General features: G+C 45.3%; 5 protein-coding genes and 1 non-coding gene across 22 annotated transcripts; 4 read left to right on the forward strand and 2 right to left on the reverse strand.

Moving 5' to 3' along the window:
* The first annotated feature begins 25,941 nt into the window (after positions 1-25,941).
* LOC140502931 (U2 spliceosomal RNA) lies at positions 25,942-26,132 on the forward strand. Its single transcript, XR_011966650.1, has one exon. It is a non-coding gene; the product is annotated as a U2 spliceosomal RNA (small nuclear RNA).
* A 5,411-nt stretch (positions 26,133-31,543) lies between these two features.
* On the forward strand, positions 31,544-36,822 carry SYCE2 (synaptonemal complex central element protein 2). The gene is made up of 4 exons (XM_072602197.1): positions 31,544-31,785; positions 32,925-33,037; positions 35,803-36,013; positions 36,536-36,822. The coding sequence occupies exons 1-4, from the start codon at positions 31,621-31,623 to the stop codon at positions 36,728-36,730; spliced, it is 684 nt and encodes a 227-aa protein (XP_072458298.1). The 5' UTR covers positions 31,544-31,620; the 3' UTR covers positions 36,731-36,822.
* Positions 36,823-37,246: 424 nt separating this feature from the next.
* GCDH (glutaryl-CoA dehydrogenase) lies at positions 37,247-62,754 on the reverse strand. The gene is made up of 11 exons (XM_072602196.1): positions 62,667-62,754; positions 62,300-62,418; positions 59,418-59,561; positions 58,518-58,580; positions 45,169-45,339; positions 43,800-43,929; positions 43,397-43,613; positions 42,952-43,055; positions 42,460-42,585; positions 41,082-41,242; positions 37,247-37,848 (listed from the first exon to the last, which is right to left on the reverse strand). The coding sequence occupies exons 2-11, from the start codon at positions 62,397-62,399 to the stop codon at positions 37,775-37,777; spliced, it is 1,290 nt and encodes a 429-aa protein (XP_072458297.1). The 5' UTR covers positions 62,400-62,418; positions 62,667-62,754; the 3' UTR covers positions 37,247-37,774.
* An 11,015-nt stretch (positions 62,755-73,769) lies between these two features.
* On the forward strand, positions 73,770-76,865 carry KLF1 (KLF transcription factor 1). The gene is made up of 3 exons (XM_072599449.1): positions 73,770-74,050; positions 74,732-75,533; positions 76,056-76,865. Exons 1-3 carry the CDS (start codon positions 73,955-73,957, stop codon positions 76,229-76,231), a joined length of 1,074 nt encoding a protein of 357 aa, XP_072455550.1. The 5' UTR covers positions 73,770-73,954; the 3' UTR covers positions 76,232-76,865.
* Positions 76,866-79,511: 2,646 nt separating this feature from the next.
* Positions 79,512-90,309, forward strand: DNASE2 (deoxyribonuclease 2, lysosomal). 14 transcript variants are annotated; one of them, XM_072602207.1, is made up of 9 exons: positions 79,636-79,898; positions 80,332-80,511; positions 81,221-81,428; positions 81,544-81,622; positions 81,941-82,102; positions 82,226-82,423; positions 82,615-82,925; positions 86,410-86,438; positions 86,794-88,917. In XM_072602207.1, exons 1-9 carry the CDS (start codon positions 79,798-79,800, stop codon positions 86,807-86,809), a joined length of 1,284 nt encoding a protein of 427 aa, XP_072458308.1. In that variant the 5' UTR covers positions 79,636-79,797; the 3' UTR covers positions 86,810-88,917. The 14 variants fall into 14 exon arrangements, with proteins under 14 accessions (XP_072458315.1, XP_072458304.1, XP_072458305.1 ...); XM_072602203.1 differs by lacking the exon at positions 86,794-88,917 and having other exon boundaries at positions 79,628-79,898; positions 86,410-86,764; XM_072602204.1 differs by lacking the exon at positions 86,410-86,438 and having other exon boundaries at positions 79,631-79,898.
* A 1,413-nt stretch (positions 90,310-91,722) lies between these two features.
* On the reverse strand, positions 91,723-120,051 carry MAST1 (microtubule associated serine/threonine kinase 1). 4 transcript variants are annotated; one of them, XM_072602200.1, is made up of 26 exons: positions 119,934-120,051; positions 118,155-118,243; positions 117,527-117,602; positions 106,070-106,148; positions 105,517-105,677; positions 105,246-105,321; positions 104,373-104,582; positions 104,014-104,115; positions 103,587-103,719; positions 103,278-103,345; positions 103,087-103,172; positions 102,738-102,946; positions 99,013-99,151; positions 98,333-98,465; positions 98,063-98,228; positions 97,544-97,645; positions 97,328-97,450; positions 97,055-97,164; positions 96,712-96,878; positions 96,210-96,457; positions 95,253-95,441; positions 94,917-95,143; positions 94,081-94,203; positions 93,739-93,875; positions 93,287-93,471; positions 91,723-93,184 (listed from the first exon to the last, which is right to left on the reverse strand). In XM_072602200.1, exons 1-26 carry the CDS (start codon positions 120,014-120,016, stop codon positions 91,842-91,844), a joined length of 4,764 nt encoding a protein of 1,587 aa, XP_072458301.1. In that variant the 5' UTR covers positions 120,017-120,051; the 3' UTR covers positions 91,723-91,841. The 4 variants fall into 4 exon arrangements, with proteins under 4 accessions (XP_072458301.1, XP_072458299.1, XP_072458302.1 ...); XM_072602198.1 differs by having other exon boundaries at positions 94,917-95,146; positions 119,934-120,048; XM_072602201.1 differs by lacking the exons at positions 117,527-117,602; positions 118,155-118,243; positions 119,934-120,051 and adding exons at positions 107,911-107,972; positions 116,688-116,799 and having other exon boundaries at positions 94,917-95,146.
* Between the last annotated feature and the right edge of the window lie 7,592 nt (positions 120,052-127,643).

Below are 127,643 nucleotides of genomic sequence, written 5' to 3' on the forward strand. Positions count from 1 at the left end.
GATTTAAATTCTGTGTGAATGAAGGCGTATGCTGAGTTAATCAAGAGTTCTGAAAATGTGGTAAGAGTAATTTCTGTTTTATTTAAATTTCCCTTGAAGGGATCCAGAACAAGGTCCTGGGAATTTGGTGGGCCTGGGGAGCTAGAGCATGAATTATTTTTGGTTTGGTTTCCTTTCCCCTGAGGTGTAAAAGGCTGCACTTTGGTATTAGGGAGGTTTTAATGGAAATCTTGCTGCCCCATAGGGATGACTACCAGACCCATCCTGTAGTGAGCCACTAGAAAGGGAGGGACATTTTATTTGAATTTAATTAAGAATTGGATCCTTTTAAATTTAATAATATATATGTAATAGCTGGTATTTTTATAGCACTTTAAGATTTGCCAAACTCTCTACAAATATATCCTTCCTCAGAGCAAGGATGGTTTCACTTGCTTGAACTTAGTTAGCTTAGTGCTTGGGATGTAGTAAGCACTTAATATATCTTTTACCTATCTCCCTGTCTAGCTCTCTTTAAGGGGTAAAATGGAGAGTTCTGAATATTTGCAGATGAATTCCCTTTGCTTTCAATTCCCTGACTATGATAGCAAAGAATGGGGTGAAATTTTTGAAAATGACAAGTTTGGTAAACTGGATTTATGCTCCTTTCCCATGATACCTCATTCCCTATGACCAGTCTGCTTTGGGTGTAGTCTTGCCTTTTAGGCATACATTTATGGCCACAGGCTTTTGTTATGGGTCTATCTAGTCATATCACCAAACAGCCATGGGTGATCAACCAGTAAAGTTAAAGTGGGAAATCGTGGCAGACCCAGCAGCTGTCCAGGCAAATAGAGTTAGCAATGAAAATTCTCTGGGGATGTTGGGAGGGGTCACTGTATCTGCAGCCATCTCAGGTGGATTGAGGGTAATAATACTGTATCAATAAGCACCTCAACATACACAGGGGGGCCTGCTATCACAAGTTCTTAGATCTGTATTCATAAAAAGAAAGGCAACTTTTGAGGGGTTAACAATCACTTTAATCAAGCACATGTATCATTCCTTTAACCAAGCACATACATCATTCACCTAGTTCAGGGGAGTCAGCACCCTGAACTTCAAAGAAAATACAGAGAAATCAAAGAGCAACAGACATGGCTTCCTCTGCCTGAATTCAACAGACAGGTCCAACTGTCTGACCATAGTTAGCAGAGAGGGAAGCAGTGACATCTGGGTTTTCAAAGTGGGGGGGGGGGGGCTCCTTAGTGGCTTCCCAGAGTCCTCCTCTGGCCAAACAAACACTTCCAGTCCATAAGCCCCAAAGCAAAAGCTCATCTTCATACTATTTATACCTTTTTTAGAGCTAGAGGGCATCTCAATCCTTGAGAATCAGTGCCTCATTAATAAACAGTATGGGCCTTCCTACAAATCTTCCCCAAACTCCTTTTAATGGCTAGACCCATTAATGGGTGGGGAAGATCTTTAATCACATTAACAATACAAATACATATACTGTTTCCAGTTAAAGAAATTTGTTTCTATATTTTACTCCTAGTACAGACTCTTGGTTGATAAAGGCAAGATTCAATCAGAGGCATTTGATTATACTAAAACAAAAACAGCAAAAGATCCCACTTTGCTTGCCCTTACAGATCTATTTTCCCACAAGGAACTTTGGATCTTGAAACATGAGGTGAATAAGAAACTGATTGATGGTTAACCTATAAAGGTATTAGTCAAATTGTACTGAGACATTCAGGACAAGACAGCAAGGGTTCTTTTGCTCCATCCCAATATGGGAGAACCTCAAACGTCCCTACCTCATCTAGTTGTCCACCCCCACCTCCCCACTTCATTCAAATCTGCTGAATCAGATTAGAGGAACTATTAATTTGGGATGAATTCCCCTAGGACAAGTATAGGGCAAGTAACCTGGGATTCAATAACTTGTATTTTTAAAATATTTTGATAATTGGATTTCAATATAATTTATTTCCTTTATATCCTATGGATTTGAATATATATGTGTTTCTTATATATTCTGTATATTTGAAAACATTATCTGAGGAAGGGCCCATAAATTGGCAAAGGAATCCATAACATAAAAGAAGTTAAGAACCTTTCCTCTACAAAATTCATCTGAAAAAATAGGTCAAATGTATAAAGGGAATTAATGGAAAAAAAATGGTAAGTTAAGTAACCTAGCCATACCAGATCTAAAATTATGTTTTAATATAGCATTCATCAAAACTATTTGGTGCTGACTAAGAAATAGAATGGTGGACCAGTGGCATTGATTAGGTACATAAAGCACAGTAATAAATGACGAGTAATCTGCTGTTTGATAAATCCAAAGACTCTAGTTCCTGGGAAAAGAACTTACTACTTGACAAAAACTTCTAGGAAAAGTGGAAAACAGTATGGTAGAAAGTAGGCCAGAGGTAGGGAACCTGTGTCCTTGAGGCCACATATGGCCTCTAAGCCCACAAGTGCAGCCCTTTAACTAAATCCAAACTTCACAGAACAAATTCCCTTAATAAAAGGATTTGTTCTATAAAACTTAGACTCAGTCAAAAGGCTACACCCAAGGACCTAGAAGGCCATGTGTAGCCTCAAGACTGTAGGTTCCCCACTCCTGATATAGTCCAATCATTAGTGCATACAAATTTTCCCAAGGCAGCCAGGTGGTGCAGTGGATAGAGCACCAGTGCAGGAGTCAGGAGGGCTTGAGTTCAAATCTCATCTCAGACAGCTGTGTGACTTTGGGCAAATCACTTAATCCCAATTGCCTCACCCTGGGTCATCTCCAGTCATCCTGATGAATATCTGGTCACTGGATCCAGATGGCTCTGGAGCGGAAGTGAGGCTGGTGACCTGCATAGCCCTCCCTCACTCAAAACAAAGTCAAGTGCAAGTCATGTCATCATTTCTCTGATGGCATGGTCTTTTGCAGCAAAGAACAAACACAAATCTTCCCAGATTTCTCTGAAGTAAATTTCTTAAAGCACAATATTCCATCATATTCATAAAGCATAATTTTTTTAGCTATTCCCCAATCGATGGGCATTCCCTCATCTTCCAGTTCTTTTCTCCATCAAAAGAGCTGCTATAAATATTTTTGTACATATGGGGCCTTTTCTTCTTTCTTTGATATCTTTGGGATATAGATCTAGTAATGGTATTGATGAGTCAAAGGGTATGAGTAGTGGATGTTTTCTTTCCTCCTTTCAGATAACTTTTTCCCTACCGATAAGATGGGGGATCAAGGAGTAGAATCATCGGGAGATGCTTTTTTCAGTGATACAAGAAGTGAAATTATCTTTTTAAATAATCATAGCAAATAGGGAACATATCACTGGCATTAGTGTCTGCATTGGGAGGCAAGAATAAATCAGCCATACTGAAGAAACTGAAGGATTCTTCAGGGATCCCAGCAGAAAGTTACACAATGCCTAAGGGCAACTAAGGGGAACTTCGAGATGGTCCCATGAAGGAAACAAAAGGACTTCTAGGACTGATGACCTATTCTCTTTGTGAGGTAATTGAGGATATTGGGACATCAAGTGGTTAATTGTGGGAACTGAGTGAACTGACTTATGATTCAATTCTGGCACTAACTCACATCCCATTCTATTCAATGATGGGTCTAGTCCAACTTCTGTCTTGTGAGAAAACTTTATTCAGTTGTGGGAATTGGGAGAAAACCTCTTTGAATTGTTTCTTTGAACCTAGCCCTGCATGACTGGGAAGCCGGACCACCTCTCCCTGCTGTTTACAGACCCCTACCCAAGGACCCAGGTTATACTGATCAGGAACCCAGTCAGATCCAAAGATCAATTTAAGGAGTTTTCTCACAATTGTAAATCTCAGGTAACTCACATGTCTTGTCTGAAAACTGGCCCCATACTGATCAAACAGTTATTATTTCCATGCTCCCTTAAGAATTTAAAGATACTTGGGGAGCCAGACACCTCCTTTTCTGAATTCAGGGAATTGTACCTGCTTCCTTCCTGCCCAACTTGGAAAGTCCCTAACCTTTCATCCAATTTGAAACCAGCTTGCTTAATGTTGTATTGTTTCCTTTTAATTAATTGGCCTTATTTGATTAATTGTTTTTAATGTATAAAAGTCTGTTCCCCTCTCCGACTCTCTTATTTAGGGTCCATGACCTAGCTGAGCAGGTATGGTTCTACTTGGTTAGACAATTGGCATGCATTGCTTAATAAATTGATATGCTTGGAAGATCAAGCCTTTTTTTCTCAGTTATTTCATTTTTCACCTACCACATTTGCTTCATCATATCCTCCACTGCCTGTCAGAGAGTGTGCCTCTAGTTTGGGGAAATGTTTTATATACAAATATTCTTATATTACCTTAGTAAATACCTCTTCCTAACAGTTCATTAAAGCTGGCTGATTAATGTATATCAACTGATAATTATAACATTAGAAGCTATAACATTAGAAAACCTCCCCTAACCCTTAGAACTTCAAAGAGAGATATAATAGCTGCTCTTTGGGGATCCCACCTGCAAGTGGAAATCAAAGGCAGGATAGTGTCTCCAGAACACATACTATGAGCATATAATTTTTAAAAAATCATTTTTACTGACACAATTTGTTATTGACATCACCATAATTCTCCTATCATTCTTCCCCCTCCTCCCAGACAGCCATCCCATATAACAAATACTATTTTTAAATGCCAAAATAAGAAATGGAGGGGAAAAAAGTCAACATTACTGATCAATACATTGAAAAAAATCTGAAAATATGTGCAGTGTACCATGCTTGGGCACCTCCCACCTCTGCCAGGGGTAACATAATTATCTTTTTATATTTCTTCTTTGGAAACATGTTTGTTTTTTGTAATTTTGCAACATTCACTTCTCATATTTTGTTTGTATCGTTCTTTCAATTTCCTTTGTTGTGGTTGATGTGTCCCATTCCTCAACACCATTATTGATGTCCCAGGGAACAAAACCCAGAATTAGAAAGAAATTTAAGTTGTCTAGCTGAGGAGAAAGACCAAAAAACGGGAGGCCCATTTCTCCCAGGGTCTCAAAGTTACACATAATATAGGGTTCAAACAAAGGGAAAGGGACACAGTAGCAGATTGGCCAGCAGAGAAGCAGTTTCTAGGTAAGATAGGTGGATTTTTTGAAATGTATATTTACATCAGTCTTCAGATCTAAAAAGTTGCTAGTCAGCATAACCAAAGTTCTAAATTAAGTATCAAATAAATCTGACTTCTAAGCAATAGGACTGGTTTCTTAGGTAGGCAGGGTGAGGTTCAAATAATGCAATAAAATTTTCCCACACAGTCACTGTGTATATTGTTTACTTGGTTCTGCTTACTTCACTCTGCATCAGTTCATGTAGAACTTTCCATGTTTCTCTGTATTCATCACACACATAATTTCTTGTAGCACAGTAATGTGATATCTGTGATATCATGATATCTGTGTACCACAATTGTTTAGCCTTTCCCCCAACTGATGGACTATTTTGCTAGCACAAAAAAATCTTGCTATAAAAATTTCAGTGTCTTTGGTTACTTTTTTTTTTTATCAATGTCCTCCCTGGGGGTATAAGCCTAGTAGTGGACTCAATGGGTCAAAAGGAATAGACGTTTCAGTCACTTTACTTGTATAATTCCAAATTGCTTTCTAAAATGGTTATACTGATTCACAACTGCCCTATATAATTTGTACGTATATAAATGTTCATTGATATTGTAATAGTCATAGTGTGTTGGAGTGGAAAGAGGAATAGCTTTGAAGTCTGAAGACTTCATTGCCTTCACTCAAGTTGAGGAGACAACACATCTGAAAGATAGATGCTGCAAATCAGAAAGAAGGGCCCCTGATCGTCAGAGCAGCAGCAGCAACAAACACTTATATAGTGCTTACCGTGTGCCAAGCACTGTGCTGAGTGCTTTATAATTCTTATCTCATTTGATCCTGATAGCTGCTCTGGGAGGTAGGTGCTATTACTATCCCCATTTTACAAATGAGGAAGCTGAGGCAAACAGAGGTTAAGTGATTTGCCCAATGTCACATACCTAGTAAGTATCTGAAGCCTGATTTGAATTCAGGTCTTCTTGACTCCAATGGCTCACTCTCTCCACTAAACCAAAGCAAATGGCAAAACAGAGGCATTTTCTTTCATGTAATTTCCATTCCTGATGTTGAACCATTTGTCAATGCCAAGAACTTTGGTGGTGAGAACTTCCTTTTTCACCTCAATAGGTATGGAGGCTAAGTGAGTGAGAGGCTGCAGGTTTGCATCTCCACCAGGGTCAATTCCCTGGATAATTGCTTTGAGGACCTGAGCTGGAAGGGACGAGTGGTCTGGGGTGTGCCGCTATTCCCAGGGCTCTTGGGCTCAGGATTCTGGGCTATCTCCTTTTGTGTGTGAGGGGAAGTGATGGTCAAGATGGCACCAGTAATGTGAGTTGCCTGTCACATACTGCCCTTTGTCTTTCCCTTGGAGGGCCTTGCTTGCTTTAGTTCAGCTGGCATACCTGTCCTGTGGGAGATAGTTGCTCAGAATGACCCTTTCTCTACTTTCTCTGTCTCCTCTTCAACAGGATGGTGTCTTAGATCTCTTTTCATGGAGTCTTCTATCCTGAGGTCTGAGTTCTCTCCCCAACATCTCTCCATGCTCTCCCCAACCCAACCAAATTTGTCTTCAAAAGTTGCCTTGATGGTACCTTTTATGTTACTTTTCCTAAGCACCATAATTGCAAGTTACAGTTCTGAATCATCTTCTGTTTGAAGACTGCCATGACAGAGAACGCACTACCTTTCAAAGGTAATCCATTCTATTTTAGGGAAACTTTAATTGTAAGAAATTTATTCCTTACATTCAGCTAAAATTTGCTTCTGTAACTTCTACCCACTGGTTCTAGTCTGGACCAGGGAAAATCAACCTAATCCCTCTTTTAGAAGATAGCCTTTCACATCCTTAATAAAAAGAATATTAATGCCAGTGAGGTAGCCCACTTCCCATTAAATGCTAGTGAAGTCCCACGTTCCACACACAATGCCCCAGAATCATAACTTTATCCTGAAGTTTGGACTCTCCTAAAAAGGGAAATTAATTTGGCTGTTTCACAGAAAATACTCTGGCATTCTGGAAATATCCATTTTCATCATACCCTGAATGCACTGTACATACATAAGGCAACCTTAGCATCATCTCAGTTCTCTCAGGGAAGCAGAGTGAGACCTGCAGAACAGGCCTTGAGTAAATGGGTGAATGAATCTCCTTCCTCTTTGGTCTTCCAGCAGGGAATTAAATTCCTCAGAACCACAAACCAGCCACACCTTCATTGCTTATAATCCTGTTCCTGGTGCCCAGAGAAACAACCAGTCCTACTGCAAGTCTTAAACCTTGTCACTGAAGATTAGCAAACATGTCATTCACAGTGCTTGTATTCAACTCAACAAACATTTATTAAATACTGTCTGACTGTAAGAGAAGGCAGCTAGGTCGAGAAGTGGATAGTGCACGTCCCAGCCTCAGACACTTATTAGCTGTATAACCCTGTCCAAGTCACTTAACTCTATCTGCCTCAGTTCCTCAGTTGTAAAATAAACTGGAAAAGGAAATGGTAAATCACTCCAGTATCTCTGCCAAGGAAACCCCAAATGGGGTTACAAAGAGTTGGATACAAAAATTTGGACATGACTAAACAGTAATAATAATTGTAAGGGACTTTGCTGAGACTAAAGATAGGAAGAAAAAACCCAAACTAGACCCTGTCCTCAAGAAACTGACATCCTATTAGAGGCAGGTACACAAATAAATAAATAAATATAAAACAATAGAAATTGTACTTGGATGCCGACTCTCCAAACTCCGGTTTTACATGAGCCAGCTCAGTTTGGGGAGGGGCGGCTACCCTTCAAATCATTCTCTCTTTGGTTCTCTATGCCACTCCAAATCTACCCTGGAAAATTTTTCAGATGTATATTTGGGACTCATATTAGGGACTCCAGAGATTTGGGTAAAAAGGTCCCCCCAGAGTCCTGTCCACACACCTAATTAAACAATGCATACAAGAGGAAAAGAATCCTTATACACTACTAATGTGCTCTATAGTTTTCTATGAAGTGGCAGAGCAACACAAGGCAACCCTGTTGTGAGATTGTTCCTGGCTGTTGCCCAAAGAAGACATTCCATTTCCTGGTTCTATTCATGTCTGTGAGTCTGTCCACCATACCTGGAACTCTCTCTCCTCCCTTTGACTACTCAACTCCCTGAATTTCTTTGTGGCTATTGAGTTTCTGTCATGTCTAACTCTTTATGACCCCACCGGGGTTTTCTTGACAGAGATACTGGAATGGTTTGCCATTTCCTTCTCCAGTTCATTTTACAGATGAGGAAACTGAGGCAAACAGGGTTAAGTGATTTGCCAGGGTCACACAGCTAATAAGTGTCTGAGGCTGGATTTGAACTCAGGTCTTCCTGACTCTAGTGTGCCACCTAACTACATAGGGAGATACACTGAAAAGTCCCAAACAAAAAAAGTTTAGCACCTTGTAAACCCATCAAATTGACAAGAAGTTTCTTCAATGAACTAATTTTTGTCTTGTAATGTCATCGCCCTGCTTCTATTGGGCTTGATTCTTGCTGGTCTTGTGAAGTGCACAGGTCTTACTGGTCATGTAGGCTTTTTCTTCCATCACTGCCTGATATAATCTCTAATGAGATTCGTTCCCTGCTGGTCTAACATATCTGTATCTGTATGGAGTGCTCAAGAAAGACTAGCACCTTTCCAGGGTGCTACTCATCTACCTTTAGTGTCCACCTGCCACCTAACTCTCACTTCTGACTCCCAGAAGTTGTAGTATACACAGTGTCTACACCCTGTAAAACCATCTTGACTGAAGGATTAAACTAGGTTGAGGGTAACTGATAGGCCTCAAACCCATCAGTGAGTTAAGGGAATGTCTACCCCAAGCATGAGAAGCTCTCCCCTGGCAGAATGGGCAGATGAGAACAATTTGTTCCAAGGACAGTGAAGGTGGCTCAAGCAGGTGCTGTGCAGTGCTTAGAACTTGGTCAGACCCTGGAGATGCCATGGTTATCCTCTACTGCATCGTGGGCCATCACCAATCATCCTGACTTTTGTCCTGCCACTGAACTTTGATGTCTCTGAGGCTGATAACTTTGTGCAGCTCAGCCTCACTTCAATCCACGAGCAAGTCAAGACATCATCCCCCCCTCCACCTGCCCACCCATGTCACTGTTCCTCTTAGAAAATGAACAAACATCAACGTATCTGTTGCTTAGCATTGCTTAGTTGGTATTGCGGTGACTGTTGGCTATTGTCAGACTGCTTCCATCGAAAATGAAGTTGAGGAGTTTCCTTGTGCTTTCAATTTCTGACTTAATCCAGAGTTCCAACTTGAGGACTGGGGTGGGGGGTTCACTTTACTCATTGGAAAGATGGGCTTTGCCATGCCCTTTCAGTTTAGACTTTCTCTAGCTCTTTCAAAGAGTAGGAGGCCTTAGCACACATATCCATAAGCTTATGGTGAAAAATTCTTTCCTAGCTTCTTTTGAAGTACGGTCTCTCCATTTCTTTCACAGTTTTTGCCGGAAGAGGCCAACCCTCCAGAAGGAGATCCTTTGCCCCAAGGTCAATCTCTCTGGGACCCAGAGCAGTTCCAATACCAGTTTTAGGCTGAATTAGATTTTTTAAATCTACATTTCTAGGTCTTGGCCCTGTACAAGAGATAATTCTTTAGCTTACAGCTAGCTCTGTAGCTCCCTATTTAAATTCCCAGAGAGGTAGGCAGTATGATATATAGTGGATAGAGGTCCATCCCTGCATCCTTGAGTTTAAGCTGACCTATGATGACTATGTGACCTAATAATAATATTTATATGGTGCTACAAGTTCTGCAAATATTATCTCAGTTGATCCTGGGAGGTAAGTGCTATTATTATTCTAATTTTAAAGACAAGGAATCTGAGATAGACAGAAATTAAGGGACTAGTCCAGGATCATACAGCTAGGAAGTGTCTGAGGCTGTACTCCTTCCTTTTTAGCACCTTCCCTCTAAGATTACCCTCAATTTAGCCTGTTTCCATCTTGTTTGTATGTAGTTGTTTGCCTGTTGTATCTCTCGTTAGACTCTGAGCTCCTTGACAGTAGGGACTGGCTTTTGCCTCTTTGTATCCCCAGTGGTTAGCACAGTGCCTAATAACTGCTGAACTGACCGACTGACCATCGTTCAGTGCTCTTGATACCTCTTTGAGGTGATGAATTGTGGAGAAGAGGCTTATATACTTCAGTAGAGAGATCTACCTTTCCTGGAAGTTCTCTAGAGCAATGATGTCATAGGTGTGGTCCCTATCCTAAATCACACCCTGGCATCCCTCTCAAACGAAGGAAGCTACTCTTCTAGCCGCGGGTCTTGGGCTCTGGTATTCTGAGTCTCTTAACTCTCTAACCCTTTTCTCTCAGATGTAAAGGAGTGGGAGGGGGAAAGGTACACACAGGCTAGACCACGCAGACCTGCTCTTCCCTAGCCAGGCCAAAGCCACAGCCCTGCCTTTATTATGTATATATGGGCAGCAAGGCCTTTTCTGGATGAGCCCAGCCTTACACTAGAAATGTTCCAGAGTTCTGGTTTTTCACACATGCTAAGTTAATAACCACCAAACGTATATAGGAAGGGAGGAGAAGAAAGAGACAGAAGGAAGAAAGAGGCAGAGAAGGAGAGAGAGAGGAGGGAAAATGAGGGAGGGAAAGAGACAAAGAGAGGGAAAGAGGAAGAAGAGAAGAGCAGAGATGGAGAGAGGAGGGGAAAGGAGAGGGAGAGAGAGAAAGGGAGGGAGTTACAGAGGAGGAGGAAAGAGGAAAGGAGGGGAGAAAGACAGAGAGGGAGAAAGGGAGACAGAGGAGGAAGAGAGAGGGAAAAGAAGGGAGGGAGGGAGGGAGGGGGAGAAAGAGAGAGAGAAAGATAGGGAGGGAGGGAAGGAGGAAGAGAGAGAGAGAGAGAGAGAGAGAGAGAGAGAGAGAGAGAGAGATAGGGAGGGAGAGAGAGAGAGATCTCCAGACGTGGGCAGGATTGATTTCCGATGAGATCCAAAAAGGCAGGGGAGATGTGACAGTGTGGGAAACACAGGCAGCAGCTGCTCCAAATGGCAGACTACAAAGCTGAAGGTTCTCACAGCTGAGGGGGTGCGACTGCGGGAAGGGAGACAGGGGCTGCTGGCGACAGCTGAGAGAAAGGAGCTGCTGTCACAGCACTGAAATGAATATTCTGCCTGCCCGATGTTCAGGCTTCTATGACACAGTGATGCTCCACTGACACTTCCAGAGAGCTCGCAGCACTTGGCCAACCCACTCAGAGCAGCCACCACATTCCGTTTGACTTTGCACCAAATGATCTTGAACTTCTTTTTTCCAGCTGTCTCCATTTCTGTCTACAAAGCCTGGGTCTCGCTGTTCATTCTAAGAAGCCTGACAGCATGGTAAAGTGGGGAACATGCTGGCCTTGCTGTCAGAGGTAAAAGGAGAGGGTTGGACCAGCAGATTTCTGGGACTGCTTCCAGCTCTAAATTTTGTCCCAGCTTTGAAACCCAGATCTGTGATTTGCTACCCATGGGGCTTTGAACAACACTAAGGCCCATCCCTGAGTCTCAGTTTGGGTGCTGGACTCGGAAGTCAGAAAGACCTAGGTTTGAACCCCACTTCTGAACCCCACCTCCACCCCATTGTGTGACTCCAGACAAGTCACTTAAACCTCTCGAAATCTCCGCATTCTCATCTATAAAATGGGGAGCGTAACACCTGGAGTGATTCCTCACAGGGCTGTACTGAGGATCAAATGAGGTCACTCTCATGTTACAAGCCTTAAAGCACCATTTAAATAATAATAGCAAAGTGGTTCTAACAACCTTTGCACAACCTCCTTGTCCTGTCATTATAATAAAAGTTCTTTGTAAATTGGAGGGACAATCATGTCCTAGGGAAAGAAACCTCAGTATCTGGGCTAAGATCCAAGCCATGCTGCTTACTATTTGGGTAATCTTGAGAGTAACCCCGTCTAAAGACCACCTCCAATCCCCAAGAGATTGTTATAGATTTGGCGGAGGAAATCACAGTACAAAGACAAGGAGCTAGAAAAGTGAAAGTGTGCACAGGAGAGCCCCCCTGTGACAGGTAGAGAGAGCTGCATCACAAGACGGACTATAGAGGTAACATGCAATGGGAGGAGGGGTCTTCTGAAAGACAGAAATCAGTCTCATTCGCTTTCACTGAATGAAGCTACTTGTTTGGTCCAGTTTGCTCAGGGCCCCTTCAGTTGGCTCCAGTTTACTCAGACTTGCTCTTGCCTTCCCACCTCCATGCCTCTTGAACAGGGAGATTACTGTTCCTGGGGAAATGAGCCCATCCCATGTTTCCTACTGGACTGGGATGGGGGTGGGGGGAGGAAAGCCCATCATGTGGCCTTGTTAGAAGAAACATGGTAGTTTTCCTCTTTCCTACTTTGTTATGGTCCCAAAGTCTCAGCTAAGTCCCTTTCTGTGCTACAGGAACCAGAAGTCCAGGGTTCTATGGATCCACTCACATAGTCTATTCAATCTCCATGCCCTTTGGTTAGGGTCTTTAGCCAGTGTTACATGTATCCCTTCTATTCTCTGAGCTTCCGTTCCCCAATTTCAAAACAAGTAGGTTGCACTACATCTCTAAGTTTTCTTTCAGCCCAATGAATTCTATGATCTTGTGACTGGTCCCGCATCTCTCTGCAGCAGAGCAGAGGGATAAAAGTATGAAGGCAGAAGGCAGGAAACCAGATGTATGAAGGAGGAGAACCTCCCAGCATGACTCATCTTCCCTGTTACCACCTTCAGACAAAGACTCCGATTTGGTTTGGAGATGTTCCAGGAGATGCAGGCATTGACATGAAAATAGTCCTGTTCGATCTTTTAGAAAATGAATTCTATTTCCATGAATTTACCCAGCAACCCACTCATTGGCCCCAGGAATTGGCAAGGCCATAATCTTCTCCCTGGGCAGCCTCTCCAACTCTCTGCCAATCTATAGGACCTCCCCCTTCCTTTTAAAGTTGGAAGTAAAATCACACTTGTTGCTGTGAGGAACTGAAAAGTCAGAAGCACAGGTAGGAGAGAGGCAGTCCAGGCTAGCCTTCTAGCTTCTCTTCTAGGCTCAATCAACAAGCATTTATTAACGGCTTATTAGAAGGTAGGGGACACCATAGTGCACAGAGCACCAGTCCTGGAGTCAGGAGGACCTGAGTTCAAATCCAGCCTCAGACACTTATTAGCAGTGTGACCCTGGGCAAGTCACTTAATCTTGTTTGCCTCAGTTTTCTCATCTGTAAAATGAACTGGAGAAGGAAATGGCAAACCCCTCTAGTATCTCTGTCAAAAAAAATCCAAGTGGGGTCACAAAGAGTTAGACATGACTAATTGAGGGAACAACAGTAACGTGTCAACCAGTGTGTTAACAAACGTGTTAACAATGTGTTAAACACTGAGGACATAAAGAAAAGTTAAAAATAGTCCTTGTTCTCAAGGAGCTCACATTCTATTTTTTTCCACTTAATAGTACTTTATTTTTCCCAATTACATGTAAAGATAGTTTTTAACATCCATTTTTGTAAGATTTTGAGTTCCAAATTTTTTCTCCCTCCCTTCACTCTCCCTTCCCCAACATGACAAACCAACTGATATAGGCTATATGTGAAGGATCTTATTAGATATATTTCCACATTAGTCATGTTGTGAAGGAAGAATCAGAACAAAAGCAAAAAACCACGAGAAAGAAAAAATAAAATAGTCTGCTTCTATATGCATTCAGCCTCCATAGTTCTTTCTCTGGATGTGGAGAGCATTTTCAGTCATGAGTCTTTTAAAATTGTCTTAGGTCATTGTGAGAAGAGCTAAGTTTATCAAAGTTTGCCATCATACAGTGTTGCTGTTATTGGGTACAGTGTTCTCTTGGTTCTTCTCACTTTACTTGGAATCAGTTTCATGTAAGTCTATCCAGGTTTTTCTGAAATCCACCTACTCGTCATTTCTTATGGAACAATAGTACTCCATTACATTCATATACCACAATTTATTCAGCCATTCCCCAGCTGATGGGCATCCCCTCAATTTCCAATTTTTTGCCACCACAAAAAGATCTGCTATAAACATTTTTGCACATGTGGGCCCTTTTACCATTTTTATGATCTCTTTGGGATACAGACCTAGTAGTGCTATTTCTGCATCAAAAGGGATGCACAGTTTTATTGATCTTTGGGCACAGTTTCAAGTTGTTCTCTAGAATGGATGAATCAGTTCACAAGTCCACCAACAATGATTTAACGTTCCAATTTTCCCACATCTCCTCCAACATCTATAATTTTCCTTTTTTTTTTGTCATATTAGCCAATCTGATAGGTGTGAGGTGATACCTCAGAGTTTTTAAATTCATATTTCTCTAATCAACAATGATTTAGAGCATTTTTTTATATGACTATAGACAGTTTTAACTTCTTTATCCGAAAACTTCCTGTTCCTAAGATAGCTCACATTCTAATGGGGGATTTATGAATAAATGTAATTTATTTATGATGTGTAAATCAATAGGTAGATACAACATGTATACAGAGTAGATGATAAGTAACTTTGGGTGGGAAGACTAGTGACCCAAGGGACCAGGAAAATCTCTTGCAAAAGCTGATGTTTGAGCTGAGTCTTAAAGGAAACTAGAGATTTTGAGAGACAGCACTTTAGGAGGTAGAACATTCCAGCCCTAGGGGGAGCCAGCACAAATTCGTGGAGATGGCTGATGGAGTATCATGCGGGAGGAATCAGCCACAATGGGCAGACTGTAGAATGGGTCAAAGAGAATGATAGGTTGGTTGCTTGTTGTTCTTCATTCTCAGCTCTGGTCTTTTCATCAAGAATGCTTGAAAGTCCTCTATTTCATTGAAAGACTATTTTTTTCCCCTGAAGTATTACACTCAGTTTTGCTGGGTAGGTGATTCTTGGTTTTAGTCCTAGTTCCTTTGACTTCTGGAATATAATATTCCACGCCCTTCGATCCCTTAACGTAGAAGCTGCTAGGTCTTGTGTTATCCTGATTGTATTTCCACTTGAATTGTTTCTTTCTAGCTGCTTGCAATATTTTCTCCTTGACCTGAAACTCTGGAATTTGAATGTTCCTAGGAGTTTCTTTTTTTGGATCTCTTTCAGGAGGTGATGGGTGGATTCTTTCAATATTTATTTTGCCCCCTGGTTCTAGAATATAAGGGCAGTTTTCCTTGATAATTTCATGAAAGATGATGTCTAGGCTCTTTTTTTGATCATGGCTTTCAGGTAGTCCCATAATTTTTAAATTGTCTCTCCTGGATCTATTTTCCAGGTCAGTTGTTTTTCCAATGAGATATTTCACATTATCTTCCATTTTTCATTCTTTTGGTTTTGTTCTGTGATTTCTTGGTTTCTCATAAAGTCATTAGCCTCTATTTGCTCCATTCTAATTTTTAAAGAACTATTTTCTTCAGTGAGCTTTTGAACCTCCTTTTCCATTTGGCTAATTCTGCTTTTTAAAGCATTCTTCTCCTCATTGGCTTTTTGAACCTCTTCTGCCAATTGAGTTAGCCTATTTTTAAAGGTGTTATTTTCTTCAGAATTTTTTTGGGTCTCCTTTAGCAAGGTGTTGACCCACTTTTCATGCTTTTCCTGCATCTCTCTCATTTCTCTTCCCAGTTTTTCCTCCACCTCTCTTATTTGATTTTCAAAATCCTTTTTGAGCTCTTCCATGACTTGAGACCATTGAATATTTATTTTGGATGTTTGAGATACAGAAGCCTTGACCTTTATGTCTTTCCCTGATGGTAAGCATTGTTCTTCCTCATCTGAAAGGATGGGAGAAGATATCTGTTCACCAAGAAAGTAACCTTCTATTGTCTTATTTTTTCCCCCTTTTTTGGGCATTTTCCCAACCAGTTACTTCACTTTTGGGTCTTTTGTCAAGAGTAGGGTATACTCTGGAAATCTGTAAGATCTCAGTTCCTCCAGGGTGGCACAATCAAGCGTGGGTCTGGGAGCAGGGAGAGATTTTTGTGCCCAGAATCTTCGCAGAGTTTCCTCTCCACAGCCACGGGGCCTCCAGTTCCACCAAGTCAGTACTGGGGGCTGAGATTCAGATAAGCTGCATGGGCAGGGCCACCATTAAGTGTGAGATAAAGATCAGCTCCCTCAGGGCCTCTACATAGGGCTGAGGTAATAATCAGCTCCTCAGTGCCCCCAGGATTTTTAAGATCCAACAATGGACGAGGGCTGCTGTAGGGGCTGCTGGGGGAAATGCTGCCACCTGCCTGATGTGGCCTCTGCAGCCACTGCCTGGGGCCAGAGCTATGGGAAGGCCCTTCTCCCTTCCCAGCCAGCTGAAGAAACACTGTCACTGACCTTTGGTGCCTGTGGGTTGAGGGATACGCAAACCACTGCTACTGCGACTGGAGATTCCTCCCCTAAGGGCAAGACTGGGCTAGACTCTGCTCCAGTCCAATGCAACAGATGTTCCCCGTGGGCCTTTCAGGTCACCCTGGGCTGCAAATCTCTTCCACTCTTTTGTTCTCCACTTCTGCTGCTCCAAAATTTATTGAGTCCCTCTCTACAGGTATTTTATGGGCTGTGTGGGGAGGGCCAGCATATGTGTGTCTTTCTACTCCACCATCTTGGCTCCACCCCTGTCCTTCATTCTCAAAGAGGACCAAAATGACATCACTAGCTACAGTCAAGTTTCAATGTGGCTGATCAGACCAATATGAGCTTGGAATGCTCTACCACAGGTTGGGCACATAGTCCATGTGAACATTTGGGATGGATACTCTAAATTTGCACATCCTGAGTTTCCTTTGAGGTGTTTCAATTCTGCTTTGCTCATAGAGCACAGCACCTCTTCTGATGTGGGCACATCATGCTAAGCACATTGTTAGTAGAGTTGTGAACTGATCCTGTACCAACTGGGTCCTGTACCAATGTCTCTCATGTCAATACAATCAATTCCAAACTTGTTAAGAGAGACCTTAATAGGGTCCTTGTATTGTTTCTTCTGACCACCATGTGAATGCTTTCCCTGTGTGAGTTCTCCATAAAACAGTCTTTTCAGCAAGCATATGTTTTGCATTCGAACAAAGTGGCCAGCCCATTGGAGTTGTGCTCTCTGAAGTATAGTTTGAATACTTGGCAATTTAGTTCAAGCAAGGATCTCAGTATCTTGCCAGGTGATCTTCAGAATCTTCTTAAGACAATTCAAATGGAAGTGATTCAGTTTCCTGGCATGGCGCTAGTAGACTGTCCATGTTTCACAAGCATATAACAATGAGGTCAGCACAATGGCTCTGTAGACCTTTCAGTTTGGTAGTCAGTCTAATACCTCCTTTCCCAAACTTTTCTTTGGAGCCTCCCAAACACTGAGCTAGCTCTGGCAATGTGTGCATCAACCTCATTATCAATGTGTACCTCCCTGGAAAGTACACTACCAAGGTAAGTGAACTTGTGCACAGCATTCACAACTTCTCCATTTGCTGGTTAGAGTAGGGATGCTTGACTTAAAATTCTGGCTCTGTTAATTAGTATCGATGTCTCCTTGAAAAGTCCCTTCCCTTTCCATATCCATTGCTTCCTTATCCTTAAGATAAGATGTATAAAGACTAGAAATAAAGATTAGATAATCTTTAAGGTCCTTCCCAGTTCAAAAATCATATGATCCTGTGAGAATTCTCATTAACTGCTGCCACTAATTTAGAATCTATAATCACTTAGGCAATGTCTGGACAGAAATTAACATCTGTACTAGCTAGAAAAAAGGAGGATGCCATAATCTGCTAATCATATTTCAGGGAGATCATAAAACTCAATAGAACAAACTGTTTGCAAACAGATGGGAAATAACCATTTACATGTAAATAACTGATAAGTTAATCACACTCTAGTTTTATTCATTCAAGTGCGCCCTCTGCTGGGCAATGCGAGTTTTGCAGAGTTGATCAGGGGAACATTTCTAACACCGATTCAAAGTGCTTTTCTGGTTTGTCTCTGGGGCAGGCTGGCCACCCTCTTCTCACATTGCATCAACTGGACCAGTTGTAGACAATGGATTCTGCTTTGGGAGCCAGGGGCCAGAAGCTTTCCCTGCCCCCACTCCTCCAGTTTGCTACTCCTTGACTGGTCCCATGAGACAATCCAGTTGGCTGCTTGTTGAATGACACATTCAGAAAACCAGAAGTGGATGCCTAGATATTTTTTTAAAAAGGAACCAAACACTGGTTGGGGATGGATGACCAGGTTCCTAAACCCCAAACCACTGATGCTGCTTTGAGGGCAACATAGATCATTAACCAATTATGTGAATGCAGTCTACATTCCAGAAAATCTTTAATAAGAAAGTAGATCCCCAATAAGGAAATCTATTTTGATGTTATTCGGGGGTTCTAACCAACATTAGATGATTTGGAAATCTACACTCCAGCAGAATTAGGCCAGGATAAGGAATAAATAGTGTAACTGATTTTCCACATTCACAGAGAGATGCTACTGACAAGAAATACTGCATTATTTCAACATATTTTTTCTTTATTAAGTCCTGATCTGCAAGGTGTTAATGAGCCTTAATAAAAGGCAAACAGTTTGAAGTGGAAAACAAAACAAAGAAAAAACCACAAGGCACTTTTCTCACAACAGCTCTTTGAGATAAGTAGAACCAGTATGGTCACCCTCATTTCAAAGATGAGGCAACTAAGGTTTGAGACTGGAGACACAGCATTTATTAAGCTCTTCCTATATGCCAGGTTCTGGAAATACACATGTAAGTAAAAGGAAAGACAATTCTATCCACAAGGAGCTTACATTCTAATTGGGGCAGTCAATACCTTAAAGTGGAATGGATGGGAAAAACACCCAACATGAGGGCAAGGTATAAAAGTCTAAGGAGCAAAACCAGCTTAGGAGGAAGCATGGCCAGCATGGACACTTCCTCAGATGGAGGCTGCCTGCAGGAAATCACCAGTCTTAAGAGGAGGCCACAGAGATAGAGGTGCCCCTGGTTTGAGAAGACAACAGGGATGGATGGAGAGATGGAGGAGGTAGTGTCAAAGTTCAGACAGTCAGGAACAGAGTAGAATTAGAAGTGATCAAATGAGTCCTCCTGGGTCACGGAGACAAAGAATATACATAAGGGTAATAAATATTTCACTAATAACTCAGACTGACCTTATGCTTCATTATGCCTTCTATGGAATGAGGGATCTCTGGCATCTTGTTAATAGATTTGGAAAAAAGAAGGCCAGTCACTCGCAGGAACATCACAGGGTAGATTCACCCCAAAGATGAGGGAGGGGCCTATTTCTCCCATGGCATTTCCTTGATTACTTTTCCTCGAATGGAACTGGTGGGCAGTTCTTTTTTCAGCGGCTGGTTTTTCAAGATTTGTCAGAAATAAGTTTTTTACTGCAGAGTTTAATATGCCCACTAAAATCTAATTATAGCCTTTCTGAGCCACAAGGGTATCAGGCAGTCAGTAAACAAACAAGCAGTTATTAAGTACCTATTATGTGACAGGAACTTGGGGTAGCTAGGTGGCCCAGTGAATACATAGAGCACTAGGCTTGGAAAAAGATAAAGGCCTCCTCTTCCTGAGTTCAAATCTGGTTTCAGACATTTCCTAGCTGTGTGACCTTGGGCAAGTCACTTAATCCAGTTTGTCTCAGTTTCCTCATCTATAAAATGAATTGGAGAAGAATAGCATGGCAGGAACTAGGCCTAGACCAACATATTATACCCTATGCTAAGATAAGTCAAAATGATTTAGATATAAAGACTGATACTAGCAAGCCAGGAGAGCAAGGAATAGTTTACCTCTCAGATCTATGGAGGAGGGAAGAATTTATGACCAAACTAGAGATAGAGGACATTATACAATGCAAAATGGATGATTTTGATTACATTAAACTGACAAATTTTTGCACAGGCAAAGCCAATGCAACCAAGATTAGAAGGGAAGCAGAAAGCTGAGAAACAATTTTTACAGTGTCTCTGATGAAGGTTTCATTTCTAAAATATACAGAGAACTGAGTTGAGTTTAAAAGAATACAAGGTGAGGAGGAGCCAAGATGGTGGAGTAGAAAGAAGCACATATGCTTAGCTCTTACCCCACAGCCCATAAAAATACCTGTAAAGAAGAACTCTCAACAAATTCTAGAGCAGCAGAAGCCACAGAACAATGGAGTGGAGGAGATTTCTGTCCCAGAGAGACCTGAAAGACCCATAGGAAAGGTCTGTCATGCACTGGACATGGAGCAGAGCCCAGCCCTGCCTTGGCCACACTGTACCGAGAGGAGCAGATCTGAGCAGTCTTCAGGGACAGAATTTCCAGCGGCAGTGCAGATCCCTCAACCCACAGGTACCAAAGCTCAGTGAGAAGGTCTTTTCAGCTGGCCAAGAGGGGAGAGGGGTATCCCCATAACTCAGGCCCCCTCAGGAGGCAGAAGTAGAGGCAGCAGCAAACAGGGCTCCCAAGGCAGGCAGTAGCCCACATCCATTGCTGAAGGTCTCACCAGAAACCCCCTGAGGGAACTGAACTCGGTGTGGCAGCCCTGCCCCCACCTGAGCAGCTGAACTTAATCTCACACTGAATAGCAGCCCCGCCTCCACCAAAAGCCCCTGAGGCTTGGGAGCAGCTCATTTGAATCTCAGCCCCCAAGTGCTGGCTGGACAGAACTGAAGGCGAGGTGGTTGTGGAGAGGAAACTCAGAAGTCAAGTAACTGGCTGGGAAAATGCCCAAAAAGAGGGGAAAAAAAATAAGACCATAGAAGGTTACTTTCTTGGAGAACAGGTGTCTCCCCCCATCCTTTCAGATGGGGAAGAACTAGGCATACTGTCAGAGGAAGTCAAGGCCTCTGCCTCCAAAGGGAACTTAAATTGGGCTCAGGCAATAGAAGACCTTAAAAAACAAGTTAGCAGCTTACTAAAGAAGAACAGAAGAACCAAAAAAATGCTGAGGAAAATAACAGCTTTAGAAAGAGGCTAACTCAATTGGGAAAAGAGGTCCAAAAAGCCAATGAGGAGAAGGAGGTTTTAAAAAGCAGAATTAGCCAAATGGAGGAGAAGGTTCAAAAGCTCACTGAACAAAATAATTCGTTGAAAGAGAGAATTGAGTTCAGGGAAACGAATGACTTTGAGTTAAACGAAGCAGTTAGTAAACAAAACCAAAAATTTGAAAAAATAGAAGATAAGGTGAAACAACTCATTGAAAAAACAACTGACCTGGAAAATAGATCCAGGAGAAATAATTTAAAAATTATAGGACTACCTGAAAGCCATGATCAAAAAAGAGCCTAGACATTATCTTCCATGAAATTATCAAGAAAAACTGCCCTGATGTTCTAGAATCAGAGGGCAAAATAAATAAAAAGTTATTCCTCAATTGATATGAACAGGAGCTTCTCAGAGGAAGAAATTAAAGCTATCATCATATGAAAAAATGCTCTAAATCACGATTGATTAGAGAAATGCAAGTTAAAACAACTCTGAGGTATCACATCACACCTATCAGATTGGCTAACATGATAAAACAGGAAAATGATAAATGTTGGAGGCAATATGGAAAAATTGGAACATTAATGCAGGTGGAGTTGTAAGCTGATCCAACCATTCTGGAGAGCAATTTGGAACTATACCCAAAGGGCTATAAAACTGTGTATGCCCTTAGACCCAGCAATACCACTTCTAGGTCTGTATCCCAAAGAGATCATACAAATGGGAAAAGGACCCACACCTACAAAAATATTTATAGCAGATCTTTTTGTGGTGGCAAAGAACTGGAAACTGAGAGGATGCTCATCAGTTGGGGAATGGCTGCACAAGTTGTGGTATATGAATGTAATGGAATACTATTGTGCTATAAGAAATGATTAGCAAGTAGACTTCAGAAAAACCTGGAAAGACTTATATGGACTGATGCTGAGTGAAACGCGTAGAACCAGGAGAACATTATACACAGTAACAGTCACATTGTGAGATGACTGACTTTGATAGACTTATCTCTTCTCAGAAATGCAAGGATCTAAGACAGCTCCAAAAGACTCACAATGGAAAATGCTATCCACAGAGACAGAACTTTGGAACCTGAATGTGGATGGAATATTGTTTTATTTTGTTTCTTCTTTCTTGTGGTTCCTCCCCATTAGTTCTAATTCTTCTTTACATCATCATTGATGTGAAAATGTGTTTAATATTAATATATAAGTAGTGCGTATATCAGATTGTACACCATCTTGGGGAAGGAGGAGGAGAAAATTTAAAATTCAAAATCTTATGGAAGTGAATGTTGAAAATGAAAAATAGATAGTTTTTAAAAATAAGCTGGAGAAGGAAATAGCAAATGACTCCAGTATCTTTGTCAAGAAAATCCCCTTGGGGTCACAAAGAGTCAGACAAGACTGAAAAAACTAGACATGTAGGGTACCATGTTAAACACTCCTGATACAAAGAAAGGCAAAACCAAACCAAACTGAACTGAGTACCTGTCTAATGGGGGAGACTATAACAAACAGTTATATAAAAACAAGATAAAGAGATCAGATAAATTGGAAACACACTAACATTGAAGGGATTAGGAACGGCTTCTTGCATAAGGTGAAATTTTTTTCCCTGGGACATGAAGGAAGCCAGAAGGAGACCAGGAGGGGTGAGTATTTCAGATGTGTTGCTCTGGTCTCCTCTGTTTCTTCCTCACTGGAGAAGTATGATGGCAGGTAGATCAGTGTTTGAGAGACGTTGCCCATGACAGTCCCTTCATTGAGGTGTAGCTACATTAGGGGTACACAAGCTTTCCAAAATACGAACTTGGGAGAAATCCATCCTTTCTTGCTCTTTTGAAACCTCCAAAATAGTGTAAAATAGCAGAAGACATGATAGGAAAAGCAATAGATTTGGAGTCAGAGAACCATAGTTCAAATCTAGTCTGGTTATTCACAAGTGACCTTGGGTAAGTAACTTCCATCTGTGGGCTCTACTTTTGTTATTTTCAAAAGGAGTAGACCGGGCTGGATAATCTCAGCCAGCTGCAAAATTCTCTGATTTTTTTTTTAAGTTAACATTTATATAGCACATACACTATAGTGCCAGGCTTTATGCTAAGTGCTTTGCCATTATTATCTCATTTGATCCTAGGAATTAGGGTTGTACCCAGGATCTTAAGAATAGCTCCTGCCTTCTCAATGTATCTTTGTTTCCTTGGGTTTCCAGATATTCCCTTCTCCAGGCCAAGTACCCCCTTCTGTGAGAGGGTGGACAGTTTCCCATCAGCCTGAGGTAGTGCACCACTCCTGCCTGGAGTGAATGCTGGCTCAGCTGTCTCCCTGCCTGTTTGGTGTTTGGTTTCCCTTCCTTCCAGGAGGGATGAAGAGTTCTGGGCCCCCTAGCATGTGGCCCTGGCAACCTGCCACCTGTGGTAGTACCTCTGTCACACCCACAGGCTACACTATCTGCCTGTTCTTTGGCTCTCAGACGTTATCTCCGGCTGCCATGCTGCCTGTGTGCAGCCAGCATCCAACTCTAAGCCAACCCCTGGGGGACACACTGCCAGAAGCTCAGAAAGATATTCTACATCAGTCTTCAAAATGCAGATGCCCACAATGAGAACTGAATGGTGATGGATGGATCCTTTATGCAAATGACTCTCAAACCTATATATCCACCCCCAACCTCTCCCCAGGGCTCTAGTCTCTAATTTCCTGGCTCAGGAAGTGTGATAGCTGTAAGCCATCTCTTAGATTTGCAACCAGAACCTCAAGCTCAATGTATTAAAAACTGGACTCATCTTCTTCCCCTCAAAACTTTCCGTTCCTCTGACTTCCTCATTTCAATTGAGGATGTCACCACTCTCGAACTCACCTAGACTTGAAAGCTTGGAATAATCTTTAGCTTTTCTCTCTCTTATTCCCCCACATCCAAGCAGAGAGTGATTCATTGGAAAGAGTGCTATATTTAGATTTAGACAGCCTGGCTGCAAATCCTCTTGCTTCCACCTTGGGCACATCACTTAACCTTTATGGGGCTGTTTCCTTATTTGTAATATGAAGACTCCGGGGGACTGGACTTGATGGTCTTGAAGGTTCCTTTGGACTCTCTCTCTATGATTATTATCATAAGTTCTGTTATTTCTTTTTTCAGTCTTTAAAAAAATTGCTCATGAAATCTTTTAAGCTGTTTTTTTTAAAATTCATTTTATTGAAACCTATTGTCTTTTTATCAAATCATTTCAGCATCCTTCCTTCATTGTTGCTTGTCCTTCATTCTGGAGGAGGGTCAATGACATCAGGAGAATGTCAAGTGAATTGGATTTAAGTGAGGCAGAGCTGTGCAGAGTCATCAACCCACTCTGTCTTCCAGAATCAACATAGTCCAGTGGTAAGATATAGGTCAGGACGACTGGTGGTGGCCCCAGATGCAGTGGGAGAACTTGGCTTTTTTAAGCTAAGGTCTTTCCCAGCTCACAGTTCTCTGAGGCAATGCTCATTCAGTAGTTAAAGCACAGGTAAGAATTGAGGTAAAAGATGACCTACTTTGACTTCACAAAAGAATCAATCAGGTAGGGTCAGAACAAAAACAATTGCTATTTACACTCATTATAAACCATTAAAATCCTTCTTTGTAACTTTAAATTAAACATCTGATAAAGTGACTGTATCTGACAATGTATGAGAACTGAATGTATATGTATACAGTGCAACACAATATATGCAGTATACTGTCCTAGTAGTTCCCCATCTCTCTTAGAGACTTTCATTGGTTTTTCTAGATACTCAGGATTCAAACTCCTTTTGGTGATTTTTTTTCTTTTATACTGTTGTACCCATTATATATGGGTTCTGCTAATTTTAGTCTGTATCAGCTCATACAAGTTTTCCTAATTTTCAAATTCCTTATATTTATGATTTCTTACTGTACAATAACATACCATTACCTTTATATATCATAGTTGGGTTGTTTTTTTTTAAAACCATTCTCCAGTTGATGGATATCCATTTTGTTTCCAGTACTTTCCTACCACAAAGTGTGCTGCTGTGAACACTTTGAGTATATTGGACCTTTTTATTTTCCTTTCTTTTTTTAAACTTCCTTGTGGTACATGGAACATGTGGTACAATACTACCCAGCAGTAGTATTGCAGGGTCAAAGAGTATCGGCAGTTTAATCATTTTTCTTGCATTATTCCAAGTTGAAATCCAGAGTGGTTGGACCACTTCCCAGTTCCCACTAAGAGTGTATCAGTATAAATTCTATTATTTCCACCACTGCAACATTCCAAACATCTATCTTCTCTCTCCTCCTACTCCAACAAACATGGTTTAGGCTCTCGTTAAAGCTCATATGGATTAGTGTTTCATTGTTGTTGCTTGGTTGTGTCCAACTCTTTGTGACCCTGTTTGGGGTTTTCTTACTGGAGTGGTTTACCATTTCCTTCTCCAGCTCATTTTACAGATGAGGAAACTAAGGCAAATACTGTTAGGTGACTTGTCCAGGGTCACATAGTTAGTAAGTGTCTGAAGTCAGATTTGAACTCATGAAAATGAGTCTTCTTGATTTCTATCCACTGTACCACCTAACTGCCTTCATTGTAACAGTCACTTAACTGGTCTCCCTGCCTCCAGCTTCTCCCCCTCCTCCAGTCCTTGCCTTACACATTGTCTAATTCATCTTCTTAATGCATTGATATGATCACGCCATTCCTCTACTTAATAGTCTTCCATTTCTTATAAAATAAAATTTTAACTCCTAATTCCTTCAAGTCCTTCACAATCAAGTGCCACTTATATCTACAGCTTTGTTTCACAATACATACTCTACATTATAGCTTAATTCAACTATTCTTTGGCCTCTGTACTCATCTTGTACTTCACCATACCTAGAATTGCTTCTCAGCCTTTTGGCTAAGATCAAGTGTAGTATCTGTTCTTATCAGTTTAATATCTGATATGTCCTCTATCTGAGGACAATATATTAAATGGATTTTTGAAGCCAGGAGATGGAGTAGGAGCTTGCTCCGTCCACTCAGCACATAGACCCAGTATTGCAGTACTTCTGAGAATGGTGTACTTCCCCTTGGAGTGGGGGGGGCAGCTAGGTGGTACAGTGGATAGGGCACCAGTGCAGGAGTCAAGAGGACCTGAGTTCAAATCTCACCTCAGACACTTGACACTCACTAGCTGTGTGACCTTGGGCAAGTCACTTAACTCCCATTGCCTGATCCTGGGTCATCTCCAGTCATCCTGATGAATATCTGGTCACTGGATTCAGATGACTCTGGAGCGGAAGTGAGGATGGTGACCTGCATAGCCCTCCCTCACTCAAAACAAAGTCAAGTGCAAGTCATGTCATCATTTCTCTGATGGCATGGTCTTCTTCAGCAATGAAGGATGAACACACACAGAATGTATTGTATTTTCCATCCCATTCCTCTCAGCCACATTATCAACCATTGTGATGATGATGATGATGATAAGAAGGATGAATATAGCACTTTAAGGTTTGCAAAGTTTTTTTAGTATTTCATCTTATCCTTAACACAACTCTGGAAGATAGATGCTATTATTATACCTGTTTTACAGATGAGGAAATTAAGACAAAAAGACTTGTTGACTTGCTCAGAGTCACAGACCTAGTAAATATCTGAGACCAGATTTGAACTCAGGTCTTCTTGGTTCCAAGGGCAACATTCTGTCTGCTACACCACCTAGCTGCCCAAATTCTTCCTTCTTACCAAGGTTCACCAGGTACATGGTGCCTCTGAAAGTAATCTCTTGCTTCTCAAGTTTCTTAGACCAAGACTTTGTCTTTTCCCTCATCTTATTCTACCTTATATGATATTTACTTGCATTCATGTTGGACATTCTCCCAGCATCATTAGATCATTGGATTCTAGAAGGAAAAGATTTCCTTATTTCATCTATGTATCCCTAGGGCCCAGTTCATGGTAGATATTTAATAAATGGGAAATGAACTGAATCAAATTGAAAACGGTTACATAAAATGCATCAGAAGAACTCTAAGTATTTCTGAAGCAAATGCAGTTGTATAGGGAGGGAGACAATTAGACGAAAGGTGAAGTCACATTCAGAGAACCCTTATTCCTATGGCTCTTATCCCCCTCTTCCCCCATCTGAACCTCTTTTTGAGAAAAGCTCAGAATCACTCACATTTCACTACAAAAATTAATAAGATATCATTCCTTGGGAATCTAGAATAGAAACTTCAAAGAAAAGGGAAGTTTCAAGGATAACTTTAGATATGTAATGATGCCTTTGCTACATGTGGTACTACAAGCAGATGAAATTGACTAAGGTGCTGCTTTCCTTGAGCCTACAGAAAGATAGGATGTCACTGTATTAATTATCCAGCATGAGAATGCAGTATTTGACTTGCCCAACAAATGGCATTCTACTTGAGCCACCAGCTCTTATTTATCTTTTGTTTTCTAAGAGGAATAATGACATATTGGGGGGTGGGTGTATGTGATGTCTTGACTTGCTCATGAATTGGATTTAAGTGAGACAGAATTGCACAAAGTCATCAACCTCACTCTTTCTTCCACAGTTCAGTGGCAAGATGAAAGTCAAGGCAACTGGCAATTGCTGGGGATGTAGTAGATGGCCTTGGTGCTTTTGATGTCTGACCATTGGAATAAATTGTTCTCATCTGCCCTTTCTGCCAGGGGAAGTCTTCACATGCTTGGGGAAGACATCTCCCTAACTCAATAATAGATTTGAAATCTGTTGGTTACCCTCAACCTGATTTAACCCATCTGCCAAGATGGTTTACTGGGGTATGGCCATTGTGCATGCTACAGCTTTAAAAAAATTATTAATGGATTGATTTTTAGTTTTCAACATCCAATTCCACAAGATTTGGGGTTGTAAACATTATTCCTTTCCCTTTCCTCCTCCCTCCCCAAAACAAACATGCAATTTAATATAGGTTCTACTTATACATTCATATTAGACATATTTTCACTTTAGTCATGATGTAAAGAAGAATCAGAACCAATGTAAGGAAACATATGAAAGAAGAAACAAAACAAGAAAAGAAAAAGAGAGCAAATAGTATACTTCCATCTGTATTCAGACTCCAAAGTTCTCTCTCTGGATGTGGAGAGCATTTTCCATCAAGAGTCTTTTGGAGTGGTCTTACATCCTTGCGTTGCTGAGAAGAGCTAAGTCTATCAAAGTCAGTCATCTCCCAATGTGGCTGTTACTCTATACAATGTTCTCCTGGTTCTACTCATTTCTCTCAACATCAGTTCATATAAGTCTTTCCAAGTTTTTCTGAAGTCTCTTGCTCATCATTTCTTATCATGCTACAGCTTCTTGGAGCCACAGGTGAGAGTGAGCTACCTGTCCAGTGGTCTCTGCAGAGTCTCTCTGGAGCATTTTTGAGATAGTCTTCCTATCACAGGCTGCAAATGCCTGGACTGCTTTCCACCTCCACCCTCATCCTCATCAACACTAAGAAGGCTGCTTCAAGCACTAGCAACAATGAAATTCAGAATTATACTAGGAAATGAAAGGAAATATTCAAATTATAAAAATATGAAATCTAGTCTGGACACAGTTCTAGAGCCTGTGCCTAATATCTGGTCTCTCTTGTCTCTGTTCAAACTCTACTGACATCCAAAGGACTCAGATATTTAACATACTGGGATCATATAATTTATGTACTAGAGCAAAAGAGGGGGGAAATGAGCCACAAGCTCCTGTGTGGCTCCATCTGCTTCTAGTCATCACATAAATTTCCTCCTCAGTCTCCTCACAGATCTTCAGAATATCAGGAGAAAATTCCCAAAACATTGTATTCATAGCTCCTGGAAAATAAGTAAAGGGTGGGGTATGTGCATATGCCCCATCTCTGGATCATAAACTATGTAGCAAGACAAAGTATAAAACAGAGCATTGGAAATCATTTTCCTCCTCTCAAGTTACCAGTTCAACTAGGTTCATAATAGCTGACACTTAGAATCCTTTCTTGATATGGCTCCTGTCTGTGTTTTCCCTTAAGGAACAAAATGTGAAGGCCACAGTCCTAGCTATTTTAGTCTACCTTACAGAAATCCAGCAGCCCCAATCCAATGATAGTGGTTCCTTGTCCACAAACAATCATATGACAATCAGTCAAGTAAGTAAGCAATTATTATAGAGTGTGCCAGGCACTGTGTTAAGCACCTGGGATATGAAGGCAAAAGACAGTCTAATGGAGGTTGACAATCTAAAGGGGGAGGAGGAAGAGAGAGGATAATTGGGTCTAGAGCAGGGGTGGAGATTGAGTCCAAGTTTTACAGAACAAATCCTTTTATTAAGGGGATTTGTTCTGCAAAGTTTGGATTCAGTCAAAGGGCTGCACTTGAGGACCTAGAGCGCCACAGGTAGCTTTGAGGCTGCAGGTACCCTACCTCTGGTTTTGAGGATGATGAAATCTTGCAGCAGGATGGGAAATGATGATATGGTTAGTCAGAGCCCCTCCTTTAATGAAGGAAATGGAATATCTCACATATATTTCCTCTACCTTCTCCAATCAGAGAGAGGGAGGAGCCCAAGGAACAAGGGTTACGGAGAAGGTGAGAGTTTCAGAGCTGATGAGATCTTGCAGGAAAGATGAATTTCTCAAGACAGGGATGAAGTCCAGGAGAGCAGCCAGGTGGGAAATGATAAGAATCATTATGGCATCTTGAGAAAGAGAATCCTCAGTCTCAGAGTTAGAAAGGACCTTGGAGAGCACCTAGCTCAACTACTTCATTTTATGGATGAGGAAACAGAAGCCAGACAGGTTAACGAACTTGTTTAAAAGCCTGAAGGTGTTACTCTGCATCCTGTTTTTTCTTTTTCAAAACTTTTTGGGGTACTCTTATTGAGATTTTTGAGATGGGGGTAGGGAGCTGGGGGTGGGGGATGTGCCACATCTGCCTGTCTAGTGCTCCTTTTGGGGAAAAGGAAAGCAAGCCTTCGCTGACTCTATGATTAGTGCCTTTCTCTCAGTGGATTTAACACCTTTTTACAGCCCATGAATCTGTGTGAAGCTTGCCCTTCCCAGAGACAGAGCCATCCCAGTCCTGGAACCACATCACAGCAGGAAGTTCCTATTAATCAATCATCAAACATTCGTTAAGGACTATGTGCCCAGGACTATGTGCCCAGGACAATGTGCCCAGGACTATGCTAGACTCTGGAGACAGAATTTTAGTAGTAAGATAGTCTTTGCTCTCTAGAAGTTTACCTTCTGTTTGGTGTGTGTGTGTGTGTGTGTGTGTGTGTGTGTGTGTGTGTGTGTGTGTTTGGGTATAAAGTGGCAAAGGATATTCCTAGGAAGCAGCGCCTAGCTCTTATGATATGTCAGGTGTATGTGTCTGTGGGGGCACTGTACGTAGTAGGCGTTTAGTATTTGTTGAAAAGGATATAATAATAACGGCTAGTATTTACATGCTATAATATGTGAAGTATATTTCTTACATATAATCATTATTAATATTTATATGCTCTTAATAGCTAGCATGCCCTCCATGTGCCCGACGCTTCCCAAATACTATCTTATTTTATCCTCACCACAGCTTGATGAGGCAGTTGAGGACCCTTGCCCAGGACGGGGCAGTTGAGGACCCTTGCCCAGGACGGGGCAGTTGAGGAGACGGGGCAGTTGAGGACCCTTGCCCAGGACGGGGCAGTTGAGGAGACGGGGCAGTTGAGGACCCTTGCCCAAGACGGGGCAGTTGAGGAGACGGGGCAGTTGAGGACCCTTGCCCAGGACGGGGCAGTTGAGGACCCTTGCCCAGGGTCCCACAACTGACCAGGACGAATGGAGCCGAAAGGGAGCTGGCCTTCGCGCCTGCGGCGCCCCCTCGCGGCCCGCTACAGAACGGCTGCCGCGTGTTCCGCAGGAGCTGAACGCCGGATAAGTGTTTCTTCATTTGACTTTGGATTAATAAAAGGCCCCAAACAGCCCAATTCCCTCCAATTCCACAAACGCTCGCTCCGCCCCAGCTCTGTTCACCGCACGGCGAGGTGCTGGGGGTGCAAAGAGAAGACCCCGGGCAGCGCGGCCCTCCAGGGATGACGGCGGAGACGTCGCCTCATCTAGCCCCGCCCCGTTTTACTGAGGAGGAAGCTGAGGCCCGGAGGGGGAGCTGGATCCGCGAAGGACGAACGGGACGCCCCCTTCTGGGGCGGGATGGGGGGGGAAAGTTTTGAAAAGCAGTTTTCGAGGCTAAAGCGGTGGGCGGTATCGCAGTCGGGGAAGGAAGCCCCGCCCTGACGGGCACTAACCCTGGAGGGGGGGTAGTGAGGAGGGGGCACGCACTACACTAAGGGGGCGGGGCGGGGCGGGGCAACCTCGGCGAGCGCGCGGTGGCGAGGAAGGGCGGCGGCGCGCGCCCCAGTAAAGAAGGGGGCGGGGCAGCCTTGGCGCGCACGCGGCGGCGCGGAAGGGGGCGGCGCGCGCCCCAGTAAAGGAAGGGGCGGGGCAGCCTTGGCGCGCGGCACACCGAGTGGAGGAAAGCCGCAGTATAAACTTTAGCGCGCACGCGGCAGCGCGGAGGAGCGGAGGCGCATGCGCACTTGGCCACGGCGGAAAGGCGGGAAGGCCCGACGCCTTGAGAGGGGTATGTGCTCTGCCCTCAGCCTGGTCTCTGACCCCACTGCTTTGTTCCGGACCCAGGGCGGGACCCCCGATCCCCACCCCACGGGACGCCCCATTGTCCAAGGAGCCTCCAGGGTCAGAAGCGCGGCCCAGCGGAAGGACGGACGACCCGACTGATCCACAGACTGACAAACTGACCAACTGACCGAGGGAGGCCGGAGGTGTGACGGGAAAGCAGCAGGCGGGGGACTCGAAATCCTCCTCCCTGCCCAGGCTGACAAGCTCAGCGATGGGGGAGGGGGACACCTGAAACCCTCATCCTCAAAAGCTTGGGGGGAGGGGGCACTTGAAACCCTCGTCTCTGCCGGAAGCTGACACCCTCAGCTCCCCCAAGGCGGGAAAGGACATGCAACCCCTATCCCTGGGTGGGGAGAGACCCCCAAATCCCCCCAAAAAAGCCACCAGAAACCCCTTTTCTCCCTAAATTTCTCCCTAAATAGTCGCTGCAGCCCCAGAGTCGAGTCCATCCCCGTCCCCCAAGAAGCTGTCTTGCCCCTGGGCTGGCCATTACCAGATCTCTCGTAGCCCCCCCAGAGCTAACAGCCCAAGAGCTAGGTGTTGAGGCCCCCCCATATGACAATCCTACCCCAACCCAGGGGAGCAGGAGTTCCTATCCTTCTAAAAGCCAGCAGCCCCAGCCCAGAGCCAGAGGACCCTGTCTAAGTGCCAAGGAAAAATGCACTCATCCCAGTCTGAGAAGCCAGCAGCTCCACCTTTGCCCTAAAGCCAGGACACATAGCCATGCCCTCCCCCAAAACAATAACTTCAGCCTCCTATCCTAGAACCTGGGGAAACAGCAAAGCCTACCTCAGTCCAGCCCCAGACCTAAGCATTCTGGCGAGACAAGTTGGGCTCAAACAAATGTGTCTGGACTCCAACTTAAGTTCAGGATGATCTGTTCCTCACTGATGCTGAGAGAGGAACTGACCTCCGACCCCACTCCCCCACCCCCACTTCATCACACTGAACCTAAGCCTTGTGCCACTCTGCCATGCAAAACAAATAACGGACAGAAAATCCCAATAAAAGCAGTAATTAAACATCTTTTCCCTATTCCTTGGAATGGTCTGATTGGAGGGGGAAGAAGGTAGGGGCATTATCTGTATCCCTTAATGCCAGGAGAGCATTAATTAAATATTACTTGACACAAATATAATATCCAGCCGTGTAACCTTGGGTACTTTCTCTGAGAATTTGTTTCCCATTTTTTATAGACTGTCATGTCTGAACAGGACCTCAAAAATAAGGAACAGGATCAGGATCAAGCAGGGCCTTCTATCTTGTCTGATTTGGAGAAAAGCAACTCACCTTGTGAGGTACAGAGAAGGTAAGAATTCCTGAAGGCTTCTCTAATTCTGCACTGAGGTCTGTATTTCAGGACTAAGTGGTAATGCAGGTCCTTCTCAGGTCCAGTCTCTGTTAGGAACCCCCTTGGGCAAAACCTGGTGCCAAATCATGCTCACTGGTGCAATGGTATATGTTGTTCCCAAGAAATGTCTGTAGCAGGCCAAAGAAGGGACGAGAATTGTGTAAGAATGATGAATCATTGTTAAAGTAACTGAAAAATTATGAAAATACTGTATTCAGGAAAAGAGAAAAAGAATATGACCCTTTTCTCAAGAAGCTTACAATCCAAAGAGGACAAAGTCACATTAACATATCAGGGAAAATGAAGTAAGTGCAAAGGAGACCATGAGGGAAATCTGTATGGAAAAAAAAGATCACTTTTAGCTTGAGTGGGAGTTGTGAGGGAAGGACTCATGAGGAGATAATAGCCGAGTTGGGCTGAGAAGCAAGGGAGGGATTTCAGCCAAAAGAAATAAGGTACAACCTAAGGTAGGAGACAGAAGTACTTAACAAGGAATGAAGAGTTCCTGAAAAGAAGTCGTTTGAGATATACCTGGAAAGGTGGCTTGGAGCCAGATTGTGGAGGATCTTGAATATCAGGTTTATAGATTTTATACTTTATTTGGTAGGAAATGGGAAATGCAGCAAAAGTTTGTTAATACAGGAGTAATGACTATGAGCATTCATTAGAAAATTACTCAGGCTGTAGTGTGAAGAAGGGGTTGGGAGAAGGGAGAGCCTAGAGGTAAGAAGGCCAATTAATGAAGGCAGAAGGTGCTGATGGCCTAAATTAGAGTGGTTGAAGCAGGAGGGGACAGAAAGAGGCACATGAAAGAATCAAGCTTTGTGCCCAGGTTCCATATCACCAAATTCAGAACTGAATAGGAGGAAGAGAACAAGTTGGATTGTCTTTGGGCTTACTAATGGAAAGAATTCTGGGAGACTCCTTCCATTTTTGACATTCTGTGTTCTTATATGGAGCTGGGTTCAAATTAAGTACTGTCCAGGGTAAAGAGCATTGAATTTGAAGTTATAGGACTTGAGTTCAAATCTCAGCTCTCCCACAGGCCTTAGCCAGGTCATTTACCTTTCATGGACTTCAATTTCCTCATCTGTAAAATATAGGATGTTAGACCAGACAACTTCTAAGGTCCCTTACAGCTCTAGAGCTATGATCTTGTGACAAAGTGAAATGACTTGTGGACAGTCACAGGAGTTAGTGTTGGAGCTGGTTTTTGATTTTATGATCCTAGTCCAGCACTCTTTCTACTCTACCATTCTGCATCTCTAAATTATCTTTAATGTTCCCTCTAGCTCTGGAATGCTGTGAATCTGAGTTTAAGCACAAATCTCCATTAAAAGGCAGTGAATTTTTTTCTCAGACATTCTCTCACAACTTCAACAAGTTATATAAGAACGGTGGATATCAAATGCTTAGCAAAATGATTTAGTTTATTTTATGATGAAAGCTGTGTACTCAGGCCTAGGCCCTCCATCCCCCTCCTCTCTCTCCTGGAAGTGTTTCAGAGGAACATCATTGTGCCTAGAGCTGAAGATTTTGTCTTGTTCCTCCTCGAATGTTTGATTAACTGGCCATGCCTCTTGAGGGTTGCTGCCCGCGGTGTTCGTAAGTGGCATGTGTATTGTTTACTTGTATTTCTGTGAAAAGCGACAAAGCTAATCACAGCAGGCTTCTCTGGCTTCCACTCCAGCCAATCACAACTTTACCTTAACAGATGGCTTGGTTTACTGAGGCCTGTTCCCACCACTATTTCCGCAGGCGGAATGCCAGCACAGGCAAGGCTGTGGAACTGGATGTCCTAATCCTTCCAACAGCATTAGGGATTGAAGGAGATCCTGAGGACAGACTAGAATACATTAATGCAGCAGCGATTGATTGAGCCTCAGCTCACAGCCCTCCATGCACAAGGATGTCAGCATAAAGGCCTTTGCATGTGGGCTTCCTTCCCTGGACTCTATCCATGCCACCTCAACAGAACCCACTAAGGAAATGGGGAAGGAGAGGATTCATTTTCTTTATTAAGCTTAATTGGCGAATGCAGCACAGAGAGGCTTGTGATTAATTAGCATCCTGATTAACATGCAGCTGCCTTAGTATTAAGAAAAATTAAATATAAAAGAATAGATCCCCATGGGAGATGCTAGTAAAATAAACATGATTTCTGGGAACATCTGATTTGGTCTTTTGTTTTATGGACAAATTTGAAATCACTGAATTAATCCAAACTTCTTCCATTTGCTTTGAGTCAGAGGAAAGATGCCATCATGAGATATTTTTCTCATATAGGAGTGATTTTTGGGTATGAGCAGTTTGAGCAGGATTTCTATTGGTAACTCTCATTTTCTTTCATTTCAAGGTCTAAGCAAAGAAAGAGCAGAGAAGGGTGGGGATAGGGGCAAAAGCCCCAGAACCTGAAGGATTTCCTTTAATTCCTTCTCCATCCCCAGATTTGTACCAATGTCACTGTCACATAATGACAACATTAGAAGGTTCTTAGGAATCTAGACTGATTCATTCAGCTATAAGAGGAGGAAATTGAGGCTTTGAGAGGGGAAATGAATCACTCAAGGTCACATAGCGGCAGGAAAGACTTAAACTCAGGTCTTTTGAATTCTGGCCACCTGTTCTTTCCACCACACCATGCTGGCTTCCCTCTCTTGAGATATGCCCCCATCCAACCCCCCCTTAAACAGGCATTCTGCTCTTTCCCTTCTGTCATCCAGGCATAGATTTTCTAGCCCTTCGCTGTCAGTCTCCAATGCAGACAGCCACCCTGAAACCTTGGATGGGAAGACATCAAGTTTCTTTGCAGCTCTGGATGCCAGCATCGAAACTTTACAAAAAAGGGCCCAGCAGCTGATTGACAGCATCAATGAAAGCAGGCAGAAGGACCACACGCTCATGAGCAACTTCAGAGACAGCCTCAAGATGAAGGTAGAAAGCCTTGAGTAACAACTAGCCAGAAGTGTCAGACTTTTGAGAAACTGCTTGGACGATAGTAGGAGCACAACAGTTTGTTGGGCAGGGCCGGTTGCTACAGAGTTTTCTTTAAGGTAGAGGGTGTTCTCGCCCATGGGCTAAAACCAGAATCATTCTCTCTCCAAAGATAAACTGGGGGTAACATTCAGTCCCAGATTTCTTATTCCTGCAATTTGAGCTTTAGCATCAGTACTCCTCCAGGCTAACCATCACGGTGAGCTTGAGTAAAACCCACAGAAATCTGACCATTTAGAGGATGCTCATTCTTTGTTTCAGGGCTGAGCCTTTTTGCAAATGTAGATTAAAAATAGCTTGTATTTTTTCTACTCCATTATCTTAAGATAAGAGAGCAGCTTTTTTTTTACCACCTCTAAGAGGAAAGTATTGCAGAAACACACAGAAAGGGCCTATTTAGAATAAATACTTCATTTCTATTCCTGTTTAGTTCCTAAAGAATACTTAACTTTTGCCTTCAAGGTGTCAGATCTGGTTGAGAAGTTGGAAGAAAGGATGTATCAGATTTATGATCACCATAACAAGCTCATTCAGGAGAAGCTACAGGAGTTCTCAGAGAAGATCGAGAAGATCAATAATTTAGAAACTGAGCTCAAACAAGTCTGCCACACTGTGGAAACTGTGTACAAAGACCTGTGTGTGCAGCCTGAAATATGACAATGTCCCAGGAAAAGACCACCTGAGAGAACAAAGCTGAGATGAAATTAAAGTATTGCACATATTACAACAATAAATACGCTCTTCATCTGTGCTGTTTCATGTGATATGATTTGTTCTTTAAACACCTTATATTAGAAAGTACAAAATCGAATAGTTGTTAAAATTCACATAAACAAGTAGGTTGAACTCTTGTTTTCAAGGATACTAGGGTAAATGGTGAATGTGAACATTTGCTAGTTTCCACAATGTTCTGTTCCACCTAGCATCCCTGTTCTAGTTGACTCTCCACTTTCCAAACACTGGGACAGATCGGACTTGAGTGGCTTCAATAATTTACACTGTCATTTTTAAAAACTTTTACAAACTGTCAGTTGAACAGCTAGGGTATGCTGGGAGAAACATGAGTACGAGTTAATATTGTTAGCTGTCTTGCAAAATGACCCCCAATATTCCTGTTTCTCTAGCAACTCTACTTCTTTTCCTCTTACTCAGAACAAAAAGACAAGGAGATAGTTTTGGTCAGCAGCATGTGGTCTTTATTAATGCATTTGCTCCTAGTCTGCTTCCAAGTCCAGATACTGAATGATACCCCTGGAAATCAACGGATGATCAGCAAGATCAGGAGGCATTAGTAAGCCAGGAAGCCTTATGGGTTTGTGTGAGAGATCTTAGTTATTCAGTTACAAACAAAGCAGCTTCATAGAAGTTGCTCTGAAGTTCATTTTTCTTCCTCTTGCCCCCTAATTAAAAAAAAACACTTATTTCCCAAGTTATATAAAATTAATAATAGTTGGTGGGTTGAAAGGGACTGATATAGCTTATACAATCACATTCAGTATTTCAACAGAAGAACTGATTTTAGAACAAGGCACATTCAGATATAGAAATCAATTTCTTCAATTTCAGTCCCCACCTTCCAGAAAGGAAAGTAATAGCCACTTCCCCAGAAAAGCAGACTTAACACAACCTGGGGAATCAATACAGACACAATGAAATGACAACTCTTTCTAAAATATGTGTCAGCCTTTAAGTAAAACAGGTTCACTTCCCAGCAGTGAATGCCTGAATTCCTGTGATAGCTCTCCCAAGGATCAGGGCATGGATGTCATGAGTACCTAAAGAAAAGAGAATTGAGAAATTGTTTTTAGCTGACCATTATTCTGATATTCACCAGCATCTCTGATGTCTTGTTGCAAAGTCTAGAAGTCAGCCTACCTCTGATCACTTGGGCATAGGTGCCAGTGGAAAGCAGAGAGGCTCTTAACATGTCAACATAGCCCCTGACTTTGGTAGAACTTTTCAAACCATTCAATGGGTTGACACACCTGCTTCTGGTAGGCCTGCATGTACATCGCATCTGGCTCAATCTGGATGCCTTAACCTTGGTGAACTAGACTCAGGTAGCACATGAACCTAGAGTACAGCCAAACCTTCCTGCCCTGACAGGGTCACGGCCAGCAGAGTTGGTCTTCCTATCATAAAAGTGCTGGGGCTGAAGAAATTAAAGCTATCTATAGTTATATGAAAAAATGTTCTAAATCACTATTGGTTAAAACAACTCAGGTACCACCTCACACCTATCAGATTGGCTAATATGACAGAAAGGGAAAATGATAAATGTTCGAAAAGATATGGAAAAACTGAGGCATTGGTGGTGGAGTTGTGAACTGATCCAACCATTCTGGAGAACAATTTAGAACTATGCCCAAAGTGTAATCAAATTGTGCATAAGACCCTTTGATTCAGCAATATCACTACTAGGTCTGTATCCCAAAGAGATCATAAAAAAGGGAAAAGGGCCTACATGTACAAATATATTTATAGCAGTACTTTTCATGGTGGCAAAGAATTGGAAACTGAGGGGATTCCTATCAGCTGGGGAATGGCTGAACAAATTGTGGTATATGAATGTAATGGAGTACTATTGTTCCATAAGAAATGATGAATGGGATGCTTTTAGAAAAAACCTGGAAAGACTTACATGAATTGATGCTGAGTGAAGTAAGCGGAACCAGATCATTGTTCACAGTAACAGAAACATTGTTCAATGATCAACTATGATAGACTTAGCTCTTCTCAGCAATACAATGTTCCAAGACAATTCCAAAAGACTCATGACTGAAAATGTTCTCCACATCTAAAGAGAGAACTATGGAGGCTGAATGCAGATGGAAACACTATTTTCACTTTTCGGGGGGTGGGGGGGGGGTTGTTCTGTGGCTTTTCCCTTTTGTTCTGTTTCTTCTTTTACAACATGACTAATGTGGAAATATATTTACATGTATAATCTATATCAGATTGCTTGCCATTTTGGGGGAAGGGAATGGGAGAGAGGGAGAAAAAATTTGGAACTCAAAATCTTATAAAAATGAATATTGAAAACTATCTTTACATGTAATTGGAAAAAATGAAATACTGTTTTAAAAAAGTGCTGGGGCTTATTCCTAATAGCAATAAGGAATAGGAAACACTATATATTATACCTGGGCTTTTCCCCAATTAAGATCCTCAAGCTAAAGCTAGTGATTTGGACTGAGTTCCAGGTATGCCAACGATTCACTGTAACTTTAGGCAACTCACTTTCCTCTTTGGACTTCATTTTCCTTTTCTATAAAATGAGAAAGTTGGATTAGGTGTTCTTGAAGGCCCCTTTCAGTTCTAGAATCCTGTAAAAAAGACTTAAGGGATACCAGCCCATGGGAAATGGACCAGAAGGGGCAACTATGAAAAGTTCAGTTTTAAAATATTCTACTCATATCTCAAACATTCCATTGTTCAATTCAATAAACATTTATTAAATTCTTACTACATGAAAAGTACTGTGCCAGGCACTCAGGATATGAAGACCAAAAATGAAATATTCCCAGATCTCAAAAAGCTTGTATTCTGCCATGTATATGCACACAAGGGTGTAATCCTAAAGTATATGCCAAGTATTTCAAAGGGATTTCTAGACTAGCACTAAACTTGAGGGAGAAGCATCAAGAAAGACTCATGGGGGAGGCAGCACCTTCGATGTCCTTTGAAGGAATGAATTTAGGAATTCTGAGACACAGAGGTGAGAGGGAGTGAGTGGTAGAGATCACAGAGGCTGGAGATGGAATGTCATGCATAAGCAACACCCAATGATAACAGTACTAGATATCAAAGATATCAAAGAAAGAAGAAAAATGCACAAACATATAAAAATATAGCAGCTCTTTGTCAAAGCAAAGAAATGGAAGCAAAGGGGGAGGATCCATCACTTGGGAACAGCTGAACAAATTACGGCACATGAATATGTTATTGTTGTTCAAAGTCATGTCTGACTCCTTGTCACCTCATTTGGAATTTTCTTGAAAGATACTGCAGTGGTTCGCCATTTCCTTCTCCAGCTCATTTTACAGATGAGGAAACCAAGGCAAACAGGGTTAAGTGACTTGGCTGGGGTCACATAGCTAGGAAGCGTCTGAGGCCAGATCTGACTCCAGGCCCACTGCTCTACCCACCGTGCCACCTAACCATCCCGCATATGAACATAACAATATTATTATGCCATCAGAAGTAATGAAAGGGACAAATTCAGAGAAACCTGGAAAGACTTGTATGAACTGATGCACAGTGAAAGAATCAAGGTACAGAATGAAACATCCATTTTTGGACATGGCATGTGTGGATCTATTTTTCTCAATGATGCTTATTTGCTATAAGGATTGAGTTTTTCTTTATTTGGGGGAGGAAGAGGTGAAGGGGAGAGAGAAATGAACAACAATATCAAAAAAAGAAGATAAGAGAGTAAGGGCCATTGAAGAATTTTTTAAAATGCATAGAAGAGAACAGAAAGAAATTGAGAAGGTAATGCAAACAAGCAGGATAGTTTTGGAAGCTATTAAGTTTATCATATATTTTTTAAAAAGCAACACCACAATTGCAAACCTGGGTGACGAAGATGGTGGTGTGCTAAAAAGAATGAGAAAAGTCTGGAGGAAGAAGGTATTTTGAGGGGAAAAGAATGAATTTGAACTTGAAATGCCTCTGGTACAGCCAGATGGTATTTAGTGATACAGTACAGGAAAGAGACTCGGGTCAGGTATCTGTCTCCAGACAGATCTACAGATGAAGACATTAAGAGTAATAGCTGACATGTCTCTATCACTTTACAATCACAGTGTTTTGTGACTAGTGTCTTTTTTGATCCTCACAATAACCCTGTAAGGTAAGTAGTGTAAGTATGAGCACACTGATTTAACAGGTCAAAGGATGACAGTGACTTGCCCAAGGTCAGAAGCAGAGCTCAGTCTGGCGTCTAGGTCTCTTTCCCTTGCCACTTCACTGACATACCCTGAGTGGCTCTGCACAGGCTCCTCACCTTCGTAAGTGTTTACGGCTTCCAGGTTCATGACATGCCGGATCACATGATACTCATCCGAAATCCCATTCCCGCCAAGCATGTCACGTGCCTGTCTGGCAATATCAAGAGCTTTGCCACAACTATTCCTCTTCAGCATTGAAACCATTTCTGGAGTCACCCTAGAAGACACACAAACACACCCCCATATACCCCAGATATTGATTAGACTGGTGGAGAAATTCTGACACTTTCCATGGCTTCCCACAATCTCCTGAATTAAATCCATACTTTGCCCCTGCCTCTCATCTCCACCTGTCAAAATCTTATCCATCCTTTTATATCAGGGGCTGCCTCCTTCATCAAGCTTTCTTTTCCCTCCCCAGTTAGAAGTGATTTCCTCCTTCATTGAGTCCCCACAGTGGTGCCTCTCCTATGGTCACGTTCACATTATGTTTCACATTACAATGATATGGGCTATTACTCCCCGCTCAGCTGCCTGGAGCCCCCATCAGTGCAAAGCATGGGACCTTGGACAACAAGCTCTGTGGGAATACCTGGTGAATTGAATTCAGAATACTGAAAGGTCTAAGGTCTGTTCCAGCTCTAAAGCCTGTGATCCTAGGAACTGTGTTGATTGTGCACAGGTGTCCTTCATGTTAAGCAAACTCAATTTCAGAAAACTTGAGTTTACATAAAGGACAATGTGGAGCAAGATTTTAAAAAAAAATTCTTTGCACTACATAATAATTTGCCATCAACTTCTTATGGAAGATTGATCATAGGAGTTTGTCACCCTTGGGGCAAGTCACTAATATACAAAGCATGTCCCTCATTCCTGGATGAATTTTTATGAAGCTCACCTAGAAATTTAGCTAAAAGCACACTTCACAGACTGCTTTAATGAGAATGCTTTTGGAACCTCTAGTTTCTGACCCACAATCTGAGTATTTCATCTTATATATGATCTTTCCTGATCCTCTTGAGGTGTAAGTGCTCTCTTCCTCTTGAAATTACTTTGTATTACCTTGCAGATACTTTGCATTTGCCAGTGAACATGAGGACCACTTGGCGGGCATTTCATTTTTGCCTTTCTACCCCGAGTGTCTCACACAGGCTTAAAAGCTGTTTCTTGAATTGAATTGAAGGAAGAGAAGAGGGGACATCCTAGGAAGGCAATATGTAGTTGGAGGGAGGGATGTGTGGGTTCTTGCTAGGCCCAGGAGGGGCTTATGTACTGGCTGAATGTATATGAGTGCTTCATGGACACACTGGCTCCACCTCTTCTCCCTCACGCACTGTACTCCCTGAAGAGCTTTCCTGGTGGACCTAGTTAGCCCTAGAGTAGACAGCCTCTACCCAGACATCCCTTCATCCAGCCTTGGCCTGAACCTCATACTTGTTCTCATCTATCAAGCGCCCGAGATGTAGGCAAGCATGCAGGCCCAGGGTGATCTCTGTGAGCATATCAGCCAGTTTTTTCTGGATGAGCTGGTTTCTAGCCAATGGGAACCCAAACTGCTTCCTGGAAACACAAAGGGAAGAAGAAGGAGAAGAAAAAACAGAACAATTATAGAGGTCAGAAAAGGCTCCAGGCCTTGGGTCAGCTGGAAAAAGGAGCTATGAGGCAGTCATGAAAACTTGAAGGCAAGCAGATAGATACATCCTTGCAATATTTAAATGCTGCTCTTCTTGGCCCCCACCTCTGCCAATCTTGGGCATGCTCTGCCCTCAGCCCCAGCTAGGTTCATGAATATGTCTGTAATACCCTTCTACTTCTTCCAAAACCACATCAAACTCACCTACTCTAGAAAATTTGATTAGACTAGAGGTGCCACCCAGGGTGAAGGAAAGAGAGGGAAGGGAGAAGAAAGTTCTAGGGTCCAGTTACCTGTCTAGGGTGTACTGCCGGGCTGTGTGCAGACAGAACTCTGCAGCACCCAGTGCCCCCCAAGAAATGCCAAATCGAGCTTTGTTCAGACATCCAAAGGGGCCCTGTGGAGAGAGGGAAGGGGCCAGGTAGGCTTACTGTGGCAGGGTCTTCATGGGGTACCTGGAGCATACTAACCTAGGGATGTGCTAGAAAGGACCTTAAAAATCATCTAAATGACTTGGTAAACATCAAGTAGTGAGTAGAAGTGTTAGGATTTGAACTCAAGTCCCCTTACCCTAAATCCAGTGCTTTTTTTTTTTTTTAATAACTCATGCCAAACCCCTTGAATCTCTCTTGATTATCCTAGCTCCCACTCTCAGGGCCTAAGGATACCTGTTACTCCCCAACCTCCTTCATCTTCTCCCTTTACACCTGGGTGGATTCTGATCCTGGTGTCACTCACAGAAAGGCCAGACGCGTTGGGCAGCATATTCTGTTCCGGCACTTCCACATCATCCATGAGGATCATTCCTGTGACTGAGGTTCGAAGCGAAAACTTCCCTTCGATCTTGGGAGCTGACAATCCCCGCATCCCCTTCTCTAACAGGAAGCCCCGAATCCGACCATCCTCACACACAGCCCAGACCACAAACAGGTCAGCCATAGGTGAATTAGTGATCCTGAAGGAAGAGAGAAGGGGGAGACCACCTTCTCCAGTAAGCTCCCCACCACCAAAGAGCCACCCACCCTCTGCTTCAAGCCAGAAGGGATCTGAGATCATTATCTCAGTAGGCCAACCCTCTCATTCTATAGACACTGTCAATAAACATAGGAGCCAGGAAAGAGCCCCGCCCTCACCCCCTCACCAGGTCTTGGAGCCGTTCAGGGTGTAGGTCTTGCTGGCTGCATTGTACCGGGCCTTAGTCTCCATACTGCCTACGTCACTTCCATGATTGGGCTCCGTTAACCCAAAGCAGCCCAGGAGTTCCCCCTTTGCTGTCAACCAAACCCACAATCAGAGCTGGGAGTTCCTCCCTTCCCCCCAGACTACTTCCCTGTAATTCCCACCACAAAGGTTTTTCCACGGCTCTTAGAACTTGCAAAACCCTAGCAGGCACCAAGGAAGTCCAGTAACCCTAGGGGGCCTGGTGGTAAGAACAAGAATCAGTAGGCTTGATGTCAAGAGAGTAGTTTATGGATCATGGATTGATTAGTAGGGAGGATGCTTAGGGATACCAGGAAGGGAGTCATTAGAGGGCTGGCAGGCTTGGAAACTTGGGTCAGGTTTCGGGGTATATCACTGGGGAAGGGGTTCAGGAAGATTTTTTTGGAGTTCCAAACCAGATGGTGGGAAGGGCATGATATGGAGAGAAGGAGGAATCACAGGAATCCCCTCAGGGAGGTAGGTCACAGGTCTCATAGACTCAAAGAAACGGTGGAACTGAGAGGATCCTGGAAATCATCTAATTCAATCCTTTCACTTTGTAGATGGGAAAATTGAAGCCTTGAGAGATTAAATGATTTTCCAAAGTCACAGAGCCAGGAATGGAACCCAGATCTCTTAACTCCAAAGTCAATGTTCTTTTCACTAGACAAGGTTGCTTTATGTCCAATGGTCCCATAGAAGGGAATCTTTGGAAGGTCAGCTGGGGAGAGACTCAGGAGTCCTTGAAGACTGGGTAAAATCAGAACCTGAGCCAGAAGAAACCTCAGAGGCCATCTAGATCCACCTAAACCTGAATAGGAATGACTTCTATCATATACCCAACAAGGAATCATCCAACCTTTGCCTGGAGACCTCTAGGAACCTCTAGAGAGATCAACTATCTCCCTTAGCAGCCCACTGTACAGCACTGATTATAAAAGGAAGCTTTTTTTGATATCAGATATAAAATGCCTCTCAGGTTCTTCCGCCTTCAACCTCAGTTCTGCCCTCTGGGGCAAATCAAAATGAATTTAATCCCTCTTTCATGTGACAGCCCTTAATATATTTGAAGACTGCTATCTTTTCACCCTCTAAGTTTTCTCCAGCAGACTTGTGGCAAGGCTGGTCCATTGGGGATGGAGCACCAGGGTCCAAGGGAGAAGACAGCTAACCCTGAATGGGTTAGAAAGCTCTAGGAAGATCAAGGGGGTATAGCCAGTCAACAGAGAAGAGGCTAAGGGGTCCCTGGAGGGTCAGTGGGCTCAGGAAGGTAGGTGAGGAATCTCATATTCCAAGGGTACTGCTCTCACCCAGTCGAGGCAGGAACTCCTGCCGTTGCTCTTCAGAGCCATAGGCATAGATGGGATACATGACCAAGGAGGACTGGACACTCATAGCTGACCGGTAGCCACTGTCTACACGCTCCAGTTCCCGGGTCAGAAGTCCATAGGTTACAGATGAGGTTCCAGCACAGCCATACCCTAGGAGAACAGACACAACCTATCAGACAGGTGAGTCCAGAGACCCCAGGGACTTCTTGAGGAGAATAGTCACTGAGCTGACAGGTCATTCTATCACCAAGAGGCTAGTCCTTAAGGATGAATATCCTGTGGCAGAGACCCAATTGCCAGTCACCCAACTCTTAAAGAGGCTGAATCTACATGTATTCCCAGCTAATTTCACTGTCAGCTTTTACTGCATGAGTAAGCATGAGGGACAGGAGGCTGTGGGCAAAGCAATCCCTGCTGCCTGGTATAAGGAATAAATGAGGGTTAAATTGTAACACGGTGTGGTCTTAGGACCTAAATGCTACTGCTCTAGCCAAGAATAGATGCATGTGCTTGAACCAAACCTAAGAGGCTGTCCTGCCAACGATATGCTGACGTTGTTGTACCTAAGTCCTGAGAAACTTTCCAATGAAGAAACAACTAGATTATAATTCTGAAAAAATAAGTTTCAAGAAATAATTGTATCATGAACAAATTATTTTTACATAGCTATAAAAGTTACTACTTTGATACCTGTGTGTATGTATATATATGTATATATAAAAGCACGGTTGCTGATTCTTCTCCATAGTCTCTTGCAGACTGCCTCAATTCATATGCTCTGGATGCTGCTATGTTTTCTTTATGGAACACTCCGGAGAAAAGGCACCTGATCTGGTTACTAGGTGCCCTCAGTTTGAAGGAGGGAGATAGGAGAAAGGGGTAACTGTATTTCATGTTAGAAAAGAACTCTGAGTTACAGAAATTGATTCTGTTTTGTGGGCCCACTCCAGTAATGATGCTGACTTGAAAAAAATTAAGAAGATAAAAAGAATTAAATTATCAGTAGTTACTGTAAAGATAAGCCATGGCCATGCATTAAGAAATAGCCTTTGTCGAAAGCTCAGGATGAAGGAATATAGCCACTAATAGAAGATTTAGAGAAATAGGAAATTATCAAAAAAGGAGCAGTCCCTATGTAATACTCCTACCTTACTTAAGAAGAAAAATTAGATAAAGAAGGTCAGTCAACACTTTATCTAATTTTTCTTCTTAAGTAAGGTATCACTTTGTTCAAGATTGAAGAGCTGTAAATAAACATGTTATTTCTATGATTCTTGCTACTATTATAACTTTTGTATCTCTGATCACATGGTTCTTTTCAGTATCAACACATTATGCTCTGGTTTCTCTTCTGTCCCATTAGCTAAAGAATCTAAATTCTTGTTTGTACTTTGTTGAGGTCCAGGATGGAGTGCTGTTGGCAAAGTTCAGGATAGACCTTCAGGGAAACTGTTCTTTGTGCTCATTATCATCCAGAACAGCGCTCCAGCCCCGCCCCCTTCCATGTTGCTGTCTCCTTTAAATAAACAAGAGAACTGCAGAATACAAGGGATATGTAAAATAGATGCCCTCTAGGCTAACAGTCTTTAAGACAAAAAGACTGGCCTAATTACTAGGATGGGAGAGGAGTAGAGTGTCACACAGACTTGTAGTTTCTGTCTATAAATACTCTGACCTGCAGATGAATGAACAGAGTTGCCTTATCTTCTCTCACCTGCCCATATCTTTCTTTTTCACCCCTGTCACCAAGCCATGTGGGGACACAGCCCGTCCGCCATAAATGGCGCCTGAACAGGGACCTGACCCAGGAAGGGGACTCATCTTTTGGTGATAGTAGTCCCCTTGGAAGGAGCTCCGAGTTGTGACAAAGCAACTAAGGTAAGGGGAAGCCTCGAAGAACCCCTGCGGGGGCATTTCACTTTATCCAAGGTTCATGCAGACACAGTAAAATCTCAGCAATTATAGGCTTATGGGGAGAATTTACTGTGTTAACTGAATCAAAAGGCAGATTCTGTTCATCAGAAATCAGGGCTGACAGGGAAATAGCAAAAGCAAGGTTAACAACGGGACAGGCAGAAACACTCAAGTAGGGACGGATGTGGAGGAGGAAGGTGGAGAAGAGGTAAACTCCTGGTCAGAGAAGCCTCAGCCCTCCTGGAACCCTCAGCTCCCACAGAGCCACTGCCATTCTATACTCCTCCAGAAACCCCAGATCCCAATAACCCAGGAGGAATTGCAAGAGAATTCACTCCACTGGGCTGTAAATTTTTAAAGGAATTAAAACAAAGGGCAATCAATTATGGACCAAGTAATCCTTACATTCAGTCTCTTCTAGACAGCATTTCTCAGACAGCCTTGTGCCCCACTGATTGGTGTAATTTAGATAAAACCACTCTTGAAGGAGATTACTTAATGTGGAAATCTGAATTTCACAAAGTAGGTTTGGAACAATGTAAAAAATCAATCCATAGGTCTAATTTGTGCAGAGGATTTCTAACAATCTTTTCTCGCTTTTTTGAATTCTTTTTTATTGTCTGTATATGTATTCTGTCTCTATATGTTCTGTGTGATTGTATTTGTGTGTACTCTTTCCCATGTTTTCTCTTTCCTTCCCCCTCATCCCTTCTCTCTGATGACTGCAGCATCAGGGAGGAGAATGGAAGAAAGAAAGAGAGAAACTAATCTTATATTGCTAAAGGCAGTTTCAGATAAAGTATACAAAGAAATAACAGATGTGCAGTTTTAAGGAAAGCATAAAAGTTTTGGAAAGTTGTTGGTAAAATTTCTCTCTCTACCTTCTAACCCTGGCCAGGTTGTGAAGGTGGAAAGAAAGACAAGAAGAAATCAGGGAAGCTTTTTCCCTCATATCAGAGAGTCAGATTGACTAGCAATTTAATTATCTCATGCCTCACCTAAAAGAGAAAAGTTTTTGTATAATGGGAAATAACCAAAAAGCAGTTATTTTGGTCATATTTTAAGTAAAATATGTCACTCCTAATTGGAAGTTTAAGACAAGTCAGAACTTGTTATGTTATTTGGCACTAAGGCAAATTGGGAAAAATGCATAGATCTGAAAAAGACACCTCAGAGATAAAGCTTTTGAACTCTCCAGTAGAAAGGAGGGGACTTGGCACCACTGGATAGTTGTCCAGAAGTTTCCCTCACTTCATCTGATAGATTGAAAAGCCCTCTCTTTCAAAGAAGTTCTTAATGAGTGGACACAGAAGTAAATTTTACTCGAGTAAAGGTTAGAACCATTAAGATTTTTTTTGCCCTCCAATTCCAACTCTGATCATCCAGCTAGGGATGCAGTGAATAGTTAGGACTGCTAAAGATAACTCTTATCATCCCAGATTAGATCAAGGGAAGAGAATGCTAAAGAACAGTAGGGAATTTAATTTACCCTCCCCGAGAATAGGGTTTGGGCCTCAGCAGTATGAGATCACAAGCCAACCAGCCCCTACCTTTAGTAAATGTAATTAATGACACCTAAGGTTCACTATTTGTGTTACTGTTGTGCTTCTAAATTGTAATAGTCTTGTACTGTAAAAACTGAGTAATGCCTGTAATCCAGAAACAGTGTTAGAGAAACCAATTTCTAATCTGAATTTTGTTGAAACTAAAAGATGTTGGGAAAACTGTATAAAACCAGTCATGTTATTTTACATTTTATCAGTCCTGCTCACCTTGTCATATAACGTTTTGTTTTTTGTAATTGTCATTTAGAAAACCAGGTATTTTCACCTTTGCCTGTTAAAGAAGTTTCAGTTCAAACAATCTGGCTCTCATTTTAAAAGTTGTTATATTGTTAACTTAAGTTATTTGGAGTTACTATTTTAATACTAAACCTAAAATTGTTCATTGATTACTCTGTGAAGAAAGGAACTGAATGAAAACTTTGTTTAGATTAGTTCTGCCCATTCAGAACAGTCCTCCTGTATGCTTGGGGGTTGGCAAGCATAGGTGCAGTACCAATCTCTTTCATTTTGTAAAATTGTTAAGGCCCCTGGAAACCATCCCTGTGAGTAGTCATCAACTTCGTAAGAAAGAAACTTGATTAGCTTATGCAAATTATTTTTGGCAATCTGCTTTTATATCAGGACAAGTTTTAAACTTGAAAAGAAAAGATCTTAAATGGAATTCCCTTATGTATATGAGTCCTGATAAATCTTTATTGCTTACTGCAACTCCATGAGAATACAAATGACTGTATCTGGCTCTGAGCTGATTAGCAAATGACATTTGGGACCATAAATATTTTTTGAGTTTGAATTTGGGTATAATTGTTTGCATTAAAACAGTATCTGAGAGAAATGCCACAAGCTACTTAAAGGGAATTATTTCCCACCTGTCTATTCCTGAGTCTGGCTACGAAACAGATTCTACATAATGGGAGAATTCTACTCTTATCTGAATTCAAACAAAGTCAAGGATGTTTTATCCTGTCATATTTGCTATGTCACATGTCCCTGCTTTCTCTTTCTATAGTAAATTTCTATGATCAATAGCAAGTGACCAACGAAACATGTAAGCCCCTTTTGTGTAATCTTACTGGGAAATCTAATATTACCTTTATCTGAAATTAGAATATGTTTGGCAATCTAAGTAAACTACTTAAGACTTACCTAAGATGCCCCATTGTTTAAAAGGATTTTATAAGCCGTACTGTTTTTCTGTAATCAGTCTCTTTGTGTTACCTAGGAATTCTGTGAAAATTAAGAATTTGGTTTGTTCTAATATTTTGGAAATTCATATTACTTAAGGACACTTCTATACCAACTAAGATTTAATGGATTTTAATTTTAAAAGGTTTATTTTTGTTTCAAAGTGAAAACAGAACTATCATTTTAAAGATTTTCAACTAATTTTCTTTATAAAAGTTGAGTTACTCTGTTAACATCAGGACAAATCTTAAACTGTTTTAAAACAAAACACTTTTAGAAGAAATATTTTAAAACAATCTCTCTTGTAAAGCCTACTAAATTTTCATTTTCAAGACAATGTATTGAAAACTATGTAATGATCTATAAAGCAGAAAAGATCTTGCTGTTTTAATCTGAATTTGCAGTTATTCCATGGCCTAAGCAAAAGTTAAAATGAGTGTTTGAACTTATTAACAACTTAATTTCTAAGAGTTTTTCTTCCAGAGTACATGTAATCAGAGAAGGAGAAACTAGCCTGTGAAACAACAATGTACATCTATTCAGTTATTAGGTTCAAGTTTGAAATCTCTTTTGTTTAAGACAATATAGTTATGCTAGTGAAGAGTGATAACTTGTGAGCTATCTTGTCTATGGTAGAAATATAAACGGTAGTGAAGCAGTCTGAATGATGGAGTTCAGACTCTGGCAACCTCCCTAAACTCCCCTTGAATCTTGCCACTTAACCTGGCATTTCATACTCAAATTTGTAGTAAGGTCTTCCTGAATCTTCCCACTTAATCTGGCCTTTCATATTCAAATCTGTTGCCTTTGGCCTAGCCTGGCCTTCCTCTGTCTGTTATGCCAGGGAAATTGTCTTTTATTTATACTCCTTTTGTGCTTGTTTGGTCTTTGTCTAACCTCCATGCCAGGTTTGTCTTTTCCAGAGTGCAAGCCATCAACTTCCAGATAACTGCTCAGGCTATGTATCCCTTGAACAGAACCCATCGAGGCAGGGACAGCTCTAGATCCAATCTCAGCAAGAAGCAATTTCAGAAGCTGAGACCTTCATCTCTTACCCCAAAAGATCTTGGGTCCCATCTCATACACAACTGCCAGGGACTATTTTAGAGGGAAATAGACAAGCAGACAGCTTGCTCACACTGATAGTTTTAGAAGCACAGCATTCCCATAACCAATTTCATCAATCAGCTTCCATGCTTCACAGGCAATTTCATATTACTAGAGAGCAAGCAAGAAGCATTGTAAAGTCTTGTCCACATTGCATTCTATTTTTGCCAGCTCCATCAAATACATCTAACAATCCTCAAGGATGCAATCTTCTTGAACTATGGCAAATAGACATCACACACATCCCAGAATTTGGAAGGAATAAATACCTTCATGTGACTAGACACATATTCAGGTTATATACTATTGCCACCCCACCGGCTGGGGAATCAACAAAATTTGCTATTGATCCTCTGTTTAGGTGTTATGCAACTCTAGGTATTCCACAAATTATAAAAACAGATAATGGTCCAGCTTATACTAGTCAAGCCTTTACTAAGTTCTGTCTGTCATAGAGAATACATCATACAACTGGCATCCCATATAATCCTACTGGTCAGGTCATTGTAGAACATCACAATCATGACAAAAACTCTCCTCCAAAAACAAAACAGGGAGAAGAAGGCAAAAGAATAAGGAGAAGAGTCGACATGGTGTTGTATACCATAAATTTCCTGACACCAGACAGAGAGAGGCTTATGACTGCTCAAAAACAGTTTCAAAAAGGCAAAACACACCTCACTGATTGGAAAAAAGTGAAGGTGAAATTGAATGACCTAAACACAGGCCCTGTGTTAACATGGGGGTGAGGGTATGCTTGTATTTCCATAGGAAATGGCGAAGAAATGATCTGGATACTGGAAAGAAACATCTGACCTCTGCCATACACTGGAGAAGATATGGATAAGAGGAAAGAGAAGAAGCCACTCATTCTGCTTCTAGGCACCCTCCAGATGACCAGTGCAGCAGAAGGAACTGATTGAGAGGGAGATAGATGGACTTTTGTACCTAATCCACCTTGGGTTATGGGTGGTGACATGGGGAGAGGAAATAGAGGAGGTAATTATGGTAGGATATAGGTCAAAGGTTTTTGGGAAACAAATTTACATAGATAAAACTTTTTTGCTTTTATGATTGGGAAATAATATGTTTTAACTGTATTATCACTGAATGCATTGGTTCTCATATAGCTAATACTAGCATTATTTCTGTAATTATGTGTCCTAGGTTTGCTTTAATGCCTATCAAAAGTAAAGGCTGGTATATGTCTGTATCTGATCAAACTTCAAATCTGTTAATGTTGAAAGTAAGACAGAAAAGATGAATAAGTTGCATTATTTTAGGCACTGTAAGGTTTGTGGCAGCATTGGCTTCCTCTATCAGTTAGTTTATCTGTACATACCACTTAATGGATGCTTTAAGGGAAATTATTGTGGTGGTGGGAAACGAAGTTGATGTTCTTAAAACAAGATTGTCCATGAGATGTGATTATAAGTTCATTTCTATTTGTGTTACTCCTGTCTATTATAATAGCTCTATATATAATTGGACTAAGACTAGAAATCATTTGAATGGGATATAAGGAATAGCAATCTTGCTTTGGATACTGAAGATCTTAATCAGATTGTTAATAACACAGATCAGGCCTCCAAGGAAAATCTTGACCTGGATGAAGCTGCAAGTGTGATTTAGGATTATTTTGCTAATACAAATCCCTTTGCATTCTTGTTTCATTGGCTCATGTCTATATTACCTCTATCCCTTTGTTTCTCTGTATCAGGCCACCAATTTATAGGTGCCTTCTCTCTCATGGGTAAGGTCTTCAAACCCAAGTACCTTATCTCTGGTTACAACAAAATAAAGAGGGAATTGTTGAGGGCCAGGATGGAGTGCTGTTGGCAAAGTTCAGGATAGACCTTCAGGGAAACTGTTCTTTGTGAACTGTGCTCATTGTCATCCAGAATGGCTCTCCAGGCCACCCCCCCACCCCCCAAGTTGCTGTCTCCTTTAAATAAACCAGAGAACTACAGAATACAAGGGATATGTAAAATAGATGCCCTCTCAGCTAACAGTCTTTATGACAATAAGACTGACTTAATTACTAGGATGGGAGAGGAGTAGTGTCACATAGACTTGCAGTTTCTGTCTATAAATACTCTGACCTGCAGATCGATAAACGGAGTTGCCCTATCTTCTCTCGCCTGCCTGTGTCTTTCTTTTTCACCCATCACCGAGCCACATGGGGACGCAGGCAGTCCACCACAGCACTTACTTCCGGAGAATCTCAGTGTGTATGACAAAGAATTCCCCAAGGGTTCCATGATTCCCTTACTATCCTTTCTAGACACTTGCAGGAAAATTTTAAGTTGTTTATTTCACCAAAAGTTGTTTATTTCACCATGATTTATTGATAGCTTCTGAAACTAAAGAACAAAATAAGACTGAAACTCTTGCTTTGCTTAAGTTCTTAGCTCCACAAGGACATAAGGTGTCTTTGGACAAACTACACTATTGCTTGCTAGGGGTAAAATACATAGGATAGTTCCTCTTTGCAAATGAGTGGAAGGCATGGCCCTCCCAAAGTGAAACCAATTCTAAGAGTGAGGATTCCACCTAATGAAAACTGTTGCAACAATTTCTAAGTTTGTTTTCTTTCCTGAAACTGTTAGGCTTTCATTCTGATGCCTTAGAAGGGAAAGAAAAATCTGAACAGGTCTTTTTTAACCTTGAAGGGAGCCCCAGCATCCGCTCTAGCATTAGGTGGATTCAATATTAGTAAATCTTCCCATTTATTTTACCATGAGAGGATGGGGTAGCAAGGGGAGACCTCACTCAAAAATTATCAGTTATTTATGTCAAACTGTTTATAAACAAGCCCTATTGTCTTCAGAGCAGACAGGAAAAGAATGGGAACTCTTCTCTGATGAAAGGTTCAGACTTTTCAAAAGTCATCTTTATGTTCCTAATACTGGTCAGGATGGGAATGAAAGAGAAAAAAGAGTTAAGAGGAAAGGCAATTCTTTCCCCTTTGCAGAATTTGTAGAAATGCAAATTTGTGAAGCAAAAGGAAATGTATTTACTGGAGATTTCCAAATTGTGGTTAAAGATTCTAGCGAGGTTTGAGGTGGCAGCCCCTCAGTACTAAGGCACATGCAAACAACAGATCACTCTTTCTCTTTCCTTGAGAGTGAAAGATTTATTGTTCCAGTGTAAGAGAAGGTGATTTCACCAATTAGAGAATAAACAGAATTGAAGCCAGTTTCAAAGTTTTATCTCCGGTAAAGTCCAAAAGTGAGGAAAAAAACAAACAGAATTTGCAGTGTTTAAGCTTTATCTGGTGGTTAAGAACTTCCCTCCATCTTGGAAAGAAAGAGTCTTGTTTAGGTCAGAAAGCAAATAATTGGTGACTTTTTTTGAATGTCAAAATTGACAGATGAATAAATTTTTTTTAACGTAAGATAATTCAGAATGTTACTTAACTGGCAATCTGTTTTGTGTCTATGTTTTAAATAAAATTGTCTAGTATTAAATTGAGTATATTTTGCTTTAAGATGAACAATAATGATAATTACTTAGTGTTTGGGAAAAGTTCAAAAGACTGTAAATTCTCATTATCTGTGACATTCTGTGAGGATCTGCTAAGTCCTCTGGATCTTCACCCTTGGCAAGGTCTTAAAATTTTATCGGCTTTGCAAAGAAGGAGCTGTAAGAATATTATGACTAATGAGAGCATTATTAAGAATTTATAAATTCTAAAATTACTAATAAAGTTGTTTACTGAGAAAGCAAGGTCTTTTCCTTCAACACAAATACAGTCAAAGTGGTGGATGGCTTCCAAGTTTGCTTAGAGTATAGAAATGATTTACATGATGACCTGTCCATTAATTATGAAAACTATGGAACTAGACCTAGAATAGTATGGACTGAAGTTACAGCTTTAGACTATCAAAAGATTTCAGTTTAAAGAATTTTTCTTTTTATTCTAGAGGTTAATATGCAACACCTTAAGACTTCTGGGCCAACAAGAGTAACCAGTGTTTTTCTGAGTTCTGACTGAACTGTCATGTATTCACTGTAATTGTGAAAGTCCAGAATGTGATTATTTTTTTAATTTCTAGTGCCTGATTTTCACACCAGGGTGTATTTATTAAACTAGAAAAGAAAGATGTAGAGGGAATGCTTTTGGAAAAACTTTGTATGTTCTTAAGAAACACTGAAGATAAATGCTCTTTATTGTTAACAAATTAACATGAAAAACAACAATAACCTTGCTTTAAATTGTAAGCAGTCTTTTCTCAACATTATAACAATCCAATGTAATTCCAAAAGACTTATGATGGAATGCTATCCACATCCAGAGAAAGAACTATGGGGTCTGAAGACAGATTAAAGCACATTGTTTTCATTTTATCTTTTGTTTTTCACGGCTTTTCCCTTTTGTTCTGTTTCTTTTTTCCCACCAGGACTAATGTAGAAATATGTTTTAACCTATATCAGACTGCTTGCCATCTTAGGGAGGAGGGAAGGAGAAATATTTGGAACTTAGAATCTTTTAAAAAATGAATGTTGAAAACTATCTTTACAAGTAATTGGAAAAATAAAATACTATTTACTTTAAAAGAAAAGTGTAAGCAGTGGAACCTGCTATGTGAGGTAGAACAATAATTTGATTTACTCTGAGTTTTCATCTTAGATATAACTGTTCGACAGATGTTGTCAGTACTCCACAGTTCAAGGGAAAATGCCAAAAACCAGTCAAAGGAAATGCCAACCGAAAAATATAATTTTTAAAGTATCAAAGTAAATATGTTACATATATTTACAGGAAAATTTCTTAATATATGCAGCTGGAAAATATTATTAGTGCATATAGATGACTGGGAAGGTTGAGAAGAAAGCCTTCTGAAGATAATGGTAGGATTCTCTTGAAGTAATTTTCCTTTCTGAACAGGAATATTTCCCACCTAGTTGATTCTGAGTCTGGTTATGACACCCTGTGAATAATGTAGAAACCTGGTACAGGATTGGCTGCTCTAAAAGGTACCTATGACTTTTACTTGAAATTAAACAGACTTTAAGAATTTTTGTCCTGGTATACCTCAGATAGGTCACCTTATGACTTTAGACTTTGGCCTGAAGGAACGGTAACGATACTGTTAGAACCATGTCCTTCCTTTTTTCTGAGTAAATTTCTCTGAACATGTCAAGAGAACTGCAAATTTTTTTTAATGGATTTTCATGTTACAATCATCAAGCATCTCTGATCTCCTAAAATGGAATGCAAATAAACGAGATCTCACTGTTTTGATTTTACTGTCTTGAATTTTTGACAGTAATTGTTGACTTCCTAGCCTAGGCAACTAAGACAGATCAATTCTCCTGCTTGCCATTTCCTTGCTCATTGGTTTAATAGTTATATATTCATGTATAAGATTATGTCTGTATAGTATTATATCTTAATGATAGGTGAAAAACATATATCCTCAAAGGGGGATGGGATAAACCTGTCATTTGATAAGGATATAAAGGGTTTAATTTTTAATGGATTAGTAAACTTTACTTCAGGAAAAGCAGCAAGATTATACTGTCTCCATTTGAGAACGAAGATGTAGATAGCTAAACAGACAGACAGACAGATAGATAAACAGACAGATAATGTTTTAAATGTTTTCTACTGGGTAAAAGTATATACTGAGAGGATTCATGACAGCTGTAATTGGGCCAGTGAAAAACAAAGGAAAAGGCCAAGTAAAGATGGTGGTCCCAAATGATCTGTTTTAAACTTTATCCTAAAGGTAACAGGGAACTACTGAGTTTCTTTCACTTTCATTCGAACATCTACAGATGCCAATCCATACACAGGCTGTGGATATATTTTTGTCCCTACCTTCATTAACGGGAGAAGGAAATGGCAAAGCACTCTAGACTTGATGCCAACAAAACTCCATATGTGGTCACAAAGAGTTGGATACAACTGAACAATTGTATACACAGTCTCCAGCTGTCCAGCTGGATTGACACTGTTACACACAGAATTGGTCTAATTAGTTGCCAAAAAACTTTTAATCATTTTTACCTATTTGAGAGCTCTCTTCTCTCTCTCTTTCTCTCTGTGTCTCTCAACATCAAGAGACAAATAGGCTTATTTTACAAAGACAGGTCTTCACAGATCCTTTCTAAGATTCTTCCTCTAGCCTCATCCCTACCACATACAGGGTCCTGGCAAAGAGTGAAAGTAAAAATGATACGTGAAGACCGAAACTCTCCAAACTTTCAGATCAGTTACAAGTAGCTAAATATGATGTTCTCCCTACAGCTCTGATGTTTATAAGGCTAACCCCATGAGGTTTGAACTGGCTTTCACCATATGAAAGGCCAATGTGACTGGATTTTGTAAAGCCCTACTAAATCACACTAAGTTCTATCATTAGTGGATTTAAACAGCATCAAGGTGGCTTGTAATCTGGAAAGTAAATGAATGTACTGGAAGAAACATCCCTGCAAATCTGCCCTAAAAATAAGGCTCACTCCAGGTACCGTTAACAACCGCCTCCCTAGTTAAAGACACTGAAATGCTGATTAAGAGATGCACTGACTGAGTTTGAATGGACCAATAAGAACAATTTGTGCACAGTGGTCTAGGACAGATTCTGCTGACATGGAATTTTCAAGGGAAAATGTTTCCTAGAAGCAGATGATTTTATGAAGTAGAGACCTAAACCCAAAATGACAGAATAGGAGATCCACACATATCTTTATCAATACTGTTAATATTGTCCAGCATCTCAATTACATCCTGGAGTTAGGGGAAAAGTAGGGGATATTTTAATGGATATTCCTTGAAAGTGAATATTGTTATAACTTTTCTGATTCAATCTTGCAATCTTATTAGTTTTGTTAGGAATAGTGCAGCTCTAGACATGTTGGTTATACAAATGCCTAAGAACTGTACAACTGCAGGTCAATAAGCCTTTTGAAAAGATCTGAACTCTGAGAATGTGATACTATAAAATAATACCAAAAGGCAGAGTTTGCAAAAAATAAATGAGGGTTGAACTCTAATATGGTCTAGTATTAGGATGTAGTCACCTAAAATTCTTTAGTTCCTGCCAAGAATAGGTACACATATTTGAACTAAACCAAAACAGATTGTTCTGCCAGTGTTCTGGCAATGTTACTAATGCATCTAAGTCCTGATAAAATTCCCAATGGAGAAACAACTGAATGACAGTTCTGAAAAATAAGTTTTAATACAAAGTTATATTATATATGAATTATTTCAGAGAATTATAAAAGTTACTACTTTGTTACCTGCACAAAAAAGAATGCTGTTGCTGCTTTCCATCTTAGTTTCTTGCGGAATGCCTATATGCTTCTTCTCTGGATGTTACTATTTTCCTCTTTTCAATAACCTTTCTATTATTTCAAAGACTGTCTCTACATAGTTTCACTTCAACCTGATACTGGCATATAGTAAATACTTAATAAATACTTGTTGATTGTATGGACACAAACTCAAGGCCCAAACTCTGGCCTAGAATCTATAATCCAGAAACCCAAGGTCACAGGCAGGGACAAGAAAGAAACAGGAAGAAAACTGGAACACTTTATATCTACCTTTAATGGTGGGGCCTAGCATGCCCAGTTCCCCCAGTTCTGAAATGATCTCCCGGTGAAACACTAGAAGAAGATACAGTTCATAAATGCTTGGACAAACTTGAGACCCAATTCCAGCCCCTCCTCTTCCTCTAGTCCTAAAGAGGGATTCCAATTTTGTCTCTAGGGAGCCCCCAAGGCCTATGAGAGAAAGACAAAGCCTCCAGGCTCTCTGACCTTTACTCAGACTATTTCCAATCCCCAAAGGGCCTTGTGACAATCAAAAAGTTCCAAGAAACACCATTTCTGGGTAATTTAATCATTTTATTAATACAGCCAGTAGGTTATTGATAAAAGGGTGGCTATCACCTCTCTTAGACCAAAGACCTCTAATGGCGGGAGGTGGGGGTGGGGGTGGTGTCACAGTTTATAATGTCCTTTGAAGAGGAGGTATTTCTGAGGGGTGCCTATTCAAGTGATTAACAAAATGGAAGGTGGGCTATCTTAGGGTGACTTAGGTCACTCAAATCTTGGTCAACAAGACATCAATTTCCATATCACCATATCAACATTTTCCCCAGATGGTCTAAGCGAACACAATGAGCATGAATATACCTATTAGCCCAAACTTAGAATTTGTTTTACTTTCTGATTGGATCTTGGCCTGGGTAAATTTCTTTTTTTGGGGGGGGGGGCATAAATTTCTAAGAGACTTCCCACACTGGTTAGTTTCTGGATGAGGAAGCAGAAAGGGGGGAATACCTTGGTCCTAATAAAATAGTTAGTCATTAAATTCTAAGAGAGAAATATTCATTTCTCATCATCTCCATTCCTGTTTGCTACTGGAGAGAAAAGGGAATCCTTTGGGGTTCATGTGAAGTCACTCTACTTCGAGATCTCCCTCTCACCCTGAACCAATACCTTCATTTCGATTAGCCAGGACGACGCGGGGCATCAGCTTTTCTTGGCAGTAGGCTCGGAAAGTATCTCGGGTCAGGATCTCATCAGGTGTCAGTTGTGATTCCAGAAGAAGTGGGTCCTGCCAGTTGAAGATGGGGCGGGAAGCTGAAGTGGCAAGGACAAGAAGACTCAGGGGTAAGGGGAATGAGCCTGTTCACTGCTTACCCCACTCTCCTAGTCTGAGTGAATAAAGACCTCCCTTTGCCTGTAAATTGCAGTACCTCAGTTTCCCCTTCTGTGAATGGGGATACTGTTCCCTGCAGAACATCTCTGCCAAAGTTGTTTTTTACTGTGCAAGAATTTTGTAAAACTTGAATGATTTACAGAAATGGAAGCCACTGTTATTCAAGCAGATTCTCTCTCCTACTCTCCTGCCCCATGCATTCAGAGAGCCTTCAGTTAGTCTTGGACATTTAACTGGAGCTGAGGCTAGTGGGTGAGAGATGGGGGCAGGGTCTGGCTACCAAACATTTCTAGAATCACAAATAAACTTCCCTTACATTGTGAGTTCCTTGAGGGCAGTGACTGATTGGTTTTTTTTTAACCTCATTTTGTATCCCCAGTGCCTGGCACATAGTAGGCACACAATACTTACTGATTGATTATAAAGCTCTTCACACCCTGGCCCCAGCCTGCCCCCATCACACTCGATATTCAGCCATCCTGGTCCCCTCACTGCTCCTCACCCACAGTGTTCTACCCTCCTTCCCTTCTCTAGGCCTTTCCCTGTCCCCAAGACTTAGCCTCATATCAGCCTCTTGGAATCACTGGTTTCTGTCCAGTGCCATCTTCTATATGAGACTGATCCTGATTCCCCCTCTCCCAGCTGCTGTTTCCTCTCCCAGAGTTCCACTGCATTTGTATTTGCTTTGTACATACACTTACACGTGTATGTGTTGTCTTCCCGAGGAGCACATAAGCTATTTGTTTTACTTTTGTCTTTATATCCCCAGCATCTAGCACAGTGCCTGGCACACAGTAGGTGCTTAGTAAGTGCTTGCTGAAGGTGGGGATCTGGGATTGGGGAAAGCTTCTTAGAGGATCACAGACTGAGTACAACTCTAGAGACCTTATTAGCCACAGAGTCCAATCCACTGATTTCCCAGAATAGGACACTGAAGTACAGAGGCATTTTTATGAGTCTGGGAGTCAAGAGAAAGTAAATGGGAAAGTAAGGTGGCATGGAATTTGAACTAGGCTTTAAAAAACAAATAGGAATTTAGACTGGTTAAGGGAAAGAAGGAGGTCCAGGTATCTTGAATAGTTTGGATGAAGGTTCAATTCAGGAGAGTGCCAGGGTGTTTGAAGAGAATGTGGTCCAGGATGGTTGGAGGGCAGTAACTCAAATGAGAAAGGTAACGGTGTTGCTGAATGGTGAAGGGCCTGGAATTGGAGGCAGGACTGTACTCAGGACATTTCTCAGCAGGGGAGTGATAGATGCAAATCCATACAGAAGAATGAGAAGGAAAAGGGAGAAAGAGAAGGAGAGACAGAGGGAGGGAAGGAGGGAGGGAGGGAGAGAGGGAGGGAAAGGGCGAGAGGGAGACAGAGAGAGAGAGAAAGAAAAGGAGGAAGAGGAAGAGGAGAAGGAAGAAGAGGGAAGGAGAGATAAGAAGGAGGAGGAGGAAGAGGGGAGAGGAAGAGGAAGAAGGAGGGGAGAGAGGGAAGAAAGGAGTGAGAGAGAAAGGGAGGGAGAGAGAGAGAGAAGAAAAGGAGGAGAGAAAAAGTCTGAAACATCAGAGCTAAAAGGGACTTCAGAGCAGGGATTCTTAACCATTTTTGTGTCATGGATCCCTCTGGCAATCTGCTAAAGCCTATAACCCTTGTTCAGAATGTTTTTAAATAGTTGAAGGAAATGCTCCATTTTAGTTAAAGGCTAGTGAAAATAAAGATTTATTTCTCCTGCATCAAAGTCAATAGGCTCCCTGAAATTTATCTGCCCAACAACAGGTTAGCAACCTCCGATTTAAAGCATTCGTTCCATAAACAAATATGGAGGAGGGGAGTCAGGGAAGTTGCCCCTATAAGCTAGACAAGCAAGAATTTTTTGGTCTTTGGACACACTCTTTGGTAAGTCAAGTTTACAGGATGATAAATTGGTTAGCTCTCACTTCAGTGTATTGTTTTGGGAAGGCCATCTTTTTATGTTGGCCTATAAAATCTATGGGTACTTCCCTGCTCCCAGTCAATCTTTTATATAAGCCAGATCAAAGGACAAGCCATTCTCCAAGAGAAACCAAAGAGCGAGTCTATATATAGTTCCACAGGAAGATAACATTGCTGTCCTAACAAAGGAAATCTCTTATCCCCCCAGAGTAACATGCATTAAAGCACCCACTATTTGCTAGAATCTCTGCTAGCCACTGGGGAATAATACCCAGACAAAAGTGAGATCTTCTTTTGCCTTCTAGGAGTTTACATACTTCTATTTATCTTATTTTTATACAGAAAGACACAGGCCAGAGAGTGAAAGTATGTAAGATCACACAGCTACCAAGTAGTATAATCAGAATTTGATTCCAGATGCCCTGATTCCATGACCAGTATTTCTTAGAATGTCTCACTGCCTTCCTTGGGAATCAAGTCCAGTGTGGGCCCCCAGAAATTCACATAAGGAAAAAATGTTGGGGGGGAGTGGAAGGGGTCATTTGTGGTGGGCAAGGAGAGCAGGATCCCAGGAGTTGGTGGGATGGATTCTGAACTCGGAGAGAGAATCCACATTCTGTTAATAACTGACCCGGAGCAAGTACCTTTCACTCCCTAGGACTCAGTTTCTTCATCTGTAAAAGGAGAGGCAGGGCCTACCGGCCCCAGCTCCCGGACCTTCCCGCGCCCCTACTCACCCCGGGTCGCGGCCTGGCTGGCTCGACCTCTCACCAGGTCCAGGACTGGGCTGTGGATTCGGCTCAGGAGCCGCCACGTGGAGACACCCTTCAGAGCCATGGGGAGGAGGACAGGCTGCCTGGAGGAGGAGGAGAAGCTCAGAAGGCAGGAATCTCGCCCGCCCAAGGCCCCGAGTCTCGGTCCCGGAAAGGGTCCACTCCCAGGGGGGAAGCCCGAGGGGTGGGAAGGGGCCTTGGAGTTCGGGTCAGGAAGGCCGCTTCACCCCTAGCAGGCAGAGACGAGGGGCCGGGGCTTTCTGCCAACGTCCCGCACCCCTCCCCTGCCTGCACCTCCCCCTCAAGACCCCGGGATCCGAGGGGGGCTCACCGGCCGATCACAAGTCACTGGGTAAGCGCAGAACGGGACAAAGACCACGAGAGAGTTTGGAGACTCAGAAGGAGGCGGGGCACGTTTCAGCCCTTTCATTGGTCTGAATGAAGGTGGCTCTTCCCCGAGAGTCGTGGGGGATGGTCTCTTTTTAAACGGGCGATGCCTGGCCGTAGCTGGTGAAGCCTTAAAAACACCCATAGACTGAATATGCCTCTTTAACACACTCAGCATGGCGAGGGAACCAGGAGTGGACAGCGGAGCTCCTCTCTGATTGGTCATACAGATAGGCCCCCTTTGACTTTAACTCTCATTGCTCCGATGTGGGTCCGTGCTGTGGGATGCGCTGATCCACCGGGTTCATTCTATTGTGTTATCCACCAGCTGCCATAGTACAAAAAAAGTTGGGGAGGGCCACAACTCCCAGAAGAGTCCTCATTTGGAAGCGCTACCTTGAGACGTCTTTGACTTTTCTACAAGCCCCCACTCCACCAAACTCACTACTGGGAAAATCCCATCATCCTTCAAGATCTCTCAGTCTTGGTACTTCCCTTCACCCTCTGGCCCTCAGACTGGAGGGTGAAGCCATGAACTCCAAAACCTTCCTAAAACATCTCTTTATTTCTCACTTGGCTACACTACGTAGGGACTTTTCTGATTTTTTCCACCATTCCCCCACCCCATGCTTCCTTCTTCCTTTCTTTCCAAATTCCTTTTGTGTTTTGTCTTTTCCCACTTGATTATAAGCTCTTTGAAGCCAGAGAGTTTCTTTCAGAGTGCCTGGCACATAATAGGTGTTTAATAAATGTTTGTGGACTGACAGCAACAACAGCTACAGGAAGTATGTGTTGTCAGATTCAGTCAATGAATGCCTTGCCCTGTTTTGCTTTGTAGGTGGCTAAGTGCATAGAGCACTGGTCTTGGAATCAGGAAGACTTACCTTCATGAGTTCAAATCTGACCTCAGACACATACTAGCTGGGCAGGTCATTTAACCCTATTTGCCTCAGTTTCCTTGTCTGTAGAATGAGCTGAGGAAGGAAATGGCAAACTACTCCAGTGTTTTTGTCAAGAAAATCCCAAATGGGATCATGAAGGATAGAATACAACTGAACAACAAAGCAGAATGGGGTGGTACTGAGGAGAGACAGCTATGTTTGTTTGTTCGTTTAAGTATCAATAAGCCTTTAAAAAAATCAACCAACAAGGTACATTGAAGCAAGTGAGAGTGTGCTAATAACCAGGGTGATCAGGGAAGACTTGATGAAGGAAGTGATACTGTTGAATTTTGGTGGAGCTAGAACCCTGAAATAGTGACAAGTGGGTCCTGCCCAAATGAATTCAACTCAAGTCTTCTTTCACCCAAAACCAAGGTTTATTAAAATACTGATAGAGGGTGGGCATTATTCTAAAACTCCATCATATTGGCCAGACTCTCATAGAATATGAGCCTTGGCTAGACTTTTAAGAAATCTGAGTATTTGTGATGCTTGTATTGACAAGGGAGCCAGAATGAATCCAAGCACCTTAATGGGAGGCGAGATGGATCTTATATATAGAAAGACTGTGGAAACAGGGAAGGGGTCTAGATGGAATTAAGGGAATGGTGGTCTAGGGTGGGGACAGGTGCACACAACGAAAGGGCAGTTAATTAACTGGGGAGGGCCAGTACCCCAGGTGAATACTAGGGACCTGGGCTACAAGGGAAAGTCCAGGGGCTTTTCCTTTTGGGGTCCAGATCCCAAAGACATGCTCTTTTCCTTTTGGAGATTCAGATCCCATCCTCATCAGTACTTTAGCTGAGTCTTAAAAAAAGACTGAGATAGGGGCAGCTAGGTGGTGCATTGAGTAGAGCACAGCCCTGGAGTCAGGGGGACCTGAGTTCAAATCCAACCTCAGGCACTTGACACACTTACTAAGCCATGTGACCTTGGACAAGTCACTTAATCCCAATTGCCTTGCCTTTCCCTGGCTCCAAAAGAAGAAGAAGAAGAAGAAGGGCAGAAGTAAGGAGGGAGGACATTTTAGCCACAGAGCCCATAAACTGTGCAAATGGAGGGTGAGAGGAGGTATAGTGAAAGGAATGGCTAATTGCCCAGTTTGGCCAGAACCAAGACTGTGTGAACAAGTAGAACAGGTCTGCACGCTCTTTGGCCTGAGGGCACACCAAAGGATTTGGAGGGGAGGGGCCCTTGAAAAATAAAGAGGATGTTTTCCTCTACATTTTTTGAGAGTCACCTAAAATCCTTTGGCCTGCTGCAGGTAGATCATGAAATAAAGCCGAGAAGGAAGAGGAAAGCCAGGGTGCCAATACTAGCCTGAGGAGTTTCATCCCCTCAACAATTTTTGAGGTAATTCCTTCTGTACCAACGGAGAGAATACACATGTGGATGAGATTATAGAGCTCTATAATCATTTAAGAAGGGCATGTTGTGGGGTCATAACAGTTCCTTTTCTAAACACTGAAGTGATTTATTGGACTGGCTGAACTTATTCAGATTTGCCTACTCAGAGGCAGTGTGGCACAATGGATAAAGAGTTGGCCTTGAAGCCAGAAAGACCTGGGGAAGTCTGCATATGCTGGTTATACAACCCTGGCCAAGTCACTTAACCCTGCTTGCCTCAGTTTTCTCTTCTGTCAAACAAGCTGGAGAAGGAAATGGCAAACCACTCCAGTATCTTTGCCAAGAAAACCCAAAATGGGGGTCACAAAGAATTGGATATGACTGAAAAATGACTGAACAAGAACAATAAAAAAGACTGGAAGTACGTGTTGGTACTATTTTAACCCTTTTTTATCAATGCGTTTCCTCCCCAAATTATATATACTTTATTAATAGTGGGCCTCTAAAGAGATCTCTTAGAGCTGGCTTACAAGAGAACCCTGGGGAATAAAGGAGGAGCAATGGATATGGGTGGGACTCAACCTACGATATTATCATTATAAGGGACTCCCAGTGAGGAATATGACTCTGTAATCTCATTCACATGAGCATTCTTTCCATTAGTACAGAAGGAATTACCTCAAAAAATATTGAGGGGATGCCTGTTATCTTTAAACTAAAATGAAACTCCTCAGGCTAGCATTGGCCCCCCGGCCCCACTCTACCTTTATTTCATGCTCTACTCCACACACTCTTGGTTCTGGCCCAATGGGACAATTAGCCATTCTTTTCTTCACACGCTCCATTTCCTACCACCCTCCATTTGCACAGGCAGTTTATGGGCTCTGGGACTGAAAAATCTTCCCTCCTTATCTCTGCTTTTCAGAATTCTTGCCTTTCTTCAAGGCTCAACTGAGGTGTCACCTCCTTCAAGAAGACTCCCCTGATTTCTCTACTTGTTAGTGGTCTCTCTTACTTCAATTTTCCTTGTTGGTTGTTTTTTTTTTAAAGGCTTATTGATACTTAAAAAACAAACATAGCTATCACTCCTCAATACCACCCCCATTCCATTTTGTAACAAATAATTATTTAAGTAAAACAGGCTACCTACTCTACAATTTATGGAGTAACCTGTGGCACTGAGAAGTTAAATACCCCACCCAGGGTCATCACACAGACAGTATGTGTCAAAAGGGAGCTGGCACAAAATGCTCCCTGTCATGGACAAAAGCTCTTCCTTCCTTTCTCCCGTAAAATATTCCTCCCTTGTCCTTTTGCTCCTGGTCTGGGACTCCAGGGAGGGAACAGGCTGTTTCCTCACTCTCGTCCCACCCCTAATGCTGCCTCAGGCAGAGCAGGAACTTCGAGATAGGAGATAGACCAAGCCATGCTCCCTCTTCATCTGGGGTATGGACTAACATAGCTTGGGACAGCTTTTCCCTGGCAGGTCCACAAGAGAACTGACTAACCTTGGCACGTGTATATTCCATGAAAGTGCCCATCACATTGGTCTTTTCTAGTCTAGTCTTCCTTCAAGTCTCAGCTTAGGTACCATCTCCAAAGAGGGTTCTGCTCTGAAAATGCTCTTATTCTGTGATTTGCCCATCTGTTTCCACATTCCGATGGACTTCATTAATGATGGTCTGAAGAGTTCTCAAATTCAGAAACATCCTTGTGGTATCCTTTGTCAACAAGAGTGTTTGGAGAATCACTTTCACTAAGGCACGCTTCCTTTTAAAAATTTTTTTATTGGTTAATTTGATTTATTTTTATGTAAATAGTATTTTATTTTCTCCAATTACATATAAAATAGTTTTTAACATTCTTTTTTTAATAAGATTTTGAGTTCCAAACTTTTCTCCCTCCTTCCCTCCTCTTTCCCCTCCCTAAGATGGCAAGCAAGCTGATATATATTATACATGTACAATCATGTTAAACATATTTCCACACTAGTCATGTTGTGAAAGAAGAAACAGAACAAAAAAAAATAGGGAAAAATAAAGAGAGTGGAAACAGTATACTTCAATCTGCATTCAAACTCCATAGTTCTTGCTCTGGATGTGGATAGCATTTTCCATCATGACTCCCTTCGAATTGTCTTGGATCATTTCATTGCTGAGAAGAGCTAAGTCTTTCATAGTTGGTCATTACACATTGTTGCTGTTACGATGTACAATATTCTCCTGGTTGTGCTCACTTCACTCAGCATCAGTTCATGTAAGTCTTTCCAGGTTTTTCAGAAATCCACCTGGTAATCATTTGTTATGGTATTTCATTACATTCAAATACCACAACTTGTTCAGCCCAATTGATGGGCATTCCCTGAATTTCTAATTCTTTGCCACAAAAAGAACTCTTATAAATATTTTTTATACATGTAGATCCTTTTCTTTTTTTTTTATGATCTCTTTGGGATACAGACCTAGTAGTGGTATTGCTGGATCAAAGGGTATTCACAATTTGATTGCCCTTTGGGCATAGTTCCAAATTTCAATCCAGAATGATTGGATAAATTCACAACTCCACCAACAATACATTAGTGTCCCAATCTCCCCACAATTCCAACATTTATCATTTTCTCTTTCTATCATATTAACCAATCAGATATGTGTGAGGTGATACCACAAAGGTGTTTTAATTTGCATTTTTCTAATCAAGAGTGATTTAGAGCAATTTTTTCATATGACTATGGATAGCATTAATTTCTGTATCTGAGAACTGCCTGTTCATATCCTTTGACCATTTATAAGTTAGGAAATGACTTGTACTCTTATAAATTTGACTCAGTTCTGTATGTATTTGAGAAATGAGACCTTTATCAAAAGCACTTGCTGTAAAAATTGTTTCCCAGCTTTCAAAGACATACTTTCAATAGAATGTAAGTTCCTTGAAGGCAAGAACTGTTTTACTTTTATCTTTGTATACCTAGCACCTGACAGTGTGTCTGGCACTTAGTAGGTCCTTAATGTCTTTTGAATTAAACTGAATTTACTGATGTCACTCAAGTTAGGGCTCCCTTCCTCATCAAATTGTCTTACATTGCCTTTGGGGTGCTCATTCTCTCCCTATAGTTTGTAAAGTCTTTGACTGTAAACTCATTTTAGCCTTTCTCTTGCCATTGCTGGCACCCAGGAGGTGATTAATAAATACTTGTTGATTGATTAGTTGATGCTGTAATGGTATTCTTGGGATGGCATGTAAGTTCTTGGAGGGCAGAGAATGAGTTTTCTTTTGTTTTTGCATTTCCAGTGCCTACCAGAGTGCCTTCTGAAGAGCAGACATTTAATAGATGCCTAGTGAATCAAACCGAGCAGGGAATTGTCGGATCCGAAACGTAGAAAGATTATTTTGGTAAGCTATATAGAAGATGGATGAATTGAAGAGGGGAGAGGCTGGAAACCAGGAGATCAACAAGTAGAACCATAGCCATGAACTCTTTTTTTCTATTTAATATTTTATTTTTTTCTCATTACATGTAAATACAGTTTTTAATATTTGTTTTTGGTTTTTAAATTTTGAGTTCCAAATTCCCTCCCTCCTTTCTCTACCTCCTCTTTGAGAAGGCATGCATTTTGTATAGGTTATACATGTGCAGTCATGCAAACATATTTCCATATTAGTCATGTTGTGAAAGAAAACACAAACCAAACCAAAATCAAACAAGAAAAATAAAGTTTTAAAAAAGTATGCTTTGATCTGCATTCAAACTCCATCTGTTCTTTCTCTGGAGGTGGATATTTTTAATCATAAGTCCTTTAGAATTGTCTTGGATTATCCCACTGCTGAGAATAGCTAAGTCATTCACAGTTAATAATCGTATAGTATTGCTACATGACCAGGAATGCTTGCACCTGGAGTGAACTCATTTGTGAGAAGGAGGTGATGGCACAGAGGGCGGTACATAGTGAGGGAATTGTTATGGGAGAGAGGATAGATTATCTTCCAGAGAGACGATCTTATGTCTCAAAGTCAGCCCTAGGAGAAAGCAGAGGGAAGGCAGCCTGAAACAAGAATAACACAATTATGGGATTTGGAGGTGGTGGACTGGGTCTGGAGACTGGAATACAAGCAAAGAAGGCTGGAAGAATAATTCTCCTGCTTATGTTAATGCCCTAGGAAAAAGACCCTGTTGCTATCCATTCTTCCAAGGAGGAGAATATTGAAATAGTCTAAGCAAAAGATAAGGATCTGAACCAAGGTGATACCTCTGTGAGTGGAAGGAAGAGGATAGATTTGAGAGATGTCATGGAGATAGAAATGACAAGACTTAGCAATCGGTCAGAGTTGCTAAGGGAGTGATGAGGGAGGGGGTCAAGTCTAGGATGACTCTAAGGTTAGGAACCTGTGTAGTTTGGAGGGTAATGATGCTGTCAACAGAAATAGGGAAGTTCAGAGGAAGGTCAGGTTTAGAGAGGAAGGTTAATAGGTTTTGTTTTAGATTTGTTGAGTTTGGGGAACCTAGGAGACATCAGAGAGGAAGTTGATGTCTAACTGGCATTCAGAAGAACTCCTGGTTATAGAGAGAGGTCAGGCCTACATAGCATAGGATCATAGGATCATAGGATCATGGAGCTAAAGTATGCTGTCTCCCTCCCACCCTCCTTAGACTTTGAGTTCCATGAGTGAAGGGACCATGTTTTTGCTTTCCTTTGTATCCTAGCACTTAGCACATTGTGTAGCACATAGTAGAAGCTTAACACATGTTTACTGAGTGGCTAATATGGAAATACGTTTCATATGACTTCACATGTAAAACTGATATCAAATTGCTTGCCTTCCCAAGGAGGGGAAAGGATGGTAGGGAAGGAGAAAATTTGTGACTCAAAACTTCTAAATTGTTAAAAAAAATTTTACATGTAATTGGAAAATATTTTAAAACATGTATAAGAAATAAAGAAAATACAAAAAACCCCCAAATGCTTGTTGATTGATTGACAGAAATAAGCAGTTAATGATCTAACCATTCTGGAGAGCAATTTGGAACTATGCTCAAAGGGCAATCAAACTGTGCATACCCTTTGATCCAGCAATAGCACTGCTAGGTCTGTATCCCAAAGAGATCACAGCAAAGGACCTACATGTGAAAAACATTTGTGGTAGCTCTTTTTGTGGTGACAAAGAATTGGAAATTAAGGGAATACCCATCAAATGGGGAATGGCTAAATAAGTCGTATTATATGAATGTAATGGAATACGATAAGAAACGATGAGCAGGTGGATTTCAGAAAAACCTGAAAAGACTTACATGAACTGATGCTGAGTGAAGTGAGCAGAGCCAGAACATTGTACATGGTAACAGCAACACTGTTCAGTAACCAACTTTAATAGACTTAGCTCTTCTCAGTAATACAATGATCTAAGACAATTCCAAGGGAATCATGATGTAAAATACTATCCATATCGGGAGAAAGAGCTATAGAGTCAGACTGCTATTTTCACCTTTTTGTTTTTTTTCTTTCTCATGTTTTTTATCTTTTGTTCTGATTCTTCTTTCTCATCATTTCTAATGTGGAAATGTGTTTCACATGATTATACAAGTATAACCTATATCAGATTGCTTGCTGTCTTGGGGAGCGGAAAGAGAAAAATTTGGAGCTCAAAAACTTGCAAAGATGTGTATTGAAAACTAGCTTTATATGTAATTGGAAAAAATGCTATTGAGTTAAAATGATGACATGACTTGCATTTGACTTTGTTTTGAGTGAAGGAGGACTGTGCTAGCCTCACTTCTCCTCCAGAGCCATCTGAATCCTGCAAAGACCTTGGCCTAAAGGTCCCAAGGTCTCCCAGCGCATCCTGGGCCATCTCCAGTCATCCTGATGAACATCTGGTCACTGGATTCAGATGGCTCTGGAGGAGAAGTGAGGCTGGTGACCTGCACAGCTCTCCCTCCCTCACTCAAAACAAAGTCAAGTGCAAGTCATGTCATCTTTTCTCTGATGGCGTGGTCTCCTTCAGCAATGAAGGACGAACATGATGATGACTGAGTTAAAAAAAAAAGAAATAGACCCTTAAGTGACTCAGTGGGAAGTCACCTGAAGAGCTGCACTCTTTCCCCTATACCCCACTGTCTCCTTTTAATCATGTGCAAAGAATTAATACTTGAAGGTATGACAGTTGATGCAATGTCCAGAACAATGCGTATAGAAGACTTGACTGATAAATCCCCACAATAAGAGGATAAGGCATAGATGATTGATAATCCAGCAAAGGGAACTGAGGGTAGTCAGGTCAGACAGGTAGGCTGTGGGAGTGAAGCAGGAGAAGGCAATATTAGGAAAAACCTCTAGAAGAGAGGGTATCTCGAAAGAGGAGACAGACACCCATATCCCAAGCTGCAGCAGCCAGGAAGGATGAGGATTGAGACCAGGCCCTCAGATTTAACATTTTAGAGGTCACTGGTAACCTTGAAGGGAATAGTTTCAGTTGAGTTGTAGGGTTGGTAGCCAGATTGTGAGAGATTGAGAAAAAGTAAGTGATGAAGAATTGAATGAAGAGAGAACAGAAACAGTTATTCCAAGTTGTTTGGCAGTAAAGGGGAATCCATAGGGAGAAGGTAGGGGCCATGTGCCTTTGACACAGTCAATGTGCTTAATAAATGCTTGTTGATTTTATTGTAATTATTGACTATTATTAGATGTGAGATTGTGTAAATGCAGTTGTATGTGATTATGAATGTGGTATTCTGTCCATCTTTGTTTATGGGTGTGACTGTGATTGGGTATACGATGTGTGCCTGGGTACAGCTGTCTTTTTATGTGATTGATATGAATGTGTTCTGGTTCTGGATGATTGGGTGTGACTGCATGTAACTATATACCTGTACCATAATGAGCCCCTGTAAGCTCTCCAAGGGCAGCACTGAGCGCCCCCTGATCTGTGTCCTTAGCACAGGGGGTGGAGACGTAGACTCTTACAGATCTGTGACCTCATTGATCCACCTCTCCAGAGGTGTCAAGCCCCCAGCCTGGCCTGTACTCCAGAGTGTGCTTTAACCAGTCTAAATGTAATTAAGGAGTATTTAACAAAATTAAATAAAAATACAATTAAATACAGACAATATTATATTTTAAAACTAAGTCAATATGCTGCCCTTATAGTGACTCCCATTTCTATTTGAGTTTGATACCACTTCTCTAATCCAATCTTTTCATTTTATAAGTGGGGAAACTGAGGTTAGGCAGAGTTTTGCAGGGAGAGAAGAGTCTTTCCTTCTGGGTTCCTGCTGCTAGCATGGGCTCTTGGCTATTGGGTTCATGCCCAGTGTCTTTGTTGGATATGCATATGCAGGGAGGTGCTAGGATCAGAGTTGCTGTGTTTGGGGTGAGGGAGTCAGAGGGGTCATTGCAGGGACAGAACCAGGGATGGGACTTTTTGGGACTAACCCCACCCTGGGGCAGGAAGGGTGGTAGGGCAGGGGGTGAAGGGTCAACTTCCCCTTCTGCTCCCACTCCCTCTCACCCTAGCCTGACCACACCTGCTGATCCCTCTGTGTGGCCCCTCAATGTAATCAGAATCACCCGGCCTGGCCATGTACTGATAGCAAGGCATCCAGACTCAACCGTTCAGCTCTTCAGGCCCAGCTGAGAGACCAGATAAAGAGGCAAGGGTTAGGAGTGGGTAGGTGTTGCCCTACCCCCTCTTTCCCTGGGGCAACAGAAGAGACTGTACCTGCTTTGAGTTTCCATTCCTGAAGCCTCTCCCTCCCCCATAACATGCATGAACACACACAGTCACAGACATGAGCCAGTTGGAGTAGGAACCCTGAATTACCTATTGGGGAGGTCCATGATCTAGGCAGGCTCCCTGGAGGAGGGGGACTTTCATTGGCAACATTTGTGAAAGTGTGGGTCATATAGAAACAGGGAAACAAAAAAGAGGAGGCCCAGTCCTGTCCCCCCAGGAACACATAGCCGAGTTGGTTAAGGGTAAGGCCCACAGACCTATAGTATCATCATCCTAGGGGTCCAGGAACTCCAAGCTCCGCCCCTCCCCCAGGTCTGATAAGGTTGGGGGGTTAGAAGGAAAGGCCTAAGTCTGAGCTCTCCTAACTTCCACTTCTCTTTTCTGAGCCATTCTCTCCTGGGTAGCACATGAAGGCTGGCAGGTCCAGTTCCTGTGGCAGCAAAATGGGCCAAGACTTTTGCTATATTCCTTTGGGTCTTCTCCCAAGCTCCCCACCCAAGCCTCCTCCTTGCCCCCGAAAGGTTCTAATCTCTGGCACTGGAGATGTCTGCCATAGGAGATCTTAGATCTTAGGGATCTTGGGCACAAGAGATTAAGGATCTTAGATTCTGCATCTATGGGATCTTCTGTCTTGGCTGAAGTGTATATATGGGCTTACACATATGTGGGGTTACATTTGGAGCCTGGGCCTTAGAGACCCTGAATCTGGGGATCTGAGGAATCTGTGGCTTAGAGTATGGTTCTGGATCTAGATCCTTGATCTAGCACTTGGCTTGGGGGTTGGGATCCTAGCTTAGGTACTGGGGGTTGGGTTTGAGTGTGGGAGCATCCTGGACAAGGCAGAAATCTGGAGTGGGGCAAGTGTTGGTACAGGTTTAGATCTTACAATTGTGGGTGTGGGGGGGTAGGTGGGTGGGGCTCCTTGGTTTGGGTCTAGGTTTGATCCCTGGGCAGTGGACAGAGCAGAGAGTTTCAGGAGGAGGAGTTGAAGAGGGTGGTTGAAAGCCATGAGCCCCAGGAGCAGATATGTTTGTCTCCAGAAATAGTGACCCTGGGGCTGCCCCCCCTTATCAGTCTCCACCCTCAGCCAATCAGCTGCAGGCAGAGAAACTGAGCTACAGTGATCTCAAAGCCCTCAGAGTCTATATCCAGATGGAGCTAGATGCACAAGGGGCTCAAGGAAGACTGAACTTTGGGGGACAGAAATTTGGCCATTGCAATGGCCTCACTGGCAGAACTTTCCTTGCCGTCCATCAGCAACCTGACCAGCCTGGGACTGGGGGCCCTGCAGGACACACAGACAAGGAGCCACAAGGTGGAAAGCGGGGTAGTGATAGGAGATGGGTGTGGAGAAGGGGTAGTGGGGTCTTAGGTAAGGCTGGTCTGGGTGCTTGTGAACCTGGTTTGGGCTTGGTTTGGTCTGAGAGACTGGGAGGGGGTTTGATAAAGAAAGCATGGGATCATGGGGAAACTGAGGCCCAGTGGGGTGTGGTTCATGGAGTCGGGAGGGCATTCTAAAAAAGTCCATCTCCCTTTTGTCTTGTGGGGAGGTGGTCCTTAAATGACCTCTATGGACATTGTGCATAGTTACACAAGGCTCTATCTCTCCTTGCGCCTGCATCCAGGGGAAGGGAAGAGGAAAGAGGAAAAAACCTCTAAGGTTCCAAGTGGGAAACTGAGGCACAGCTTGGGACTTCCCGCCTGCTTGAGCTCCATGTGTCTTCAGTTCCCCCATCCCCCTTACCATCTCAATATGTGGGTCTAGATAACAGTCTTATCTGTTGTCTCCAGTCCCAGGGCCCAGGAATGCTCTCTTCCACAGGTCGGTGGTTGGGGTGCAAAGGGGGTTGGACAACAGTGAGACAAAATGAAACTCTATCTCTCAGGACCCCCAGGCCTAACCCCCTTTTCTAGACTGGAGAGCAGGAAGGTTGACCTCTCTTCTGAGTAGGCATAGGATACCCTGAAGTTTCCTCATCTTCTTTCTCTTTGGCAGTGGTGGCAAGTAAATGAGGCTCAGGACTTGGAGCTCCAAGGTGCCAGTCACTGGCCCTACCAGGTGAAACAGGAACATCGGGACCCTGGACCCTGGCTTGAGCAAGCTGAAGGGGACAGAGGGGCAGAGGGTGATGACCCCTGCTGGGATCTGGATTTCTTCCTCACCAACTTCCCTGGGCCAGGTCCCGGACCAGGGCCAGGACCAGGGCCAGGGCCAGTACCTGAGCACTGCCTACCTCATCCCTGTGGCCTGTTCCCTGAGGGCCCTGGCCTTGTGGCTGAGCTCCAGGATCCCAAAGAGCAACCCAGCTGGGGCTGCTCAGCACCTCGGCCTCTGGCCACTGAGGCAGTGCCCTTTGGAACAAACCCCTTGCCCCCAGGCCCCAGCCCTGGTTTCAAAGCCCAGACAGGGCTACCCCCATTCTCAGCCTCCTGTGTTAGGGATGGAGGGGGCAGCTTCCCTCCACCAGGCGCCGGATATACAGGGCCCACAGCTCCAGTGATGACCCCTTATGGGTTATTGGGGACATACTCTGCCTTCTACCCAGCCCCTCACTACCAAGCCAGGTTCCAGCTATGTCGAAGAGAGTCTGGACCAAGCTCGAGCCCTGGACCAGGGCCCCGGGCCTTCCTGGGTCCCCCAGCACCCCCTGAACCAGGGGATGAGGCCTCTAGGCCTAAGCGGAGTCGGCGCCCCTGGGTCCGAAAGCGCCAGGCAGCCCACACCTGTGGACATCCAGGCTGTGGAAAGACTTACACCAAGAGTTCCCACCTCAAGGCCCATCTAAGAACCCACACAGGTAAGACCTAGTCTGGAAGTGATGGAGAAGGCCCTCTACCTCAAGGATCATTGATAATCCTTTGGGAAGTCTGATGGGAGACCAGAGATTCATGATTGTTCTCTTGACATCCTTTTCCTTAAGGCATTACTGGAGGAGTTGTGAATCTAATGGTCACAGATAATCCCTAGGAATATCTGGGGGGTTAGTGTTTGCTCCCTTGGGATCATGGGGCACATGGGGTCACTGGTTCTCCCTGAGGGTCCCTGCACCTTGGTGGTCACTGATACACTTAGGGGGAGGAGGGTGATATCTCCATGTCCAGCAGGTCATCGGCATTGTCTCTGAGTACTAAGCAGAAGGCTTATGGGTATTCTGGAGTGGAGGGTGGAGGGAATCAGGTATGTAGGAAGATTGACAAGGTCCCCAGACCTTTCTTCTAGGTAGGGATGGGGTATATCTCCTTGGCAATGGTGGTAAATAGATGTAGTTTTAAGGGATGTTTTTACCATTAAGGGTAGATCTACCTCCTTCCTACTCCAGGGGAGAAGCCTTATGCTTGCACCTGGGAGGACTGTGGCTGGAAGTTTGCCCGCTCTGATGAGCTGACCCGGCACTACCGAAAGCACACTGGACAGCGCCCTTTTCAGTGCCAGCTGTGTTCACGCGCCTTCTCCCGTTCGGATCACCTCGCCTTGCACATGAAGCGCCACCTGTGAGGACCGATAGGCTAAGCCTGGTCTCTAAGAATGGGATGGAGCCTCATGCAGAGCCTAGAGTAAGCCACAGAGGGAGGAAACCAAACATAAAGGCCTTGGCCAGAGTCAGGCTCCCCATCATGGAAGGAGTCAAAGACAGAGGGAGTCACAGGCAGAAGAACCCTGGTCCAGACCCAGGGTACCCAGGAACAGAGGCACAAATGGGACATAGACCTTGAACTCAGCCCCCAGGCTGCTGTATGCTGCAGAGGACCAGCAGCCAAAGGCTGAGCAGGGCCACTTTGCGCTCCAGGCACTGGACCCATGGGGAATGCTGTCCGTCCCTGGGGGCCCCCTGCTTCTGCCCTCACTCTCTCCTCCAGATCCCACTCTGGCTCAGCAGAAGAGATCCCTTCTGGTCACAGGTTTCCCACCAACCCTTTAGCTGTCTTCCCCTGTGATCACCAGACTGTTGCTGTGAATGGTTAATGCTCCCCAGGCCACCCTCACCCCCAGCCCCAGCCTGCTCCTTAACATGTGCATTCTCCTCACCAGCCCAGGCCCATGGCATGGACAATCCTGGGCAGGACTTCCCAGAGCCTGCTTTGTAAAGATGCCTCTTTTCCTTGCTGTTATAAAATTTCAGTGATTCTGATTGGCTTGACTTTGTCGGGGACAGGGGACCAAAGAGTGGGGAAACAGCTGGGGACAAGGGAGTCCTGACCCTGACCCCAACAAATGCCTGACCCAGCAAGAAGAGTGCTCTGTGCAGGTACAGGAAATCCCCTGTCTAGTATCTGCCTCACTGTCCCAGGGAGCACAATTCAGAACCTGGGGCAAGATGTCCCAGCTTCAGTTTGGGCCTGACTCCATTCATTCACTCACTCTTTTGGTTGTGGCAGATAGGTCGTGCAGCGGATAGAGTACCAGTGCAGGAGTCAGGAGGACCTGAGTTCAAATCTCACCTCAGACACTTGACATTCACTAGCTGTGTGACCTTGGGCAAGTCACTTAACCCCAACTGCCTCATCCTGGGTCATCTCCAGTCAACCGGATGAATATCTGGTCACCGGATGAATATCTGGTCTCCGGATTCAGATGGCTCTGGAGGAGAAGTGAGGCTGGTGACTTGCACTGCCCTCCCTCACTCAAAACAAAGTCAAGTGCAAGTCATGTCACCATTTCTTTGATAGCATGGTCTTCTTCGGCAACAAAGGACGAACACACACTCATTTGGTCACTCAACAAACACTTAATCACTGGTTCACAAAGCATTACACTAGAGTAGCTACACAGCTTAACCAAGGGGAGGTGCTGCCTGCCTCTGCTGAAGCCCACAGCTAGTAGTGGGATAAGCCATATAGCCAAATAATGGATCATACACATCCTATGGCAAGTAGATCCCAGGGTCCTGGCTCAGTTAGGATTTATTTATTTATTTTTTATTTATTAAGTGCCTCCTAAGTGGCAGGCTAAGTGCTAAGGATGATTGTCGTCTGTCCTTTGTTCTTGAAGAGGACCATGGATACAAAAGAGGGGAAAAGAGGCGAAAACAGTCTCTGCCCTTAAGAAGCCCAGATTCAGATGAAGAAGACGATATGCTAAAAAAAAGCCCATGTGCTTATGTGGTGTAAACAGTGTCAACTGAAGGTATTGGTGGAAAGGCACCAACAGCCTGGTAGGGAACCAAGAAAGGTCTCTTGCAGGAAGTGGGATTTGAACTGGAGCCAGGGAAGTTGGGAGCCAAAGGTGACGAGGGGGAACGGTCCAGGCATGGGCAGCAAGCCAAGAAAACTGGGTGTCTTGTAAGAGGAACAGCAAGGAGTATAGTGGCTAATGTGGAGGGGAGTAAAGCATCAGAAGCCTGGTAAGGTAGGGAGGGGCAAGGCTGTAAAGTGTGATACAAACCAAGCAGAGGGTTTTATATTGGATCCAGGAGGCAATAGGGAGTCACTAGTTTAGCGTTTGGTGGGAGGGCTGTGGAGATATGGTCAGACTTTAGGTTTTAGGAAAAAAGTACTTTGTCAATTGAGCAGGATAAGGGCAGGGGTGGGGGTGGGGGGTAAGGAGAGATGAGGCAGGGACACCACAAGCGTTGAATCAGTTGAAAGGGACATTAAAGTTCATCTAGTCCAACCTAAGGAGGCCCAAAGAAGGTAAGTGATTTACCCAAAGTCATACAGAATAAATAGCATAGTAAAAAAAAAAAAAGGTCTTGTATGAAGTCTCAAGAGATAGTCATTACGAACAAAAGTCGACATATAGCCCATCCCTAGCTTGTTTGTACACAGCTGTTTATGTTCCTTGAAAGCAGGAACTATCCTTTTGCTTTTTGGGTTTTTTTGTATCTCTGGCCCTTAGCACAGTGCCTGACTTATGAAATGTGCTTAATAAAAGTTTATTGAGTGACAAAGGGGATTAGGAAAAGTGCTCACTCTCAATGTCCTTATTTACATGACCTTAGGCTGATGTGGGCCAGCCTGGAAATGAATGACACACTCCAGGGATGGGTGGATGGGCTTATTTCAAGTTCATTAATGAAAAAGGCCACTAGTGACAGGTGAAAACTTGAGATCCTTGCAGAGTGTTAATGGGACAGGGACTACTTGCTTTTTTACATTTTTCCATAGCATTATCTTAGCATAAATTATAGTGCTGACATGAAGACTTCATACTTTGGGATGATTTGTGCTTTCAGCAGTTTTACTATTTCCTTTAAAATATTTTTAACTGAGGAGGAGTGGAGTACATAGGAGAGACAGCATTGTCTTTGATGGAGTCCAAAAACCTGGGTTCAAATACCATCTCTAAAACTTAGCCACCTGTGTAACCCTGGGCAAGTCACGTTACTTCTTTGGTATGTTTCTTTGTCTATAAAATGAGATAAAATGACCTCTGAGGTTCCTACTAGCTCAAAAATCTATGACCCTATGAGGTTGTCACTTGCACCAGATCATGGCTAGGTAAGTAGCAGAGACATAACCTAAGTCCCAGGCCTTTGACTCCAAATTCAAAGGATCTCTCTACTACCTCACACTGGGGAATGATTTGAGACAAAGCATCAAAGGTAGGGGGTGGGAATTAGATAGTGAATTGCCTAAAATACCAAGCATGGAGTTTTAACTTTAATAGGCAGCTAGGTGGGGCAGTGGTCACTAGGGCCTGGAATGAGGAAGACTCAACTCTGTGAGCTCAAATCCAGCCTCAGACACTTACTGGTTATGTGCGGGCAAGTCACTTAACCCTGTTTGCAGCAGTTCCCCACCAGTAAAATGAGCTGGAGAAGAGTACTCCAATATCTTTGCCAAGGAAACCCCAAATGGGGTCACGACGGATGAGGCAACACAGAACCACAGCACAGGGTGTAAATCCCAACTCCAGGACCCCTTCACAAAGTCCCAAGGATCTACTCTTGTCGGTTGAGAAAGTATTCAATCGCGAGATTTTCCTTCTCATCTTGGTGCCTGGAAGGGAGATAAATGCCAAGCCTCCAAGCCTTAGCCAGTCTGGCCAACTTTCCACCCCACCCCTAGGAGGTTTCGAGAGGCTCTCCCTAGTCCCAGAATCTCAACCCCGGAAGGGCAGAAATGTTCTCTAGCTGGATCCTAGCAGCAGGTCCTGCAGCTGGGCCAGCAGGAAGAGGTAATTCTGTTTTACAGACTGAAAAAAGAAAGTGCAGACAAACAAGGTAAAGTGTGATAGTCGAGCTGTCTCAAGGGTTGGGGGAGGAGTCCGGTTCAACAATGCCGCGGGCGGATCGTGGGCGGGCCAGTGGGGGCGGGAAGGTGGGGTGTGGGAGCTGTCCCCGGAAAGATGAAACTTCTCCTTTTGCAGCTTCGGCGGGTTTAAGGCCCCTGGGCCCGGGAATTGGGGTCCCGGGGGTCTACCCTGGGAGTGGGGCTTTCTCCTCTCCCTCCGGGACGGAAACTTTTAACTACGGTGATTGGGAGTGGGCGGCGTGATTTAGGGAAGTGAGAGTTTGTGGGGGAAATCTGGAGGGCCAAGTCTTGTGATCAGCCAGAGGGCGGTCAGTTCTCGATCTCGGGGTTCCCCGCCCCCCACTCCCAGCGGACATACTGACAAGCCTCTCAGGGCTGACTTTTAGACTGCCCTCTACCCAGGGCTGGCGCTGAGATCTGCCAGGACGGTTACACTGTGCGGACCCCACCTCCACCGCCCAGGTCCATGTCCTCTGCTTTCAGACCTCTTCACCCAATGGTGACCCTCCTGCTCCTGGCCGGGCTCCTGCCCGCTACCACCGCCATCTCCTGCTATGGAGACGCTGGACAGCCTGTGGACTGGTGAGTGATAAGCTCCCCCAAACTCCATTTCCCCTCCCAATTTAGGCTTCATCTGGGGAGAATAGCTTGGCTGAGCTGGAGTCAGGAGAGTTGGAGTTGAATATTACTTTTGTGATGTTGGGCAAGACCCTTCTGGGTTATGGACCTCAGTTTCCCCACGTGTTTTAAAGGAGGGGATTGAATAAATGATCATCAAGGTCCTTTTCACCTTGAAATATATGATCCTTCAAGGTAACTGCTTTGCCACATTTCCAGTGGCAACACACACACACACTCACACACACACACACTCACACACACACACACACACACACACACACATTCATTCATTCACTCACTCACTCTTCCATCTAGCCCTGATCACAAATCAATATCCTTCAGTCTTTTTCACTGCTTCTGTTTGTCTTCCCACCCTCTTTCTGGCTGTCCCTCTGAGGTGATGGTGGGTAGGGTGGAGTGTTTGAGGGGTCTTTCTCTTAGGGTGTGGAGTCTTAGCTCCATATCTGTGTTCTGGAATGAGTTCTGGATTTGGAGTCAGGACCTGGGTTTGAATCCTGCCTCTATGACTCAGAATAAGTTTCTTCCCCTCACATTTTCCTACACGTAAAATGAGATATTTTGACTAGATGATCTCTAAAGCCCTTTTTAGACTTACATTCTACAATACTTGACCACTCTGGACACAGACCACTCTCCACTTTTTCCCTAGCTGCCCTGCTCCCTTCCTTCCTCCCTCTCTCCTCCCCAGGTTCGTCACTTACAAGCTACCTGCCATGCCCAATTCCTTGAAAGGACTCAACTACATGTACCTAGATGGGAATAGTGGGGGCTGGCAAGAGGGTGCCACATCTATTGACAGCACCCAGGGTGCTGTGGGGCGGACCATGAACCAACTGTACCAAGGCAATTTGAGTGAGGTGAGGGCCTGGACCAGGCACTTGAGGGAGGTGAGGGCCTGGGCCAGGCACTTGAGGGAGGTGAATCTAGGAACATGGGGGAAACTAGCATGTTTTGTCGTACACATTCCTCTAGCTGGCTTACCTACTGTACAATGACCAGCCACCCTCAGGTAATGGAAACCCTGATACCACCTACCGAGGACACACCAAGGGTGAGAGTTACTCTTCTGTATCTATGTCTGGGATTGATGTCTATCTTTATTTCCAGTCCTTAAGTGACCCATTCTTCTCCCTGTGTTCCTGAGCTAGGCTGACCTTCCCACTCTCCTTGTGACCTGGGCAACCCATACCTCTCCCCAACTGTGTCCAAGCTGGGCTCACCTGTCCTCCCTGCGAATGTCTGGGCTGGACTGACAACTCTCAGTCAAATAGTATTCCTCATCTCTCCCATCAGCTTCTGGGACCTCAGAAACTCTGACCTCTCCATGCCTCCTAGCCCCTTTGCCTGAGCTTTCCCCTCTCCATTTTAGGTGTGCTTCTTCTGAACAGAGATAGTGGCATTTGGCTGGTACACAGTGTCCCTCACTTCCCACCACATGCTAACTCATCCTATAGCTGGCCCCAAAGTGCCCACAACTATGGACAAACCCTACTCTGTGTCACCTTCGCCTATAGCTGGTTCCAAGAGATTGGTGAGCCTACCAGGGCCCCCTGGGGGAGGATGTGCCTGTGGACTTGAAAGAGGCAGATCTCCTGGAGTGTGGAGGCACTTGACCTGTTTTTCCCTTTTCTGCCTTCTGGGTGTCCTCCTTCAGGCAAACAGCTGACCTACACCTATCCCCAGGTCTATGACTACAGGCTGGAAGGATTCTTTGCCCAGGACCTGCCAGATCTAAAACAAGCTGCCCAAGGTCACCATGTAGGCCAGGGCCCTTGGAATCGAAGTGTCACCCTCACTTCAAGAGCTGGGGTTGTCTTCCGGAGCTTCGCCAAGTTTAATGACTTCCAAAATGGTGAGGCCCAGGTGGGGCAGAGAAGGTAGTCATCCCCACTCCCACCCCCTAGCCCATGAGGGCCATTCAGACCTTTGATGGATGCAGAAAGGGAAGTTGTATTGAGATTTTCAGTGTTTGGGCCAGTTTTGGGGACAGCCATGACTAGAACCTCAAGTCTCTTGGCCTTGACTAAGTATTGTCTCCCACAGACCTGTATGCGGGCTGGCTGACCACGGCTCTGAGCAGTGACCTGTTTGTCCAGTTTTGGCCCAGAACAAGCAAAGTGCTGCCTTCCAGCTGTTCTGGCCCTTTCCGTGTGTTAAATGTGTTAGAGCTGGCCTTCCCTGACTCTACTGTGCCTCCCTTCAGTGCCACCCATGACCATGCCAAGTGGTGTGTGGCACTCAACAGCACCTGGACCTGCATAGGAGACCTGAACCGCAACTATGCAGAGGAGCATCGTGGTGGGGGTACTCTCTGTTCTCAAATACCTGCTCTGTGGAAAGCCTTCTGGCCACTGGTGAGAGAATTTGATCCTTGTCCATAGATAAAACCTGAGGTCAAGGATCATTGAGGGTCTGTCCTCTGTCGCATGAGAGCATATCTTGTACTCCAGTTTCTGCCACACTTTTCCTGTGTCTGAATTGTCCTCCCTGTTCACCTCTTCCCTTAGTGAATTTTCTATCCTTTCTTTTTTTTGGAAGCAATTGGGGTTAAGTGACTTGCCCAGGGTCACACCAATAGTGAGTGTCTGAGGCTCGATTTGAACCCAAGTCTTTCTGACTTCAGGGCCAGTACTCTAGCCACTGTGCCACCTAGCTGCCCCCAAACCAACTCAAATACTTCTTTCTTCAGGAAGCCTTCCTAGATTGCCCTTCCCTCTTTGATCTCACCATTGTTTTCACTTTTCAAATGCACTTTCTACTATATTGTAGTTGCCTTGTCATGGCTTGGGAGATGACCCTGGATTCTTAAAAGGTACCAGCTCAAACCTGAGTGGGTTGTGCTGAACTGGAAGGACACAGACCAACACTCCCTCCCTTCCCCACTTCATCCCCCGCTACAAACCATTCAGTAAAATCCAGTGACTCCCTATCACCTCCAGCATCAAATACACAAGCTGACTCCCCCAACCTTTCTAGTCTTCTTACCCCTTACTCCCTTCTGTGTATCTGTGTATGCAGTGACTCCTTACCCTTACTCCAACAAGATGCTCTGTCTCCTGACTCTAAGTATTTTCACTGGCTGTCACCCAAGACTGGTATTCACTCCCTCCTCATCTCTACCTCCTGACTTTCCTGGCTTCTATAAAGTCCCAGTTAAAACTCCACTTTCTACAGAAAGCCTTTCTTGATCCCCCTTAATTCTAGTGCCTTTCCTCTGTGGATCAATCCCAACTTATCCTGTATATGATTTGTTTGAAAAGCTTATCTCCCCCATTAGACTGTGAACTCATTGTTTGTTTTTTGTCCTTTTTCTATATCCTCAGTATTTAGCACACTGCCTGGGATATGCTAGGTGCTTAATAAATGCTTGTTGACTTACTGAGTAGGAGTCCAGTGATAAACAACTCTTGCTTTCCAAGGACTTGTTTTCAGGTTTGTTTGGTGGTGTTCAGGCTCGGAACAAAGTGAGACAAAAAATAAAATGAGACGTAAGAAAAACAAAAAATGTTTTGTGAATGTAATATTTAACAAAAGTTGACTCAACAATAGGATGGGCAATGAGGAGAACTGACCAATAAAATCTTTAGACCATATGTGGTATCTTGTGCCAGTTGGCAATCTATCTGGAGACTTGGTGGTCCTGCTTCTAGAAGGGCCCTTTCCCTTCCTAATTCAGAGGATGCCTAAGTATCCTATGACAATTTCTCATTGACTTCACTGAGTAGTGATGGAAAACCTTTTAACTGGTTACTAAGCCAGAATTGAGTGTGTACACAAAAGGACCAAAAAGAACTCTCATTTCTTGCAAGAGAAATGCAAATTAAAATAACTCTGAGGTACCACCTCCCACTTATCAGATGGGCTAATATGACAAAAAAGGGAAATGATAAATGTTGGAGGAGATCGGAAAATTGGAACACTAATGCATTGTTGCTGGAGTTGTGAGCTTATCCAACCATTCTCTTTTCTGTTTTGTTTTGCTACTGTTTTTTCTTTCTTGGGGTTTTTCCCTTTTGTTCTGATTCTCCCTTTACAATATGACTAATGTGGAAATATGAAAAAAACCTTCTAATTTTCTTGATAATTTTTTAATGAGAATGAAGGAGGAATGCTTTAAGCCTCCATGTTTGGAGGGAAGGAGGGCAGGAAGAGATGTACTTGCAATGGCTGCAGCAGCCTATCCTGCCTTTCCACTTGGCCACCATGTGGCCACAAACACTTGGTGCTGTTTCTATTCTGTCTGTGGTATGTATTCTTTCTTGGTTCTAGCTGAATGATTATTGGGAACATACTAGACACAGGCTCCTGTGAGTTTTTAAAGCTGGAGAAAGCATTCAGAAATTCAGTAACTAGAGTCCATAGAAGAATCTTTTGGTATCCACAGCAGTTGAGCCTCATGGGCAGTCAGCCCCTAAAGAACAATGTGCTTGACCCAGGTGAAGGGTTAATGAAACATTAAAGATCTTGAACATTTGTAGACCTACGTGAATACATATGTTGGTCTTTTTCCTTGGAACAGGGGCTGAGTTCCCAGGACTAAAAAGTCACCTTGCCTTGGTTCCCAGGACTAAAAATTCAACCTGCCCTTGGCTGATTCCCCTTCCTGAAAGTGTTGGCCACCCTTCTAGGAACAAAATGGAATCTATTCTGTGTCCTTTTGAACATAGATGTTTTGCCACATCAATCATAGATGTTTTGTTCCTTTGGACTCTGGCCTGGTTCAGAGCTACAACACATCCAGTGTGGTTAGTTTCTCTAAGTCACATAAGACTCTGGCGACAAGCTGAGTAATTGACCTAATGCCTTTTTTGAGTAAAACTGGAGAGATCTCCCTACTCTTTGGAGTTCACTTGTGGGGAGGACACTCTGCTCAGGACCTTTTCTCAATTGGGACTCTGGAGGTATGACCCAGATGTAGGTGTTCCCCCACTTTGGTGACATATATAAATATTTTTATTATTCTGTTAGGCTTTATCTTTATATGTATATTTCTATATTTCTTTAATCTTGCTTTATATTATCTTTGCGTGCAAAATAAATGTTACAGTGATTCTAATCTAGTGTGAGTGCATTCATACATGAGTGCACATATCTTCTTAATGATACACCAAGTCTTGAATGAATTGACTATGACATCCCTTCTGCAAGCAATAGAGGCATTGGTTATGTCACACCCAGAAGTGAGCTCAGCCTGGTGAACATTTGTAATCATCACTACAAGTCTGAGTCTACTTTCCTCAAGGACTGGTTGAGAAGTTTTTGTACTTCAGTTCTTACTATGTTTACTTCAGTTTTCTCATCTCTGAAATGGGGATAATAATAGCACTTGCCTCTCAGGCTTGATGTGACAATCAAATAAGATACTATTTGTTAAGTGCTTACTGTAGTGCCTGGTATAGGGTAGGCATACGTAAACGTTAGCTGTTATTACTGTCACAATTGTTATATATTTCCTCCGTGAATATTCCTTTGTGAACTGGTGTGAAGTGGTCAGTCGGAAGAGGTATTAATGGATGATTTGTATCGGGGGAACATACTAGATGGGGATTTGCAAACAACAGAATTAGAACCCACTTCCCTCCCACCCCACCCCAAACCTTCTGAGTTTACTTGTAGAACCCTGAGGGGAGATATATTAGGGACCTAACCCAATAGCATTAGTTGGGGTTAGGAGACAGAGATCAAAACTTGATCATGTCACTCCCCAGCTCAAGAAGTTCCCTAATGCCTCGAGGGAAAACGTCTCTGATTGACTTTCTAAGTTCTTCAGAATCTGGCTCAAATAGACCTTTTTTAGACTGACTTCCAATTATTCTCCTTTATCACACTCCATTTCAGCCAAACTGGTCTTCCTGCTGTTCCCCGAGGTATGCCATCCCATCTCCCATCTCCCACCTGTGTGCCTTTGAACAAGCTGTCCTCCATGCATGCCATCCCATCTCCCATCTCCCACCTGTGTGCCTTTGAATAAGCTGTCCTCCATGCTTGGAAAGCTTTCCCTCTTCTTCTCAACCTGATTTTCTCCCCTAACTTCCTTCAAAGCTCTGCTTCAGTGCTACCTCCTATACTAAATCCTGCTTCCTTGTTAATTTTCTCATCTTCTCCCCCAAATTGCTTTGCATGTATCATGTATATATTTACTTTGTTCTTGTTATTTTTTGTGACCCCCTTTGAGGTCTTCCTGGCAAAGATACTGGAGTGGTTTACCTTTTCCTTCTCCAGATCATTTTACAGATGAAGAAACTGAGGCAAACAGGGCAAACTGACCTGCCCAGGGTCACCCAGCTTCTGAGGCCAGACTTGACTTCAGGAAGATGAGTCTTCCTTACTCCAGGCTTGGCACTCTGTCCACTGCGCCACCTAGCTGTCCAGTAGGAATATTGTAATCCCATTAACTGATAATAAGAAATAGAAAGAAATCTGGGAAGACCTAATGAAATAATGCAAAAATGAGACAAGCAGAAATAGAAGCCTCAAGTGCACACTATTAACATTTGAGGAAAACTGAATGACAATGAATAGACAAAGAATCTCTATGGGTATGTGGAGGGAATAGAAGAAAATTGTCATGAAAAAGTATCATATATTGAAAATGCAATGAAAATTGTTTCTATGCAAGTTTAGTTGATTATATGGTTATTCAATGCATGCTGTTTTCAATGAAACATTAATTTTTCATCTTTATGAAAAAAAGAATCATGAATTTAGACCTGGAAGAAAATGGAGCCCCATTCCTCTCATTTTATACATAAGGAAACTCAGGCCCAAATGACTTCCCCAAGGTCATACAAGTAAGTAACAGAGGAATGTCATCCAGGTCTTGGCAGGTGACAGTCCTGCTTTATTTTGCCCTGGACAGACCATGAGGTAATAATTAATGCTTCCTATTTGAAGAATCGTTTCCCATTCTGGGCGTTACGTTTTAGTAGAGAGGGCTGAACAGGGCCATGGATTATATCAGGAAGAACAGTGAGGAGGAGAATATATAGAGAAGGGTGACCAGAATGGTGAAGTGCCTTGAAACCATTTGGCGGTCACTTAAATGAACTGGGGATACTCAGATCTGAAAGGACACAATCGGGACATGATAGATGTGCTCAAAAGATTGGTGTAGAAAGCTGCTTGGGGGGAGGATTGTTAGAGAGTCAAGATAGCAAACTGGACTTCATTCCCAGAGGGATAAACCAAGATGGTGGAGGACTGGAGACCTTGCCATGCTAGCACCAGATGAAGGAACTGGGGATGTTTCATTCCATTTAATTCAACAAGCATTTATTAAACATTTATTACGTATAGAGCACTGTGGTAGATACAAACACAAAAGCCAACAATCCCTAGCCACAGGGAGCTTCCATCTTGAGGAGAGGTGGTTTACAGGGGAATAAAATGTATACCGAAAAGCAAGTTAATATGTGGAAAGTCATGATGCATACATATGTATTTATATAATATGAAGTAAATACAAAGGAGAGGTTGAGGAAAGCACTAACTGCTGTGTGTATGTGTGAATGTGTGTGTGAGGAAAAGTCTTATGTACTAGTTACTACCTGAGCTGAAACTTGGAGAGCCAGGATTTCCAAGAGGTAGAGGTGAGTTAGGAAAACATTCCAGACATGGGGGTTGTGTTTTGAGGAAAATATAATGGGTTCATGTTGATTGGACATCCAAGAGGAATTTTCAGCAGGCAGGTGGTATAGTGGGGCAGGAGCTAAGTATGGGACAAATGCATAGATGAGAGCATTATTGGCATAAAGGTGATCATTGAATCCACGAAAGCTGATTAGGGCACCAAAAGAGAGTGGAGAGAAGAAAGCATAGGACATGGTCTTGTGGTATATCCACATATTGGAGGCAGGACATGGGTGCTGATCTATCAAAGTAATCTAAGAAGGAGCAGTCGGACAGATAGGAGGAGTCTCAGGAGAGAGTAGTGTCCCCAAAACATAGGAGGTGGTCAATAATGTCAAAGGTTGTAGAGAGGATGAGGATTGAGAAAGAGCTGTTAGATTTGGCAATTAGATCATTGCTAACCTTGGAGAAAGCAATTCTCATTAAGTGGTGAGGTCAATACTTAGATCTCAAGGTTAGAAAGTTTTAAGAGTTCTGCTGTAAAAAGAGGGAAGAGAAGTAAAGTCAAGAAGATGACATACACAACGATTACAATGATGTAAATGGAAACAACCACCCTTCAAAAAAAAATGAATGTTGCAAAATTCCAAAGAATAAGCACGGCTCCAAAGAAGAGGCAGAAGGCACCACTACCCCAGCCCTTCACAGCTGTCGGAGGCCTATGAGTGTGGCACATCGCACATACTTTTCAGACTTTTTGGATGTATTGATCAATTTTTCTAAATTTTTCCTCTTTTTTGTCTTTAAAAATACTATTATATAGGATAACTCTGGATAGAAGAAGGAAAAGGGATACTGGAAGAAATTATGTCATTTAAAAAGTTTCAAGACTCATTAAAAATTTTTTTAAGAAAGAGGGGAGACCAACGTATAAATGATCAAAGGATAGAAGCAAACAGTTCTCAAATAAGAATTGCAAAAGTATCAAAATGCGGATCATACTAGCATCCACCTCCCAGGGTTGTTGGAAGCATCCAATGAGATACTTGAAAAGTACTGGGCACATAATGTCATATAAATGTTTACTATTATTACTAGCAAACATATGAAAAATTATTCTAAATCACTGATAAAAAGAAGCACATATCAAGACAACTCCGAAGTTTAACCTCAGAAAATTGGGAATGGAATTTGTTCTAGAGAGGCTACAAAAAAACAGGCACACCATTGGTGGAGCTGTGAATCACTTTGGAATTATGGGGAGGGTGAACTCTTTATATCTTTTTGCCCTGAGATCCTACTCTATTAGATGCATATCTTCAAAGAAGTGGAAAAAAAAACAAACCAGAAAAGTCTAGCATCAAACAAAATATTCCTAATAGCATTTTTGTTTTTTGTGGTAGCGAAGATCTGGAGACAAAGTAGACACCCATCAATTTGAGAATGGCTGACTAGGGATGGTATGTTATTGCTCCATAAGAAATGGTAGATATTTTATAAATAATTCAAAGAAGCATGAGAAGACTCAGGTGAACTAACGCAGATTGAAGCAAGAAACACCAGACAGAAAATGCACGAAACAATTACAGCAATGACAACCATGAAGGACAAAACACTATGTAATGATAATGACCGTGCTCAGCCTCTGCAGAGAGCTAACAAAGTGTGCTTTCCTCTTTTCTTTGCAGAGGTGGGGAACCATGGGTAGGGAATACTACCTTCGTTTTCAGGAAAACCAGTGTTTCCTTTGGTTTTACACAACTGCTTTTTCTTTCACCCTCCTCCCCCCACCAAAATATTCTGTTACCAGAGATGGCTTGCTGGGGAGAAGAAAATATTTTTAAAAATAAAAGTGACCATTAAAATGAAAGATGAGATTTTTTTTAAAAGGCAAAGATTGAAAAAGAGATTATTTGGGGGATGCATGATAACTGTCCTGAAGTATTTGATGGGCTGTCACGAGAAGAGGAATTACATGAATCCTGCTTGGACCCAGATGGCAAAACTAGTAAAAATGGATGCTGCAAAGAAATTTAGGCTTTGTCTACAAGTTTCCTAACAAGTATTTTAGTCCCAAAGTGGAATAGCTGCCTGTGAATAGAGTGGAGATATGGAGATAAGTGGAGTATGAGTTGGATCTGATATGTCTGAGGCCCCTTCCAACTCTGGGATTCTTACCCCCAGCTCAGCTTAGAGAGGTTTCTGTCACGGAGAGCTTTCAGCCCCAGCCTTGGCCCACTCTGAGCCATAGTGCTTCTCTTAACCGGAATGCACATTTTTGCATTTATCTTTAGTTACCTGACCCTGCTTCCATTATGTCTTAAAAGACAAACCCACATAACCATGTTGTTCCCTTGGCAGGGGTGGGGGTCATCCTCTTCCTCTTCCTCCTCAGAATTGTTTTATCAGAGCTTCCCATTCCTCTGGGGACAGCTTCCCCTATAGAATTCTAGGGCAGGGAATTCTATCCTTTCAACTTGGCCCAATCTGGTGGTGCCATTATCCACTATCTATGTCCATCTCTGTTACAGGGGTGGGGTTTAGCTTCAGTCAAAGGGCCACACTTGCGGGCCTGGAGGGCCACCCATGGCCTCGAGGCCCCTGCTCTAGAAGTATAACCCCTTCAGAAAGCTGTTAGAGCTGGCTCCCTTGTGAGTCAGGCTAACTCCAGAAAAAAGCTTCCCTTTTTCCCACCTTTTGAGGAGGCAAGGCACAGTGAGTTGTTCTTCCATCACTCCTATAGCACACTTACTTGACCCTTCTCCATCTTCTGACCAGGTGATCTGAAGCGTATTGTCATGACAAATATCATGTGTTTCTCTTTCCATTGAGTCGGCTTGGTGGCACAGTGGATAGAACTCTGGGTCTGCATTATTAAGTCCCAAGTTCAAATCAGGCCCAAGACTACTTATGTAAGTCTGTGCAAGTCACTTAACGCGTGCCTGCCTCAGTTTCTTCAACTGCAAAATTATAATAGCACCTACCTCCTAGAATTATGAGCATGCATACATAAAATACATGTACACCTATCCTGTACATACATGCGATTATCTGTAAAACACCTGGCACATAGTAGGCACTTACTGCTTGTTCTCCCGTCCCTTCCCCCAAACGCTCTCCACTATGATTCCCATCCCCCTCTCCTGCCATGGGGGATTCCCTCACTTAAGGTAGCTTAACAATTCTTTTTCTCAGCAGCGCATTCTATCGAAGGTACTAAGCCCTCTAATCTGCTCCTCTGGGGCACCCCCGCCCTTCGGGAGCTCTCTTTCTATATATAGCTCTATCAGTTACAGAACAACTCAGGGATACGTCTCTCTGCAAGGCAGCTTTTCTGCCTCAGCTTGGTCTCTGCGTGCCCATGTCTATCACAGTTCTGATTGGTCCCCCTCTTGGACTCTGTCTCCTATGACTGAAGGCATCTTTGCACCTGGTGCCTTTTGGTTGTACCAGCTACTGTGGGATGGTGGGCTTAGCAGTTATATGGCCAGTTCCTTCCCTCTCAGTTTTCCATTTAAAACCCACTATCTCAGATCTCACCACTGCCACCTGTGGCAGGTCCAGACAGCCTGGAGCCCAGGATGCGTAACACGCACTTTATTTATATGTGTACATATGTATACAACCCACTGTACAATCTGGTGCCAACCTCCAGTCCTACTTACAAAGGTCTGGAGGTGGGGTAGTGTCTGGGACCACCTTCAGTTTACTGACCCCTTCTTGCCCTGGCCTGGGCCAGGCACAGGCTCAGCAGGGAGGCGGGTAGGCAGCCCTGACTCGCTCTTAGGGCCTGGGAGAGCTGGGATAGGGAGAGCAGTGGGGACTTGTGGATGCCCTGGGTCAGAGCCAGGCCCATTCCTGGCAGAAGGTGGGAGTGGAACAGGGGTAGAGCCTGGGGGCTCTGGAGAGAGTTTGGGAGAGATGGGTTTCGTTCGGGGCAAGCTCAGTGTGGTTCGTTCTTCTACCACCTCCAGAACCCAACGCTCCTTGGCCATCCTTCCTGCTGGGGCCTCTGGGGGAGGCCTGCTGACCTCAGCCTTGGGCTCAACAACAATGGGGACAGGGGGTAGGTCATTGCCTGAGCCTCCCCGAGGGGAGGTGGCTGCTTCACTGGCACTGCTGCGTCTGCCCACCTCATACTCTTGCACTGGGCTTAGGGCTGCCTTGGCCAAGGCCCGGGCTGCCCCACCTGCATCCTCTGTCTGCACCCCCTGGTGTCTTGTGCCTGCCCCTTCTCGGTCCAGAGTCCGGCCTGGGGGTGGTGCCCGAGGTGGGCAGCTAGGAGGGATGCAGGCCCCTGACCAAGGGGGCTCCCCCCTACTGCTGCCCACATCCCTTTCCTTGCGGGAAGACCCTTCGGATTCTGGGACTTTGCCTGGACCAGGAGGTCCCGGACCAGTAGCTGGCTTTTCTTCCTTGGGACCATCACCCCCCCGTGGCCCGGTTAGAAGAGGGTCTCCCCCACCCAGACTCAGGGGTGATTCTTGGCGGCCCAGTCGCCTCATAGGTGGGGGGCGCTGGGCCCCAAGCCCTTCAGCAGCAGCAGATGCTGGGCCTGTCTCGCCCTCAGACTCAGCAAGGCTATGCAATGCCAGCTCTCCGTGGAAGTCCTTGCGGAAATCAGGGTGCCCCACCTCCAGACTGTGCTTACGTAGTGCACCTTTCTTGTCAGTGCCCATTGGGCAGCCCAGCTTCTCAGCAGACTGGACCCTCTTAAGAAGTGGGGAGCGGGGGGGCTCAGCACTCTTAGGGCGTGGGCGCACCACAGGTGGAGATGAGTGTAACTTGGCAGGGAAACTTTGGGTGGTGTGGGAGCTGCCCACTGTGTGGCCAGGCAGTGGAGGTGGAGATGACTGCGTGGGCGAGGGCGTGTGTGCCAGTGGGGACAGGGGAATGTTGCCAGCTGACTTGCAGCGGGCTGAGCGGTACTGCCGGTGCAGCTTGGGGGACAGGCCATGAAGTGTACTAGGCCGGATGTGGTGGGACGAAGAAGCTGGCGAGTTGGGGGTGCTGGAGGCTGGGGAGCTGCTTTGAGAAGAGGCACCTGCAAGAGAAGTTAGACATTGTGGAGGGGAGCCTGGAGGGTCCACGGCCTAGGGCCTCAATGCGCCCTGTCCCCAATCCTCCCAGCCATGCGCAAGCATACCTAGGTAGGCCGAATCAGGAGTGGAGCGGTAACTGTGTGTGGGGGAGCGGGCGGGCAGGCCATGGGTAGGGGATCCAGGAAGGCTGTCACTAGAGGACAGGGATCGATTAAGAGACGAGAGGGAGCGACTTGTGTGAAGGAGGTTGGACTGCTTGGTGATCTTGCGGAACAGAGAGCTGCGCTTCCTACGTGGACCAGAGAAAAGGGAAGTGAAAGGCCAGGCCTGGTCCTGTGGCCCTGGAACTCCCCCCACTCCCACATCCATTGCAACTAAGTTAAAGATCATCTAAAGATCATCATCCCCATTTTACAGAAAGGGAAACTGAGGCTTAAATAAGGCATCAATGAATTGTGCAGGGTCACAAAAATGGGCCAGCGGGGGCCCCCTCATGCACTCCACTCCCCCACAGCTGCTCTGACTCCTCAGACCTTCCGCAGGGCACGGCCCCTACCTCTCTTGACCCTCCTTAGCTGCTGGCCTCTTGTTCCTCCTGGCCATCTTGGCCTTGTAGCTGCTGCGCCGGGCAGGCCCAATGCGAATGGAAGTGTTCTCAAACGGCGTAGTTGTCACAGCCACTTTGTTCCCACTCTGAAGGTACCAGGGCAAAAGGGGTACAGAGATTGTCCAGGGCACCCTACTCCCCCACCTTTCTTGATTCTCCTCCTTTATTCCAAGCCCCTCTCCTCCTTTAGGGGCTTTTCCTTTGTACTATCCCAGCTCCTCCCCCATCTCTTCATCTCCCTGGTATTGTCCAGCCCCCAATACCCTTCTTTCCTCCTTCCTGGCTCCTGACCTTGAGGATTAGCTCCACCACCTCTGGGTGCACCATCCCATGCACAGGCTCCCCATTGACATGGGTGATGAGGTCCCCTGCACAGAGTCCAGCCTCCTGGGCAGGTCCTCCCTCTTCCACATGCTGTCAGGGATGGGGGACAACAAAATGCTTATAGGAATCTCCCTTCCCCCCTGCAGACTTTGTCAGGCCCCACCCTCAGTGGGGCAGTAGGGCAGGTGACCTGGTGGCTGTCCCTGCTGGAAGGCAGTCAGAAGCCACAGTCACCACCTGAGTCCACACAGAGCAATCAAAACAACTCCCATTTCTAGAGCCCTCTAAGATGTGATGAGCATTTTCCTCACAAGTGCGGTGTAGGAAAATGAACAGTGTTTCTAATCTAAGGCCTGGGGAAGTCCTAGTCATGCATCTACTTACCATGCAGGTGCCCCTGAGTAAGTCAGTTTACTACTCTCAGGCACAGTTTCCTCATTTGCAAAATGAGGGAGTTGGACCAGTGATCTCTAAGGTCCCTTCCAGCTCAGCAGCCTATGACCTTATGACAAAAGCCCTGTGAGGATGGGGGCAAGGGAAGTATGAATCTCTTTTACTGGTGAGGAAACTAATGTTCAGAGGGACAGTGACTGGCCCAAGGCCACACAGTTAGTAGGTGTACACTGGACCTAACCATCATTCCTCTCTCTAGAGTCTGCCCCTGTCCATTACACCAAACAAGCAGCAGCAGGCTAGGCTGGATGAGCTGGAAGTACAGGGGAGTTCTGAGAAGCATTATCTCTTCCCCAAGTGATCACTGTTGTCCCCACCCTGCTCCCTGCCCATATAGGTCAGACACTCACCCATACAATGTGGTGGACGCTATAAACATCTGAGTCACCCATGTAGACGCGGATAGCCCTGAGGGTGAAGCCATACTTCTTGCCTGAGCGCTGGATAGTGATGGGGGAACGGAGAGCACTGACAGCAGGTGAGTAGTCACGGCTGGGAGATGAGTCCCTCGATGATGGGTTGGAAGAAAGTGACCGAGGGGACATAGGACTGGCCAGGGGAGAGCTGCCATGCTGGTCTACTGTGGACATGGAGGTTGTGGGTGGTCAGCAAATAGTCAACACCATGAGGGAGACTGTCCTGCCATATTAGGGTTTTTCGTTCTATCCTTGCTGCCCTCAGATTACCTGTGGGGATCATGACTGACAGAGCAGTAGCAGACGCTGACTTGATGACCTTGCCCCCAGGACGTGAGGGCCGCTTCTCTGAGGGCTCTCCAGAGATCTGCTGTTGGTGCCTTGCCCGTCGAAGGACCAGGTCATTTGTGGCCTTGGGTGTTGATGGGTCTCCATCTTTGGGGGGCAGGACCAATTCGCCTGGTTGGAAAAAATGACCACTACAGCTCCCACAACTGCACTGCCTTAAGGCTGCTGAGTACACTCCTACCAACAACCCTGGGAGCTAGGGAGTAAATTAATAGTCCATATTTGTAGATAATAAAATGGAGCCTTAGAGAGGTCCAGAGGTCCAAGGTCAAAGCTGGTATTAGAACTGGGATTTGAAACCAAGTCTCTTGGCTCTAGTCCACATATCTTTTTATTGTACCTTTAAGGAATAGTGCGGTGGAAGGAGGATGGAGAGAAAGTGGAAGAAGAAATGAGGGCATTATCTTTAGAGGAAAAGGAACTGGCAGCAGGGGATGAACCTGAATCCAGAGGCAAAAACAGAAGTCGTTCTAGGATCACAGGATTAGAACTGAAAGGAACCTCAGAGATCATCCGATCCAGCTCTCATTTACAGAGGAGGGAATGAACTTACACAAGGTCATCTAGCTAGGAAGCAGCAGCCCTTCTGTTTGGGGAAGGGATCAAGCATTTATTAAGCATATTTATATGCGCCAGACATGTGTGAAACATTTTACAGATATTATCTCCTTACATCCTCAAAACAACCCTGGGAGAGCGGTGCTCTCATCTCCATTTACAGTTGAGGAAACTGAGCTGACAGATATTACATGATTTGTTCTGAATTGCATGGCTGGATCTGAACTCAAGTCTTCTGATACCAGCCCAGCGCTCAGGGCCCTTAGTCAGCAACAGTCTGGGCTGTGGGGGAAATGGGGGACGACAAAAGCGCATACTCACCCGGTTCTGAGTCTCCAGTGCTGGGGGTGCTGTCCCCTGCAATGCCTTCCTTGGGGGCTCTGCTGTCTAGACTCCCAGGAGGATCAGAGCTAGGCCGAGGAGGCCTCCGAACTCTCCCTTCATCCTCATCTTCCTGGGGAGCGCTAAACCGACTGGGCTCCAGGAGGGCTGAAAAGCGGCGGCGAGCACCCAATGGGGGACTGGCCTCCCCCTCCAGGAATGACGACTCAGAGGCTGACAGGCGTTTGCTAGGGTAGGAAGGGCCAGGGGAGTCAGAAGCAACATTTGGACTCAAAGACCTCCCAGCTTTAAGTGGCTCCTTTGCCCCAACATGAAGAGAACCAGAGGATCCCCCTGTCCTGCCCTGCCCCGCAGCCTCTAGCTCTCTTCCCACCATGGATCCCACCCCAATCTTCCAGTCCAACTTCTGCACAGCTCCCTCTCCCCACTTCAGAGCTCAAGAGGACCCCAGCCCCCAGCCCCAGGTTCTGCCCCAGCTCACATCTCGGGGGACCCCCCCCTCCAACTCTTGTCACGCAGGGTGAGGCCGCCCAGCCCCTCCCGTTTGCTGGCTGCTTTCTCCTCTTGGCCCTTGGTGCTGGCTTCCCGCTTGCCACTTGTGGGAGGTTTAGACTCGTGCTGGGACAACTGCTCCATGCTGCTGTACACCTGGTGGGAGGATGGGCTGGCCCTCAGGATAGAGGTCTGGGTTTTTGCCCCTAAAGCCCTGGCTGTGGTTGGAATCTTCCCATGAGCACATAAGGGGACCCTGGAGGAGCTCCCACCTGCCCTGGGCACAGTGCTGGTCCCTCCCCAATCTCCTGTCTTGGGGGAGGGGAGCTTACTTTACTGAATCGGGGAGAACAGGAAGAGAACTGGCGGATTTCCACAGGCTCATCCTCTGTTGTGTCATCTTCGTCATATGAGTTGACATGATGATACCTGTCGGAGCGGGCTGGGGGCCACCACGAGCATTGGGGGCATGTTGGGGAGGTGGGGCACTCCTCCCTAGCCCTGTGCCCTGGAGGTGAGGGGGGCCCTGGCCTCTGCCAGCCCCCTCCCCTGCCCTCAGGCCCCAAATGGACACACCCAGAGTGTGGCTTGGGCTGGGAACTCACTGTCAAAGTAGCTGGTATCATCCTCGGACTCCAGGTTGGGAATGAACTCTGCTTTCTGCCGCAATAGGCCTGTCCAGTCTAGCTCCCGGAAGAAGCTGTGCTCCTTCACTTCAAATGCACCACCTGGGGTGGGGGTTGACAACAGGCACTAGGCAGGGGGCCTAAGGGCTGTCCAGGCCTTAAGAGGGACACCTGATGCCAGGTAGCCCTCCTTACCTGCACCCAGGCGCAGCAAAGGGTTGGTCTGTAAGAGGCAGGATATGAGGAGCTGGGCATCAGCAGGCAAGGCTTCTTCACCCTCAGGCCACAGAATATCATCTGCAAGGAAAGGGAGGGAGGGGTGAGGGAAGAAAGCTAGAGAGGGGGGAGAAGGAAGGGGGGGACCAAACTCTTGGGACCTACAGTATCAGCAAGGCCAGTGAAATTCCATCACATCCTATTGGTGGGATTAGGTCCAATTGTGTCAGGAAAGGGTGGGCAAAGTCCATGAGCCTCTTCAAACCTGACTCCCCCATTGTCCATGGGCTCACCCTCTGGACACACTCTGGGATTACACTGTATTTAAGCTATGTACATGCTGCCCTGCCCTCACTGTAGAATCCCCAGTCTAGAACAGTGTGTTGCACATGAAGTACTCAGGTTTGTTAGATGAAAGTGACCATAAGTGACTGCCCATGTGGACCAAGGAGGGGTGGCCAGTGGCCAATTGGCGGGAAGACGGACAGGCACACGCACCACTGATGACCTGCCCAAACAACTCCTCGGGGGTGTCTCCAAAGAAGGGCACACAGCCCACCAGGAACTCATAGAGGATGATGCCCATGGCCCACCAGTCCACAGGCTTCCCGTAGCCCTGACGCAGGATCACCTCAGGTGCGATATATTCAGGTGTCCCACATACCTGTGTGAAGACCATCAGCCCCCTAGCTCTGTGCCTGCTGGGCCCAGCCATGATCCCCACATCAGAGCCTTCCCTTGCAGAGCCCTGCCGCCACTTCCTCCCACCTGCTTATCCAGGAACTCTCGGGCATCCTTTTCAATGTGACCTTCATACAGGTTGGTGGTAAGGCTCATCAGACCCATCTTGGAGAGGCCGAAGTCCGTCAGCTTGATGTGGCCCATGGAGGTGATGAGGAGGCTGGGGGCATGAGGGTACCTCAGAGATACCACGCTCCATCCCACCCCAGCCTGGCATAGCTTCAGTAAGACCCTCTCAGAAGAGGCATTGCAGGGAGACAGATGCCTCCCACAGGTCCTCTCAGTGGCCACCCCCTGCCCAAGCCTGTGGGCACAAACCTCTTCCCGCTGTGGACCTTGACATGCCAATGAGAATTAGGGAGTGTCAGGGAAGGGCTGGGGAGCAGTGAGGAGGAGGATATGAATAAGGGAGAATAGGGGGACAGGCCAGGAACAGTGAATAGGGAGTGTGGACATTTGAGAACTTCAGGGACTTGAAAATAACTAGACAGGGATTTAGGAGGTGGGAAAAGAGGAGGATCAGTGTTGGAAGAGTGGCAGATGGAGGTGGGGCAAAAGGAATAGAGGGGTAGGTGAAATCCAGGGGTGTGAGGGACCTAGGGTGAGGAAGAACCCAGGGAGTCTGTGGGATTTTGGAGAGTGAGGTGGTAGAGGTTTGGGACAGGTTGAGGTCAGTGGGAGTTGGGGGGTAGGAGGGGATCCCCTACTTGTCAGGCTTGAGGTCTCGGTGCACAATGCCATAGTTGTGCAAGTACTCCAGCGCTAACACTGTCTCTGCAAAGTACATCCTGGCCATCTCCACAGGCAGGGCCCCAATGTTCTTGAGCAGGGTGGCACAGTCACCTCCTGTATGGGAGAGTCCTCTGTGTCAGGGTCAGGGAGGCCAGGGCCAACCTACTATCCTCACAATCCCCACAATTTGTTCCACAGCTACCCCTTCCTTTGTGATGGATCCCAACCTTGTGGGCACTGCATGGCTCTGTGCCTGCATCTCATCACATCCCTGCATGTGGCACAGGGCAGTGCCCTGAGATGCCAGGGCTGTGCTCTGTCCAACTTGGGTGGTTCCTTCAGCAGGGCCCTGGCTACAAGACAGAGCTGCCAACATCACCCTCCTCTCTGTTCCCTCAGCAGATGACCTGAGCTCCCACTTTACTGAGGAGAAGGAGGTCCACATCTCTCATCTAGATGCCTAACGTCCCCTACCTCTCCAGTCTCATGGGATGAGGTGGCCCTTCTTCCCAGGGCTACTCCTTACACTTGTGCCCTTGAGCCCAAACACTCTCATATCCTTCAGGAGTGTGTCCCCAATCAAATTCCGTTTCTCTCTTAGCTACCATCTCTCCCTGTATGTTGGCACCATTCCTGCTGCCTTCAACATGCTCATACTCCTCTATTCTTAAAACAACAAAAACCCCACCTTCCTTTGACACTGACACTTCCTCTAATTAGTATCCTCTGTCCTCCTTCCTTAAAACTAACAAACTCATAGAAAGAGCAGTTTACATTCCCTAACTGTTTCTCCCCCACATGTTCACTCTGCTGACCCTTGAAATCTGACTTCATTCTGCATTTCACACAGCAATCACTCAACTGAAACTGTTCTCAACCCTCAGCATCTGTCTCTCTCCTCCTCCTCCTCCTTTCCTTCCTCCCTCCTTTTCTTTCCTTCTTTGTCTCTCTCCCCCTCCTTCCCTCTGTTTCTCTCTCTATCTCTGCCTCTCATTGTATCTCTTTGTCTCCTTTGAATCTGTTTCTGTCTCTCTTTAGCCCATAACCTATTAATAGCTAAACCTGCTGGTGTTTTCTCAGTCATGGAAGGACAATGTTGAGTACTAAGGACATTTAGCAGCTATTTAGTTCCATTTGTGTCTGAACCAAAACACCTTCTACAATGTACTCAACAAGTAGTCATTCAGCCTTTGCTTAAAAAGTTCTATTGAGGCAGGATCCACTGCCTCATCCCACCAGAAGCCTATCCCACTGTTGGACAGCTCCAAGAGGTAGCAAGCTTTTCCTAACATCCAGACTAAACTGATCCCTTTGCTCATCATTATGTCCTCTGGGGCCCAGGAATATGAATCTTTCTTTCTCAAGAACATCCTTCAAATACTGTTAGACAACTACCAAATCCACCCCCAATATACAGACACAGATAAACACCCCTCTTCTCTTCTCCAGGATAAAAATTCACGGTTGTTTAACTAATCCTCAAATGTTAGGAACTTCAGGGTCATCATCATCCTGTCTGCCCTCTTTTGGACACTACTCATCTTTTCCTTCCCAAAAATGTCACAGATCTAAATACAATGTTCCAGGTGTAGTCTGATCAGGACCAAACGCTACGATCTGCTCCAACCCACCATTGCTTTATTCACGGACATCAGCCCTCTCTTAAGGCAGCCTGAAGTTGCCTTAGCTTTCCTGAATGCCAGATCACCCCGCTGGCTCACACTGAGATTGTAGTCCACTAAAACCCCAAGATCTTTTCCCCCTATGAGCTGTTCTCTAACCCATCCCTCCCCATCTGGTTCTTGTGAAGTTGATTTCTTGAACCCAACTACCAGATTTGACATTTATCTCAATTGAATTTCACCCTCTTAGATATGATCCAATGTTCAAGCCCATTAAGCTCCTTTTGCATCCTGTCATCCACTGTGTCACACGCTTTTCCACATGCCGCATCATCTATAAATTTCATAGAATCATAGATACAATTCTAGAAGTAATTGATAGGCATGTTACCTAATCTGTTTTCTAAGACTGTGATAGAACCATTCAATAGATAGGATATAAGCTCCATGAGAGCAAAGAGTATTTTGTTTTTTGTCTTGGTATCTCTAGAGCCTGGTACAGAGCCTGGCACAGAACCCAGAACAGAGTAAGGCACCAGGCCAAGCACAGAGCCCTCAGATATGCCACTGGAGACCTCCTTCCAAGGTGACATCAAGGCTGTAATGATGACTCTTTGTAGTGGCCATTTACCTGCATCCGAATTCACCTAATTAGTCATAGTGTACTTCACAGCTGCCCATCTTTTCAATGAGAATATCATGAAAGACTTTATCAAACACTTGCTAAAACCTAGCTAAATTTTATCTAAGCTATCCAAAACAGAAACAAGGAGAGTCTGGTATGACTTATTCTTATTGAAGTCACGCTTCAACAAGTGATCAGTACTGGCTTTTCTGGATTTCATTAACCATGCCTTCAATGGTACCTTCTAGGAATTTGCCTGAAATTGAAGGGAAGCTCACTGACCTATAGTTTGCAGATTTCAATGTTGTTGTTGTTTTAATTGGGCTATTTGCCCTTCTCCAATTCCGTGGTGCCCTTCTTTCCTCCATCATCTTTCTCCATCATCTCTCTCCACCCTTCACCACAATCACTGACCATATCCCAGCAATTGCATCAGCCCATTCTTTCAGTTTTCCAGAAGGTGGCTTGTATGGGCCAGCTAAAGAGACCTCATCATCATCTCTCTTACTATTTCTACACTTCTTGCCTTTTTCTCAGCTTCTCATGGCCTTTATCATCCCTTGCCTACACTATTAAGGATAGCTAGGTGGTGCAGTAGATAAAGCACTAGGTCTGGAGCCAGGAAGACCTGAGTTCAAATCCTGCTGCAGACACTTATGAGCTGTGTGATCTTAAGCAAGTCACTTAACCCTGTCTACCTGAATTTCCTCATCTATAAAATGATCTGGAGAAGGAAACAGCAAATCATTCCAGTATGTCTGCCAAGAAAACCCAAAATGGGGTCACAAGGAATTGGATACAACTGAAAAAAACCTGAACAGCCACCTGAACTACTGTAATAACTTGTCTAAGTCTCTTCCAGCTGTACTCCATCCAACACTGATGTTTTCTGCTCAAAAACGGGGGCTTGGCGTGGCCTAAAAGATAAAGGACAAACTTGGCCTGATATCTAAGGCCTCCTACAGCTTGGCTTTATTATTTAGGCATTTTTATTATTACTTCCTTCTAGGCATACTTGAATACTAGCTGCTCCCTAAAGTCAACCACTAGGCTACAAGCATTCTCCATGCCTGGAATAGTATGCCACCCTCCCTTCATCTCTACCTTGTCATCCTTCCCATTTCAGCTCAGGGGCCCCCTCTTCTAGGAAGCCTTCCTTCCGTGATGACTTTGGATGACAATGAACTACACTTCCTTCTGGAACTTTCCTAGAGCTTTCCCTCCAGACTTCTACATTGCTTCTGATGTCAGTCTAGCTTGTCCCACTTGTGAATTGGGCCCTTCCCCTTGGCGGGCCCATCAATTGCTTGGGGCAGTGTCTTTGTAATTTCTTATCTTTGTACCCCCAGCACTGGCTGCAGATCCTTGCACACAGGAGGTAGTTAATACATGTTTGTTGCTTCGAAATAAATGGTCTTGCCTTAGCTGGTGGCTAGTGACTACCACTGTCTACCTTCCACATATTCCATGACCATACAAAGGTGGCGTTTGGTCTCAAAGGAGCAGAACATGCTGACGACAAAGGGATTCTCAGCAAAGGTGAGGATGTCACGCTCCACAAATGCCTGCTGGATCTGGTTGCGAAGGATCAGGTTCTGCTTGTTGATTTTCTTCATAGCAAAACGCTGGCGTGTCTCTCGGTGCCTCACCAAGTATACAGCCCTGCAAGTGAGGCACGACTAGCATCCCTTCTATCCTCCTCCCCACTGACCTCCTCTCCTCTGACCTCCTCCCCCTTGGCCTCCGGCCCTCTGGACTCCTCTCTCCCCAGTACCTGTGTGGCCTCAGCCCTTGGCTCTTACCCATAAGCACCATTGCTGATGAGTTTGATGGTCTCAAAATCACTCTCACCAGGGGGTTTCTTGGCCTTGGGAGTAGCACCACGCCCCTGGAAGGAAGGAAAGGATCAGGAGAAAGTGGTATCAGGGAAAAGAGAGGAGTCTTAGACTCCCCTCAGGCCCCTGTCTGTCCCAGGGATGTCACTTCTGCTCACCTCTGCAAAGTCATCCTGCTCAGGGGTGTTGGAGCCTCCACTGTCTTGGTCCTCAAGGTGAACTACATCTGGAGAAGGGTGAAGTATTGGAGAGGGAGTCTAGGTTCTTGGATCACTCTCCCTAAAACCTGCCCTTTGCATGTGCCGGGGTGGGGATGGGGCAGGATGGAGAGGGTCGGACCCCCCCTTAGGAACCCATGTTGTCCAGTTGAGGTTCTTGGATATCCCAACCCCAGTATTGTTCCCTACTCTGCCACAGGGTAGAGGGGGTGGGTCCCCCAAAGACAGCACCCTGACTAGACCTAGCACCTGGAAAGGGATCTCTGGTGAGGCCGAGCTGGCTGATGATGTAGCGAGGAATATCTGTCTTCACCAGGTGGCCTTCTTTGGCATGGTCCTCAGCTGCCTCCAATAAGTGGTAAAACTCCTCGGGATTAAATTCCTGAGGGCAAAAGGAAAGCTGGGCACTAAGAGAGATGGGCATCACACTGGACTCCCTCACTGATCAGGAGGAAGGCCATGGGGTGATCCCACACAGAAACATCCAATTCATGTCTCCCAACCCAAAGGCCAGCCCCAGCTTTGGCCCTGCATCAGATTGAAGAGGGTCCATCCCCTCTGAGCAGCTCTACTCTCTCCTCCAGCCCTGCCCCATTCATCAGGACCTCTCCCCAGGCCGCGCCCCCCCTCCTTCAGATCCTCCCAGTTTCCACACCCTTGCAGACCATTCCCTCACCAGACACTCCAACAAACGGGCTGGACGAGAGATGATAATAAGCAGTTTCTTTACTAGCTGAGTGACAAAGGCAACTTCCAGGCTTTCAGAGCGTTCGTAAGCCTGAGGGAAGAGGGAGGAGAAGCACGTCTGAGAAACTGAAACACAGAGGCCTAGTAGGGAAAGACTGGAGTGGGCTAGGCTGTCCTGAGAGACAGGAGACTGGAAGGAGACTGGGAGGCCCAGGGACCTGAGAACATAAAGACAGCTAGGCTGGCCTAACAAGGTGAGAGGGGGAAGGTCTGGGCATAGAGAAACCAGGGAGCAGGAAGCACAAGCATAGGCCCCAGGGCTCCTCCCAACCACCCCCCAGCTCTTACATCCTGTAGCAGCTTCTCCAGGTTCTCCTGCAGCTCATAGAAGTAGACAGTGGTGATGAGGCCATCGTGGGACTTGGCCAAGCAGTCTCGGGCAAGCTCTATGATCTGGTGATGGATAAAGCTGAGGACACCATCGGCCAGTGGTAGCACGCTCTCGGGCTCAAAGGATCGGGTAAAGTCTCGAAGCTTCTCTTCCATCTGTGCCGTAGCCTGCAGGGCAGGTCCAGAGACTGCTTTGAGGGCCAGGACTAGGGGCCTCAGGCAGCAAGAACCAGAGTGAGGGCTTCAGTAAGCTTGGTCCTCATGGCAAGAGGCTTCAGGGTTATGCTTGAATGGACTCTGGGGTGAGGAATCTGAGCAAGGGATACTCAGGGACTTGGGGACATGGGGGCACAGGACTCAAGGCCTTGGAAAGCAGCTAATGCAACCCCTCCTTTTACAGTGCAGTAGACTGGGGTCCAGGAGGAAATAAGGTCACTGCCCAAGGTCACACAGCAAATAGCTGAGCCTGAATTAGAATCCTCTAGCATCTTCTAATTCAATCGTCTCACCACATCAAGTGTTCTCATGACAAATGAAGGACTGAGGCTGGGAACTGATGGATGGGAGTCTGGAGTGAGGGTCTTGGCAAGGGCACTGGGGCCTGTTTAAGGGTGAGGATGAGGGCATGGTGGTAGTGGTGGTAGTGGAGGAGTACAGCATGCCGGTCTGTGCCTGGGATCTGGTGCCATTTCTTGGAGAAAGGGCCTGCAGTGGCAGAAAATTACCACTAGGGGGTGCTTAAAGCTAACAGGCAAGACCAAATTCCTTGGTAAGGTAGGTGGCTATGGAGCAAGGCTACTGGCCTAGCTCTGGAAGCTGTGCTGGCCTCACCTTGGGAAACCTCTCCTTGTACACATGGTTCATCATCACGATCTCATTGTCATAGGAGGAAGGGGAGCGCCCAGGGCTGCAGGGAGAGGTCATCTTACTCAACCTGTCCCTGAACAGGACTGTCCCCTCTCCGGCCCATCCGTCTCCTCCCTCCGTGCCCCCTTCTTGGTCCCCCTGGGTTTTCTCCTTAGGAAGTGCCAGCTCATCCCTAGCCCGGGTCCTGACCCTGCCCAGGAGGGGGGGGGGTCTCAGTAGAGCTGGCCTGCCTGACCTGAGGCTTCGAGATCGGGGCCGAGCAGCGGGTGAGCGACGGCCCCCATCCTCATCTGGGATGCTCTCTGTGCTGCCAAAGTGCTTGGACAGGAAGTGCAGCTCATCCACTGTTGGCTGATAAGGGAGCTGGTGAAGCCGCTCTTGAGAGGAGCAGGACGACTGGGCAGCCAATGGGAGAATAAGGTAGAGAGAAGGGCAGAAGACTTAGTCAGAGGTACAAGTCCCCTCCCTCCACATATCTGCCCCACCCTCTGGACAACCAGTGCCACAGGCCAAAGTCAGGGATATCCAAGGGCAGAGAGATAGACACAGGGGCTAGATGCCCGGAAATGGCCTTGGAGAAAAGGCCTAGAGCTATTTTTTTTTTTTTAAAGCAGAGATGCTTTAAGCCTGGGAGGATAGTTCTATGGTGGACCCTGTTGATAGAAAGATCCACAGTAATTCTGGGAATGGGGCAGCAAATGTGGGGAGAGAAAGGGAGGAAGTAAATAAGCAAAGCTGGTGGGGATCGCTGGAGTCTCCTGCCTCCAGCCTTTACTTTCCTCACTTACAGAGACAGTGGAGCTGGGCGTGTTGGTGCCATAGCCAGAGGAGGGGAGGGAGGCCAGAGACCAGCGGCGTCCATCTGCCCTGGAAACCAACCCACAAAAGCCTCAGAAGCGGATGGCAGAGTGTTCTCCCTTTCCATCCCTACACACACACACACACACACACACACACACACACACACACACACACACACACACACACACACCCCCTTGCACTCTCCCCCAGAGGTCTCCATGGGCATCTCTAGGATGCATGCCACCCTTCAGGAGACAAGACTGCCTCAGAGTCCCAACACCAGACACAGGAATAACATATGGTGGAGAGGGGATGTGAGGCAAGGCGAGGCAAGAGAACAGAGAGAAAGGAGAAAGAAGATTGAGGAGATGGTGATGGAGAATGGAGGAGGGTAAATAAAGGGAAGAAATGGAGAAGCCTTGGGGGAGAAGAATGAGAAGAGCTGGAGGCAAGAAAATGGGAGGAGAAGACTGGTTAAAGGACAAGGAAATAAAGAAGAGATCAGTGGGAAAGGAAGAGAGTGGGAAATGGACAGAGAGGACAAGAATCAGACTATAGTAGGGGAAGTAAAAAGGGAGGAAGAGAAGGATTACGGACAATGGGGGAGGAGGGAAATGCAGAGATGAGAATGGGTGAAGGAGAAGAGAAGACTGAGGAGAGAGGAAAAGGAAAAGAAAACAGGAAAGTGAAGGGGGAGAATGAGACCAGGGATGGGCAAGGAGGACAAGAGGAAGGAAAAATGAAAAGGAAAGACAAAGGAAAGGAGAAAAGAAGCAGATGTGAGAAGGTGGTGGTAGGGAAGCTAATGCTTGGGGACAGTCACAGAGAATGGGAGAAACAAAATAAAAGAGACCTAGAAAGGAGAGGAGGTGAGATGAGAAGACCCCTGGTGGGGGTGTAGGAGACAGGAAGAGTGGAAGGAGACAATGTATGCAAAACCCCACCCTCCTTTTCTTCTCTCCCTCTCTTGATCTCGGTCTCCATCCCCCACACATGCAACTCATCCCTACCCCTTCCTCACCCAGTTTTCCCTACTCACTTTATACACAAGGTATATTCTAACCCTTGAGACACTTAAGAGTCCCCATTCTCACACTATTCTCCCCATACCCTCTCACAAACATACCCCTGTCCCCTCAAGTCCTCTCTTGCACATCTCCATCCCTTATCTCTCCCACAAGTCCCTATCACTCACTGTTGCATCCTGCTGACTCCCTTACCCTCACTCTCATACAGATTCCCATAAACCCTCTAAGATACCTATCATCAGCTCCCTTCACCCTCACCCTCACTCCCAGGTCCATTCCTACTCTCTTTTCTCTCTCACATGGTCATCAGCTTAGTTACCCAGGCTCAAAACCTTGGTCACCCTCCTTTCTTCACTCTCCTTCATCCCTAAGTCCAGTTAGTTGCCAGGTCTGGTCAGATCTAGTATGTCTCAAAACAGATTTCTTCTCTCCATTTCCACCCCTCTAGCCCAGGCCGGCATCACTTCCTGTCCAGATGTTACATGAGCCTCCTGTTAAGTCTCCCTGCTTCCAGTCTCTTCCTTCACACAAATGCCAAATTGATATTCCTAACATGACCATGTCACTCCTTGGCTCGAGAAACCTCAGGGATTCCCTGCACTCATCTAACAAAATGCTCTGCCTGGTGCTTCCGGCCTTTTACCAACTGGCTTTGCAGAGCACTCCCCTTCCTCCTCCTCACACACCTTACATTCCAGCCAAATTGTCCCATCTGCTCTCTCTTAAATCTGATGCACTACCTCCCACCTCCACACCCTGGCCCAGGCTTCCCTCCTCAGTGTGGCCCTTTGCACACTTGCCTGAGAAGCCTGTCCTGTCTCCTAAGGATGTTAATGCTTTGCTCCAAATTCTGACCTCTTTGCTATATATGGATATAGACATATTCGTATTTACTTATCTGAGTACATGTTGTTTCCCCCTAGTAGAATGTAAACTCCTCAAGAGCAGGGACTGTTTCAGGTTTGTCTTTGTATCCCCAGTACCTAGTACAGTGCCTGGCACACAGTAGACACTTAATAAATGCTTGTTGACTTAATCTGAATTGATCGGTCCCATCTCCCCCATACACACACAGACACACACAGACACACAGACACAGACACAGACACACACACACAGCCTCACCCCCCCTCTACCTTGCAACTCTCAAAGACACAGCTTTATTTCCCCTTTCTGGAATACATACGCATTCACACCTCAAGCCATCCCCTCTGCCTCCCTATACACATTCATTTACACACTGTCTCTTATCCCCTTCTCCAGGAAAATCTTCACCTAAGGCCCTGCCATTGCATACAGCCCCATCTTCCTTTCAGCCACAAAAAGCCCCTGTTTCTCATACACTCACACAACACACATAGTCACATACATACCTAAGGCACAATTAGATCTTTATCACACACATTCAACTCACCTTCCTCACCTATCCCCACCTCTTTCTATTACGTAGATACCCATCCCTATCTTCTCCCTCACACAAACACACAAATACACACACACACATATGCAAACTCTCTCATCACACAGATCCTAATCCTATCCTCCTTTCCCTCATAGATCCCCACCTCTCTCACACACCCACATCACGCTGTTCCAAAGGAATTCTACAGTAACACACACACACATACACACACACACAAACATACACCCCTTTCTCTCTCACATACACCCCTCTTTCTCACACACACGTACACATACTTCTCATCTTTCCCTCTCTTACAGAACCCCTTCTTCTTTCACACTCACCTTTCTCCCCCTACATGTACCTCCTCATACACATTCATATGTACCATCCCATTGCCTCTCACACTTACACTCATAAGTATCACCATCTCCCTCTCACACACTCATCTATAACCTCATCACTCTATCATACACACATCCTCATTCCCTCTTAAAAACAGGCAGACACACACACACATGCACACATACACATTCATATTCCCTAATACCCATACCCTCATACATGTTTCTAGCCTCTTCTGTGCACTAATACTTATCTCCATGTCCATTCTTTCCCTCACATACATACAATCATACATGTCCTCACACCTCTCACGTGAATATTCCTACCTATGTCTTTCTTACACACAGACCTTCTCTTCTCCCCTCATATACAGACTCCCCCTGTCCCTTTCCTACACAAAACCTCCCTATGCCCCCCTCACATTGCCTAATCTCAAACAATATAGATTTCTTGTTCCTCCTTCCCCACACCCAAGTTCCTCATAGCCAGTCTCCTTCCTTGCCTCCCTCCCTCCCTTCTCTCTCACCTGCTACCCACATTCCCATATCTATTCTCCCTCCCCTTTATACCTTCAATATTCTACCCTCCATCCTCTTTATTGCCCCCTCACCCAATACTCATTTTCTCCTCCACACGTACCCCTCCCCAGTCCCCATCTCCTCTCTCCCTACGTATCTATTTCCCTTTCTTTCTCATATAAACCCATATCTCCCATACTCCCCTCTTCTACACCAATCCATAACCCTATTGCCCTCTCCCTCTACAACAATGTCGTCTCCTCTCCCTCCCATAATACCCACTCTCCCTTATACATAATATAGACGCCTTCTCTCTTTCTTATATTCAGACAATACCCATTCCCCTTCTCTCCTCACACACAGTCTCTCATACACACATTCTGAAGCTCCCTCTATACTTCCTATGTTTCTCCCTTTCCTCTCCTTTCACATATACACAAACACTACCCTTCTTCCTCATACCACAATCCCTACCTTCCACCTTCCCACACATAGAAGCACCTTTTTGCCTCACACACATCCATCTCACTTCTTTCCCTCACTTATACACACCCAGTTTTTCTCCCCCTTTTTAGACTCATCCTTCTTTCTACCCCCACTGCATTAGCCTTGCCCCAGTCTCTCACACACACGATGCCCCTCTCACACACACATCCATAATCCTATCCCTCCCTTCTCCCTCACAATAGCCATGCCCTTTCTCTCCTCCCTACAACCTGTTCATTCTCTTACACATCCATCACACAAGCATACCTGTATCCCTCTTTCTCTCATCCCCACACCTATCCCTCCACAAACATTTATCTCTGCTCTCATAAACTCACTTTTCCTCTCACATATGCATCCCTCTATCTTAAACATATGCCCATTGTTATACCTTTCTCCTTCCCAAACATGCATATCCTAGCCTCATTCTACTTCTAATCTATCCCTTCCCCCTCACATCTATATCCTATCCCTTTTTCTCAACCCTTTATAAGTCTCCCTCCTTCCCCTTCTCTCTCTCACACACACATTCCCATTTCTCTTACATACTCCCCAAAGATTATCTCTTCCCCACTCTCCACCTTATCCCCCCAAATTTCTGTGTCCCCCTTCTTATACAAACAGACCTCCTTAAGCTCCCCTCACAGTGAACAGAGCTGCCTCTCCTAAAATACCCCTCCTATGCTCCTTCTCAAAGAGACTCCTATTCTGTCTCCCACATACACAGACCCCAACCATCCCACCTCTTCTCACATAAAGATTCACCATTTCTCCTCACACACGCATATTCAAGGTCCTATTCCTCTTTCACATGCCTCCATCCTTCCTCGGTCACCACATACACCAATATATATCATCCTCCTTTTCCTTCATATACATATCCACATACTCTTTCCATCACACACACACACACACACACACACACACACCTTGCACAAATTCATCCTCATCTCCAAACACATATGCCTTTTCTTTTCACACGTATCCCCTCCACATACATACTCACATCCATTGCCCCATCTCACAAACACACCAATTCTTCCTTCACATATTCATCTCTCTCATACCCCCTCTCATACACACACACTCACACAACCCTTTCTCATACATACCTCTCTTTCCTCTCTCATACACATATATCCATTCCATTTTTTTCCATACTCCTCAGTTCCCCTGTCACACACCTAAGAGCCACATTCCCATCCCTATGAATATATACATTCTCATTCCCCTTCTCTCAATCACACTCTATGTCTTCACTCACCCCTTTCCCATGTCCCTATCTTCATTTCTCACACATATGTACACATCTTCATTCATCTGTCCCTACCCATCTCTTACCCCCAACTCATACACATATGCCTCCATTCCCCTTTCTCACTTAAATTCCATTTTCCCCTTACACATATCCCCACCCATCACCATCTCTCATATAAATATATACATATCCACATACCTTCTCCCTCATCCACCCAAACACACTCATTTATCCCCCATCTTAAATATATATTCTCATACATGTCCCCATCCCACTCTACTCATACATGCCTATCTCTTAAAACACTCACACATGTTTCTATCTCTCACCAATGTCCCCATTTCTCCTCTACCTCATCCCCATTCCCTGCAGCTCCCTTGTACACATACACACCTATTACCTGCCTGTCTCTCACACATCTATCCCTCCTCTTCCCCTAAAATATATAACCATGTCCCTTTCACAAAACATCAGTTCTACCTCACACAATCACTGGCCCCTCTTACTTTCATACAATCATACTAGCTCATAACTGACTTTCTGTCTCTCTCACACATCATATCCTTCCTTCTTACAACCCACACCCATCTCTCCATTATCCCTCCCCAACAATTATCTGCTCTCCTCAAACATATATCCCTCCCTTTCTCCCCATCTCACACATCCCACAACCATCTTTCATGTGCAAATACATACCTACTCCCTCCCCCCCCAGATACACACACAAAATTTCCCTATTCCATACATACAGGCCCCTATTCATCCTCTCACATAAACGAGTCCTATCTCCATTCTCATATGCTAGACCACTACCCCCTTATATATAGACACCTCCATATCTCCCTCATACTTAGATCCCTTTTATCTAACTTCTACAACATTCTTATAAATGGCTCCATCCCCCCTTACACACATCCACATGCACTCTTCCACTCCTTCACAGAAACATACATTCCCATCTCCCCCTCATGCCAACCCCCAATTTCTCTCTCCCTTGCACACAAATGCACTTTCCAGTCACATAAACACATTCCCCATCTCTCAATTACCTCCAATAGATCACACCTTCCCCAATCCTCTCTCATAAACATGAAACCCTCCCATGCCAAATCTTGCTCCTCACTAGCCTTTACACAGCACCTCCTGTCCCATCTTGACACAGATGAGCTCATTCCATCTCTTGCATAACCATAGTCCCATCCCCACTCACACAATATACATTGACCCTAAAGGAGAGACTCCAAAGCACATATTTGTTCCATCTCTTATACACACACACACACACACACACACACACACACACACGTTTTTCATTCTACCTCTCCCTCATAAACACCCCATTTCTCTCATAAACTGCTAACCTAAACCCTTATATCCTCTCTCTCTCTCATCACATAACATCTCCACCTATAAAAACACAAACCATCTATCCCCAGTCTCATATAATATGAACCCAGCCATCCCTAGTCTCTCATGTTAACACATAGACCTATTCCCATCCCTCTCAGATACTGATCTCCCCCCATACCTACACAAACACACACACACACACACACATCTCCCTTTCTGCCCCTCTTGCTCTCTCATGCATACAACCATCCACTCATACCCCCTCTCACATGCAAGCCATTCCCAATTTCTCCCTCACACATACATGTATACACATTCATCCTCCTCACTCTCACAGTTTCCCACATGAACCCCCAATCCCTCTCTTTCCTCACAGAGACCCCCAACCCCATCACTTACACACAGGCCACCCCACCCTATTTCTGTTCATACACATACACAACTCTATATTCAGCAACTAACCTATTCCCCCACCCTCTCTCTCTCTCTCTTTCTCCCCCCCCACACTCATTCCCTCCTCCTTCATATACACTCATCTCCCTATCATTCGCATACCCATCTCCATTCTGTCAAATACATATATTACTCTCCTGACCCACAGACCCATCCCCCCTCTTTCTCACTCCCAAATTTCCCCCTCTCACACAGACCCACACATCTCCCCTCACTTTCACCCACACCCATCCATTCATTCCCTCACACATAAACTCATCCTCTCCTTCCCTCCTCTCTCTCTCTCTCTCTCACACACACACACACACACACACACACACTCACACACACACATCATACACATATACATTCATCTTCTCTCACAGTGTACCCCCTCATGCCCAAACCCTCATCACACAACAATCTCTCATAACTTACACACTCACATAATTAATCTTCTCTCTCATACCTATTCCCCCATCTTTTTCACACACTTAACCTTCTCACATACACTCATTCCCTCTCTCTTACACACACCCATCTTATTTTCTTACATTCTCTCATCCTCACTTTCAGACATCCGCATTCACTCCTTTACACACCCCCAACTCTCTTACCCTCTTGCCTCTCCCTTCTATCCCATCCTCTCACACTCACAAATGCCTCACAAACTTAACTTTCCTAAACCCCAACATCTCCCTCTTCTTTCACATACAACCTGTCCTCCATCTTCCTCCTCTCTCACGTCCCTCCATCCACTTTCTCTCACCCATATTCCCATGCTCAACCCCCCTTTTTTTTTAACTTGTGTCCATTCCCCAATTTTTTTTCTCTCACACCCAGGCCCATCTTTCTCACACATCCTCACCCCTATCCCCCATCCCTTAACACAATTCTACCTCTCTCCCTCAAAATATGTGCATCTACCTCATATGCCCCATCTGTCACTTCCCTTATCCTTCATAAACAAATCATCCTTCCCCAACACCCTGATAAACATACCATCTATGATCTCTCTTGCCCCACACACCCTGTATCCTCTCTTTGGTACAGAAAAATACTCATTGCTTCCTTAGGTCCCAAAACCGCCTGCCCCTTCTCCACACAGATCTTCTCCTCTCCTCATAGAAACTCCCTTCCTCTTTTCTCTCACATAAAGGGAATTCCCATCTTCTCCTCTCTCACATACACACAGATCCTCCATTCCCACTCCTACAATATGGCCCCACCCATCCTTAGTCTCTCATTTACACACAGACCTACCTCCCCTCTCTCTCCTACAGACATCCATCTTCTCATATACAAACAAGCATCTCCCTATCTGGCCTTCATGTTCATGTACACAATTATCCCCTCTCACACACAGAGATCCCCAAATCTCCCCTTAACTTACATTAATGCCTCCATCTGTCTTCCTTTCATTTTCACATCCATCCATCTGCTCTCACACACACAGACCTTTCTGTTCCCACTCTACCCCCCACAGATGTGCCCCATACTTATTCTCTCATATGAACACAGAACCTTTACCTACTCTCCCTCACACACAAAGACATTCATGTCCATGTTCTTATCTTCCTTTCTAACAAGTCATTTGCCCTCTTCTTGTACACACATAGATACCACTCCTCCCTCATAACACATACATCCCAATTCATTCTCATACACAAACCCTCTATGCACACAGACTCCATCTTTGTCTCTCATGCACACACCCCTATGCCCGCCCTCTCTCTCTCTCTCTCTCTCTCTCTCTCTCTCATACACACACACACACACACACACACACACACACACACACACATCCAACCTCACTCTCATACACAGGCCCTCTTTACATACAAATCCCATCCTAATTTCTCAAGCACACACAGGCCTTCCCATCTCCTCTCTCATACACATGCACCTATTCCTTCTCTCTCATGCACACACAAAGATCTCCCACCTTCACCCCCATAATTACAGACCGATAACCCTAACCCTAAGCCTTATTCTTTCTCAGACTCCTGGTATTCCCGTCTTACACACATTCACCCTCTCATTCCCACTGTGACCCCTATGACCCCCATATTCAGCTGGCTTTTTCTTAAACACGTAGAGCCATGAGCCCTCTCTCGACACACAGACCCTCCTTCTATCTGATCCAGCATTTATACAGCATTTTAAGGTTTGCAAAACACTTTACACATATTAGTTCATTTGATGCCAACAACTCTCAAAATTAAGAGCAATATTTTACAGATGAGGAAACTGAAGCTGAAAAAATTTATGTGACGTGCCAAGGGTCACACAGTAGCAGAATTTGATCTCAAGTCTTCCTGAATCAAGTCTAGAGATCTATCTACTGTGCAGATCTGCTTGGAAGCCATCCCTACTCTTTTACAGACACACACCCTATTTCCCTGTATACCCTTACACATAGAACTCCCAACTGCCTTACTCCTATACAGATTTCTCATCCCCATTCTGCCATGTACAGACCACCGCCCCATCTACCTTACACACAGATACCCCCATCGTGCTTCACTCATGTAGACCTCTGATACCCACAGACCACATCCAACCCTTTTTTATATACACAGACCCTCTTCTTACATCTCACAAAGACCCACCTTCACTTTCCCGTACACATACCTCTATCCTCCCACCTTCTCACACATGAATCCCATCCCTCACACATATACCTCTTAGTGGACAGAGTGCTGATCCTGGAGTAAGGAAAACCCAAGTTCAAATTTGACCTCAGCTACTTACCTTACTAGCTATATATCCCTATCCCTCTGTTTGCCTCAGTTTCCTCGACTATAAAATGAGGGATGAGGGATAATAGCACCTACCTCCAGTATTGTTGTGTCAAATGCTATATGTATAAAGTGCTTAGCACATAGTAAGTGCTTAATGCTTATATCCTTCTCTCTCTTCCTCCCTCCCTTTCTCTCTCTCTCTCTCTCTCACACACACACACACACACACACACATAAATACACCTATGTCCCTTGCTTCTCTCTAACCCTCACATCTTTATTCTCCTCTTGCATATTCATCCTCCTCACATATAATTTCAAACATGTCCCCTTCCTCCTTTTACAGTCATTTATTCCATCTTCCCTCTTTCTCACACACAATATTCATCTATGTTTCCCTCCTCCCTTACCTATGCACATACATTTCCAGGCCTGCACTTACATACCTCACAATTCCATGCATTCATGCATGTTTCCACTTTCTTTCTCACAATATACTCCTTCATGTCCCAACCTTCCATCTCAAATGTCTGATGTATACGCATTCTTCCTGTCATACATATACACCCTTTCTTACACAATACAACATCCTCATTCTTCATCTCACAGATATCTATTCTCATGCGTACATTTCCCCATCCCTCTATACATGTTCACAATTGTGGACCTCATCCGACCTCCTTCATGCATACTCCCAACCCTTTCATACATTTAGAGCCCCTGATCCCTTAACATACCATTCATTCACAAAGCTTATGCCTGCCCCTCCCCCACAAATCACACAAGGCCCTCAACCTCCCTCCCTCTCTCTCAAACATATGCTTTGCTTCCACACATACTCACTCATAGATACACACAGCCCTGGCATCCCCCCCACACCCCAAACACACACATAGTTATTAATGGGCCCTTCTTCCTCATTCTAAGATATGACACAATCCCAACACTCCTTGCACCAAGAACTCATTTCTTCTCCCTTGTACCCATCCTGACACCTGCCCTCTCTCACACAATCCCTATTTCCTCTCTGTATTCCCATTACCTCTCTCACATGAACCCTCATCTTCTCTTTATACATCTCATCCTCCTTCATATTCTCCATCTCCCCTCTAGAAATCTCAGTCCTTTCAGTACTCACCCCACTCTCCTTTCTCTCACACACCATGACCCCACCCCTTCACACCTCCCCATCTCCCCTATATAAACCCCTATCCCTCTTCAATGTACCCTCCACATCCCCTCTCCTCCCATACACTCCCCTTTTCTCTCTCATACTATAACCTCCAGCTCCCCCTCAAGACACAATCCCATCCATCCCCCTCTCTCTCACACACACAAGTCCCCATCCCCCTCTCATACACACACTCTCTCACACGTACACACACACAGCCCCAGCCCCTCCTCCCCTCAGCCTCACCCCGGGCTAACGGCCGCCCCTCCCCCAGAGCCTCCAGAACATTTTCTCGCGCTAGGGGGGCGGGAGAAACGGGGGCGCGCGCGGGGACGGGGGGTGAGGGGATCGACTACTGCTCGCCAGTTGGACAGTCCGTGCTAGCACACCCAGTATCACCAGTCGGGGTTGTCATAGCAACACTGTAAGTGCCTGTCGGGAGCGCGCGCCGAACTAGGAACAGCACTGCCCCGCCCTCAAACCAACTCCTCGCGGCCTTTGCGCGCCCGGCCCCGGGAATCGGGTGCGTGGCAGCTCCAGCTAGGTTCCTAGTGGCTTATTCCCAGAGCTCTTCTCCATCCCTGGCCAATCTGAGCACAGCCATGAGTGCGGGAGCAACTAGTTGTCAGCATATAACGTGGTCAATTCTCCCCAGAGCTGGGGCATGGGGGATGGGGGTGCGAAGCGGGAAAAGAGGAAAGGACACTCACCTTCGAGAGGAGGCAAACGAGAAATGGGCAGGAGTGTTGGGTGAGAAGTTGCGGGGACTGTCCAGGGGGCTGCTGCCTGAAGCGGGAGAGACAGGAGGCTTAGGCCGGAGCTGCCGGGTCCTTCAGGGTAACCTTCCCTCTTAGTCCCCTCAGCCATATGACCCTTTCTACAATTTTGCCTCGACCCTAGCTAACGTATCCCCACCTGGATCCTGCTCCCTCCATTCTGTCCCCGCCTCTATTTGGCCCTCATTCTAATCTAGATTCTCTCTGACCTATTCAGTCCCTGAACCCTGCAGGCTTTGCTCCAGTCTGGAGCAACAGTTCTGATGGCCTCAGAACCCTTCCCAGTTCTAGGCTCAAGATTCTAATCCGCCTTCGTTGAATCCTAACCCGCCCCAACCTGGTCCAACCACTGCATTATCCACCCCGGCTCCAACCTCACCTCACCTCGCCAATCTCCAACCTGACCCCACCTCTCTCCTATTTAGCCCCGCCTCCGCTTCATCTGACTCCACCTCCTTTCATATATGGCCCCGCCTATAGTCCGGACAACCCAGCTCCCTTTTCATGAGAGTCCCCGACACCTGGCTTGGCCTTCCACCGCTTCCCCCACCGTAAAACTCACCTATGTGTCCAGGGAGTGGAGAATGGGGCCTCGGTAGAGTAGGTGATGTACTGGTCAAGATGAGGCTTTTCCTATTACTGGTACGGCAGCTGCAGGGAGGGGAAGGAAAGAGAGGGGAGGCGGGCAGTGCCGAGCAGAGTCGAACAGAGCCGACCCTCAACTCTTGGGTCTTTCATTCCTATCCCCTCGGGGGCGGGGGAGCAAAGCTGGATGAGCCTTTGGGGCCTGAAGTTCTCCGGGTTCCAATCTGGAGTCTGGGGACCAGGTGCTAGGAGCATCCCTGGAGCTTGTGTTCCAGGTCAAGGGTCCATGTCTCCATCCCACCCGAAGCAAGTCAAGAGTGTGTGTGTGTGTGCGTGTGTGTGTGTGTGTGTGTGTGTGTGTGACAGAGATAGAGACTGCTATCGTCTGTGGCTGTACGTCTGCCACAGTGACTTTCTGTGATTCTATTCCATGTGACACTATATTACTGAATTTGTATCTGTCTTCTGCCTCTGTATCTGCTTGTGTTTTTCATAGTGTCTTATCTCTGTAATTCTGTCAGTCTGTGTTAGCTCACTTTGTCTCTGTATCACTGTTTCAGTGACTGAATCTGGTAAGAGTTTCTGTTTTATTGTGTATCACGACAGGTCTCTCTCTCTCTCTCTCTCTCTCTCTCTCTCTCTCTCTCTCTCTCTCTCTCTCTCTCTCTGTATGTGTGTGTGTGTGTGAATGACTATGCTGCTGCATGTGTCCGGGTCTCTGTAGTATCGTGGGACTCTGTGTCTGTCTATATGGCTCTATGTGTGAATTTCTGTGCCTGGGTGACTTCTCTGTGACTCTGCCTGTGTCTTATGCCTGGATAACTATATATCAGTTTGTGTCTGGAGGGGCAGGGACCCCCACTTCTCTCTGACCCCCAGTAGAAGAAGGGAGAACAGATTAGAAAAGGGTTCGAAGGAGGGCGATGTCTCTAGCCCTGCTTCCCCCGCCACCCCCACTGCCTGAGTGCCGAGTGTTGTCGCTGCAGCGGTTGCAGTGAAGCATCTCATTAGATCAGGCAATCGAGAATGGGGGGGGGGGGGGGGTGTTAGGCCTGGTGGCCTTAGCTATTGTTCACAGGGAACGGCGCCCCCACATCCCTTCTCCACCTCCCCACTCCTCTCCCCATTCCATCCCCGCCCAAATTCCCTAAACCCCAGTGGCAGAGACAGAACTCGCTGTGCCCACAGACAAAGACGCTGTTCCCGTCCCAAGCTCCGCGTTTCCCCCACCGCGCCATTCCCCTTCCAAGGATGTACGGGCGTTAGCGGCCTCTCCTCTTACCCCGAATTCCCCACCCCACCCCCAACTCCCAGGGCCGCTGAGAGAGCAGACCTGCTGCTCCACACACACATCTGGCGCAGCTGGGCCGCCTCTGCAGCAGCAGCATCCCTGGCCTGGACCCCGCCCTTGCAGCAGCAATATAGAGGCGCCTCAGAGCAGGGCCAGGCCAACTCCCTCGCCACCTCCCCCCACTTAAGGCAAGGGCAGGGGGCTGGGGGAGGGTCCAGGGCCCAAGCCTAGGACTGGGGGCTGGAAGGACCTCAAGTTGGGAAAAGTCTCACGGGTTTGGGGAAGATCACGGAATCTGGGGGAGGTTCCATGGGCAGAGGAAATGGGGGGTGGGGGTGGGTAGTAAGGGGTCCTAGGGCTTGGGGGATCAAATAGGACCCGAACCCTGAAGGGACTGATGACAGTCAGTGGGAGTGGGGGAAGTACTGGAGGTGGGGTGAGTGGTCGGGGCCGCGGGGCTATTACCTCTTGGTGCGGCGGAACATGCTGCTGTCAAGGAAATAGGGCATGGAGAAATTGGAGAGCACGGTCCAGAGCGAGTCAGACATGGTCCAGGGGCGGCGGCGGCGGCGGCGGCGGTGGAGACATGGCGGCGGCAGGTGCGCGGGGCCGGGGCCAGGGCAGGGACGGGGAGCTCAGCGCCGCAGCCGCAGCCGCATCCAGCCCAGCCCAGCCCGGGGAGAGCCGAGAGCAGCGAGCAAAAGAGCCAGCGAGGGACAGAGGAAGGGAGGGAGCACGGGGGAGGCGGGGGCCAGAGTGAGCGAGGGAGGGAGGGAGGGAGGGGGAGGGGGAGGCCCCGCCTGAACAGGCGGCACGTGGCCCCGAGTGTCTGTGTCTGTCTGTGTACACGCCTCCAGCCTTTCCCAAGAGGGAGGACCCCCCAGGAGGCAGAGTTTAGGCTAGGCCTCCACCCGCAGGACACACAGACCTAGCTCCCAAAGTACCAGGTCAGAGACCTCAGTCCTTCCTGGCATTCCCAAGTCCCAAGGCTCCCAGGCCCTACCCCCTCAGAAAACACCTCTAGCTTTAGGGAGCGCCCAAGCCCCAGATCCTGGTACCCCATAGATCAGAGTACCTCCAGACCCCAGTGCCCGAAGGATAACTCCAGGCCCTAGCTTCATCTCCTCCCAGCCCCACCCTGACCCCTAGGAACCTCCAGTCACTCACCTGCTACTCTTTCTGGGCAGAGGCAGGTCCTTCTGAAAGGCAAACATGGGGGAAGTGAGGACACTGAGTCTTGGAAGATCAGCAGGGACACTTGTATACCCACCCCCACTTTTCCCTCCCTCTCCAGGCTCCTGTACCTGCTTTGGTCCTGAAAGTGTGAGGGACACTTACTGTGGTCACTCTCCACCTTAGCAGGGCTCTAAGAACAGAGATCCAGTGTCTCCACCAAGTGCTACCCAAATGTCCCCTCCTTCCCTGTCCCCCTCAGAACAGGACCAACCTTTGCCCTCTGTCATTTGGGAAGGCAAGTAATGCAAATAGGGTTAGTTGGGCTACCGCCCAACTAGAAGTAGGGATGACCAGAGGGTAGCTTGCAGTGGATCAGGTCTGGGACAAGAGGAAATGAGTCATTCCACACCCTATGGTGGGGGTCCCTGATGCTTTCCAAATTCAAAGTGACCTTGCCCTGCCTGAAGAAGACCAATAAGTCATTCCACAAGTCCATGAGGGGCCATAGATTTGCCCCTAACAAGACAAAACAAAAACTAACCAGTTACAGGATGAGGGAAAAGTAAATGACTGGGTCCAAGAAAGGTGAAAGTTCCTGGGTCCCTCTTTCCCATACTAGTTTGGTCCTTTAAGGTTTTTGACCTGGGAATTATAGCTCATGTTTTCAAAGATGAGGAATTTAAATGTGACTTACAGCAAAGTCATAAATCTAGAAAGTGTCAATCAGGGCTTGAAACTATTCCCTGAGGCCAAATACAGCACTCTCCCCTAAGCCATGCTTGCCATCTGCTGTAGCTTAACATTTACAAAGTGCTTTCCTCACAACAACAACTGTGAGTTAGGGAGGGCAAAGACAATTTTCCTATTTTACAGATGAGGAAACTGAGACACAGAAGTGGAGTGACTTGACCACCATCACACAACCAGAAGGCATCGAAGCTAAGACTTGAATCCAAGTCACTTGATTCCTGGTCCTTTTTTCTTCATACTACACCATTCCTGCCTCTATTGGGGCAGCCCATGAATGCTTGCTGTTCCAATTGTCTGGGGTCCTGGAAACCCTGAATTTAAAGAAAGGGAGGTGGGGAAAACTAAAACAAGATAAAAGTAATCAAGACACTTTGCCCCATGTAATATATTTAATGATTCAAAAGGAAAACTTTGCGAGCACTGAAATTTTCTTTGGGCACACTTGCCCTAGCTTCCTTCCTAGTAGGATACAAACTGAAATCTGGCACTTCTGACTGTTGTTGGCTACAGAAGAGAAAGTAAACCATCCTTGGCCTCTGTCAGGGTCAGCCCTGGGGCCAACTGGACTCTTCTGCTGTCAGGACAGCAAATGATAAGAGGGGTGACTAAGGGAAAGCGTATGTGGAGAGGAGGAGAGGGTTCTGTACATGAAGAGAAGACTAAGGGTCAGCTTAATAAGTCCTAGGTCAGGGAAGTCTCATCCTTCCACAGTTTTTCTGGGCCATGCCAAAGAGAAAAGATTTATATATGAAAAACTTCTGGGGTGTATTAGGAAGAGTTTCTAGGATATGTGTCAGTGTTGAAAGGGAATTCAGATTAATACAATTAGCCCCCTAATTTTATATGTGAGTAAACTGAGGCCCAGAGAGAATCATATAGGTAGTTATATATGCCCAGGTTGTATAGGTAGTTGAACAGCTAGGAATACAGGACTCCAAGTCCATTGCTCCCACTAGGTGATGGTTGCTTGAGGGCCTGAATCATCTCTGATCCAAGCTCTGATCCAGAGAGCTACCCAGGTTGTCCCAGACCCTACCCTTTGCCACAAGCTGGGGAAGCAAAATCGAAGTGGGGGCCCAAAGGCCTGGTCAGAGAAGAATTGTTCACTGAGGATCCTTCGGCCCGCCAGCCTCCTTCCTTTCCCTTTCCTGTCCCCAGGCGTTCAATGAACCCTCTCTGCCTGGGAAACCCTTAAATCCAGGCCAGGTTTTAGTGCCGCCTTTATCAGCCCTGAGTGAATGAGCGGTGGCCAGGTTAATCTGGACCCGCCGGGCGTCCGCAACAGCCTAAGCAAAATTCTGGCACGGAACAGGGTCCGTGGGAGTGAAGTGTCTGGGCTGGTGAGGGCAGGGCTGGTGGAGTTGAGTCCAGGGGTTCTTTCTGGAGCCCTGCGACCGCTGGCTTTCAATCTTGGAGGTATTACTGATATTACTTCTGACGCCACGAGTATCTCCAAGCTCCAGGGGCCAATGATCGAATCAAGGGGCCTGGTTGCCAGCCCCACCCCCAGAGGATCGGGTAGCTATTGCTCTAGTTCAAAAACAACCCGACTTCGCGTTCGAAGACCAGGTTTCACCTTTGTAGAGGACCAGAGAGGTGCTCCAGATTCTCGGCCTCGAATAGACGCTACCTCATGGCCCGTGCCGCCACCCTTGGGTCACCTGGGCACACCCTTTGACCGTGGTGTGGACAGACCCCCGTGCTGATGGCAAGGGAATGGAGTGCGGCGGGGGGCGGAGTGGAAGGAAAGAATCGTATTATCAGAATTTCTGAAGACAGAGCGAAGAACTCAGCTGGCCGTGCAGATGAAGTTCTTCAGAAAGCTGACATATCTAAACTCTTCAGCGTGAAAATATATCCTTTGGGGCAACTTTGGGGGCTCAGAGAGAAAGTGTGCCTGGTTTCTCCACTCCCTTACTTTCCACTGCATCTAGTTCCCGACACCCTTAGGCTCCTCATGACTTTTCCCAGTAACACGATTCTTCCGAACAATGCTCAGTCCCCCATAATCCCACCACACTTACACACACACACACACACACACACACACACGAGAGCATCCAGTACCCCCAGTCTCAAGTCAGAGTCCAGTCCTCGGTCAGCTCAGCCCCATAAAGGCTCTGAACTCAGTTCATTCCACGCCCAAGCCTCCAGCCTCTGTTTCGGCTTGGTTCTGCAGGCTCCCCTCCTCCCCCGCCCACCTCAGGCTCGGGGCGGGACCAGAAGAGAGGAAGCCCTCGTGGCACTGAGCCAATGGGAGAGCGCTATGGGACCACACCCCTCCAGACTCCTCCCCTTCTCCGTCTGACCTCAGCCTGGACAGAGCAGAGCTGAGTCTCGAACCTCTCTCTAACCTGGTAAGGGGAGTGTCTGTCAGTCCACACCAGCCTAGACATCCCTCCAGTCCGACTGTCTCTGCCGCAGCCACCTCCCCTTTCAGGAACTAGAGGCATTCTTTCTCCTCTTCCTCGCCTTCTCCCCCACGCTCTCATAACTTCAATATGTATCCTGCCTTCCCCAGTAGCTGACCCTACAGCCCTTCAGAGGTCATATACAGTTTTCCCATTTTCCAGGCAGAGACAGGAATTCCCCCCTCCCCCACTGCCTAGCATCCAGTGTTTCCCTGCTTACCTGAACCTGCCTCCTTCAACACCGGGAGTTCTTACTTCGGTCTGACCTAAGTCTCTCCTGCTACATTCACTACTTTCTCTGTTCACCCCAGATCTGATCAGTTCACACTTCCCGCATCTTGACACTCCCTAACCTAACCCATTCCCGAGTCTTTCCTACCTAGTATCTCTTCTTTCCGCTAGAAGGCAACTGAGTAGAGAAATAGTGAAACGAGAGACTTAAGATGATGAAGGCTAAACCGCAGAAGCCTGTCCTGCTCCTCAAACTCTAATGCCTTCCCAATGGTGGACCTAAATTTCCCTTCCTCGGGCTGGAGAGGAGGTGATTGTGTAGAGGGGACAAGGGGTGCACGTGGTTTGCATCCCTTCTCGGATTTGTGGGAAGCAATGCCAAAATAGGGATACAAAAATATCGTTCTGCCTTAAATCTTAGAAGTCCAGCGACCCTCACTCTTCCGTAAGGAAAACTGAGTCAGGAAGGATCATACAGTTTATGCTTGTTCACCCACTCCAACCAGTGAACTACGTAGCCAGGGGCCAAAGACACCTGAGCTCACTACTATCTCCCTGACTCCAGCCTATTCCATTCCTTCTTTCTGGGCCTCAGTTTCCCTGTTCTTAATGGGCAGCCCGCCCCTCCTCGCGCGTGCGCAGCTCGACCTCGAGACTCCCGCGACAGAAAGGAGCTAAAATTCGCTGCCGCCCACCGGCCAGCTGGCCCGGCCGGGGCTGGGGGTGGGGGGGAGCGGGGAGAAAGCAGAGGGGATGGATGTTGCACCGCTCCTGTTCGCTCCCGGTGTGGGGAGTGGGAGGGGGAGCTAGTGGTTAGTTCGGGCACCCCAGACCCGGCTCTTGAATGGGTCGAATAGTCCGAACCCGAGCACAAACATGTTTACCGAGGTGTAGACAGAGGCGCGGCTAGGGTGGCCCCGAGGGCCTCAGGGAAGAAAGGGGGAGGGGTTCCCTAGGGCCATAACTTTCCATTCTTCTCCTCCTACTTAGCTCAGCCGAGTCTGAGAGCTGGTTCTGAACCCCCAGGAACTGTCCTGGGGCCCTGCTCTAGGAAGACCCCGGGAATCTGTCCAGTTACCTTCGGAATCCAGGGACCCGCTATCCTTGCCCCAGTGCCTCTGCAGCATCCAGAACCCCAGCGTGACCCCAGGCCCGGCCTTGGCCCTCCTTCTGTTCCACCCTTACCTGGGCCCTCAGTTTCCCCGGCTGGGAGTAGGGCAGAACCCTGGACAGAGGGGCGGAGGCGGCTCCGCGGACCTCCCCGCGGCTCCTAGCGCGGCAGGACGCAGGGCGGCGTTTTGGGCGGGTCATTGCCCTAATAACTGGCGGCAGCCCCAGCCCCAGATGTGAACCTCCAGTCCAAGCCCCTGTGATGAAGCCTCGGTGGACCCAAGCCTGGGAGGGGCTCGAGCTACAGCTGAAGCAAGAAACAGGGAGCCAGGGACGTGAAGAATGTGCATCTGCAGCTGTGGCCAAGCTATTTGCCGGGGTCGCCGGGGGCTGCATTATGACTTGGCCATTAGCTTAACGACTAGGAGACAGCCTCAACCAACTCCAGATCCTGCCCTGTATTCCTGACCCGACAACCTTCCCAAGAAACCTGGAAGGATCCTGGTCCCCAACCACAGCCCATCACTGTCCCCTACCCCAAACCTAGCCCGAATCCCACATCCTCTATACTAGTGCCCCTGTTTCAATAGTGTCGACCCCAGTCCCATTCTCAGCTCTTCATCCCTGGTCTCCGAACCAGCCCATAGCTTGCTCCGCATCCACAGAACCGCAGCCCCAGCGGACCTAGCCCTGGCAAGGGCCCGGATCGGGGCTGGGAAACCAGTAGCCTAGACTGGAGCTTTGGGAATGCGGGGCAGTGGATGCGGGGCCAGGATGTGGGAGAAATGAAGAGGACTACCAGGCTGGAGATCAGGGAATGCGGGATTGGATCGCGGCCGGGGAATGCGGAGCCAGTGCTCTGGTGATGCTGGGCCAGTGTACCTGAAGCCTCCGGCGCCGGATGATGCCGGAATCGTCCATGGCGGTAGCGGCAGCAGTAGCAGCGGCAGCGGCGGCGGGAGAGGGAGCGGCTGCTCTCCGGCCCCCTGTGAGGGAGGGAATGGGGGGGGGAGGGAGGAGCCGCGGCGGCAGGAGAAGGTGGGGGGCGGGGGCGGAGCCATGAGGGGCGGCCTGAACAGTCACTGCGTCTGGGAGCTGTAGCCGCAGCCACGGCCACCACAAGAGACACCTCAACCTAGACAGACACGGTCCCCTCACAAAGACATGATCCCCTAGCCACAGAAAAGGAAACCCCCCTACAAAGGTCTAAAGATGTCTTCACACAGACCTCTCCTATGGAGAAACCCTCTCGCTCCTCTCACAGTGGCATCACCCCCCCCCCAAAAGAATATTCCCTTTGAAAAACAGACTCCCTTACAGAGACACCCACCCCCACCCCACACCCAAGGGATTAGTGTGAGTTGGGCGTAGCCCGGGCCAGGACCAGCACAGAACAGGATTTATAGGTCATATTAGGATCCAGCTGGGGGAGATGGAGGGGAGAGTAAATAGCCTCCAAAACACACGCGCACACACACACACAGCATCCCAAGAGTTAGTCTATCCATCCTCTTGCCTGTGGTACTCCTGTTGTTTCTCCTGGCACATATCAGAAGGTCTTTTCCCATATACTTAGGAAGTCCTTTCCACAGCCCAGCCACTTTTGGGCAGGCCTTGGTTCCTAAGGGAAGGCGAGCCAAGGCCCAAGTCATTCTTCCCTGGCGTGGACAGGACAGCCTCACCTTCTTCCTCCCTCTCCTCTTCCCTCTCCCTTTCCCATTGAATTACCCCACTTCCATTTTTAGGACCCCAGCTTTTTGTTCTCAGCTAATGGAGTCTCAGGACCATAGCCAACAAGACAACACGATGAACTAGTGTGAAGACTGGACATTCTGAGCCCTTGCAGAGTGGACTGAGAAAGCAGCTAAACTGGCCTCAGAATTCGGTCTTCCATCCGACCAACACAAGGACAGGTCCCCAGGGGAAGTGACACTCTTGACCCTAGAAGCTGGAACTGTCACATACTGGGGTCACCTTGTACACCAACGCCACCTACCGGCCAGTTCTGAGGCTACCGCGGGGGTCTGAAAGGGATTGGAGCAAGTGCCTCTATCTCGGTCTCTTCTGTCCTTCTGTCTGTCTCTCTGAGTGTCCCTCCCTATTCCTCTAAATCTTTTGGTACCAACAAGTAGGTTCCTCACTATCTCACTCTATGTCTCCCTCTGCATCTTTTCTTCTGCCTGACTCTCCTGCTGTGTCTGTCTCCGCCTTTGCCTCACTCTTCCTTCTGTGTTTCTCTGTGTATTTCTCTCTCCCAGTAACTTTGTTTCTGTCCGTCCAGCCCTCTTCTAGGTCTCCTTGTCGCTCTCCGCGGTGCTGATCTCGCCAAGTTCTATTCTCCCCAGAACTAGTAAATCAGATTTCCCAGCTAAGGTCGGGTGTGAATCTAGTGTGGAATAGCGGTTCTGCTGCCGGAGCCCGAGACAGTCTAGGCACCTAGATCCTTCCTCTGGTCTGATGTAGGGTGCAGAAGGTGTCTCTTGGACACCCTATTTAA

Source organism: Notamacropus eugenii, chromosome 4 (genome assembly GCF_028372415.1).
Source record: "Notamacropus eugenii isolate mMacEug1 chromosome 4, mMacEug1.pri_v2, whole genome shotgun sequence".
In the NCBI taxonomy this organism is placed as follows: Eukaryota; Metazoa; Chordata; class Mammalia; order Diprotodontia; family Macropodidae; genus Notamacropus; species Notamacropus eugenii.

Coding starts and splice junctions, on each gene's coding strand:
- SYCE2 (XM_072602197.1), top strand. CDS start 31,621: ATGCGCACTTGGCCACGGCGGAAAGGCGGGAAGGCCCGACGCCTTGAG. Junction 31,786..32,924: donor TTGTCCAAGGAGCCTCCAGG/GTCAGAAGCGCG, acceptor CATTTTTTATAG/ACTGTCATGTCTGAACAGGA. Junction 33,038..35,802: donor CCTTGTGAGGTACAGAGAAG/GTAAGAATTCCT, acceptor TCTGTCATCCAG/GCATAGATTTTCTAGCCCTT.
- GCDH (XM_072602196.1), bottom strand. CDS start 62,399: ATGGCTCTGAAGGGTGTCTCCACGTGGCGGCTCCTGAGCCGAATCCAC. Junction 58,581..59,417: donor CCTGGCTAATCGAAATGAAG/GTATTGGTTCAG, acceptor ATCTTCTTCTAG/TGTTTCACCGGGAGATCATT. Junction 41,243..42,459: donor CGCTTGATAGATGAGAACAA/GTATGAGGTTCA, acceptor TGTGTCTTCTAG/GGTGACTCCAGAAATGGTTT.
- KLF1 (XM_072599449.1), top strand. CDS start 73,955: ATGGCCTCACTGGCAGAACTTTCCTTGCCGTCCATCAGCAACCTGACC. Junction 74,051..74,731: donor CACAGACAAGGAGCCACAAG/GTGGAAAGCGGG, acceptor TCTCTTTGGCAG/TGGTGGCAAGTAAATGAGGC. Junction 75,534..76,055: donor CCATCTAAGAACCCACACAG/GTAAGACCTAGT, acceptor TTCCTACTCCAG/GGGAGAAGCCTTATGCTTGC.
- DNASE2 (XM_072602203.1), top strand. CDS start 79,798: ATGTTCTCTAGCTGGATCCTAGCAGCAGGTCCTGCAGCTGGGCCAGCA. Junction 80,512..81,220: donor GCTGGACAGCCTGTGGACTG/GTGAGTGATAAG, acceptor CTTTTTCCCTAG/CTGCCCTGCTCCCTTCCTTC. Junction 82,424..82,614: donor GTTTAATGACTTCCAAAATG/GTGAGGCCCAGG, acceptor TGTCTCCCACAG/ACCTGTATGCGGGCTGGCTG.
- MAST1 (XM_072602198.1), bottom strand. CDS start 120,016: ATGTCTGACTCGCTCTGGACCGTGCTCTCCAATTTCTCCATGCCCTAT. Junction 106,149..117,526: donor TCGTTTGCCTCCTCTCGAAG/GTGAGTGTCCTT, acceptor GTTGGTTTCCAG/GGCAGATGGACGCCGCTGGT. Junction 104,116..104,372: donor TGGAGAAGCTGCTACAGGAT/GTAAGAGCTGGG, acceptor CTCTTCCCTCAG/GCTTACGAACGCTCTGAAAG.